At 41.6% G+C, this 121896-nt stretch overlaps 2 protein-coding genes across 3 annotated transcripts in view; both read right to left on the bottom strand.

Moving 5' to 3' along the window:
* Positions 1-19132: 19132 nt before the first annotated feature.
* On the bottom strand, positions 19133-60295 carry xkrx (XK related X-linked). 2 transcript variants are annotated; one of them, XM_043704739.2, is made up of 5 exons: positions 59837-60295; positions 33058-33170; positions 27238-27575; positions 23406-23665; positions 19133-21518 (listed from the first exon to the last, which is right to left on the bottom strand). In XM_043704739.2, exons 3-5 carry the CDS (start codon positions 27549-27551, stop codon positions 20809-20811), a joined length of 1284 nt encoding a protein of 427 aa, XP_043560674.1. In that variant the 5' UTR covers positions 27552-27575; positions 33058-33170; positions 59837-60295; the 3' UTR covers positions 19133-20808. The 2 variants fall into 2 exon arrangements, with proteins under 2 accessions (XP_043560674.1, XP_043560675.1); XM_043704740.2 differs by lacking the exon at positions 59837-60295 and adding an exon at positions 59607-59721.
* Positions 60296-68633: 8338 nt separating this feature from the next.
* cenpi (centromere protein I) overlaps positions 68634-121896 on the bottom strand; it is a 139186-nt gene continuing 85923 nt past the window's right edge. The window contains exons 14-20 of the mRNA XM_043704738.2: positions 94430-94539; positions 92261-92396; positions 88786-88910; positions 82349-82397; positions 75446-75679; positions 74383-74421; positions 68634-70343 (exon numbers count right to left, since the gene is read on the bottom strand). Coding sequence (XP_043560673.2) covers positions 70236-70343; positions 74383-74421; positions 75446-75679; positions 82349-82397; positions 88786-88910; positions 92261-92396; positions 94430-94539 — 801 coding nt within the window. The 3' untranslated portion in view covers positions 68634-70235. The remainder of the gene's footprint in view (positions 70344-74382; positions 74422-75445; positions 75680-82348; positions 82398-88785; positions 88911-92260; positions 92397-94429; positions 94540-121896) is intronic.

Below are 121896 nucleotides of genomic sequence, written 5' to 3'. Positions count from 1 at the left end.
ATCAATTTGGGATACATCCTTGCCCAATCAGGTATTCATAAATATAGTACTTTTTAGGTATAAATTAACATCAATCAAAAGGGATGGGATATGTACATTATATTTAATGTGCGAAAACATAAACTCAGGACTGGAAAAAGGAAACAAAACAGCAAAATGAAAGAAAGTCTACTGTCAGAAGTATTCAGGTAAATTACTGATAGTGACCAACATCCTGAGTAATTTGTCCACATATACATTTCTGTCAATGATGAGAATCCAAAGTTGCTATTCAGTTATTGGTCATCTGATGACAGTTTCAAAACATTAAAATTTATCAATTTTAAACAAAGTACAAGCACAAAACATGTTTTCATTTTCTATTCATTAAAAGATTAGCCAGGTGATATCTTCATTATTTACCAATTAGGACATTATACCTTCAAAAGGTTATTGAAGATTTGCGGAGTTTTCCAATTTCTGTTGTAAGTTCCCATGAAATGGTTTAAGTGTGAAAGTCAATTTTGTTGCAGATGTGGATTCAGTATCGAAATTAACATAAAAAGAGATGGGACATCAGTTCATTGACCTGAAATTGTTCTTTTTGAGCATCAAGCTGAAGTGTATGGAACAATGGTATGTGAACTCAATGAAACACCTTCTCACTAGGGTATCCTTAGAGATGCAACACACAGTGGGAAATTCATTCTGCATGTCTTTTGAAACAAAGACCTGCTGAACCCCATTGTAAAAAATGATAGCCAAGTTTGGTACCAATGAGGATGGCCTCGACTGGGACCTCGGGTTCATGTCACACTACAGGTGACCCCACTGCACTACACAATCATGTACATACACTCTTACATACTACACACTCACGCAGACCCTCTCTCATACACACACATTCTCAGACACACCCACCCTCTCACAGGCTTATACTCTATCACACTTATGCATGCACTCTACCAAGCATGCACACACTCTCTCACGCACACACTCACACTCTCTGTCTCTCTCCCTCACATGCACACATTTAAGTCCATGGGATTAATTTGCATTTCCAAAATTGTATTTGCAGGATACATTCTATTTTTGCTCAAAAGGCACACAACCTGCAGCCAGTCAATGCAGGCAGTCAATCCATATAACATTTTATTAGTTCCTACTTTGGAAATAGAACCAATCTGACTCAAGATTGGGATACAGGCATGCTCTAATCTCACACTTTTAAAGCATTGTTTGAGCTGAGGCGTCACTTTTTGTTTTATAAAACCTTAAGTCGTCTTGAGAATATGACTTGAAAGAAGTCTGGAATTTACATATTAATGAAGCAAAATCTGCAACTCATCCTAAAAGATAAAAGACTTAACAGCAATCTTGGTTTATTCAATATAGTGTTTTAATTGCATGACACTGATCTTTTGCTATAAATTTTGTGTTTTATGACCCTGCCCCACTAATTAACTGATGAAGGAGCAGCACTCTGAAAGCTACTGCTTCCAAATAAACCTATTGGACTATAACCTGATGTTGTGTGATTTTTAACTTTGTCCACCCCAGTCCAACACTGGCACCGCCACATCACTGTAAAACATAGTCAGTCACAAAAAGACCAATCAACTAGCCCCTTCATTGCTGCCTCTAAGACAATTTTGAATCCTGATTGTCACTTTGGCGTGGATCTATGAGAACTTTGAGACAGGTTTGCTACATAGGGACTTAGTAAAAGGCTTGTTAGATCCTTGGTTCTTCTTATTACCTCTTCAAAAAAAATAACAGTCAGATATGGCCTGTCCTCAACAAAGCAGTTAATCCACATTTTCCTAAATGATGATTTGTCCCCTCCCTCTTAACATTTTATGAACAACTTTGCCACCGTAAACATTTCCACCCCTATCTGCATTCCACACAGACCATTCCCTCTGCAACTCCCTTGTTAGGTACACATACCCCACAACAAATATTTCCCACCCACCAGGTCTAACTGGTCTATAATTATTTGGTCTATCCCTTTGCATAGTTATAAACAATGGCACCATGTTCATTGTCTTCCTGTCCTCAGACACCACACTATAGCCAGAGAGGATTGTGAAGTAATAGTCAGAGACTTTACTATTTCTTCTGTTGGTTCTCTAAACAACGTAGAATAGTTTTTGACCAGGTTGGAAAACCTAGGAGAAAGTGAGAACTGCAGATGCCGGAGATCAGAGTCGAAACGTGTGATGCTGGAAATGCACCGCTGGTCAGGCAGCATCCGAGGATATGATTGTATCAGCGCCACCACGTACTCCCACAAAGAGGTTGAATAGTTCATCAACTTCATGAACATCTACCACCCTGGGAAGTTCACCTGGATCATCTCGGACACCTCCCTCCCCTTCCTGGACCTATCCATCTCCATATCCAGCGACCAACTCAACACAGACATCTACTTCAAACCCACCGACTCCCACAGCTACCTGGATTACACCTCCGCCCACCCTTCCTCCTGCAAAAACACTATCCCTTATTCCAAATTCCTTCACCTCTGCCGCATCTGCTCCCAGGAGGACCAATTCCACCATAGAATATCTCAGATGGCCTCCGTCAGGGACTGAAATTTTCCCTCCCACATGGTCAACAATGCCCTCCAGTGCATCTCCTTCAATTCCCACACCTCCAATCACAACAAGGACAGAACATCCCTGGTCCTCACCTTCCATTCCACCAATCACTGGATACAATGCATCATCCGTCACCATTTTCTTGAGCTACAAACAGACCCCACCACCAAAAGTATATTTCCCTCCCCATCCCCATCCCTATCTACATTCCACAGAGACCCATTCCCTCTGTGACTCCCTTGTTAGGTCCACACCCCCCACTAACCCACCCTCCACTCCTGGCACTTTCCCTTGCCACCGCAAGAAGTGCAACATCTGCACCCACACCTTCCCCCTCACCTCCTTCCAAAGCTCTAAAGGATCCTTCCACATCTGACAGAGATTTACCAGTACATTCACACATAATCTGTTGTGTCCATTGTTCTTGACATAGTCTCCTCTACACTGGGGAGACAGGATGCCAACTTGCAGAACGTTTCAGACAACATCTCTGGGACACACGCACCAAACAATCCCACTGACCCTTGGCCATACACTTCGACTCCCTCTCCCACTCTGCCAAGGATATGCAAGTCCTGGGCCTCCACCATCACCAAACTCTAGCCACCCGACGTCTCAAAGAAGAACATCTCATCTCTGCCTTGGGATCCTCCAACCCCATGGGATCAATGTTGATTTCACCAGTTTTCTCATTTACTCCACCCCCACATTATCCCAGATCCAACCCTCGAACTCAACACCCATCTCTTGAACTGTTCTACCTGTCCATCTCCACTCCCACTTATCCGCTCCACCCTCCTCTTCAACTTATCATCATCACCTCCCACCTTCATCTACCTATCACACCCCCAGCTATCTTCTCCCTAGCACCACCTCCTCCCATTTATCTCTTAGCGTCCTTTCTCTCTGATTAGCAAGGTTAGATCTCACAGAATACAGGGAGAACTCGCCACTTTTTCATGCAGAGGGTGGTACGTGAATGGATTGAGCTGCCAGACAAAGTGGTGGAGGCTGATACAATTGCAACATTTAAAAGGCATCTGGATGGGTATATGAATAGGAAGAGATTAGAGGGATATGGGCAGGGTACTGGAAGGTGATACTAGATTGGGTTGGGATATCTGGTCGGTAGGGACTAGTTGGACTGAAGGGTCTGTTTCCGTGCTATAGATCTCTATGACTCTAAACAAGGATACAAGGATAGGACTTATTCAATTAATGGTAGAGCCTTGGGTAGTGTGTCGAGCAGAGGGACTTGGGTTCAGTGACTGGCTCAAAGGAAAAAGACAGAGGGTGGTGGTGAAGGGCTGCTTTTCAGACTGGTGACCTGTGACCCATGGTATGCCACAAGGATCAGTGCTGGGTGCACTGCTTTTTGTCATTTATATAAATGATTTGGATGAGAACGTAGGAGATATAGTTAGTAAGATTGCAGATCAGACCAAAATTGGAGGTGTAGTGGACAGAGAAGGAGGTTACCTTGGAGTACAACAGGACCTTGATCAGATCGGCCAACAGGCCAAGGAATAGCAGATGGAGTTCAATTTAGATAAATGTGAAATTCTGCATTTTGGAAAGGCAAATCAGGGTAGGACTTATACACTTAATTGCAAGGTCCCAGGGAGTGATGCTGAACAAAGACAACTTTGAGTGCAGGTTCATAGATCCTTGAAAGTGGAGTCACAGGTAGATATGATAGTGAAGGCAGTGTTTGGTATGCTTTCCTTTATTGGTCAGAGCATAGATTATAGGAGTTGGAAGGTCATGTTACAGCTGTACGTGACATTGGTTTGGCAACTTTTGAAACATTGTGTGGAATTCTAATCTCCCTCCTATCCGAAGGATGTTGTGAAACTTGAAAGAGTTCAGAAAAGATTTACAAGGCCGTTTCCAGGATCAGAGTGTTTGAGCTGCAGGGAGAGGTTGAATGGGCCATGGCTGTTTTCCCAAGAGCTTCAGAGGCAGAGGGGTGACCTTGTAGAGATTTATAAAATCATGACGGGCATGGATAGGATAAATAGACAAGGTCTATTCCCTGGGACGGGCATCCAGAACTAGAGGGCATAGATTTAAGGTGGGAGGGAAAAGATTTAAAAGGGACAACCTTTTCATGAAGAGGGTGGTATGTGTGTGGAATGAGCTGCCAGAGGAAGTGATTGAGGCTACTCCAATTACGATAGTTAAAAGGCATCTGGATGGGTATATGAAAAGGAAGGGTTTAGAGGAATATTGGCCAAGTGTTGGCAAATGGGACTAGATTAATTTCGGATAGCTGGTTGGTATGGATGAGTTAGACTGAAGGGTCTGTTTCCATGTTGGGCAAGTCAATGATTCCAAGTTTACATCACATACAGATAGGGTGGTTAAAATGGCATTTAGCACAGTTATCCTCATTGCTTAGTTCTTTTAGTATAGGAGTTGGGACATCATGTTGAGGTTGTACAGGACGTTGGTGAGGCCTCTTCTGCAATACTGTGTCCAATTCTGTTCGCCCAGTTATAGGAAGGATATTATTAAGCTGGAGAGGGTTCAGAAGAGATTTACCAGGATGTTGCCAGCTATAAAAGGTTTAAGTTATGAAGAAAGGCTCAATAGGCTGGGACTTTTTTAAAAACTAGAGCATAGGAGATTGAGAGGTGACCTTATAGAATTTAGTAAAATCACAAGGAGTGTAAGATAGCGTTAATGTCTTTTCCCTAGGATGAGAGAATTTCAACACTGGTGAGCACATGTTTTAAGGTGAGAGGAAGAGATTCAAAAAAGACAAGAGGGGCAATTTTCTTTACACAGAGGGTGGTTTTCGTGTGGAATGAACTTCCTGAGGAAGTGGTGGATGCGGGTACAATGACAATGTTTAAAAGACATTTGGATAGATACATGAATAGGAAAGGTTTGGAGGGATATCAGCCAGGAGCAAGCAGGTAGGACTAGTTTAGTTTGGGATTATGCTCGACGTGGACTGGTTGTATTGAGGGGTCTATTTCCATGCTGTGTAACTCTATGACTCTGAGTTACTTACAGTCCACTTTAGCTAAATCAATTCTCAGTTTTGTTAACTTTCTGAAATTGAGAATTAAAATCTTGGTCTATCTTTGCCCTTTTCCATTACTATCCTAAAAATAACAACCTTTCACCAAAGATATCCCCTGCCAGTCTGTCCAATTTCATTCCTTAAAATGAAATCCAGAACCACTTTTCTTGTTGGGATTTCCATGTGTTGATTTCTTAAAGTGTATTCTGGATAACTTTTATTTTACATTGGAACTTCCCATTGTTAATATTATTGCTTCTCCCAACCCTCAGGCATTGCCTAAACCCTGCTTCCTCAGCCACACTGACCTTCTCCTATCTGATGTTGTTCTTATCCTCGGCAGCTTCCTTCATCACTGAATTGAAGAAGTTAATTATAAAGCATTAAATAGGGATTTCTATGTTCACAGTAAAAATAAAAGGGCAGACTCTGTCAGATAAGCCTTATTTACCATAAAGGCTGAGAACAGCAGGAACCTTTCAGATAAGCCTCAAGAACCAAAGAATTATGGAGTGGGGAGGGTGAGAGAATAGAATAAACAGATAAGAGTTGAACCAAACATTGCCAGGCTAGCACAGTATCAGTGATCCCTGCCTGGATGAATCCAGTTTTGTACTTCGGACTGGAGACATTGTGTTTGAATCATTAAGTACTGACAAGGTTGAAATTTTGGATGTGATTAAGATGTACTTGATGAATTTCCTGCATGCTAGCTAGACTGGATTGGCCTCCCTCCCTGCATGCACTTGAATAAAATGAACAAAAACCTGCACTCAAGATTCCTGAAGTCAATCATTAGAAGCAGCTACATCAAAAACCATTTCTGTCTCCTGGTTGCCACTCTGAATTCACACTGAAGGGCTCCGTCTGGTGGCAAATGTTGGTCAGTGCAAGTGCCACGAGAACTCAGCAACTCCCTGCACCAACAATTTCTGCCACTAGATCAAGCCTGGTAAATCTACGAACTATGTACAAAATAGTGTATATTTAGAAAACTTATAGCAAGGGGATATACTGTATTGCAATTACTTTATATTTATTGACATTTTACTTTGCACATTATTTCAGCTAGGAATGCACAGTGCTATACATGTAAAGTACTGTGTTTCAACTTGTACATTCAATTGTACCCTGCAACCTCACAGGATCAATGTGGATTTCACCAATTTCCTCAGTTCCCCTCCTCCACCTTATCCCTGTTCCAAGCCTCCAACTCAGCACCGCCCCCTTGACCGGCCCTACCTGTCCATCTTCCTTCCTTCCCATCAATCCGCTCCACCCTCCTCTCCGACCTAACACCATCACCCCCCCACCTTCATCTACCCATCACATTCCCAGCTACCTTCCCCCTAGCCCCACCCATTATCTCTCAGCTCTCCCCCCCCCCCCCCATCCATAAGCCTCATTCCTAAAGAAGGGCTTATGCCTTAAATGTCGATTCTCCTCTCCCCAGATACTGCTTGACCTGCTGTGCTTTCCCAGCACCATACTCTCACCTCCTTTGAATATTTTCTTGCCTGGATAAAACAAAGGAACCTAACTCTGAAATTAATACTGATTCCTATGATTCCCATTATTCACTTCATGTTTTTGAAGTGGGAGTCACTTAGATGATAAATATAATTGAAAACATGCAACAAGTAATTTTGGCCACAAAAGAGAGCTTGACAAAGCTGATTGATGCTATTGAAGAAGTAAGCCTTCAATATTTGCTGGACTACATAGTGTCTTTTCAGAAAAGCTGTAGCAGAAAGCAGAGCTTGTGACAAACTGATAGTTTGTAATGTCTTTACAGTTGGGGTTGATGAGAGTACAGCAAATTATATAAGTTTTGCTTCCAGAATCCACACAGTTTGGAAACAGGCCATTCAGCCCATTGAGTCACACTGACTCTCCAAACAGATCCACCCTATCCCTATAATCCCCTATTTGCCATGGAGAAGGATGAAGTTACCCAACTTATGTTTGGTAGAGAAGGGAAAAGCGTTGATATTCTTAAAAATACTGTGTCAGCTCAATTGCTGATTATGGCATGTAACAGAAAGTTCTTTTCAGAAAATTAGCCCTGTAACATTAATGGGGTATTGATGGAGATTATTTACTCCCTCCATTATCCAGAGATAATATTTAATTTCTAATCTTGTTGTGCAATAAAGAGATTTGGCTTCAGTAACTCAAGAAGTAAAAGCTATATGGATGAAAATTAGGAATTGCAAGTCAGAAAGCATTGGTGGACACCATTTACAGACTTCCTAACAGTAATGCTATATAGGAAAGAGCATTAAACAAAAAAGGAAATTGTAACAAAGGCAATGTAACAACTGTGGAGGATTATCAGATAGACTGGAATAATGAAAATTGCCACGGTGACATAGAAGATGAGTTTGTTGAATGCTTTTGTAACAGTTTCATGGAGCAATATACTATGGAAATGAGAAGGGGTGAAGCTTTCTTAAATCTAGTATTGTGCAGTGAAATATGATTAATTAATAATGTTACTGAAATAGGATCACTCATTCCTGGTGAATCTAATATCACTGACTTCCGTAATAAGTTGAAAGTGACATATTCCATTCACAGATCATTATTTTTTATTTGCATGTAGGATATTGACATCACTGGCTAGGCCAGCATTTATTACCCACTCCCACATACATTTGTGCTGAATCGCTGCTGACGTTGAGGTGTATGGGACAACATGGTGCTCTTGAGAAGAGTTTTTTCAGGCTTTTGACCCATTTTTTGAGTGGGAGCAGCGTCGAAGTAAAAGCGAACCCGGGAGACTACAGCAAAGGTAAGACAGTTTGTTTTAAAATTGCTTACCTGTAGCGGGCAGCGGTGTGTTTTTTTTACTCTCTCTCCACAGAAAGAGCGGGAGCAGCAGAGGAAGTGACAGCAAGCAGAGGGGCAGCCGGGAAGGAAAAGTGAGTATATAAGTCAGGAAGGCGGCTAAACCCGAGATTCTACACCTGTAGTATCTCCCACCCACCCTCCTCCTCTAACCTTCTTAACTACTCTGCTTTTTCTTTTAAGGTAAGGATTTTTATTTCTTTACCAGGGACTAGTTAAAAATTTACTTCGTTTTTTTTGTGTGTGTATACATCAAGTCCTTATTTAGGGTAAAAAAACTATAGCAGAGAGGTATCAGAAGCTATTCTAACTCATAATTGTACAAAGTAAGTAATTAACTAACTAAGCAGAAATGGCTGGGCAGGTGATGTGCTGTTGCTGTATGATGTGGGAGCTGGCTGATCCCATTGTGAACGGCAGTGACCACATCTGCAGCAAGTGTTGATTGCTGGAAGAACTCCGGATCAGAGTTGATGATCTGGAATCTGAGCTTCAAACACTGCGGCACATCCGGGAGGGGGAGAGTTACCTGGATGCTTTGTTTCAGGAGGCAGTCACACCTGGGAGATTAAGTAATTCACATTCAGCTAGTGATCAGACACAAAAGAGTGTGACTGTAAGTGAGGCAGGTAGGGGGAACCGGAGTTCAGGAGTGAAGGAGCCTCAGCCCTTGACCTTGTCCAACAGGTACGAGATTCTTGCTCCCTGTTCGGATGAGGAAAAGGGTTCTAGACAGGATGAGCCAACTGACCAAGGCACCATGGTGCAGAAGGCCATTCAAGAGGGGGGAGCTAATAGACAAGTAGTGGTTATAGGGGATTCTATAATTAGGGGGACAGATAGTATCCTTTGCAAGCCGGATCGGGAGTCTCGCATGGTGTGTTGCCTGCCCGGTGCCAGGGTGCGAGACATCTCCGACCGGCTTGAAAGGATATTGGAGCGGGAGGGGGAGGATCCAGTTGTTGTGGTCCACGTTGGTACCAACAACATAGGCAAGACTAGTGTGGAGGACCTGTTTGGACATTACGAAGCACTAGGCAGGAAATTGAAGCACAGGTCCTCAAGGGTCATAATCTCCGGATTACTGCCCGAGCCACGTGCCAATTGGGACAAGAAAATTAGGCAAGTAAACACGTGGCTAAGGGATTGGTGTGGGAAAGAGGGATTCCACTTCATGGGGCATTGGCATCAGTTTTGGAACAGGGGGGATCTGTACCGTTGGGACGGTCTCCACCTGAACCGATCAGGTACCAATGTTCTAGCGAAGAGGATAAATAGGGTGGTCAGTAGGAATTTAAACTTCTGAGTTGGGGGGGAAGGGAAAGTGAAAACGACGGAGTATGGAGGTAAATGGCAAGATAAGCAGCAGGATAGCATGTTTCCAGGCGGATTTAAAATTGAGGCAGACTGAGAATACAGTAAAAAGCAAGGATAACTTAGGACATATGACTTCCAACATCTCGAATGATAAGAAAGTTAGCATTAAGGCACTTTACCGGAATGCTCGTAGCATTCATAACAAAGCCGATGAACTAATGGCACAGATAATAGTGAATGATTATGATGTAGTAGGCATCACAGAGACTTGGTTGCAGGGGGGTCAGGACTGGTAGTTAAACCTCCATGGTTTTTCAACTTATCGAAAAGACAGAGAGGTGGGCAGAGGGGGTGGGGTTGCCTTGTTAGTTAAGAACAAAATTAAATCTATGGTATTGAATGACATAGCGTCGGATGATGTGGAGTCTGTGTGGGTGGAATTGACGAACCACAAAGGCAAAAAAAACATAATTGGAGTTGTGTATAGACCTCCTAACAGTGGTCAGGACCAGGGACGCAACATGTACCGGGAAATAGAGAAGGCATGTCAGAAAGGCAAGGTTACATTGATCATGGGAGACTTCAATATGCAGGTGGACTGGGTAAATAATGTTGCTAGTGGATCTAAAGAAAGGGAATTCATGGAATGCTTACAGGATGGCTTTTTGGAACAGCTTGTCATGGAGCCCACAAGAGAGCAGGCTATTCTGGACCTAGTGCTTTGCAATGAACCAGACTCTATAAAAGATCTTAAAGTAAGGGAACCCTTAGGAAGTAGCGACCATAATATGATAGAGTTCAGTCTGGAGTTTGAAAGGGAGAAGGCAAAATCGGATGTAATGGTGTTACAATTGAATAAAGGTAATTATGAGGGCATGAGAGAGGAACTGACTAAAATAGACTGGAAGCAGAGGCTAACCGGGAAGACAGTAGAGCAAAAATGGCAGGAATTTGTAGGAAAAATTGAGGACACAGTACAGAGGTTCATTCCCAAGAAAAGAAAGATTAACCGGGGAGGGATTAGACAACCTTGGCTGACAAAGGAAGTCAGGAAATGTATTAAAGAAAAAGAGAGATCCTATAAAGTGGCTAAGAACAGTGGGAAATCAGAAGATTGGGAAGGATACAAAAGCAAACAGAGGATAACAAAGAGTGTAATAAGAAATGAGAGGATCAAATATGAAGGTAGGCTAGCCAGTAATATTAGAAATAATAGTAAAAGTTTATTTCAGTACATAAGAAACAAACGACAGGAAAAAGTAGACATTGGGCCACTTCAAACTGATGCAGGAAGCCTAGTGATGGGAGATAAGGAAATAGCAGGAGAACTTAACAAGTACTTTGCGTCAGTTTTCACAGTGGAAAACATGAGTAATATCCCAAAAATTAAAGGGTGTCACGGGGCTGAGTTGAGTATGGTTGCCATTACGAAAGAGATAGTGCTAGAAAAGTTAAAAAGTCTTAAAATTGATAAATCTCCTGGCCCCGATGGGATACACCCTAGAGTTCTGAGAGAGGTGGCTGAGGAAATAGTAGAGACATTGGTTGAGATCTTTCAAGAGTCACTGGAGTCAGGAAAGGTCCCGGATGATTGGAAGATGGCTGTTGTAACCTCCTTGTTCAAGAAATGATCAAGGCAAAAGATGGAAAATTATCGGCCAATCAGCTTAACCTCGGTTGTTGGTAAAATTCTAGAATCCATCATTAAGGATGAGGTTTCTAAATTCTTGGAAGAGCAGAGTCTGATTAGAACAAGTCAACATGGATTTAGTAAAGGGAGGTCATGCCTGACAAACCTGTTGGAATTTTTTGAAGAGGTAACAAGTAGGTTAGACCAGGGAAACCCAGTGGATGTGGTCTATCTAGACTTTCAAAAGGCCTTTGATAAGGTCCCACACGGGAGGCTGCTGAGCAAGGTGAGGGCCCATGGTGTTCGAGGTGAGCTGCTGGGATGGATTGAGGATTGGCTGTCTAACAGAAGGCAGAGAGTTGGGATAAAAGGTTCTTTTTCAGAATGGCAGCCGGTGACGAGCGGTGTCCCGCAGGGTTCGATGCTGGGGCCACAGCTGTTCGCATTATATATTAATGATTTGGATGAGGGAACCGGGGGCATTCTAGCGAAGTTAGGTGGACAGGCAGGTAGTACTGAGGAAGTGGGGAGGCTACAGAAGGATCTAGACAGGTTGGGAGAGTGGTCCACGAAATGGCTGATGGAATTTAATGTGAGCAAGTGCGAGGTCTTGCACTTTGGCAAAAGGAATAAAAGCATAGACTACTTTCTAAATGGTGAGAAAATTAATAAAGCCAAAGCACAAAGGGATCTGGGAGTGCTAGTCCAGGATTCTCTAAAGGTAAACATGCAGGTTAAGTCCGTGATTAAGAAAGCGAATGCAATGTTGTCTCTTATCTCAAGAGGGTTGGAATATAAAAGCAGAGATGTACTACTAAGACTTTATAAAGCTCTGGTTAGGCCCAATTTGGAGTACTGTGTCCAGTTTTGGTCCCCACACCTCAGGAAGGACATACTGGCACTGGAACGTGTCCAGCGGAGATTCACACGGATGATCCCTGGAATGACAGGTCTAACATATGAGGAACGGCTGAGGATACTGGGATTGTATTCGTTGGAGTTTAGAAGATTAAGGGGAGACTTAATAGAGACGTACAAAATAATACATGGCTTGGAAAAGGTGGATGCTAGGAAATTGTTTCCGTTAGACGAGGAGACTAGGACCCGTGGACACAGCCTTAGAATTAGAGGGGGTCATTTCAGAACAGAAATGCGGAGACATTTCTTCAGCCAGAGAGTGGTGGGCCTGTGGAATTCATTGCCACGGAGTGCAGTGGAGCCGGGACGCTAAATGTCTTCAAGGCCGAGATTGATAGATTCTTGTTGTCTAGAGGAATTAAGGGCTACGGGGAGAACACTGGTAAGTGGAGCTGAAATGCGCATCAGCCATGATTGAATGGCGGAGTGGACTCGATGGGCCGAATGGCCTTACTTCCACTCCTATGTCTTATGGTCTTATGGTATAAGAGGAGAACTGCCTAAGGTGAACTGAATAAACAGAGTGGAATGCATGGTAGTACATAAATGATAGGAAATACTTAAATTTGGAGAAATTTGATGGCCTAACAGTATTATCACTGGACTGTTAATCAAGAGACTCAGGTAATTTTCTAGGGACCTGGGTTTGAATCTTGCCACAGCAGTTGGCGAAATCTGAATTCAATAAAACTCTGGAATTAAGAGTCTAACGGTGACCATGAATCCATTGTTGAAAAATCCTATATGGTTCACTAATGTCCTTTATTGAAAGAAACTGCCATCCTTACCTGGTCTGGCCTACATGTGACTCCAGATCCATAGCAATGTGGTTGACTGTGAACTGATGGTCATAAATACAGTTAATGCTTTCATCTTATAAATAATTTTTTTAAAAGTTAAAGAAACACTTCAAACTTTTTAAAAAATGCAATTCATTGAAAAACAATACAGACCCTATCCGTATGCTACTGATAGTGTTAGATTCAAAGAAGGCACTTACACAGTATGTAGACAGGCCAACAAGGGGCGAAGCCACATTAGATTTGGTACTGGGTAATGAGCCCGACCAGGTGTTAGACTTGGAAATAGGTGAACACTTTGGTGATAGCGATCACAAATCTGTTATGCTTATTTTAGTGACAGAAAGGGATAGGTGCATACCACTGGGCAAGAGTTACAGCTGGGGGAAAAGGCAATTACGATGCGATTAGGGAAGATTTAGGAAGCATAGGATGGGGGAAGGAAACTGCAGGGGATAGGCACATTAGAAATGTGGAGCTCATTCAAGAAAAAGCTATTGTGTGTCCTAGATGAGTATGTACCTGTCAGGCAGGGAGGACGCTGTAGAGCGCGGGAGCCATGGTTTACGAAGGAAGCGGAATCTCTGGTCAAGAGGAAGAAGGCGGCTAATGTTAGGATGAGATGTGAAGGCTCAGTTAGGGCGCTTGAGGGTTACAAGGTAGCCAGGAAAGACCTAAAGAGAGAGCTCAGAAGAGCCAGGAGGAGACATGAGAAGTTGTTGGCGGATAGGATCAGGGTAAACCCTAAGGCTTTCTAATGGTATTTAAGGAACAAAAGAATGACAAGAGTAAGATTAGGGCCAATCAAGAATAGTAGTGGGAAGTTGTGTGTGGAGTCAGAGGAGATAGGGGAAGCACAAAATGAATATTTTTCGACAGTATACACTCTAGAAAACGACAATGTTGTCGAGGAGATTACTGAGATACAGGCTACTAGACTGGGTGTGATTGAGGTTCACAAGGAAGAGGTATTAGAAATCCTGCAGAGTGTGAAAATAGATTAGTCCCCTGGGCCGGATGGAATTTATCCTAGGATCCTCTGGGAAGCCAGGGAGGAGATTGCCGAGCCTTTGGCATAGATCTTTAAATCGTCATTGTCTACAGGAATAGTGCCAGAAAACTGGGGGACAGAAAATGTGGTTCCCCTGTTCAAGGGGAGTAGAGACAACCCTGGTAATTATAGACCAGTGAGCCTTACTTCAGTTGTTGGTAAAGTGTTGGAAAAGGTTATAAGAGATAGGATTTATAATCATCTAGAAAAGAATAACTTGATTGGGGATAGTCAGTACGGTTTTGTGAAGGGTAGGTCGTGCCTCACAAACCTTATTGAGTTCTTTCAGAAGGTGACCAAACAGGTAGATGAGAGTAAACCGGTTGATGTGGTGTATATGGATTTCAGCAAGGCGTTCGATAAGGTTCCCCACAGTAGGCTATTGTACAAAATAATGAGGAATGGGATTGTGGGAGATATAGCAGTTTGGATCAGTAATTGGCTTGCTGAAAGAAGACAGAGGGTGGTGGTTGATGGGAGATGGTCATCCTGGAGTCCAGTTACTAGTGGTGTACCGCAAGGGTCGGTGTTGGGTCCACTGCTGTTCGTCATTTTTATAAATGACCTGGATGAGGGCGTAGAAGGGTGGGTAAGTAAATTTGCTCATGACATGAAGGTCGGTGGAGTTGTGGATAGTGACGAAGGATATTGTAGATTACAGAGAGACATAGATAAGCTGCAGAGCTGGGCTGAGAGGTGGCAAATGGAGTTTAATGCGGACAAGTGTGAGGTGATTCACTTTGGTCGGAGTAACCGGAATGCAAAGTACTGGGCTAATGGTAAGATTCTTGGTAGTGTAGATGAACAGAGAGATCTCGGTGTCCAGGTACACAGATCCTTGAAAGTTGACAGGATTGTTAAGAAGGCATAGAGTGTTTTAGCTTTTATTAATAGAGGGATCAAGTTCCGGAACCATGAGCTGTATGCTACAGCTGTACAAAACTCTAGTGCGGCCTCACTTGGAGTATTGTGTACAGTTCTGGTCACCGCATTATAAGATGGATGTGGAAGCTTTGGAAAGGGTGCAGAGGAGATTTACTAGGATGTTGCCTGGTATGGAGGGAAGGTCTTACGAGGAAAGGCTGAGTGACTTGAGGCTGTTTTTGTTAGAAGGTTGAGAGGTGACTTAATAGAGACATATAAGATAAACAGAGCATTAGATAGGGTGGACAGGGAGAGCCTTTTTCCAAGTATGGTGACGGCGAGCACGAGGGGGCATACCTTTAAATTGAGGGTGATAGATATAGGACAGATGTCAGAGGTAGTTTCTTTACTCTTTAAGTACATTTAAGTCGTCATTGGACAAGCATATGCACGAACATGGAATAGTGTAGGTAAGATGGGCTTCAGATTAGTATGACAGGTCGGCGCAACATCGAGGGCCGAAGGGCCTGTACTGCGCTGTAATGTTCTATATGTTCTAATGCTACAAAGCAGAAGTAGCAAACCTGAACACTGGGATCGTTTTCGGAATCAGCAAAGAGCCAACGAAAGGTTGGTAACAAGAAAAATAATTTAAATGGGAAAAAAAAACTAGTCAGAAATATAAAACTAAAACATCAGAGCTTTAAGTACATACAAAAATGGAAAAACGTAGCTCAGGTAAATATTGATTCATTAGAAGGGAGACCAGAGAAATTATCATGGGAAATGAGGGAATGACAGGTATTGAACAAATATTTTGTCCGCCTTCATAGTGATGGGCACATGTTACAGGCCAGAAATAGACAGCATCTAAGAGCTGAAGAGAAAGAAGAAATTAAGGAAAGTCGTATCAGAGTAAAAGGAGATATCTACAGGAACTAAACATCTTCAAAGCTGTAGGACCTGATGGTTGACATCCTAGATTTCTAAAAGAGACGGCATTAGATATAATGGATATTTATGCTAATGATTTGACAATATTTCTTCAATTGGGAAATGGTCCCATTAGATTGGAAGTAAGTAAATGATACAATGCTTTCAAAAAATGATGGATGGAGAAAACAACAAACTATAGGCCAATTAATGTAAGATCAGTCTTGGGCCAGTGTAGAATCTATTATTAGAACTACTAAATTTAAAAATGCCACATGGATTTTAGTAAACCTTTTAACAAAGTTCTCCATGGTACACTGGTTAGTAAAGTTAGATCACATGGGATTCAGGAAGAGCTTGCCAATTACTTGCAAAATTGGCTTGACAGTAGGAGTTAGAGGTGGTGGTACAGGGTTGTTTTTGTACTAGAGGCCTGTGTCCAGTGGTGTTCCACAGAGATCGTGCTGCATCCATTATTGTTTGTCATTTATATAAATGATTTAGATCAGAATTTAGGAGATATGGTGAATAAATTTGCAGATGACACTGAATTGATGGTATCGTGGACAGTGAAGAAGGTTATCTAAGATTACAATGGGTTCTTGATCTATTGGGCCAATGGGCAGAGGAGTGGCAGATGTAGTTTAATTGAATGAATGTGACGTATTTCATTTTGGCAAGTCGAGAAGGGCAAGACTTAAATGGTTAATGGTAGGGCCCTAGGTAGAGCCTAGGGGTTTAGGTACATAGTTCTTTGAAAGTTGCACCACAGGTAGCCAGGGTGGTCAAGAAGGCATTTAGCAGGCTTGCCTTCATTGCTCAGACCATTGAGTATAGGAGGTGTTGAGGTTGTACAAGACATTGGTGAGGCCACGTTTGGAGTACTGTGTAGAGTTTTGGTCACCCTGCTACAGGAAAGATATTATTAAATTGGAGAGGTTTCAGAAAAGATTTACAAGGATGTTGCTGGGACTAGAGATTTTGAGTTATAAGGAGAGGCTGGATAGGCTGGGATGTTTTCACTGGAGTGTCAGAGGTTGAAGGGTGACCTCAGAGTTTCATAAAATCATGAGGGACATAGATAAGATGAATAGCAAAAGGTCTTTTCCTTGGGGTGGGGAGGTGAAAACTAGGTTTTTTTTTAAGATGAGAGGAGAAAGATTTAAAAAGGACCTGAGGCGCAACTTTTTCACACAGAGGATATTTAATGTGTGGAATGAACTGCTAGAGGAATTGTAGATGCAGGTATAGTTACAGCATTTAAGACATTTAGACAGGTACATGAATAGAAGAGGTTTAGAGGGATATGAGCCAAGTGCAAGCAAGTGGGGCCACTTTAGTTTGACAAACTCGGTCAGCATGGAAGCGCTGGACCAAAGGGTCTGTTTCCGTGCTATATATGACTCTATTACTCCATTTAGGAAAGAATAGTATGATTCGCATAACTCAACATGCTTTTATAAAGGGATAGAATTACAAAGTCCTTACAGTACAAATAGAGGCCATTCAGCCCATCCAGTCTGTCCTCACCATCTGAAAAGCATCCCACCTATACCTAAATTGTCCCTCATCCCCATAACCCCACATTTCCCATGACCAATCCACTTAACCTGAGCATCTCTGGACACTATGAGGCAACTTAACATGGTCAATCCACCTAACCTGCACATCTTTAGACTGTGGTAGGAAGCTAGAGCACCTGGTAGAAGTCCATGCAGACACAGGGAGAATGTGCAAACTCCACAGAGTCACCTAAGATCAAAATTGAACGTGGATCCCTGGCACTGTAAAGCAGTAGTGCCAACCACTTAGCCACCCTTATGCATGTGTTTGACAAGGTTATGAGAATTTTATCTTGAGGACGTAACTAAAGATAGGCAGATAAATGGGAACCAGATGTAGATGATTTCCAAAAGGCATTCAAATCAAATGCCATACAAAAATGACAATAGGTGAGATAAGTGCACATTGAGTTGGGAATAAAATTCAGTAAAAGTATGATATAACATGGATCAATAAACTTCAAATTCATTTAAGAAAAAACTCCGGATGCTGGAAATCAGGAACAAAAACAAATTGCTAGAAAAACTTAGCAGGACTGATAGCTTCTGTAAAGACAAAGCAGTGTTAACATTTTGTGTCCAGCAACACAGAGGTTTCATGGGCCCCAACCTAGCCCAGCTTAATACCACCCCCAAGACTTCCCTCAGCTCGCCTGGCTTTTGGTTTTTATGATCCCATGTTGGATCATTTATCTGCAGTTCATCTACAATTTGATCTTCTTTCTTTGGATTTAAGTGAGCAATAAGAAGTATAAATGTAGGAAAGGGTGAAGTTATTCACTTTAGTCGTAAGAATAGAAAAGCAAAATATTTTTTAAAAGGTATAAAATTTGCTAAGTGTTGATGTTCAGCAAGTAATTAGGAGAGAAAATGGCACATTTATTGCAAGGGAAGTTGAGTATAGGATTAAAGAGATCTTCCTAAAAGTGTACACGAGTTTGGCAACACCACATCTGAAGTACTATGCGCAATTTTTGTCTCAACGTGTATGAAAGGACATTGTACAACTGCCAAGCTACAAGGTGTATACAATAATTTGGTTCCTGGGATGAGGATGTTGTCCTAAATGTCAGAGACAGAATAAATTGGCCCGACATTCTTTGGAGTTTAGTTGAATGAATTTAGATTGCATTGGCACATACAAGATTCTAAAGAGGCTTGACTAGATCAATACAGATTGCCTCGACTAGGCAGGATTCTAAAATATGGGGCATGATTTTAAGATAAGGGCCCATCATTCAGGATTAAGATGAGTAATTACTTCACTCAGAAGGTTATGAATTTATGGGATTCTCTACTCGAGTTGGTTCTGAGATCTATTATTGAATGCATTCAAGATTAGGACAGACATATTTTTTATCATTTAAGGGATCACAGGATATGGGAAGCAGACAAGGAGGTGAAGTTGAAGCCCAAAATCAGCCAGAATTGTATTAAAATGGTTCAGCGGGCTTGACAGTTGATAGGTGCATGAGTAGACCATATTCTTATGTACATGTATGTTGTACTCAAGTTACCTATTAAAGTTTTCGATTTTCTATTGAGCTAGAAATAAGATGTTGCCATCTTCAATTATTTCAGCCAAGCTGGTAAAGCTGTTGGAACTGAAAATATTTAATGGAAATCATCTGACATACAAAAACCTATGACTTGCTGTAATCCTGCTATAGATATTAAATTTTCAACTAAAGTGTTGTCTGCAGAATCAAAAGCTTAAACTGTCAAGAGAGTATCAAACTGATCCCAAAGGATTAATGGCAGTTGGAAAGGAAGCAACGTCATTTGAAATTACCATGCACAGGAAGTCAAAAAAGGTATGAGAAAGCAGATACCAGCAGGTACTTAAAAGGTTATGAAAAAACAAGAGAAAACCATGCTTTAATAGTGAATTGCTCCATTGCAATCCTGATAGTGTAATGCATTCTTGAATATAAATTAAAACATCAGAGTGATGAAATTGTCTCTTTTGCCAGAAAGAAATTGAACATGGGCTGTGCAAATCGGGAAGATGAAAAGCAAAACGAATTTGCGAACAAACTAGAAAAGTGAATCCCAAACTAGATTTTTCAAACACATGGCTGGTAATATCTGCAGACTCTTGCTGGATTATACATTTAGTGAAAGTAAGATTTAGGCCAGATATGATGTTCTTTGAAAAGCACCTTCACAAACATAATTACACAATGTTGTGATTCGTATCCATAATGGTGATGGCCTAAGTGGTATTATCGCCGGACTGTTAATCCAGAGACCCAGATAATGTTCTAGGGAACTGGATTTAAAATCTGCCGTGGCACATGGTAGAATCGGAATTCAATTTTAAAAATTTGGAATTAAGAGTCTAACGATGACCACGAAACCATTGCCAATTGTTGGAAAAACCCATCTGGTTCAGAATGCCTTTTAGGGAAGGAAATTTGCCATCCTTCCTTGGTTTGGCAGACATGTGTGATTCCAGACCCACAACAATGTGGTTGACTCTTAACTGCCCTCTGAGCAATTAGGGATGGACAATAAATGATGGCCTAGCCAGAGACATGCCCTTCCCTTGTATGAATTTAAAAACAAAGCTCAATAATACCCATTTAATCAGAATGCAACAGGCTATATCTAAGAAAAGAAGATAGAATTTGTGGAAAGTGAATGAAGAAAACTTGACAATAAATGAAAACAAACCAGTTCTACCACAAAATCAAATTCACACTAATTTAAATAACTTTGAGCCTTTGAGAAAAATTACCATTACATTCCAGTGAATGATGTTTTAAAGCTCATTATGAGGCTACCACACAGAAATCAAAAGTGCATCAGAGGGAAAAAAAAACTATGCAAAATCAACAATCTTTCATTAAATACAAATATTTTTTTTCTGTTTAATGCAGATCCAGCCTTGATATTCCAAAATGTCGACAAGATCCAAGGTATTTTTGTTGTTAATGGGTGCATCTGTTGGTTAGGGCTTTCTGTGGTTTCGGGGAGACTATCCCAGAAATGTTGCAACTCCTTTGGCTGCCAGTTTTCACATAAAAGGAAGCCACAAGTTAGCTTTACCATCTTGTGATGAGCTCATGTAGAAGGTAACATTCCAGGCACTGATCCAGATTACAGCAGTAGAATGCTTTGATCTGCAAGGTCATACTGTTCTTTTCTCTGCACAATTCATTATTCATGCTCCTCGTGAAATTCACCAGCTTGCAAAACCTTTCACTATCAAGAGAAAAACAAAATCACGTTTTCACTGCAGCTCTCTCTTGTTCTAACATAGCTGAATTATGAATCCTCAACTGCAGACTCAAAGCGAGGTTCCTTCCAACATGAGCACTGGAGACAGTCTACAACGTTGTGTGTGAAAAGCAACCTACACGGATGGCAGTACTGATAGAAGAGGAGCATGAAAATGATGGCTAGGCTGTAGCAAATAATTAACTGAACTACCAGCAGGGGGGAGCAGAAGTACTCATACACTTCTGTTTTGAAAAAGTACCATATAATTAGAAGCACTGCATTTTCAATAAACCGCAATATATAATAGACAGACAACCTAACCCAGTTCTGATTCTTGCTAATCAAGTCACGATTACTTAGCATAAGCTGGACCGCTGACCAGCAGAACACATTAATTCCAGCATAGAGAATGGTAACAAGCAACAGTACAACAGCTGAGCCAAACCGTTTGTAGTTCTTTTCGATGTTTTCAGGAAATGGTGAGTGACTACACCAGAATTCCACCCACGGGAGGAAAAAGTAGACCAGAAAATCAATTGAGACCACAGCGAAGATCCACTGCTTCAACACTGTGCTGAACAGCACCAACACTGTAACTCGTGTAGCAATTTCCAAGCTGCGCCACAGGATGATGCATATGTAAGCAGCTGGTCTCATTTGAATCTTGTAGTCATCATACTTGATCTGAATGGACAGAATGTTACACACCAGGGCTCCATAGGTCACTGACAGCAATGACATCACCATGAGAGCAACTGAACAAGAAGAGACATGATTCAGTGGATAACAAAAACTAAATCGAGAAAGACTAGTGATAAGAATCAACTGTTGGCTAAGTGTGTTGGTACAAGTCATACAGAATTTAAAAAGTCCCAAGATCATGCACTGTGTTCTGATAATTGATCCCAGTTAGGAATAACTATAAGAATGGGACTCAGTAATTTATGCACAACACATTCCACCACACTAAGCATTTGAACTGCTGTAAATAAGTGTATGAACTCAAGAGGTTGAAAAGACACGGTTTCCAATTTTGACATTATCCACCACTTTCTAATGACTAACATGTAACCATTTTCCATAATATTGTTTAGGGAAGGAAATCTGCTGCCCTCATCTCATATGGCCTACATGTGACTCCAGACCCACAGGAATGTGGTCGACTCTCAAAATGTTCTCTGAAATGGCTTCCCAAGCTATTCATTTCAAGGGCTTTAAAATTTTAAGTAGTAAAGCCCACAACCCATTAAACAAATAAACAGCACAGGATTGCTTATATGACACATTCCTGGCTGGCATGACACCAAAATCAGTCCAGGAGCATCACAACTTTGAGGCCAACAAAAATTGGAAAAACATCACAGTAATGAAATAAGAAAGCATCTCTAATGTTAGAACATCAGTTCAAGGGCTCACTCTTTATCTGACTTCAGCTACAATGAGCTTTGGAGTACTTTGTACTGGTGTGTTGTGCATAAACTAAGGAAAACAAAAAGAGATTGATCAATTTTTGGTAATGCATTTCTTCAAAATGGCATAGCCTTCATATACAACAAAATTCACCATTGCTATATTTATCTTGGAGGATCATGCCATGACTTGACAATTATGATGTTATGGAAATGTGTTGCTGGAAAAGCGCAGCAGGTCAGGCAGCATCTAGGGAACAGGAGAATCGACATTTCGGGCATTAGCCCTTCTTCAGGAATCCAGCAACACATTTCCATCTCTGATCTCCAGCATCTGCAGACCTCACTTTCTCCTCAATTATGATGTTATGTTAGGGAGCAAGCTGCTAGCACTGCAGCCTCATAGCACCAGGGACCTGGGTTCGATCCCATCCTCGGGCAATTGTCTGTGTGGTGTTTGCATGTTTTTTAGAGGCGGCATGGTGGCTCAGTGGTTAGCAGTGCTGCCTCACAGCACCAGGGTCCCAGGTTGAATTCTAACCTCGGGCAACTATCTGTGTGGAGTTTGCACATTCTCCCCATATCTGCATGGGTTTCCTTTGGGTGCTCCGGTTTCCTCCCACAATCCAAAAGATGTGCGGGTTAGGTGAATTGGCCATGCTAAATTGCCCATAGTGGTCAGGGATGTGGAGGTTAGGTGCATTAGTCAGGGGCAACTATAGGGTAGGGGAATGGGGCCGGGTGGGTTACTCTTCGGAGGGTCGGTGTGGGCTCGTTGGGCTGAAGGGCTTGTTTCCACACTGTAGGGAATCTATGAATGTCAATGGCTGGTAATCCAGAAGTTCTGGGAACATGAGTTCAAGTCTCAACATAGCAGATGGTGGAAGTTGAGTTTGCAAACAACACAACACTGGATGGGAGGACAAACTGCGATGACAATCTTCAGTGTGATTTGGTTTAGTGGAGTGAGTGGGCAAATACATGGCAAAGAATATGAAAAACATAAAACAAATGCAAATTTTCCATGGAGCTCAGTAAGATTGTTATATTTATAAACAAATTAAGTAAATTAGATCAATGAGTATTCTCCCTTGGTATTTTCAGAACTTTGCAAAACCTACACATGGGTGTGAATAGTTGTTTTTCCAGTATTTTGCAGACAATATCACAGTACTGTTAGAAGCACTATAGTGTCTCTATTTAGACCTTAGACAGCAAGAGCAAACACATTACCTCGTGCTGGTGGAATGTATTTTTCCATTATACTTATATACAGCTGGAGGGTGAGCTGTGGGGTGGAGCCCATAAAGGCTTGAATTACTGACGCCCGCTGAAATGCATTACGGTGAATAGTCAACTTTCTTGTTGAATGGCCCATTTCTTTTTCAAATTCATTTGATTGTCCATGATGGAGTCTTTTCTTTCGGGTGATACTGACATATGGTTCTTCATGTTTCCCAGACTTGCAGAACACAATTATAGCTTCTACACACCTGACAAAAGCAGAGACAGAATTAATTTTTCTCAAAAATGCAAGAATCCAATCTTAGCTTTAATGAAAGATCATGGAAGAAGGATTACCTGCATTCACTCAAAAGAAAATAATTAGCAATGGAATGAGGAAAAACTTTCTTTCCACAAATACGTTATCTAGCCCATAATGAGCTGAGCTAACTGTTTAACTTCCTTCATGAAAATTCTTCATAAATGCTTTGAATTTCAAATGCTAATGAATCTGAACTTCAGAATATAAATCCATTCCCAGTCCCACGATTACTCCACCGCCTATCCTCAATATAAAGTCGGCATAATGCAAAAAGACATGGTTGAGAGTGCCAAAGTGATAGGAATGATGGGAGTAAAGAGGGCAAACCATCATATTTGACTTTCGTTTCAGAAGGAGGGAATCACGCCAATTGAATGTTTTTTTGTCAATCCCTTCAGTCCTTTCCAATCCTCTGTGTTTATACAGTCCCATCGCCTTTAGCATTCTTGATTTTACTTGTTCCACTAAATAGCCTTCAGCTGCCAAGCCCTCAAGCTCTGGAATTCCCCCTCCAAACTCTTCAAAACTGACTTATTTTACTAATCCATTGGTCATTTACTCTAATATGGTGTTCAATTTTATTTGATAATGCTTCAATGAAGGATTTCTGAAAATTTTACTATGGTAAAGTGCATGTAGCTGTTGGTGTCTTTGATGTCAAAGGTAGGTCAAGTGCCTCTTAATTTTAATACCCTGAACTACATTGTACTGAAATAATGAAAACAAAAGCTATAATACTGTGTTAAAAATCACAACACCAGGTTATAGTTCAACAGGTTTAATTGGAAGCACTAGCTTTCGGAGCGACGCTCCTTCATCAGGTGGTTGTTATCTGATGAAGGAGCGGCATTCCGAAAGCTAGTGCTTCCAATTAAACCTGTTGGACTATAACCTGGTGTTGTGTGATTTTTAACTTTGTACACCCCAGTCCAACACCAGCATCTCCAAATTATAAAACTGTCGATTGTGGAAATCCTAAAAGTCTGATGGAAGACCACTGACCTGAAATGTCAACTTAATTTCTCATTATTTTCTGTTTACAGTCTAGTAAGATAACATTAATATAGTCACAGAATTCTGTGAATCCCTGGAGGCGGAATTTTGCTTCCTTTGGGATTTTGTTTAAGATTAGGGACCCAATTTCACTGTAATATTTATACTGAGTACAAATTTTCATTTTACACTTACGTTAAACTGGTTAAAATGCTAAACTATGAAAAACTGCACTTTCATATGGACACTGTTGGCGATCAGTAAACATTTTCTGACTGTTTACATGGTATGACTGATTGTAGAAATGGTATTTTAAGTTTCATTTATAGGTTATAGCCCTACTTACAGGTTAAGTCAAAGTTCAATACAGTGTTTACATTTATGCCTTCTGAAATCAGAAATCACGATACAGTGGATACTAGTCTCTTAGGTACAGCATAGATTTATGTTCCACACTTTAGAAGGCTGCATTTCCAGATATCATGCATCTAAATTGATAGTCTGATCCCTTAGGGATGAGAGATCACATCTGGAATAACTTTGGCATTATCAAATTATTTTAAACCTAACAATGTAGCACTTTTGCTATTTATACATTGTTGAGTCCCATTTCTATCACTGTCACCATTTCTGCTTGCTCCAATGGGATTACTAAACATTGGCTGAATGAAGTTGATCGTCAGTGCCAAGAATTTTGTTGTCAATTAAAAAAAGACACTGCGTGTGCAATTTTTCATTTCGATGGATCATGTCTAGGAAGGTAGCAGGAAGTAAAGGGATGCTGGTGCGCTAGATGCAATTGAAATGTTCTAGAACTAGTATTTTAATGTAATAGGATCAGTTTCAAATGGGTAATACACCGTGACTTATAGAATTCATTAATTTACAAATGAAAATATTAATTCTTGAAAATTAACAATTATTTTTATTGCAAAACTTAATAGTTCCATAGCAATTGATTCAGAATGCATTTTCTGTGTTCATATGAAAGGTCATTCTGAATAGAAATCTCTACCTAATCATTTACCTAGTAAATTAATCAGGCAGTCTGAAGTTGCTCAGTCAAATCCATTAAGAAGTTCTAAAAAGAGAATATAGCAAGATCTTCAATTTCAAATGACAGAGCGCATATAGATTTAGGCAAGATGGACAATGCAAGCTGTGTGCAACCTAGTTAGGACACAGTTAGGATTTGGTGCAAGTCATATTATAAAACTTTTTAAAATTTAAGGCATTAAAGGCTCTAAGGGCATTATACATTTATGGCACAAAATGACCAGCAAATTTCAAAAAAAAAAAAACTTAGAGCCTCCCTAGTTTTGTGGCTTAACTCAAACGGCAGTTGCTGAGCATCCATTAGGAGATAACTTTAGGACAGATCTTTTGGAAGATGGCACAATAATTTAAAGAAAAACAACAAAGGCAGAGAAAATAAATAACAATGAGGCAAAAATGGTCATACAACAAGAGGAACACATCATGAGTATCAGTGCAAATAACAAATGTTTTAATATTAAAGATAAAAGGTATGGTAAAGAGGAATATGGGTCCAATTAGAGAAATGATACAAAGTATCACCTTTCACAGAGGAAGAGGATCATTAGTATCCTCCAAACCAGAAATAATTCCACCGGAGAAACCTGATGAATTTAATATGCAAGGAAATCATAATTAATAAATACTGGGACTTAGGGTTAAATTTCCAGTACCTGGTGGTTTGCATCCCAATGATTTGTCATATTTTTCAAATTTCTGTAGTTTCTATTCTAACATGGTCTAAATTAATTTACAGTTCAAACTGACTAGCAAAGTATGTTACCCAACAATCGTTACCACTTGGGCTTGTGTTTTAACCCTATCTAGATAAATAGGATGAAACTTTGAGGACTTTTCAAGAGAAACAGGTTTCAAGCACAGGTTTAAGTTTCATCAATCTTGATGCATGTAACAACATTACACAAAAACTGTCCCTAGTCTGTCATGGAAATGGAAAATTATAGAAATACAATGGGGTTTCATCTTTTGCATAGAATCCCTACAGTGTGGAAACAGGCCATTTGGCCCAAGTCCACACCGACCCTCCAAACAGTATCCTACACAGACCCATTTCCCTACCCTATTACTCTACATTTCCCCTGACTAATGCACACTCAACACTATGGGCAATTTAGCATGGCCAATTCACCAAACCTACACATCTTTGGACTGTGGGAGGAAACCCGAGCACCCAGAGAAACCCCATGCAGACACTGGGAGAATATGCAAATGTCACACAGACAGACAGTCACCCGAGGCTGGAATCGAACCCACACCCCTGACGCTGTGAGGCAGCAGTGCTAACCACTGAGCCACTTTGCAGCTTTTTTGAAGTCAAACTGACCACATGGTTGAAATAATTGATAGAAAGAGTGCTAATAAGCATAAAAGCTTGCCAAAATATTTTAATGCTGTTAACAAACTACAAACATTATATTTAATCAACTTTGACTGATAACAAATGTTATGATAGTTGCACTCATTGCTAACCTGATGATGGGTCCCATCTGCAGTAGATGAAGCAGCAGTATAAAAGGTCTGTTCATGCCCAGTTCACGATGGATTAAGATCAGTGAAAACTGCACCAGTACAGATGGTACTAACATGAAGGAGATAGTTAGTCCTAACCAATATGAATCACCCCAACGACTGTACACTGCACACAGAAAGCCACCAGCTACAGTTTCTGCAATGAACAGAACTGTAGAGATGATGATACTGGCTGGCATCTTTGCCCGATGCAAGACAAGAGTTGTTGTGTTGTGATTAGCTTCATTGCCATTATTTGTCTCTATCTTCTCCATTCCAATCTAGAGTTGAAAACTCACCTAGAAACACAAACAAATTACATTATTTCCAAACTATTTATGGTCTAGAGAACAATAAGTGATTTTCTATGTTCAGCTACAATCTTATAAGTGGATATCCTGTGGCATTAGTTATGGTAAGTTAATGTTTTATCAGAACAGAACTCTTATTCAGAGGTCTCACATCTGCATGAGATTCTCTCTTTCAATCATCATTTTCTCCCATAAGCAGAACACACATCCTTTATATTCAAGGATTTATCATTATTGCCAAATATTAAGTCAAATATGCAGGAAAATGCCATAATGCCTAGAGATATATTAAAATGGTGTTTGCAACACCTCGGCTGTGCATGGGGAGAAAAATCTAAAAATCATATTACTGTGAAGACAAGGGGCCTTTTCATAGTTGGTCCAAATTAGTGCCTAGAGGTAGAAACATCCACATTTAACAAGGTCAGAAGGTGGATTATATCTTTGTTAAGTGTTCAGTTTAACCTAAAGCGAAGTCATCCTTAGTTTGCAAAAGTGAAAAGAAATTCTCACAATTAAACCTATAAGCAGAATTCTTTTCTGGGTCTTATCATAATTTGGAACATAGGAACCGGATTAACTAATTTAGCATCTCATGTTTGTTTCATCATTAACCTTTGAGTAAAAATACCTTTTAAAATCACACCTAAATGATTTATTTTCTAATATTATTTCCGGATGTTCCAGATTCTCCCTCCAGATAAGTAGTTTCTATTTACTATATCACATGTTTTAACAAATATCTCAGATCATCCATGCAACATGGCTTTATAAATTACTCCTGGCACAAAAGTATATATTTTGTACAGGAAGGTGATCTGACAAAATAAATGACAATCTTGCAAGGTGGTTCCCAGAAATCACATGACCGATGTGGATCTCCGCATCAGAAGACTAATATTTAGAATTTAACTAACTCTTAGACAACACCATGAGTCCTGCTAAAGGTGAGAGATTTTAAAACTTATGAAAATTCAAGAAATTGGAATAATAACACAAAGAATTCCAGCACAGTTCACTTTGTTTTGTGGAATAATAATCCAAAGTTAACATAATTGCCATTTTGCTTTTGTTATGATAAAATGGTGTCTTACAAGCTGACTTATCAGAATTCCAACAATACCTCTACCAGACCCAATCAGACAGATGAAGGCTCTCTGGAGGAAGAGGGAAAATGCAAAACAGTTAAAGGACTGCTTTGTTCAACCAGGTTACAAAGCACCAGAACCTGCATGTCATTAATAACACTTAAAAAAAAAGCAGTGCTTCTCATTCCAATCTTTGGAGAGGGAGATGTGAGGGGTAAGTTTTTTTTTTAACACACAGAGATAGGATTTGAAACGTGCTGCTAAGGATGGTGGAGGAGGCAGGTACGATAGGGGTGTTTGAGGGACTTTTAGTCAAGTACATGGATATGCAAGGATCGGGGGATATGGACCAGGGCAGGCAGAAGACATTAGTTTATTTTGGCATCATGTTTGGCACAATATCATAGACTGAAGGGCCTGTGCTGCGCTGTACTGTTCTATGTTCTACTACTTATTTATACGGCCTGCAGCCCAAGAAATAATTAGCCATCGTCACTCTCCCTTCCTCTCCTTAACCATTTTTGTATTCATACTGTCAATGTCACTAAATTTTATGACAAAATTGATTTGTAGTACTCTGGACAACATTAGTTGAAAGTTCATATAAACAACAAGCACACTACTCTAGTCAAGCTATCCAGTATTTCATTAATGAATTCCATTAACTTAGTCAAACATGATCAGCCTTCAACTAATCTGTGTTTTCATTTGTCTATCCATAACATTTTAAACATATTTTCTTTACCCTGTAGTCTCAAATTCTTCTCTGGCCATTGGCCTGTAGTTGCCAGGCTTATACCTCTCACCTTTTTTGGAACAGGGTGCAATTTTCAATCCTCTGAAATTATTTCCAAACTTAAACGGAACTGGAAGTGTGTGGAAAGAGCCTCACAATTTCCACCCTTTTCTCAATAACTTGGAACACATTCCATTCAGATCAGGTTACATTTCTATTTTGAGGATTGCCAAGCTATTAAGGACCTCTTTTATTTTTATCCTGTCCAGTATAATTATCTCATCTTTTACTGCCATATCTGCATATTGCTTTCTGGTGAAAAGAGATGGAAACCATTCATTTAGTTCTTCAGCCGTCCTCGGCCTCATTATCATGTATGTTGCTGTAAGAATACCTCACTTTTGGTTCCTAAGGAGTCACAGCTCCCCTCAGACACTCATGTTCACTCGTTAGAAGATCATTTCATAAGAAACAGATAAAAGAAACTTTATTTACCATATTGCATATACTTACATTCAACCAATTTTCCTCATCTCCCTCTCCAAAGATTGGAATGGGAAGCACTGCTTTTTTTTTTAAGTATTACTAATGACATGCAGGTTCTGGTGCTTTGTAACCTGGTTGAACAAAGCAGTCCTTTAACTGGTTTGCATTTTCCCCTCTTCAACCAGAGAGCCTCAGAGATGTTATTATACACCTTTGGAGCAGGTGGGACTTGAAGCCAGGTGTCCTGGCCCAAGGGTAGGGACACTACCACTGCATCAATCCAAACATACCTTAGCCTGCAGTACATTTTCCCTTTGACCGGTCCCTTTATATTTTTGAACTAGTCTCCACTCTCATGCTATTTGCCCTTCTCTATGTTTACCTTGACCTCCTTAAGGTTTCATCTTGATGGTTATCTCCCAACCAAATTAATTTAAACTCTCCTTCAACAAAGCTCTGAAGCTCCCTACAAGCTTCAGCTGTTTGAGGAACAAACAGCTGACCTTGAACACATTCTGCCTCTTCAGGTTGATGTGTACACATGTACATGGCAATACACAGCTGTGTCTTTTTGCATAGCTTTGATATCTTGCACCAAAACTCAGGCAAGAAACAGTAATTTATTTCTGGAAGATGATACCTAATAATGGATGATGATCTGAAAAAAAAAGGTTGTTTTTGGTATCTCATAATTCAACTGAACTTAGCTGGCTACTAAAGGAGTTCAGAGGAGATACAGTGAAACTATTCAATCTACTGGCTACAAAACACTGAATTAGAGCTTGAAGTAATTAACGACATTCAACTTTACATCTATTATCGCATGTTGCATATCATAAAAGCACCACACCCTCATGATCAAAATATTGTTATTGTCACATCCAGACCCTAGGTAAGGTTTCCCAATTCGTTAAGAGTTTCTGGGATACCCAGAAGTGGTAAGCTTTTGGGCAAGGAGAAATGAACTGGCTCCCCTTCTCGATTTACGCACCTCTTCGATTGGTTGCAATGAAGTTAAAAGATCTTTGCCCCTATGGCTACCTTCTCCCAGATCCAAATGAACTGATGTTTTTAAAGGGACCAATTTTACCATACTTTGAGTTAGCAAAGTTCATTAATTAATAAATGTGTGAAAAATTAATTAAACACAAGGGCTTACAGATAAAATATAACCAAAGATACTTCGCACCCCAGTTATACTTTCTTCCACCCTCTTGTCTGGTAGATGATGAGTTGAATACACACACAAACTGATTCAGAAGTAACTTCTTCCCCACTGTCAGCTTACTTTTGAATGGGCCTCTCAAACGTTAATTCTGATCCACCTCTCTGCACCTTTTCTTTGGCTATAACACTGTATTCTGCACTCTGGTCTGCTACCCTGATGCGCTTTGTATGGTACAAGCTGACTACGTAGCATGCAAAACAACACTTTTCATTGTATTTCATGTGATAATCAATCAAATCATATAATATAGAGATCAGGGGCACTTGAGTTGCAGTGGTAGCGCCCCCTAGCTCTGGGCCAGAAGGCAAGGGTTCAAGTCCCATCTGTTCCAGTGGGGTGTCATAACATGAACAAATTGAGTGATTTAAAATATCCAAAAGTGGATTGGTCTTTAACTTGTTTGCAAAGAGCCGTTGAACTTTATGGCTATTGCAGTAAAGGTTACTAGTACTTTTGCCATGGGTAATTGAATCTTTGGTTTTGTGATTCTTAGTTTAGTATGCTGCTCTGTCCCGATTCCTTTTTCAACTGGTTTTCAGTATTGTGACAGAGGATCTTCCTGTTTTGGTCTGCTAGCTCGCTGACCTCTAGCTCTCAGAATGGGAGAATGTGTTTACCAGCAACACAAGGGCAACTTTGTGTGGTTCTTTGACCATGATCTTCACAATACATTATCACTCAAACATAGGCTGAAGCACATATGAACATTCAGTCCTTCCAGCACACTGCAGTAGAACTGAATTTCACTTTTTAACCCTTGTCCTTGTGTACTTCTCATTGGGAAAAACACTGTTTCTGCAGCTTAGGCTGCAGGGGTGGCTTGCTGCTGAGCAAGTGTTTCAGCCCCTCATGAACTGTGCAGTCATAAGAAATCACGGTGCAGTCTGTTTGGGGTATCTTTAACATCTTTAGGTGTTACATCCCATTGATCCGACACAGAATTCTTCCAAATCTGCAATAATTTTGTCTTTGCACCAATTATCTTTGAAAAACACATTTTGGAGTTAAAAGCTAAAAACATCCATGGTCATAACCTTATGCAAACCAGTAAAGTATTTCTGAAGTAGTTTAGTTTCCCCTGAAAATTATATCTGTGTCATTTTGTTTCTTTTGAAAAGTTTGTTCATAGCGTGCAAGCATAGCTCTCAGGACTGGCCTGTGTTGCCCAACCTGTCACGGTCAATTATGGATGGGAATGAGCCTTGGGGGCATGGTAGCATCCAGAGGCTGCAATTCATGGAGGGAAAATGGCCACTTTTGGGAGGGTCCAGTAGCAGAGGAAATCTACAATGACTGGGGGGGGGGGGGGGGGGGGGGGCGGAGGGGGGAATCAGGAGCAGGAATTTTGGGAAGCAGGATCTCTGGCAAGAAAAAAGGAATTGTTAGCAGCAAATTACATTTTTCTTTCAGATTTTTAAGCTCATTTCATTTTGAAATCTATTTCATTGCTAAATTCCTACATTAGCCACACTTCTCGACAATGTAAAATTTTAACTTGGGGGTATAATTTTTAATATTTGTTTCTTTCTGGGAAGAAGGGTCCTATAAAACCTAACTACAGTTTTAACATAAGCAAATCAATGTTTCATTTCAAGTTACTAGAGTCATGATTTTTAGGAACACAGCCACGATTTTGAGTGAAGACCTACTGGACTAGCTAAGTTGTTCTCACAGAGAAACAACAAACTGAATGTCCCCTAAGATATTAGTTCCAAGCTTACACTCTTATAGTTTTGGTAACTAACACATAAATAATACAGTCTGTGATATTCATGCCAGAATCAGAAGTCAGATCAGAGATAGTCTTATTTACACAATCTCAAAATAACACTATATCTAATTTGGATAACGATAATTTAAACCAGCTGTAATGTGAAGTTTATATGTTAAATGACAGTCAGCAGTTTTCACTGTCTTCAATTCAACACTTACCAAAGAACAGAAATTCACCACAAGTATTGTAACATAGGCTGGTGTTGTACTTCCTCTTTGAAGTTCAAAGTGGGATGAAGAAAATCAAAATGGTACCGCTGCGAAAGCCAAACCTAAATGGATTAAATGATCAAAATAGGGTTCCAAGTCATTGAAACTGCTTAACGTTTTCTGAAGGCATGTTTACATCAATTCCTGACTTACTCTTCTACCACTACCAACCCACTGAGACTATTATCTCTCCCTCACCCCCAAAACCACTCCACCTTTTGAGAAACTCAGTGCTAAGAACAGCAAACATTTACGATTTCTCAATCACAATTCAATCCAAAAGACGACATCCTTCAAAGCATTTCCTTGATTCAAAGTAACATAGCTAAACAAGCTCCCAGCATGAGGTCAGAAAGCAAATTAAACAGGTTTCAATGCCGCCATCACTGTCCGAACAATAGTCAATTAGTTAAAGAAGTTACAGGTTTGATCTAGTATTGAAAGATTGTGAATCCAGAGATCCTAGTCATTTTTAGCATTTTGCACAAAGAAAGAGAAAGAGTAAAGTCAAGGTGTATGTTGCATTTTTGAATTGTTTCACACTACATTCTAAAATTATTATTTGTAATCGAGTTTTAATTGCCAATGTCTTAGATGATACCTTCATTAGTCTTAATATTTAGGTAAGCTTGACATAACATGCCTCGGATAACAAACAGAAAACCTTTCAAGTAACCAATTGAATGACTTTGTGCCCTCAAGATTCTTCCCCCATCTTCAATAACCAATACGGTAATATAACAGACATCATTATAGATTTAAGCTATTAAAGAGAATTTACTGCAGAAGAAATGAAGCAAATAAACAGCTAATATAACAGGATAACATCAAGCTCATCCTATTGAACATTTATGTCTGAAATACCATTTCTATGAATTAATAGTTTCTTTATATTTTTCTTACCATTGTGGAATTGAACCAAAACTCCTGAAACAGATTCTCTCAACTCATTTGCACTCATTTGAATTCAGGTACACATGATACAGATTTAAATGAATAATAGCCAGATTCAAAAGAAAACAACTATTAAACCTGAACAAGTATATGCTTGTTTGAACGTGGTGGCATCTCCCATAAAACCTGAAACTCATTGTAACGATCCAGGTAGAAGTATGGGATTTGACCTTCTACCTACTTACATATTATGAATGGAATTTTAAAAAATGGATTTAAAGGGATAGCCACCAAACCAAAGTAAGGTTACTTCACTTTTTATTGTACTGCCTCATTGATAACTAGGATGTTACCAATCTAACACTTAAAAGAACTGAAATTAGAGTGCATTTATTCCCAATGGGAGAATACCTTTACACTTTTAGTTGGAAGCCAAGCAACATTGGATTATGTTGCAGGGGAGTTTTCTATTGTAATAAATACCTTTGCAAATCTGATTTAAATCATTCTGAAGGGCAGAATATAGAGTAAATTAAGGTGAAGACAATATGCTTACTGATATAGTCGTACCTAGATTATGTTTAAATATTCTTTTCCAATTGTGGAATAACCATCATAATTTATGACTACTTGAAACTGGAGTAAATAACAGTGCCCTGCCAACCTCTCTTCCCTCCAACCCCCACCCCCCACCACCCCAATGAACTCTGTTTCTCTGATACATTGTAATATAATTTGAATGTAAACATGTCATTCAGAACTGCTATACCACTTCCTTCCTGCAGAAGTCTTGCTGTAAACCTGCTGGCCATATCTGATGTGCACGCCTTCTTCAATGTTTTGAAAATAATCTCCTATAGCATGACCCATTTTTTTTCCAGAACTCTATCAAGATGTTTATCCTGCCATTAGTATTGTCTTTATTTCTGTTTTGCACAGCCTTTTCACTTAAGTGTGCAGGACTGTAAAATATTTTGAACCCTGCACATACACAGGAACTTACATGGGGAGTAATGACTTGTGCTCAACCCTTTTTTAATTCATTCATGGGATGTGGGTGGCCAGCGTTTTATTGCCCCACCCCCCACCCGCATCCCTAATTGCCCTTGAGAAGGTGGTGCTGAGCTGCCTTAGAACATAGAAAGTACAGCACAGCCCTTTGGCCCACAATGTTGTGCCGAGGTTTAGTCCTAATGTAAAATATAATAACCTACGCACCCATCAACTCACTTCTATCCATGTGCATGTCCAGCAGTCGCTTAAATATCCCTAATGACTCTGCATCCACCACCGCCACTGGCAACGCAGTCCATGCATTCACAACTCACTGCATCAAGAACCTTCCTCTGACGTCTCCTCTATACCTTTCTCCTAATATCTTAAAACTATGACCCCTCGTACCAATCAATCCTGCCCTGAGGAAAAGTCTCTGGTTATTGAATCTATCTATTCCACTCATTATCTTGTATACCTCGATCAGGTCTCATCTCTTCCTCCTTCTCTCCAGAGAGAAAAGTCTGAACTTATTCAAGCTTTCTTCATAAGGCAAGCCCTCCAGTATCCTGGTAAACCTTCCTTGCACCCTCTCCAAAGCCTCTGTATCTTTCCTATAGTAGGGCGACCAGAACTGGACACAATATTCCAAGTGTGTTCTCACCAGGGACTTGTAGAGCTGTAGCAAAACCTCGCAGCTCTTAAACTCTATCCCCCTGTTAATGAAAGCCAAAATACCATATGCTTTCTTAACAATCCTATCCACTTGAGTGGCAACTTTGAGGGATCTATGTACTTGCACACCCAGATCCCTCTATTCCTCCACACTGCCAAGAATCCTGTCTTTAATCCTATATTCAGCATTCGAGTTCGACCTTCCAAAATACATCACTTTGCATTTATCCAGGTTGAACTCATCTGCCATTTCTCAGCCCAGCTCTGTATCCTGTCTATGACACGCTGCAGCCTGCTGTAGCCCTCGATACTATCGACAACACCTCCAACCTTTGTGTCATCTGCAAATTTACTAACCCACCCCTCAACCTCCACATCCAAGTTATTTATAAAAACTACAAAGAGCAGAGGCCCAAGAACAGAGCCCTGCAGGACCCAACTCAACACTGACCTCCAGGCAGAATATTTTCCATCTACAACCACTCTCTGCCTTCTGTCAGCCAACCAATTCTGAATCCAGATAGCCAAATCTCCCTGACTTTATGTATGAGCCTACCATGGGGAACCTTATCAAATGCCTTGCTGAAGTCCATATACACCACATCCACAGCTTGACCTTCATCGATCTGTCTTGTCACCTCCTCAAAGAACTCAATAAGATTTGTGAGGAATGACCTGCCCCTCACAAAGCCATGCTGACTGCCTTTAATCACACTATGCTTTGCCAAATAGTCATAAATCCTATCACTCAGAATTCTTTCCAAAACTTTGCTGACCACAGATGTAAGACTGACTGGTCTGTAATTGCCAGGGATTTCCCTATTACCCTTCTTGAAAAGAGGAACAACATTTGCCTCCTTCCAATCCTCTGGTATGATTCCCGTGGAGAGTACGGAGACAAATATTCTCGTCAGCAGCTTAGCAACCCACTTTCTCACTTCCCAGAGCAGCCGAGGATAAATCTGGTCTGGCCCTGGGGACTTATCAATTTTAATGCTTTCCAAAATTTCCAGCACATCAACTTCATCCATCTTGATCTGGTCAAGCCTGTATCCCAGCTCCTCTAAGTTTTCATTCACAACAAGGTCCCTTTCCTTGGTGAAAACCGAAGCAAAAATCTCATTTAGGGCTTCCCCTATCTGCTCAGACTCCATGCACAAGTTCCCTCCATTATCCCTGATCGGCCCTACCTTCTCCCTGATCATTCTCTTTTTCCTCACGTATGAGTAAAATACCTTTGGGTTCTCCCTAGCCTTTTTTGTGCCCACTTCTGGCTCTCCTCAGTCCATTTCTGAGCTCCTTTCTAGCAAGCCTGTAATCCTCTAAAGCTGTGCTAGATCCTTGCTTCCTCCACCTTATGTAAGCTGCCTTCTTCCTTTTGACGAGAAGCTCCACTGTTCTCGTCATCCAAGGTTCCTTAATCTTACCCCTTCTTACTGTCTCAGAGGAACAAATCCATGCATCACTCGCAACAATTGCTCCTTAAACAGTCTCCACATGTCTGCTGTGCACTGTGGAACAATTGCTCCCAGTCTGACTTTCCAACTCCTGTTTGATAGCATCATAATTTCCTTTTCCCCAATTAAATATGTTCCCTCTGTAACTGCTCCTTTCCCTCTCCACGGCTATGGTAAACGTGAGGCAGTTGTGATCACTGTCACCAAAGTGTTCTCCCACCGCGAGATCTGACACCTGTCCTGGTTCATTGCTGAGCACCAAATCCAAAATGGCTTCTCCCCTCGTTGGTCTGTCTACATACTGAGTAAGGAAACACTCCTGAACATATCTGACAAAAACGGCTCCATCCAAACCATCTGCACTAAGGAGGTTCCAATCGATATTGGGAAAGTTGAAATCACCCACAACAACTCTGTTACTTCTGCATTTTTCCAGAATCTGCCAGTTATGAGTTCTTCAATCTCTCTACAGCTATTAGGTGGTCTGTAGAAAACTCCTTGCTGTTCCTAACTTCTACCCATACTGACTCAGTAGGCAAACCTTCCTCAACAACCTTCGTTTCTGTAGCTGTGATGCACTCTCTGATTAGCAATGCTACACCCCCTCCTCTTTTTCCACCCTCTCTATTCTTTTTAAACATTCTAAACCCTGGAACACCAAGCAACCACTCCTGCCCCTGTGAAACCCACATCTCCGTTATGGCCACAACATCGTAGCCCCAAGTACTGATCCATGCTCTAAGTTCGTCACTCTTATTTCGGACACTCCTTGCGTTAAAGCGGACACACTTTAACAGATCCCTTTGTTTCATCATGTGAGAAAGCTTCCTGATAGATTCACTACATTCTGTCACTGCCCCATTTGCAACTGACCCCCTCTCAGACATGTGGCTCTGAGTCCAACCCCCTGCCAAACTAGTTTAAACCCTCCCGAACCACACGGGCAAATCTCCCACCTAGGACATTTGTGCCCCTACAGTTCAGGCGCAACCTTCATGTACAGATCCCACCTTCCCCAGAAGGTATCCCAATGGTCTAGGTATCTGAAGCCCTCCCTCCTGTACCAGCCTTGCAGCCACGCATTATTCTGCTCACAGCCACGTGTTAAGCTGCATTCGCTGACTGTTCTTCACCTCACTATCTCGTGGCACTGGCAGTAAACCTGAGATCACTACTCTACTTGTCCTGCTCTTCAGCTTCCAACCTAACTCTCTGTAGTCACTTTTCAGATCCTCAATCCCTTTCTTGGCTATATCATTGGTGCCAATATGTACCACGATTTCTGGATGCTCACCCTTTCCCTTCAGAATCCTGTAAACCCGATCAGCGACATCCCTAGCACTGGGGAGGCAACATACCTTCCTGGAGTCCTGTTCCTGACCACAAAATCTTCTGTCAATCAGTCTAACTATTGCGTTCCCTACCACTAGTGCTTTTCTATATCCCACACCCCTTCCCTTTTGAGCCACAGTGCCAGGCTAAGTGCCAGAGACCTGACAATGATGGCTTTCCTCTGGTAGGCCACCCCACCAGCAGTATCCAAAATGGTATATTTATTGTGGAAGGGAACGGCCACAGGGGATCCCTGTTCTGACCGTCGGTTCCCTTTCCTCCCCCTGACAGTAACCCAGCTGTCCTTATCCTGTGTCTGGGGAGTGACCACCTCTCTGTACATCCTCTCAATTTCCCCCTCAGTTTCCCGGATGATCCGTAGTTCATCCAACTCCAGCTCCAGTTCCCCAACTCTGTTTCTGAGCTGCCTTCTTGAACTGCTGCAGTTCAGGTGTTTAGGTTGACCCACAATGTCCTTAGGGAGGGAATTCAGGATTTTGAAACAATGGTGAAGTAACAGTGATATATTTCCAAGTTAGGAAGGTGAGTGGCTAGAAGGAGAATCTGCAGGTGATGGTGTTCCCAAGTTTCTGCTGCCCTTTACCTTCTAGATGGAAGTGGTCATGGGTTTGGAAGGTGCTGTCTAGGGATCTTTGGTGAATTCCTGCACTGCACCTTATGGATAGTACATGCTGATGCTACTGGATCAGTGGTGCTGGAAGAGCACAGCAGTTCAGGCAGCATCCGAGGACAGGCAAAATTGACGTTTCGGCAAAAGCCCTTCATCAGGAATAAAGGCAGAGAGCCTGAAGTGTGGAGAAATAAGCTAGAGGAGGGTGGGGGTGGGGAGAGAGTAGCATAGAGTACAATAGGTCAGTGGGGGAGGAGATGAAGGTGATAGGTCAGGGAGGAGAGGGTGGAGTGGATAGGTGGAAAAGGAGCTAGGCAGGTCGGACAAGTCCAGACAAGTCAAGGAGACAGTGTTGAGCTGGAGGTTAGAAACTAGGATGAGGTGGGGGAAGGGGAAATGAGGAAGCTGTTGAAGTCCTCATTTGATGCCCTGGGGTTGAAGTGTTCCGAGGCGGAAGATGAGGCGTTCTTCTTCCATGCGTCTGGTGGTGAGGGAGCGGCGGTGGAGGAGGCCCAGCACCTCCATATCCTCGGCAGAGTGGGAGGGGGAGTTGAAATGTTGGGCCACGGGGCGGTTTGGTTGATTGGTGCGGGTGTCTCGAAGATGTTCCCTGAAGCGCTCTGCTAGGAGGCGCCCAGTCTCCCCGATGTAGAGGAGACCGCATCGGGAGCAACGGATACAATAAATGATATTAGTGGATGTGCAGGCAAAACTTTGATGGATGTGGAAGGCTCCTTTAGGGCCTTGGATGGAGGTGAGGGAGGAGGTCTGGGCACAGGTTTTACAGTTCCTGCGGTGGCAGGGGAAAGTGCCAGGATGGGAGGGTGGGTCGTAGGGGGGCGTGGACCTGACCAGGTAGTCACGGAGGGAGCTGTCTTTGCGGAAGGCGGAGAGGGGTGGGGAGGGAAATATATCCCTGGTGGTGGGGTCTGTTTGGAGATGGCGGAAATGTCGGCGGATGATTTGGTTTATGCAAAGGTTGGTAGGGTGGAAGGTGAGCACCAGGGGTGTTCTGTCCTTGTTGTGGTTGGAGGGGTTGGGTCTGAGGGCGGAGGTGCGGGATGTGGATGAGATGCGTTGGAGGGCATTCTTTAACTACGTGGAAAGGGAAATTGCGGTCTCTAAAGAAGGAGGCCATCTGGTGTGTTCTGTGGTGGAACTGGTCCTCCTACGGCGGAGGCGGAGGAATTGGGAATACGGGATGGCATTTTTGCAAGAGATAGGGTGGGAAGAGGTGTAATCCAGGTAGCTGTGGGAGTCGGTGGGTTTGTAGAAAATGTCAGTGTCAAGTCGGTCGTCACTGATGGAGATGGAGAGGTCCAGGAAGGGGAGAGAGGTATCAGAGATGGTCCAGGTAAACTTAAGGTCAGGGTGGAATGTGTTGGTGAAGTTGATGAATTGCTCAACCTCCTCGCGGGAGCACGAGGTGGCGCCAATGCAGTCATCAATGTAGCGGAGGAAGAGGTGGGGAGTGGTGCCGGTATAATTACGGAAGATCAACTGTTCTATGTAGCCAACAAAGAGACAGGCATAGCTGGGACCCATACGTGTGCCCATGGCTACCCCTTTGATCTGGAGGAAGTGGGAGGATTCAAAGGAGAAATTATTAAGGGTGAGGACCAGTTCGGCCAAACGAATGAGTGTGTCGGTGGAAGGGTACTGTTGGGAACGTCTGGAGAGGAAAAAACGGAGGGCTTGGAGGCCCTGGTCATGGCAGATTGAGGTGTAGAGGGATTGGATATCCATGGTGAAGATGAGGCGTTGGGGGCCGGGGAAATGGAAGTCTTGGAGGAGGTGGAGGGCGTGGGAGGTGTCTCGAACGTATGTGGGGAGTTCCTGGACGAGAGGGGATAGGACAGTGTCGAGATAGGTAGAGATGAGTTCAGTGGGGCAGGAGCATGCTGAGACAATGGGTCGGCCAGGGTGGTCAGGCTTGTGGATCTTGGGAAGGAGGTAAAACCGGGCAGTGCGGGGTTCCCGGACTATGAGGTTGGAAGCTGTGGATGGGAGATCTCCTGAGGTGATGAGGTTCTGTATGGTCTGAGAGATGATGGTTTGGTGATGGGGGGGGTGGGGTCATGGTCAAGGGGGCAGTAGGAAGAGGTGTCCTCGAGTTGGCGTTTGGCTTCAGCGATGTAGAGGTCAGTGTGCCAGACTACCACTGCGCCCCCTTTATCTGCTGGCTTGATGGTGAGGTTGGGATTGGAGCAGAGGGATTGGAGGGTTGCGCATTGTGAGAGTGAGAGGTTGGAGTGGGGGAGGAGGGTCGACAGGTTGAGGCAGTTAATGTCCCGGCGGCAGTTGGAAATGAAGAGGTCGAGGGCAGGTATTAGGCCAGCACGGGATGTCCAGGTGGATGCAGTGCGTTGGAGGTGGGCGAAGGGGTCCTCGGAAGGTGGACGGGAGTCCTGATTGTGAAAGTAAGCTCGGAGGCGGAGGCGACGGAAGAAGTGTTCGATGTCACGGTTAGTATTAAATTCATTGATGCGTGGACGGAGGGGGACGAAGGTGAGTCCTTTGCTGAGGACTGATCGTTCGTCCTCAGTGAGGGGGAGGTCTGGAGGGATGGTGAAAACTCGGCAGGGCTGGGAGCTGGTGTGGGTGTGGAGCTGGGAGTGGTGTCGGAGCCAGTACCTGGAATGGGTGTGATGGTGGGGGGAATGAGGGTAGAGTCATGAGCAGGGGTAGTGTTCCCCTCGGGGTTCTGGGGGGTGGGGATAGTGACAGTGGGGTCTGTGGGGGGCGTGTCAGCAGAATGCAGGTGAGTGGCGCTGGTGGGGGTGGAAGTGGTGGCAGACATGGCAGTAGAGGTGGTGGAAGTCACTGAGCTTGTGGCATCAGCGATGATGTGAGGGCCGGAGTGGCTGTGGGAATGGCCATGATGGGGGCAGAAGTGACATCATCAATCAGCGTGGGGGTGGTAGCTGCATCAGCCGCATGGCTAATGGTGTTTCCGAGGCCAGGGGAATCTTCCGGAATGTTTGAGGAGCGCTGGTTATGGAGGTGGGTAGATAAAAGTTTGTTGTACTTACAGTTTTTGATGTTTGAGATGGAGTTGAAATAGTGTTTGTTGAGAGTATGGATTCTCCTGAGGATGTAGTACAGAGTGGGTCCTTTGCAATTCTGAGAGAGTGTGACCCTCAGCTGAGGCAGGGATGACTGTAGAGAGGTTAGGAGCCGGCGCATTGCTGAGAGTGTGGAGCGGAGGATCTTGAAGGAGAACTGTTGCTGGTGTTTTTGAATCTGTAGTCTGTACTGTTTGTCCTGTTCATATGTCCAAAGGGCATATGTCCAAAACATCAATTCTCCTGCTCCTTGGATGCTGCCTGACCTGCTGTGCTTTTCCAGCACCACACCTTTTGACCCTGATCACTGTTGGAAACCATGACAAACTGCCTGTTTTTATGTCTGTGCTAAAAGGCAAGTTAAGACACAAGTGTGATAATGAGAGTTCAGAGTCATTATGTTCCTGTTAGAATAAAAGTTAAGGCTGGTAGGATTAGAGAACAATGGACAAATAAAGATTTTGAAGTTCTAGTCAAGAATAAAAAAAATTGTACACTAGATGTAGACAAATGGGTTCAAATGAAGAGTATAAAGAGTGTAGCGGCATTTTTAAGAGGGAGATCGGGAAGGCAAAGTGAGGATGAGATAGCCTTGGCAAATAAGGTAAAGGATAATCCAAAGAGATTCTACAAGTATATTAACAGCTGGAGAGCAACTAAAAAGTGAGTAGGGCTCCTTAAAGATCAAAGAGATCCTCTGTGTTGAACCTCATGAGGGAGAGATTGGAGAGATATTAAGTGAATATTTCACATAAGTTTTTACTGTGCGGAACGAAATGGAGGCTAGAAAACACAGGGAAATAAATGATAATGTCTTGAAAACAGCTCACGTGACAGGCCAGAAAGTGCTGGAGGTCTTAGAAAATATAAAAGGTGGATAAAACTCTGGGACCTGATCTAGTGTATCCCAGGACATTGTGGGAATTTAGGGAGGAAATTGCAGGGCCTCTTGCAGAAATATTTGCATTACTACAGCTGAGAAACCAGAAGACTGGACAGTAGCTGATGTTGTCCTTTTGTTTAAGGAGCTTTCCTGATCTCCCTCTTAAAAATGCTGCTACACTCTTTATACTCTTCATTTGAACCCAGTTGTCTACACCTAGTGTAGATTTTTTTTATTCTTTACTAGAACTTCAACATGTCTATTCATCCATTGTTCTGTAATCTTCCCAGCCTCACCCTTTATTCTAACAGGAATGTAATGATTCTGAACCATCTTCACATGCAGCATGGTGGCTCAGTAGTTAGCACTGCTGCCTCACAGTGCCAGGGACCCGGGTTCGATTCCAGCCTTGGGTGACTGTCTGTGTTGAGTCTGCACATTCGCCCTGTGTCTCCGTGGGTTTCCTCTGGGTGCTCCGGTTTGCTCCCACAATCTAAAGACGTGAAGGTTAGGTGAATTGGTATGCTAAATTGCCCATAGTGTTCAGGAATGTGAGGATTAGGTGGGGTTAAATGTGGAATAATAAGGTAGGGGAATGGGTCTGGGTAGGTTACTGTTTGGAGGGTCGGTGTAGACTTATTGGGCTAAATGGCCTGTTTCCACACTGGAGGGATTCTATGAATAAGCCTGGGAACTTCCGACCTGAGTGTCTGACTTTGGTGGTGGATAAGTTGTTGCAAGGGTTTCTGAAAGATATGATTTGTATGCATTTGAAGAGGCAAGGAGTGATTAGGCATAGTCAACATAGTTTTATGACAGGAAAATTGTGTCGCATAAACTTGATTGAGTTTTTTGAAGAAGTAACCAAGATGGATAAGACAGAGCGGTAGACATTGCTTAGTAGGACTTTAGTAAAGCCTTTGACAAAGTTCCGTATCATAGACGGATTAGTAAAAGTAGATCACATGGGATTCAGGGTGGGGCTTGCCAATTGAATACAAAATTAGCTTAATGGCAGAAGACAGAGTGGTGGTTTTTTTGCAACAGTTTCTCAATGAACTATATTGTCATTTTACAGGGAGGAGCATCCAAATATGGCAACATACATATTAATTGGGTGACCGTTACAATCCGTAAGTATCAATAGCAGAGCCCAAGCCCTTGACTGTTATACAATGAATGTTCTTAACCTTGTTAACTGGATTCATACAATGGATACTTTCCCCTTGTTAGGTGACCTTGCATACTGAATGCTTCCAATACTGTTAAATGGCTCTACACAATGACTGCTTTTCCACCTTGTTAACACATTCAGCACCCCATTGTTAACTGCAAGTTCTTATCTAATCTGAATCATGCTCAGCTGAACCTCTTGCTTCACAAAATTAACTCTTTTCCCAGCCTGCTCATACCCGATACACATTCTCATTACAGCCTTGTTAAGGACAATTAATATTTTAATTGTCCAGGGCCCAGAATAAAGATGAAGGAGATAAAACTTTACTGTATCTGAGCGTTTTGCTTCAACTGGCGGGGTGCAGGATGACAGTAACAGGTTCCATTCACAACACAATCAACATGGGCTTCCCAATAATGTAAGAAAAACAAACTTTGTCAACATTGTTATAACTCTGTAATAACCATTAAAGTAATCAATAAAACAAAAGTAATCAATGAAGCTATCTTCTTTTGCTAAATTATTTTTCTTATCTCATGGCAATGTTAATATCAAACTGGTGTGCATGTGACAGCTAATAAATAAGGCAGGGATGGTAATGTTATTGGGATTGTACTGCAGACCTCCAATTAGTCAAGAGGAATTAGAGGAACAAATGTGCAGATAGATTGGGGAGACTTGCAGGAGCAATATGGTTGTTATAGTAGGGGATTGTAATTCTCCTAACATCGACTGGGATTGAGTTGAGAGTGTGTGCTGGAAAAGCACAGCAGGTCACGCAGCATTGAGGAGCAGGAGAATCGACGTTTCGGGCAAGAGCCCTTCATTCCTGACGAAGGGCTCTTTCCTGAAATGTCGATTCTCCTGCTCCTCAGTTGCAGCCTGACCTGCTGTGCTTTTCAGGAACACACTCTCGACTGATCTCCAGCAGCTGCAGTCCTCACTTTCTCCTAATCGACTGGGATTGCAAGAGCGTTAGAGGCTTCGATGGGTTGGAATTTGTTACTGTGTTCAGGAAAGTTTCCTCAAGCAGTAGAAAGAGGGTTCTACTCGGGAAAGGGGAAAACTCGACCTACTCTTGGGAAATAGGGCAGGAAGAATGATAGAGGTGACAGTAGAGGAGCCTTTGGGACCAGTGACCCTAGTGCTATTAATCTTAAAATAGTCATGGAGAGAGACAAAACTGGTCCACAGGTTCAAGTTCTAAACTGGGGCAAAGCAAATTTTAATGAAATCAGACAGGAGCTTGCGGAGGTTGAATGGAGTGCTTTGTTTGTAGGCAAAGGGATCTTCGACAAGTGGGAGGCCTTTAAGAGTGAGATAGCTAGAGTTAAGGTCGATATGTTCCTGTGAGGGTGAAGGGCAAGGTTAACAGGAATAGGGAACCCTGAATGACAAGAGATATTGAGGCTCTGACCAGTAAAAAGGTGGCATAGCTCAGGTACAGCCAGTTGGAATCTACGGATTCCTGGGAGGTATACAGGGGATATAAGAGTTTACTGAAGCAGGAAATCAGGAGGGCAAAAAGGGGGCACAAGATAGTCTTGGCGGAGAAGATTAGGGTGAATCCAAAGAGGCTCTTTAAATATATTAGAGGAAAAGGAATAGCTAAAGAGAGAATATGACCCTCAAGGACCAAAATAGACATATATGTGTTGAATCGCAGGAGATGGGTGAGGTCCCCATGAATAGTTCTGCTGTGTTTACCATGGAGGATGACACAAAGATGTGGAACTTGGGTTAGTAAGTGGTGATATCTTGGGGACAATTCATTTCACAGTAGAGGTGGTGTTGGACATTTTGGAAAGTATGAAGGTGGATAAATCTCCTGGTCCTGACCAGAACATTGCAAGAGGCTAGAGAAGCTGTGGGGCCCTGGCTGATACTTTTGCATCATCCTTAGCCACAGGTGAGTTCTCAGAAAACTGGAGGGGAGTGAATGTTGTGCCCCTGTTCAAGACAGCTGCAAAGAACAACCTGGGAACTTTCCACCAGTAAGCCTAACATCCATGGTAGGTAAGTTACTTCAGAAGATTTTGAGGGATAAGATATACATGCATTCGGAAACACTTGGCTTGATTAAGAGGAGTCAGCATAGCTTTGTGCATGGGAGATCACCAGAGCTCTTTGATGAAGTGACCAGGAAGATTGATGAGGGCAGGGTGGTAGACATAGACTATATGGATTTCAGAAAGGCCTTTGATAAGGTTAGGTTGCATAGAATCCAAAGGGAGCTGGCAAATTGGTTACACAATTGGCTTGATGATAGGAAGCAGAGGGTAATAGTGGAATGATGCTTTTTGGACTGGAGGCCTGTGACTAGTGGAGTGTCTCAGGGGTTGGTGCTGGGCCCATTGCTGTTTTGTTATCTATATCAATGATTAGGATGAGAATGCACAAGGCACGAATAGTAAGTTTTCAGATGACACTAAAATAGGTGGTATCGTGGATAGTGAGGAAGGTCATCAGAAATTGCAGCAGGACCTTGATCAGCTGGGGAAATGGGCCAAGGAACGGCAAATGGAATTTAACATAGGTGAGTGTGAGGTCTTGCATTTTGGAAATCAAGGTAGGATTTTCATGGTGAATGGTAGGGCCTTAAGGAGTGTAGTGGAACAGAGGGAGTTCAGGTGCACAGCTCTCAGAGTGGAGTCACAGGTAGACAAGGGAGCGAGTGAGTACGGCCTTTGGCACACTGGCCTTCATCAGTCAGAAGTTGGGAAGTTATGTTGCAACTGTACAGGATGTTGGTGAGGCTGCATTTAGAGTATAGTGTTCAATTTTAGTCACCTTGCTATAGGATGGATGTTACTAAACTAGAAAAAGTGCAGAAGAAATTTACAAGGATGTTGCCAGGACTGAACCATCTGAGTTATAGGGAGAGGTTGGACAAGCTAGGATGTTTTTTCTTTAAGAGTGCAGGAGAATGAGGGGGGGGTTATATAGAAGCGTATAAGACCATGAGAGACCTGGATAGGGTGAATGCACTCAGTCTTTTTCGCATGGTTGGGGAATCAAGGACTAGACAGCGTCAGTTTAAGGTTTATGGGGAAAGAATAAAAGGGAACCTGAGGGCCAACTTTTTTTTTTTTACAGAGGGTGGTACACATATGGAATAAGCAGCCAACAGAAGTGGTTGAGATACATTAAGAACACTTAAAAGGCATTTGGGCAATTACATGGACAAGAAAGGTTTTGAAGGAAATGGACCAACATAAAATGCAGCTTTAGTTAATCTGGTTATATTTTTCAGCAAGATACAATTGCTCTGAAAATCACAGGACTGTACTATACGTACAGCAGCCTATTATTTATGAACAAACATTTCTCCAAACAAATTAACACACAAGTTAGACAAGAATAGTTTAACAACTTAATAGTTAATAGCATTGCTAGAAAGTGCCATGATAGTTTCACTGATATATACAAAACCACCAAAATCTATTATATATCAATTGCAGCCACACAATATGCAAGGCAACTTGTACATTTGGTATGATGCAAATCAGTAGCTATTTTGTGGTAAAGTCTTACAACTGGGATCTTCTCAATGCCAAGAGCTCTGAAGTTAGAAACCAAACCTGACTATGCATAACCCTCCTCACCTCAATTATTTATTATTAAAAACTTACAATTCCCCAGATCGTGATGGACTTTATCCTAGGGTCTTTAATGAAGTGCATTTGTTTTAATTTTCTAAAATTCCTGGATTCTGAAAAAGGTCCCATGAAATGTGACTCATCTATATTCTACTTCTAGTCCTAATTCTATTCTCTGTTCTTCTTCAAGGGAGGAGAGAAAGCAGGAAAATACAAGCCACTTAGCTTAACATGTCAAACAGAATACACTGGATTTTTTTTTAAGAAAGGAGGATATCCTGGGGTACTTAGAAAACTTTAATGCAATTAGGTAGAATCAACGTAGTTTTGTGAAAGGGAGATCATATTCCACCACTCTCTCAAAAAATCCAATATTCCACTTGGATAAAGTGGAACCTGTTGATGTGCTCAAATTAGATTTCTAGAAGGCATTTGACAAAGTGCCTCATCAAAAATGTTAATATGTGAAATAAAAGCATATCGCATAGGAGGTAACATAATGGGACGGATGGAGAATTGGCTAGTAACAGGAAACTGAACAGGCATAAATGGATCATTTTTGGGTTAGCAAATATTAACTAGTGGAGTGCCAGTGGCATCAGTGTTAGGCCTCAACTACGTACAATTAATATCAAATGACAAGGATTAAGGAACCAAATGTATGATTGTTAAATTAAATTTGCTGGAGATCCAAGATGGCGGCGACTCAGCAAGTCTGAGTCGAGAGTGCTCCTCCCAAGACCTAGGCAAAGTGGGCCACCCTCCCCCACCACACTCACCAAAATCAATTAAAAATAGTTTTTACTTAATGTAATTAGTGATTTAGTACTAAATTTATACAGTTCAGTCTCCCATAAAAATGACTAGGGGGAAAGGAGCCCGCAGTTCTCAGCAAGCAGGAGCCCCTCTCCCACCCTCACCAGCTGCAGCTGCCTGCGTCCGCAGCCGCCCCAGGGGACTTACCTACAGAGGCGAGCCTCGCGGAAATAATCTCTAAACTCGATGCTTTCATAGAAGAATCCTGAAGTTGGTGGAATTCATTCTCGGCTGCGTTACAAAAGCATGGCCAAAACATCGAAGAAATTGAATGCCGAGGCGGAGGGGCGGAGCTAAAGGCCGCGACCTCCGAGACCATTGCAGAATCAGCCGTCGATCGGGTCCGGACACTCAAGCAGCAAGTCCGGACCTTAGAAGACGATCTTGAGAATCGAGGTCATAGAAAAAATATTCGTTTGCTGGGCCTTCCCGAACGGGAAGAAGAAGGCGGCCAGCTTACAAGGTTCTTTGAACAGTGGCTTCCGCAGTTATTGAATCTGGAGGCTGGATCAGGCCAGGTAAGGGTAGAATGGGCCTACCGGGTTGCAATACGCGGGCCCGGCTCAAACCAGCGTCCCCGCCCGGTCCTGTTCCGGCTGCAGAGCTACAAGGAGAGGCAGATGCACTTGGAAGCCTCCAGAAATCTTGGGAAAGATCCCCAAGCCATGAATTATAATGGATCCAAGATTATGTTATTTCAGGACTTTTCCCCAGCTCTGGTCCGAAAGTGGAAGGCGTTTGATGAAGCAAAGAAGCGTTTAAGGGATTTAAACATTCAATACTCCTTGTGCTACCCAGCTATACTACGCTTTAGCCATGAAGGGTTCGTGTATAACTTTGGATCACCGGAGAAGGCCAAGGAACTTTTGGACTCTCTTAGACAAATTATAAGAGTTAATTGATGTTGTTTTGCCCTACCCCCACCCCGGTTTACCCCCTTTTTTTTCCTTTCATATGGCTAGGGGGTCTAGTTAATGTAGATGGGGGGGAAGGTGGCGACCTTATCTAATTTTATCTTTGTCCTTGGGAGCAGGGTTGTTTTTCCCCTGTTATTTTGTATTAATATATTTAATTATTATTTGCTGAGACTGTAATGTTATAGTCATATATGTTCATATATGGTATTAGCATTACCAAATATATCCAGGTGTGGGTGTGGGTGTGGGGGACATAGGGCACTTGAATTTTCTTTATCCTATCGTGGGGTGCCTGGGTCAAGGGTGGCACACTGGTTGGGAGAGGTTATGGTGGGGTTTTTTGGAAAGGAAGTGATGCCCCCATTTAAATACGCTTTATACTTTTTTTTTTACTATTTAGAAATAGTTTTTATTATACTGATCTGAATGTACTAAAGAGCTTTTACTTTTGTGAATTTTATATGCTCTATGCTCGGGATGTTTTGGATAAATACGGGTTTTGTTGTGATCTGATGTTAACACATTCCGAGCATGTATATCACTGCTCAATTTATGTGTTATCCGTTGGATTTTTTTTTCCTCTTGAATAATGTAAGAATTTTAATGATACGCTCTGGTTAGTTGGAAGTTAGATGAGTAGTTAGTTGAGTCTTGTCTTTTTTTTTCTCTTGGAATTTTTTTTCTTGTTTGATAGATTTTGGTTATCTTTTATTTAAGATTCAACTGTATATCAATGTTTACACTTGGGTCGTTTTTTTAGTTTTCTTTTGTAAATTTGTAAAAACATCTAAAAAAAATTAAATTTGCTGATGACAAAAGGTAGGTAGGAAAGTAAGTTGTGAAGAGTACATAATCAATAAATATGCCCGTGCAGACTCTTTAAATGAGTGTGCAAGCATTTAGCAAATGTAATATATTGTGAGAAAATGTGAACTTGTCCCCTTTGACAACAAAAATAGAAAAGAAGTACACTATTTAAATTGAGAGATTGCAAAGGTATGAGGAGATCTGGATTTTCTGGTACTTAAAACATCATTTTAATAAAGCAGCAAGTGTTTAGGAAAGCGAGTAGACATGTTTTGTGCAAGAGACAACATTGGTAAGGCCACATCCGTGAGTATGGTGTCCAGTTTCTGTTTCATTTAGAAAAGTATGCAAATACACTGGAAACTATTCAGAGAAGGTGAAATGGATCAATTGGCTGTTCATTAGAACTTGCAGAAGGAGGGTGAAGAGTTGGATTTATCTTGTGAGGAATAGTTGGTTGCAGGCTCAGCCTGTCCACTAGAGTTTAGATGAATAAGAGGTGATTTCAAAAGGTTCACAGGATCCTGAGGGGACTTGGTTAGAGACAAAAAAACTGCAGATGCTTGAATCCAAAATACACAGGCATAAGGCTGGTAGAACACAGCAAACCAGGCGGCATCACATGGAGAAGTCAACATTTCGGGTGTAACCCTTCCTCAGGACAGGGGTGGGTGTGAGTGGAGCTGAAGATAAAGGGGGCAGTGGGGACAGGGTGGTGAAGTGGGGAAAGGTTAAAACAGGTAGAGAGTACGACCTGGTTGGTCAATGAGAGAAATGAATCTGGTTGGTGACAGGGAGTAGTGGAAGAGATGGAGAGGGGCTGTGAATGGAGTCAGGGGATGACAAGGGAGGTTATTTGAAATTGCAGAACTCAATGTTGAATCCTCCAGGCTGTAGACTGCCTGGGCGGGAGATGAGGTGGTGTTCCTCCAATTTGTGGTTTGGTTCACTGTGGCAATGGAGGAGGCCAAGGATGGTCATGTCAGAAGTGGGAAGGGGAATTAAAATGGGCGGTGACTGGGTGGTCCGGTCAGCCCCTGCAGGCCAGGCTCCGATGCTCGGTGAACCGTTCCTAAGTATATGTTTGGTCTCCCTAATGTAGAGAAGACCACACCGGGAGCACCTGGTGCACTAAACTAGGTTGGAGGAGAGGCAGGTACACCTGGAAGGACTGTTTGGGGCCCTGGAAGGTGGTGGGTTGGGGGAGGGGGCGTGGGGGAGGTGGGGGTGTACTTACAGGATTTGCATCTTTTCTGGTTGTAGGGGAAGGCACCTGGGGGTTCGGGGTGGGGGGGGGGCGGAGCATCATCCTTAAACACTTTTTCCAACACTAACTAGACTCCACCGCCAAGAACATCTTCCCCTCACTACCCCTCTCTGCCTTCTGCAAGGACCATTCCCTTCGACAGTCCTTGGTATGCGCCACTCCCCACCAAACCCCCAAGTACCTTCCCCTACAACCGGAAAAGATGCAAAACCTGCTGGTACATCAAACACACACAATCCCTTCCCCACCCCCCTGCCCCCCCTCCCCAACCTCCATTGAAACATAAATCTGAAAGACTATTACCTTAGTTGGAATATTTAAAACAGGGTATATAATTGCAAAGTAAAGGGACTGCTATTTTGGGATAGATGAGAACAATTCCCTCCTCTTAAAGACTATAGACTCTCAATCAAAAAGCATATTCAAAGCAGAGACTTGAACTTTGAATCAAAGCATTTTAAAATATCAGCAGACATTCATTTGAGGGTCAGTGTAATTCAGTAATTCATTTAAAAGGGCTCGTGATAGTACTTTTTATGTATGTTTACAGTATATCACAGTTACCATTCGAATAAGAAATAATCTCATTTTACAATTTCATATTAATTCTACAAATGATTTTCAGTCTGTTATACTTACATAGAACATAGAAAAATACAGCGCAGTACAGGCCCTTTGGCCCTTGATGTTGCGCCAATCCAAGCCCACTTAACCGACACTAGCCCACTATCCTCCATATGCCTATCCAATGCCCGTTTAAATGCCCATAAAGAGGGAGAGTCCACCACTGCTACTGGCAGGGCATTCCATGAACTCACGACTCGCTGAGTAAAGAATCTACCCCTAACATCTGTCCTATACCTACCACCCCTTAATTTAAAGCTATGCCCCCTCGTAATAGCTGACTCCATACGTGGAAAAAGGTTCTCATGGTCAACCCTATCTAAACCCCTAATCATCTTGTACACCTCTATCAAGTCTCCCCTAAACCTTCTTTTCTCCAATGAAAACAGCCCCAAATGTCTCAGCCTTTCCTCATATGATCTTCCTACCATACCAGGCAACATCCTGGTAAACCTCCTCTGCACCCGTTCCAGTGTCTCCACATCCTTCCTCTAGTATGGCGACCAAAACTGCACACAATGCTCCAGATGCGGCCGCACCAGAGTCTTAGACAACTGCAACATGACCTCAGGACTCCAGAACTCAATTCCTCTACCAATAAAAGCCAGTACGCCATATGCCTTCTTCACCCCACTATTTACCTGGGTGGCAACTTTCAGAGATCTGTGTACATGGACACCAAGATCCCTCTGCTCATCCACACTACCAAGTATCCGACCATTAGCCCAGTACCCCATCTTCTTGTTACTTTTACCAAAGTGAATCACCTCACACTTACCTACATTTAACTCCATTTGCCACCTTTCTGCCCAGCTCTGCAGCTTATCTATATCCCGCTGTAACCTGACACATCCTTCCTCACTGTCAACAACTCCACTGACTTTCGTATCATCCGCAAACTTGCTCACTCAACCTCCTAGCCCCTCCTCCAGGTCATTTATAAAAATGACAAATAGCAATGGTCCCAAAACAGATCCTTGCGGAACACCGCTAGTAATTGCACTCCAAGATGAACCTTTACCATCAACTACTACCCTCTGTCTTCTTCCAGCCAGCCAATTCCTAATCCAAACCTCCAACTCACCCTCAATGCCATACCTCCATATTTTTTGCAGTAGCCTACCATGGGGAAGCTTATCAAATGCCTTACTAAAATCCATATACACCACATCTACCGCTTTACCCTTGCCCACCTCCTTAGTCAGCTTCTCAAAGAATTCAATAAGGTTTGTGAGGCACGACCTACCCTTCACAAAACCATGCTGACTATCCTGGATCACAGATGTTCATAAATCCTATCCCTTACAATTCTCTCTACGACTTTGCCCACAACAGAAGTGAGACTCACCGGCCTATAGTTACTAGGGTTATCCGTACTCCCCTTCTTGAACAAGGGAACCACATTTGCTATCCTCCAGTCTTCTGGCACTATTCCTGTAGACAACGAGGACATAAAAATCAAGGCCAATGGCTCTGCAATCTCCTCCCTTGCTTCCCAGAGAATCCTAGGATAAATGCCATCAGGACCAGGGGACTTATCTATTTTCTCCCTTTCCAGAATTTCCAACACCTCTTCCCTACATACCTCAAAGCCGTCCATTCTAATTAATTGTGACTCAGTATTCACATCGGCAACAATATCCTGTTCCTGAGTGAATACTGACGAAAAGTATTCATTCAGTCTCTCCCCAATCTCTTCAGCCTCCACACGCAACTTCCCACTACTATCCTTGACTGGACCTATTCCTACCCTAGTCATTCTTTTATTCCTGACATACCTTTGGGTTTTCCCTAATCCTACCCACTAAGGACTTTTCATGCCCCCTCCTTGCTGCTCTTAGCTCTCTCTTCAGATCCTTCCTGGCTACCTTATAACTCTCAATCGCCCCAACTGAACCTTCACACCTCATCTTTACATAGGCCACCCTCTTCCCTTTAACAAGGGATTCCAATTCCTTATTAAACCACGGCTCCCACACACGACCCTTTCCTTCCTGCCTGACAGGTACATACTTATCAAGGACACTCAATAGTTGCTCCTTGAACAAGTTCCACATATCAATTGCGCCCTTCCCTTGAAACCTACTTTTCCAAGCCACGCTTCCTAAGTCGTGCCTCACCACATCATAATTTCCCTGCCCCCAGCTATAACTCTTGCCCTGCAGTGCACACTTATCCCTCTCCATTACTAGAGTAAAAGTCACCGAATTGTGGTCACTGTCCCCAAAGTGCTCACCTACCTCCAATTCTAACACCTGGCCTGGTTCGTTACCCAGAACCAAATCCAGTATGGCCTCACCTTTTGTTGGCCTGTCTAAATATTCTGTCAGGAAACCCTCCTGCACACATTGGACAAACACCGACCCATCTAACGAACTCGAGCTATAGCTTTCCCAGTCAATATCTGGAAAGTTAAAGTCCCCCATAACAACCACCCTATTACTTTCACTCTTCTCCTGAATCATCCTCGCAATCCTTTCTTCTACATCTATAGGACTATTAGGAGGCCTGCAGAAAACTCCTAACAGGGTGATCTCACCTTTCCTATTCCTAACCTCAGCCCAAACTACCTCAGATGGCGAGTCTTCATCCATCGTCCTTTCCACTGCTGTAATACTATCTTTGACAAGCAATGCCACACCTCCCCCTCTTTTACCCCCACCTCTGATCCTACTAAAACATTTAAACTTATTGCCTAAATATAAAAATATTATTTTGACTGAAGATAATTTAGCCAAACGCACAAAAAATCTGCCAACTGTAAAAAGTACAAACGAGAATCTACATTTTTTCTAAAATTCCAAAAGTCTGCAGTTGGCATGACAGTGGAGAATGTTAATCATAACTTACATAGAGCCTTCGCAATATTCATACTGCACAAATGGCAGGCAATGAGCATTTCCAATAAGAAACAATCTAACCACCACCCTTTGACATTCAATAGTATTACCATCACTGAATCCCCTATGATCAACATTTTTGCTGTTACCATTGACCAGAAACTCAACTGGACTTGCTGCATAGACTCAGTCACCACAAGAGCATGTCAGAAGCTCGTCGAGCTGAAGGGGCAGCACTTAAGGAATGCCAACAGACATAAAACTATGGTATGGCCCTATCCCATTTGTACAACTGTACAAGCCTTATGTGGTTTTGAATCTAGTGGTAATGAAAGAAAGTTAACTGTACTCAGCAGGTAATAACTCAAGCACGGAATTAGGACAGCAATAAGGGGCCATGAAATGACTTTGGCAAGCAAGTTTAAAGACAATCCCGACACATTTTACACATATATTTCAAACAAGATGACAACTAGCAAAATAGTAGGACCACTCAAGGATAAAAGGAGGGAATTTGTGCTTGCAGGCAGAGAACTTTGCATTGCTATTCAACCAGGAGAACGGTATGAAGGATAGAGAGATTTGTGTGGAGCCTGCTAATATGCTAGGGCATTTTGAGATCAAGAAGCGGTGTTGGGTTGCTTGAAGAGCATTAAGGTGAATATGTCCCCAGGACCCGATGGTATCTACCCCAGGTTATGAGAGAGACAAGAGAGAAGACTGACCAAGATCTTAGTATCCTCATGAGTCACTGGAGAGGTCCTTGAGGACTGACAAGTGGCTAATGTTGTTCCTCTGTAAAAGAAGGGAAATAGGGATAATCCAGGAAACTGTAGACTGGGGAAACTCACATTGATGATTGGAAAGCTATTGGAAAGAATTCTTACAGAAAAGATTTACACGCATTTGGAAAAGCATGGCCTGATTAGTGTCAGTCAGCATGGCTTTGTACAGTGTAGGTCATGTCTTACTAACTTGATTTAATTTTTCAAGGGGTTGATACAGGTGATCGATAAGGGTAGAGCAGTGGACATTGTTTACATGGATTTTAGTAAGCCTTTTGACAAGGTCTCTCATGGTACGCTCATCCAGAAAATTAAAATGCATGTGATCCACAGTAACTTGGCTTTCCCACAGAAGACAGAAGATAGTGGTGGAAGGATGTTTTTCAAGTTGAACATCTGCGACTAGTGGTGTTCCACAAGGATCCATAGTGCGAACCGTACTGTTTATGATACATTAAAATGACTTGGAAGAAAACGTAAAAGGGTGGATCAGTAAATTTGCAGACAATACAATGATCGGCAGATAGTGCAGAAGGTAGTCAAATATAGATCGTTGCAGATATGAACACAGAAATGGTAGATTAACTTTAATCCAGGCAATTATGAGACACTGCACTTTGGGAGATCAAATGTTAAGGAACGTATACAGTTAATGGCAGGACCCCTAACAGCATTGTTGTATAGAGGGATCTTAGGTTTCAAGCCCATATCTCTGTGAAAATGGCCATGCAAGTAGATCAGGTGGTAAAGGAAGCATAAGGCATGCTTGCCTTTATTGGTTGGGGAATGAGTACAAGAGTTAGGATGTCATGTTGCAGCTTTCTAGACTTTGAGGCCACACAGAGTATTGTGTTCAATTCTGCTTGCTACATTATAGGAAGGATGTGGAGGCTTTGGAGACAGTGCAGAAGAGGTTTACCAGGATGCTACCTAGATTAGAGTTTACGAACTATAAGGAGAGACTAGAAAAACTCATCGTTTTCTCTGGAGCGAAGGAGGCTGAGGGAAGACTTGATAGAGTCTATAAAATTATGGAATGCACAGATAGGGTCAACAGTCAGGATCTTTTTCCACAAAGTTGAAATATCTAATCCTAGGGCATGCATTTCAGTGTGAGGGGGAAGTTCAAAGGAGATATGAGGGGCAAGGAGAGTGTGTGGAAGGAGTCTAGAATGCGTTGCCAGGGGTGTGGTGGAGGAGGCAGATATGATTGGCATTTAAGGCCCTTTTTGATAAGCACATAAACATGCAAGGAATGGAGGGATATGGACAAAGGGCAGGCAGAATGGATTATTTAATTTGGCATCATGTTTAGCATAACATTGTCGGCAGAAAGAACTGTACAGCACAAGAACAGGCCCATTTACTCTCAAAATTTTAAGTACCATTTCAGATAACAATCAAAGTTGGGCATGCAGGCAAATGAGAACACTGCGTCACAACATCTCGAAAAAAGGATTATCAGAATCATCTTGTCGCATCACTGATTCGACGTCTTGCATTTATCCTTAAGTGCCCATGCACATAGGAACAACTGAATCGGTTAACATCAGGAGGGGAAACTCTGTGACCTTTGATGTGACTGACAGAGCTAGGGAAATGGTTATGCCATATTAGCAAATATGAGGTCCAGAATGTCCTGCAAAGGGAATATTTAAAAGAAATGTAGGAATTTTGAGAAAGGTACACAAGTGAGAGTTTAAAGTTTAGTAGAATAGTCAGACAATCAACAGATATTAAAATCTGTAAGGAACATTCTTGGCGAGATGACATCTGGAATTCGGGAAGAAATACACACATGGCCACATGGGTTCATATTATTTCACATGTAGTCGTTATTATTATTTTATGTACTTGGTCTATCTTGTTTCTATTACAATCATGTTTTGCCATTGGCATCAACAACAAATGCAGCAGTTGAAGAGGAAATTAGTTCCATTAAGACATGAGAATCTTACAAGCACAATACGTATTGCGTAGTATTATTTCACAGTAATAGTTTACTGCCCTTACTGACATGTTTATTACTCTATTTTTGGTTTGTGGTTTATTTACTGATCATTAATCTGTAATTCATTTATTGATTATTAGATTATCTGTATTGCATAATGAAATAATGCATTTTTAAATTGTGCATGGTGTAGAAACCCATCTTGTACATGAACCAATCTGGTGGAAAATGATAAATTATACTACAGTTTGTTCATCATATCAAAAATAATGAATAAAGAGGGGAGATTGTGATAGTAACTTCAGAACTTTAATAACTGCTAATGGATTGAATGCATCAATCAACAAATATAAACTGGTAAACATAAAGGAATTAGCAATAACTCTGCATGGCATAAACGATTAAAGGACAAAGACAAACTTTTAGAGGAATTGAAAGAAATTAGCCATGCTTGGGAAAAGGAGTCAATGCTACATGAACAAAACTGTTTTGACATCTGCTTGACAACTGGCTGATTTATGCCACAAGGGCAAATGACTGCCCTGCAGAAGAATTTAAGGAGTTAATGACAGGAATGCGGTGTCTTCAAACTGTAACAATGAACAGGGAAAATTGAGACATGAGGCTTAACTCATTTACTTGCGAGGTCTTATTTTGATTGCTAAATGCAATAAAGTTTAAATCATTTTTTCAGTACTTGATTTTCTGTGAAATTCCTTAATAAGTAGCTAAATTAAAGGTAACTTGTGGTGACTTACTCACAACATCATTGATTAGAAACTCAACTGGTCTTGCCGCATAAACACCGTGATTACAAACAAGTCAGAAACTATGAATACTGTGGCAAGTAACTCAGCTCCTGGCTCCCCAAAGCTTATCATCTACAAATACGAGTCAGAAATGAGATGAAATACTCCCCATGTGTCTGGATGAGTGCCGCTCCAGCAACACTCAAGAAGCTTGACATCATCCAGGACAAAGCTGCCCACTTGATTGGCAACATGTCCACAAGCATCTACTTTCTCTACCGCTCATGCTCAGTTGCAGCAGTGTGTATTATCCACAAGATGCACTGCAGAAATTCACCAAAGATCCTCAGACACCACCTTCCAAACCCACAAGCACTTTAATCTAGAAAGACAAGGACAGTAGATATATGGGAATGCTGTCTAGATTAGAGTGGTGCTGGAAAAGCACAGCAGGTAAGGCAGCATGCGAGGAGCAGGAAAATCAACGTTTCAGACAAAAGAATGCTACCACCTGGAAGTCCCTTCCAAGTCACTTGCCATCCAGATTTAGAAATATGTCGCCACTCCTTGAATGTTGCTAAATCAAATCCTGGAATTCCCTCCCTTAACGCCAAACCTACAGCATACAGACTACATCAGTTCAAGAAACCAACTCACCACCACTTTCTCAAGAGTGACGGTATATGGGTAATAAACGCCGATCAGCCAGCGACACCCACGTCTTAAGAGTAAATTTAAAAACAACCTTCCCAGTTCAGCACAAAGCACTAGCTCTGGGCACATTTTCATACTGGAATATTTACACACCTTGTTGGTTTCAGGAGTCTACTAACACTTACATAATGCATACATATTCAAAGCGCCAAAAAGATAAACAAAACAAATAATTTTCCTAAGACAGCAACGCCTTTAGGCGCCTGAACATGATCGGAACCAATCCGGTAAAAGGCTGCATTTACAGCTTAGCTTCAGACCAAGAGGTCAAAATCATGCTCCCTTCCTATTTGGAAAATAAGTCTCACGTTCTGCCACTTACCTGTTGACTGAGCTTGCTCTCAGCCGGCGCCTTTACCTCACTCCATTGAGCGTCAGTTCAGAGCCCACTCAGGAAACACCTCCCCGAGAGCCCAGCAGCCCCCGGCGAGAGAAACTCCTCCCAATGACCCCAGAACCCACACCCTTCCCCCATCGGGGGAAAGAAACACCTCAATGTGGGTAGAAAAGAGTAAGAATATCCTTAAAGAAATGGAGAAGATAAACACCAACCTTATGACCTCTGCCCACTGCTGCTTGCTTTCACAACTTTTTTTTGTCGCAGTACAAACTTCGAAAAACTCCGCCTTATTGCTGTAGGAACGTTCGAACTTGAAAGTCCGGAAAGGTTGTTCAAACGATGTTCCGGTTGCCTCAGAGTCGGAGACTATCACAAGATAGTCTGTTACTTCACTTCGTCAAAGGAAACCTACATTACATTTACTTAGCGCGAGTGCAGCCTCGGCAATTAATTGCAGCATTGTGACAGAATCATGGCTCCGATATCTTGCAACACAGTTACACCCAATTACCCTGAGTCAGAAGGCTCGGGTTCAAGTCCCACCTGTTCCAGGGGTGTATGATGATATCTCTGAACTGGCTGATTGGAAAAAATACCTAATGAAGGCATATACCATTCTGTTTGCTCCCTCCACAAATGTTGTCAGACCTGTGGAGTTATTTCAGTTTTTATTTCATTTACAGGGACATATGAATACTGATAGGCTTGCCCCTGACGCATTAAAGGTCACGTCTTTAGTGTTGGATAGGCTTTGCCAGCTCATTGGAAGGCACAGAAGCTGGCTAGAATTTTATGTCTCCGGCAAATCTTAAACGTGGACGTATTATGGTCATGTAATTATTTAAACAGCAGGTACCTGAAATATTTGTCTTGCGGTTTTCATTAAACTTTCAATTGCTAAGACTCAATATATGGAAGACGACCAAAGAATACGTCCTCCCAAACCACCAGATAGATAATCGCAGATAGTGGAATGCTTGTTCTGACTCGGAGAAGTGCATAAGGTTAGGTCATTATGCGTTACTCTTTTACAAAACTCAATACAATATACAAAAACAGTTGCACTTTCCACCGCTGCTGTAGGACAAAAATAGAAACAAGTCCACTGAAATTAATTCCAGCAGCACCAGTTTGCCTTCTCCTAAACTGTGTGATTCAAATAGGATGAACACAAAGATCCACCAGAAGAAAAATGAGACCCTCACCAGAGAATCCAAAAAAAAGAATTAACTTCCACCCCTCTAGATACTTCACTGCTAATAATTCAGTCTTCTGAAAAATGGCATACTTCCCATTGGCTCATATTACCAATGGTAACCAAAGTGCCTGTTATAGGAGGGCCAGAGATAATGTGTTCCTTCTGCAGGGGAATAGATGTTCATGTTTCTTCTGGCTATTCTGTAAATAAGGAAAAAACACCATTTTGTGGAAGGTCAGTGAAGCTTGGATGTGACTTTGCAGAGCTGGTGTTCTCAATCCTATTCAGCAAACTAACTTCTTAACCTTTCTGAGAGTCAAATGGTTTTGGTATGTTCTCATCACATCTTACAACTCTTGTAGTTGTGGCTTCACTGCTTTAACTCAATGATGCTCTGTCTATTGAGGTCAGTTATTACTTCCTACATGGATAGTTTGCAATAAGACAATCAGAATAATGCACAAACATTTTATGAACAATTGCAAATTTATGAAATGGATTGCCACTTTGTCATGAACCCTGCGAGAGTTGAGGTGAAAGATCACACAATGTTATGTGTTAGAGCAATATCAGCTGTTTCTTATGTTTTCTGAGCTTTTACAGTTTCACTATAATTCTATTAGCCTATACTTCTGACCAGAAAATGGAAGTTACACAATCTAGGAGGACAGAATTGATTTTATTTCAATTCTTTAATATTAAAGATTCTAAAATACTTTTAAGAGCTTCAGAAGCATGATCAGATGGAAGACAATATATAACTAGAGAGGGAAATATTAAAAGCTGCATTCAGAAACTTGGTAAACATCAAGAGAATTTAGGGATAGAATTCTGGAGCATGGGACCAACCATGGTGATTAGTGAAATAAAGGGAGGGATGGAAGGATGAACAGGATCAGATATCAGAAAATATGATAAGAAAAAAAGTGACTGCCTGGAACAGGCACAAGGCAAAATATTTAATATGAAAGCCTTGGAGGGATTTAAAGTGAATAATAGGATTGAGGACTCCTGGAGAAAGTGAGGACTGCAGATGCTGGAGATCAGAGCTGAAAATGTGTTGCTGGAAAAGCACAGCAGGTCAGGCAGCATCCCAGGAACAGGAGAATCGATGTTTCGGGCATGAGCCCTTCTTCAGGAATCAGTTCTTGAGGACTCCAGACCAATGAAGTCAGGAGTAGTGGAAGAGGATTAGGCCACTGTTGGAATATTGAGTGCAATTCTGGTCTCCCTCCTATCGGAAAGATGTTGTGAAACTTTAAAGGGTTCAGAATGGATTTACAAGGATGTTGCCAGGGTTGAACCGGCTCAGGCTGTTGTCCCTGGAGCGTCAAAGGCTGAGGGGTGACCTTATAGAGGTGTATAAAATCATGAGGGGCATGGATAGGATAAATAGACAAAGTCTTTTCCTTGGGGTTGGGGAGTCCAGAACTAGAGGGCATAGGTTTAGGGTGAGAGGGGAAAGATATAAAAGAGACCTAAGGGGCAACTTTTTCACTCAGAGGGTGGTACGAGTATGGAATGAGCTGCCAGAGGAAGTGGTGGAGGCTGGTACAATGGCAACATTTAAGAGGCATTTGGATGGGTATATGAATAGGAAGGTTTTGGAGGGATAGAGGCCTGGTGCTGGCAGGTGGGACTAGATTGGGTTGGGATATCTGGTCGGCATGGATGAGTTGGACCAAAGGGTCTGTTTCTGTGCTGTACATCTGTAAGACTCCATAATTGGAACTATATTCCATAATATTTGGGCAGCAGTGCTAAAGTTTACCAAACATTGAACTTGTTAGCCAAGTGATCATTTGCATTAGCAGCATGGGAAAAGTTTGAACAGCAATGGTCTGCAGTCGAGTCAGAGTCCCAAATCTCCCAGTAGTGGATCCTTGGAGAATGGGCACCTGAACAAAGATGTGCATTAAAACTGCATGGAAATCCCAAGCCTCTGTGGGATTTGCTCAGGAGTGACATTTTCCTTAATTATGCAACATAAATATTAAACTGCTGTATCACAGTGAATATACATAAATTAGTTCATTCAGTACTTTTGAGGAAATTCATAAAATATTGATTCATATGGAAATATGCAAAATCCACAATTATTTTGATTGTACTGTTGCCAAGAAACGTTGGCCCAATGTTTACAGTATTGAACCCGATTAGAACCTTTAAGCGCAACATTCCCCAAGTAATCAGATGGCATTGCAATAGATCTCAAGAATCGATAATAATAATTTATTTAAAAATACAAACTAAGAAATTATGAAATTTTCACTGGCATGTAATTAAAGTTCAGTTTGGTTTCCATATCTATGTAGATTGAAGTAATATCTATGGAATGGTAACCCAGCAAGCGCCACACAAAAACTCCATGGAACTAGGACCCAAACGACACACGCCTCGGAATATTGGTTTGAAATACCTCGGGCAGATTTCTTCCAAAATAGGAAAATGCAAAACTGGGTAGGTCTCAACTTTGCTATTTTAAACAAAATGTTCACGAAATACTTTCCTTAAAACTCTTCGTATATTTGATTTTCTTTGGCTCAAGTGGAACGTGAGTTCAGTTCATGAATTTAAATTAGAAACCAGGCTGAAATGTACTTGGGTCTTGCGGGATTGGTGGTTTGGACTCTTGTAGAGTTCGTACTCTTTAAGTATTACTCATCATTCGTAATCTATAACTAATGACAGGATCCCATAGACACTTGTAATACCTTGAAGATATACCTTGAAGATACCTCTAGCTATTCAGTATATTGTAATAAAATTCCAAACTTTGAATTGTTTATCTGATGTATCTGACTTATCAGATTTCAACTGAAATAGCAGCTGAGCAACTAAATTTGGTCTCGCTGCCACAAGATTAGAGGAAGTGACATGTCTGGGATTTGCGAATTCCATTTGGGATTCCTATCTAGTAATTTGCTGGAAATATAAAGTAAAAACTACTGATGTTCTTATTTATTAGCCGTAGGAATTAAATGTTCACAATATTAATAATGAATTAACATAGAATAAAACCTGGAATTAACATTGAACAATAACGTAGAACAAAAGCAGAAGAAAACGGGGAACATTTTGGTTGTTATTGGAAGAAGCACAAGACGCTAAAAGGATATGAGAACCGCTGTAGCGGAGAAGAAAAGGTCATAAACAGCTCGAAGCAGCACACTGGCAGGAATGGAAGTGGGAGACGATAATGCGTTTTTGCGCTATTATGTATAAATTAAATATAGCATGTTATGATCTAATGTTAAATGGAAGTACTCCAATTCATTTTAAATCGATAAAATTATTTGACATCACGTGGACTGGAACATGCATTATTAGAATCCCTACACTGTGGAAACAGTAAGTGCACACCAACCCTCTCGAGAGTAACCCACCCAGACCCATTCCTCCAACGTATATTTGCCCAAAACACATCCCAGAATACTATGGGTAGTTCAACGGGTCTGCACGTCTTTGGATTGTCGTAGAAAAATCTCAGAGAGACATGGGGATGATGTGCAAACTCCACACACAGTCCACCAAGGCGGGAGTCGAACCCGAGGTCCCTAGCGCTGTGAAGCAGTATCACTAACCACTGAGCCACTATACTATCCTAAGCGTTATCCTTTTCTTTACCAAAACCAAAGAAAATCGTTTGCATTCAATGCAGTTAGTATGGATTTCATCCTACTACTTGCATTAATAAACCCAAAGATAACATTGCTTCTTTAACCACGATCACCACGAGTCTTAAATGCATAGATTCCAAAATGTCTGGAAGAAGCTTTTATGTTTTCCAAAGCAGTCGGATAATGAAAGGGGAGTGGCCAGTTCTTGCAGCTCAGCCTTTCTCTGGTCTGATTTGGTCTGTTCAGAGCTGCTAGTCAGTTGGTGGCTGGGAATCCAAAAGAAACAGCTACATGGAAGGTGTTCCATGCTGAATCTCTCTCTTCTCTAAGAACCAGTGTCTGATTTTACATTTGTCCCCCCAAGGGTTTGTTTACAAGTCTGTTGCAGGCATTTAGACACCATCATTAAATTAGGAAAGTCTGTTTGAGTTTTCAGATAGGTTAAGTTATTTTGTTTTGTTTGTCTTTCATTTGGTAGTCTGTAAATAAATTCTGTTTTGTTTAAAACAGAGGGTTTATGACCAGCTGCATCACTCTTGTAATATCTACTTTATACCTGCTAAAAACGAGAAAAGTTAGGGTCTGGTTCGGTCTATAACATACATACATGCAAAGAGGGAAAAAGGGCGACCATAGTTCTCTCCAAAAGAATTTTCAAATGTGACTCCGTTTTAGCTTCTCAAGGGCCAATCAGAGACAGGTAGTAAATGTTGGCTCAATCTGTAACACACACATGCACGCACGTGTGCAAAAGAATTACCAAACATAATCTCAGTGTTCAAATGATACCTATAAATTCATTACTGCCTGCCATTCCTCATCCCCTCTATTAGGCATTATCTCAATGCTTCCATTATTCTATATTAAATTCATTTAAGTACAAACTCATTATCATGCATATATTCTGTGCACAGTCATAGAGATGTACAGCATGGAAACAGACCCTTCGGTTCAACCCGTCTATGCCGACCAGATATTCCCAACCCAATCTAGTCCCACCTGCCAGCACCCGGCCCATATCCCTCCAAACCCTTCCTATTCATATAACTGTCCAAATGCCTCTTAAATGTTGCAATTGTACCAGCCTGCACCACATCCTCTGGCAGCTCATTGCATACACGTACCACCCTCTGCGTGAAAACGTTGCCCCTTAGGTCTCTTTTATATCTTTCCCCTCTCACCTTAAATCTATGCCCTCTAGTTCTGGACTCCCCGACCCCAGGGAAAAGACTTTGTCTATTTATCCTATCCATGCCCCTCATAATTTTGTAAACCTCTATAACGTCACCCCTCAGCCTCCGACGCTCCTGAAAAAACAGCCCCAGCCTGTTCAGCCTCTCACTGTAGCTCAGATCCTCCGACCCTGGCAACATCCTTGTAAATCTTTTCTGAACCCTTTCAGGTTTCACAACATGTTTCCGATAGGAAGGAGACCAGAATTGCACGCAATATTCAAACAGTGGTCTAACCAATGTCCTGTACAGCCGCAACATGACCTTCCAATTCCTGTACTCAGTACTCTGACCAATAAAGGAAAGCACACCAAACGCCGCCTTCACTATCCTATCCACCTGCGATTCCACTTTCAAGGAGCTATGAATCTGCACTCCAACGTCTCTTTGTTCAGCAACACTCCCTAGGACCATCCCATTAAGTGGATAAGTCCTGCTAAGATTGGCTTTCCCAAAATGCAGCACCTTGCATTTATCGGAATTAAACTCCATCTGCCACTTCTCAGCCCATTGGCCCATCTGGTCAAGATCCTGTTGTAATCTGAGGGAATTCTCTTTGCTGTCCATACACCTCCAATTTTGGTGTCATCTGCAAACTTACTAACTATACCTCTTATGCTCGTATCCAAATCATTTATGTAAATGATAAAAAGTAAAGAGCCCAGCACCGATTCTTGTGGCACTCCACTGGTCACAGGCCTCCAGTCTGAAAAACAACCCTCCACCACCACCCTCTGTCTTCTACCTTTGAGCCAGTTCTGTGTCCAAATGGCTAGTTCTCCCTGTATTCCATGAGATCTAACCTTGCTAATCAGTCTTCCATGGGGAACCTTGTCGAACGCCTTACTGAAGTCCATATAGATCACATCTACTGCTCTGCCCTCATCAATCTTCTTTGTTACTTTCTCAAAAAACTCAATCAAGTTTGTGAGACATGTTTCCCACGCACAAAGCCATGTTGACTATCCCAAATCAGTCCTTGCCTTTCCAAATACATGTACATCCTGTCCCTCAGGATTCCCTCCAACAACTTGCCCACCACCGAGGTCAGGCTCACCGGTCTATAGTTCCCTGGCTTGTCTTTACCGCCCTTCTTAAACAGTGGCACCATGTTTGCCAACCTCCAGTCTTCCGGCACCTCACCTGTGACTATCGATGATACAAATATCTCAGCAAGAGGCCCAGCAATCACTTCTCTAGCTTCCCACAGAGTTTTCGGATACACCTGATCAGGTCCTGGGAATTTAACCACCTTTAACCATTTCAAGACATCCAGCACTTCCTCCTCTGTAATCTGGATATTTTGCAAGATGTCACCATCTATTTCCCTAGTCTATATCTTCCATATCCTTTTCCACAGTAAATACTGATGCAAAATATTCATTTAGTATCTCCCCCATTTTCTGTGGTTCCACACAAAGACCACCTTGCTGATCTTTGAGGGGCCCTATTCTCTCCCTAGTTACCCTTTTGTCCTGAGGACAGTGCAGGAGGGAGAGAGAGAGAGAGAGAGAGAGAGAGAGAGAAAATCTGCACAGTTACTGCCTTTGCTCTTTGAATTAGTGTATCACTGGACATCAGAGTGAATCTGGGAAAATTAACAACAGTGAAATTCACAACTAATCTTGGAGGAGCTGTTGGGCGAACTTCACAGTACAGAATCAGATAAGTTAATTGTTGTTTTAAGTCTGTCCAAGAGAAAGGCTGCAGTAGTGAGTATAGTGGATTCTTTCTTGATTATATGTTTTTGAAGATAAGTCTCTTGATTAAACTTAAAATATAAGCCATAGCTATTAATTTAACCTGGGGCAGTGTTTGTAGAGGAATAAGACAGTGTTATTTTCTGGGTCTGTAGATTGTGAAGGAGCAAAAATGGCTTTTGCAGTGATATGTACTTCTTGTCAGATGTGGGAGTTTAAAGAGAGGTTATATCTGCCATAAAATGCTGTTGGGTGTGAATCTTATCAGATCTAGTGGATTGGTTGGAGAGACAGATAGAAGCGATGAGGAATTTGCAACAGCAACAGTATATGATGGATGGCAGTTATAGGAAGGGGGGAAGTCTCAGATACAGTCACATAGATGGGTTAACTCCAGGAAGGGTAAGAGAGGTAGGCAGCTAATGCAGGAGTCTTTTGTAGATATACTCATTTCAAACAGGTATGCTGTTTTGGAAAATGTAGGGGGTGATGGATTCTCAGAGGAACGTAGCACGAACAGCCAAGTTTCTGGTATTGAGACTGGCTCTAATGCAACGAGTGGTATGTCGGCTTCCAAGAGATCAGTTGTGTTAGAGGATTCTGTAGTCAGAGGTGGAGACAGACGTTTCTGTGGCCAGCAGAGAAAAAGCAGAATGGTGTGTTGTTTCCCTGGTGCCAGGATTAAGGATGTCTCAGAGAGAGTGCAGAATGTTCTTACAGGGGAGAGGGGCCAGCAAGAGATCATTGTCCACATTGGAACCAGCAACATTTGGAAGGGAAAAGGTTGAGATTCTGAAGGGAGATTACAGAGAGTTAGGCAGAAATTTAAAAGGATGTCCTCAAGGGTAGTAATATCTGGATTACTCCCAGTGCATAGCTCCTTTGTTACAACTCATTCTGTTAACTTTTAATTCACAGAAGCAGCTCTGAAGATGTATGAACACACAAATAAGAGTAGTGGATCAGTTGGGCCCATGAGCTTTCTCCATAATTTAATAAGATCGTGGTTGACCAGTGTTCCAAATTTCACATTCCAATCTATCCCAGATAACCTTCAAATCCCTCGTTTAACAAGAATCAATCCGATTCAGAATCAATCTGAATCTCTTCAATGGAAAATATTTTTCTTCCTTTTCTGGTTAAGATATATAAATGATTTAAAAAAAAAACCAAGAATCATTCCATTCTTCCTGAAAAATATTCAGTGAGCATGCTTCCAACACCTTCTGAAATTGGTCTACAGTATAATGTGCAGGTTGGTCAAATTAACCCAATTGATATCCATGTCACTGCAAACGTGTCCATTCATAAGTCAATTTGTACACAAAGTCAGAACACAATGCACGATAAAATAAAGGAGCCATTCGTAAGTACAGGAAATGTTTGTATGTAAGATCTTTAAAATTATATGTCCATGTAGGATCACATATATCAGTACAAGCATTCATACATCAGATATTTGTAAATCGGTGACACCCCTTTACGTGCAGTTCAGATAACTTGAGAAGAAAATAACGACTTAATTTCCTCCTCTTAAGCCAGTTGCTTTCCAATATCAATACTATTTTCCATTGCCCATCATGGACAAACACTTCAGATCAGGCAAATAACACCAGTGGCATAAATACAAAGGCAACCAGCAAAATGAAAACTGCTGAAACCTCTGGAGCAGTGGCATTAACATCAGTGAACAAGACAATCCTACAAAAATCCTTTAGGTTTAAGTTTCGATAAACAGTTGTATATACATTCTACATTTACCATGTTTGGAACTGGAGGAAAAATAAATTGCAAGGTATTCTTTAAATAATAAATAGCACTCCTTATACTTTGTTTTAAGTTCTGCATGGTTGCAAGCCAATTTCTTTCAGCTGTCAGGTTCCATTTCAAATATTACTTTGAACAGTCGTTATTAGAAAGAAATTTATCTTGAATCTATAACACTTTGGGAAGGAAATGCCATCTATAACTGAAATTTTAGGCATCACTATAAAAATGTAATTTCTTTCTTTGTCCTACAAATACCTGATGCATCAGTAAGTGACATTTCACAATTCTGATTTTAGTTTTGAAAAGACACTTAAAAAAATCAATCATAGCAATATTAAATTGTAAGTACTGTAATAACAACTTAGTCAAATCAATTCATTTACCAACTTAACTACATTTCAAAAAGCAAAATGCTTGGCAAGATACTTTGTCCACGTACTGGGACATCAACAAAGTACAGTTGTACATTCCAAATGTTTATGATAGACAGAGATCATTTCAGAAAAATCTTACAAATGGTTCACCTTGCTCGAGGAAAACAATATAGTGCTAACAAATGAAGAACAACGAAAAGCAAAGCTAACATTTTACTGATAAGTGAGCAATTAAATTATTTATAAACACAATTTTGCAAAATGTTAAAACCATCTCACAGTAATTGTCCAATGCCATTCCCAACCACTTCATGCTCTGCCTGTCAGTGTTCACTTTATGTACTTTACATAACATATATTTCAATAAAATAATGTGTAGCATGAAAAGTTCCACAAAATCTGGTGATTTGTGCCATCCTTCTCCGATATCTTGGATCATTAAAAGTATAATTCAATGCAACACTACATTTTACTATTTATACATTGTGCTCTGCAGATTCCTGGACAGTACAGCAAACCTGCAAGGTCAGCTATGATGTGTGTTTGGATCAACAAATGTACCAGTTCCTCTTCATTTAATATCAATCCTCCACTTATTGTGCAGACAATTATGCAGGAAGCAGCTGGGCATCTTGTGTATTTAATAAAAGCAGATAGATGCTGTGGAATCTCTTAAAATATTCAATAGTACAGTTCAGTAGTGCCATAGCTTGTAGTTTAATGTTCTGAAGTGGACACTGTGTGGATGCAAGATTCAAGGAAATGTTTAAGTCCATCAAGTCCTTGGTTGTATAAGTACTTGACATACCAGTTCCATATCTTTCCCTAGCCAAAAACAAGAAAAAACAAATAGTTAAAAGAGAATTCACAGAATACAAGTGCTACTGGAGAAATCACATGTCAGAGTAACATTTCATTTTAAGGTTCTGCCATTTTCTAAGATATTTGTTATAGATACATAGATATTAAAAGTCAAAATGGTTAAATGCAAAACCTAAGTACACATCATTTATAGATTTCAAAGATCAATTAACTAAGTTCCAGCCATATTGAAATAGGTCCTGGAGACAAAAAAGATTACAATATTAAACAAAAACACAAAATGCTGAAATGCTTAGCGCAGCATCAACAGTATTTGTTATAACCATAATTAAGACTGCAGTATTAGAAAGAAAAAGCCACACAAAAGACACTGAGGAAAGGAATGGAATGTGTGTGTGTGAGAGAGTGAGTGAGTGAGAAAGAGAGAGAAATAACATGCAGGATTGACAGTAGGAGCAAGAATTAGAGATGAACAATTTGGAAGAATGACGAGGAAAGGGATTCATTCCCTCAAATTCCAGGAGCAGCAATTACTGTTTTATATGCTTTTGCATTGTTTTGGAACTTTGGAGAAAAAAAGTCATAACAACAGCTCTTTTAAAAGGGAGAGGAACAAGCAAAGAAAGCACATGGTGAGGTCAGTGCAGGAGAGAGAGAGAGAGAGAGAGAAACCCACACTGATAACTGACACAGCGATGAACCTGCGCAGTTACTGCCTTTGCCGTTTAAATTCATGTATCGCTGGACATCGGAGTGCATCTGGGAAAATTAACAAACAGTGAAATTCACAACTAATCTTGGAGGACCTTGTTTGGGAGACTAGATTAGATTAGATTACATTATAGTGTGGAAACAGGCCCTTCGGTCCAATAAGTCCACACCGACCCGCCGAAGCGCAACCCACCCGTACCCCTACATTTACCCATTGCCTAACACTACGGGCAATTTAGCATGGCCAATTCACCTGACCTGCATATCTTTGGATTGTGGGAGGAAACTGGAGCACCCGGAGGAAACCCACGCAGACACGGGGAGAATGTGCAAACTCCACAGTCAGTCGCCTGAGGCAGGAATTGAACCCGGGTCTCAGGCGCTGTGAGGCAGCAGTGCTAACCACTGTGCCACCATGCCGCCCAGCACAGTAACAAGATAAGGAAATATTTTAAATATGGCCTTACAGTAAGTCTGCAGTAGTGAGTAGAATGGGTTCTTTCTTGATTATATGTTATATTGAGATAGGTCTCTTGATTAAACTTAAAAATATAAGCCATAAGTCTTAAGTTAGCCTGGAGCAGTGTTTTGTAGAGGAATAAGACAGTATTATTTTCTGGGTCTATAGCTTGAAAGAAGCAAAAATGGCCTTGAGTAGAGCGATTTGCTCTTCTTGTTGGATGTGGGAGTTTAGGGAGAGTTTACGGGTTACTGAGGATTATATCTGCAATAAATGCTGTTGGTTGCGAATCCTATCAGATCAAATGAATCAGCTGGAGAGACAGGTGGAGGCAATGAGGAATTTACAAGAGCAAGGGGATGTGATGGATGGCAATTAAAGGAAGGGAGAAAAGTCGCAGATACAGTCACACAGATGGGTGAACTCTAGGAAAGGTAAGAGAAGTAGGCAGGTAATGTAGGAGTCTTCTGTGGCTATCCTCTTTTCAAACATGTATGCTGTTTTGGAAAAAGTAGGGTGGATGGATTCTCAGGGGAACGTAGCGCGAACAGCGAAGTTTCTGGTATTGAGACTAACTCTAACGCAATGAGGGGTGCGTCAAGTTCCAAAACAAAACTTGATTGTGTTAGGGGAGTCTCTAGTTAGAGGTACAGACAGACATTTCTGTGGCCAGCAGCGAAAAATCAGAATGGTGTATTGCTTCCCTGGTGCCAGGATCAAGTACGTCTCAGAAAAGGTGCAGAATGTTCTCAAGGAGGAGAGGGGCCAGCAGGAGGTCATTGTCCACATTGGAACCAATGACACAGGAAGGCACAAGGTTGAGATTCTGAAGGGAGATTAGAGAGAGTTAGGCAGAAAGTTAAAAAGGAGGTCCTCAAGAGTAGTAATATCTGGATTAGTCCCGGTGCTACGAGCTAATGAGGGCATGAATAAGAGGACAGAGCAGATGAATGCATGGCTGAGGAGCTAGTGTATGGGAGAAGAATTCACATTTTTGGATATTTGGAATCTCTTTTGGGATAGAAGTGAAGGACAGATTGCACCTAAATTGGAAGGGGACTAATACACTGACAGGGAGATTTGCGAGAGCTGATCGGGAGGATTTAAACTAGTAAAATGGGGGGTGGGACCCAGGGGGATAGTGAGGAAAGAGATCAATCTGAGACTGGTACAGTTGAAAACAGAAGTGAGTGAAACAGTCAGGGCAGGCAGGGACAAAGCAGAGAACAAGGTAGGACTGATAAATTAAACTGCATTTATTTTGATGCAAGGGGCCAACAGAGAAGGCAGATGAACTCAGGGTGTGATTAGGAACATGGGACTGCGATATCATAGCAATTACAGAAACATGGCTCAGGGATGGACAGGACTGGCAGCTTAATGTTCCAGGATACAAATGAGACAGGAAGGACAGAAAGGGAGGGGGAGTGGTGTTTTTGACAAGAGATAGCATTACAGCTGTACTGAGGGAGGATATTCCAGAAATACATCCAGGAAAGGTATTTGGGTGGAACTGAGAAATAAGAAAGGGATGAGCACCTTATTGGGATTGTATTATAGACACATGAATAGTCAGAGGGAAATTGAGAAACAAGTTTGTAAAGAGATCTCAGTTATCTGTAAGAATAATAGGGTGGTTATGGTAGGGGATTTTAACTTTCCATACATAGACTGGGACTGCCATAGTGTTAAGAGTTTAGATGAAGAGGAATTTGTTAAGTGTGTACAAGAAAATTTTCTAATTCAGTACGTGGATGTACCCACGAGAGAAGGTGCAAAACCTGATCTACTCTTGGGAAATAAAGCAGGACAGGCGACTGAGGTGTCAGTGGGGGAGCACTTTGGGGCCAGCGACCACAATTCTATTAGTTTTAAAATAGTGATGGAAAAGGATAGACCAGATCTAAAAGTTGAAGTTTTAAATTGGAGAAAGGCCAATTTTAACAGTATTAGCTAAGAACTTTCAAAAGCCTCACTAGCACATAGCACAGGTAACAAACCAGAGATAACAACTCTGTTTGTTCTACTCTCAGCTTCCACCCTAGGTCCTTAAATATTTGCCTTAAATCCAAATCCCTTTTCTTACCTATGTCGTTGGTGCCTATACAGACCACGACTTGGAGCTGTTCCCCATTAAGGATTCCAAGACATTATGAACCCTGGCTCCTGGGAGGTAACACACCAACCGTGAGTCTCTCTCGTTCCCAACGAATCTCCTATCTAACCCCTAACTATGAACGCCCCAATGATTAATACTGTGCTCCTCCCCCCACTTCACTTCTGAGCAACAAGGACCGACTCTGTGCCAGACACCTGTACCCCTAGTAAGTCATTCCACCCCCCCCCACCACCACCCCACAACAGTATCCAAAACGGTATACTTGTTATTGAGGGGAATGGCCACAGGGGATCCCTGCACTGTCTGCCTGTCACCCATCTACCTTTTTCCTGTACCTGAGGTGTGACTACCTCCCTATAACTCCTCACAATTACCCCCTCAGCTTCCCAAATGAACTGAGGTACATCCAGCTCCAGTTCCCTAACGCGGTTTCAGAGGAACTGGAGTTGGGTGCACTTCCCACAGATGAAGTCAGCAGGGACATAAGGGATGACTTTACCTCCTACATTCTACAGGAAAATCATTCAACTGCCTTAACCTCTATTCCCACTGTTCTAAATTTCCAAAGAGGAGAGATGAAAATATGAAGAGGGAAGAGCAAACATGAGGAATTTCAAAATAGAAATGTTGAATACAACTGCCGAATTATATAAAAATGTCACAGATCATAACATTTTTATGCACGAGACAGACAAATTGTTCAAGTTGCACACCCTCATCTATATCCTTGGAAATATATATGTTTAGCATACCTGTATTGCATGTAATCGCTTCTTTCCATTGGGCCATCCCTGCAAAAAAAAAATTGGGACTATTATGTTAAAATTGTATCTGGTTTCAAAGTTTCATTCACTGCCTTAATGTCGAGTTGTAAAAAATCATAATCGCTTTGCAGGGGGGCATGTTAACCAACATATGGAATCAGCATGGTTTCATGAAAAATCAGGCACAACAAACATTCAACAGATAATGATTCAACCATGGGTTTAAAAAAATGACTGAAATTATGATTTGTATGCACAATTTCTCTGTAAGATATAATCAGAGACACATTTAAATTGCAGTTTAAACTCTGCTCCTGTGGAACCATCAAATTACAATATACAGCAAACTCATGTCATATGATAACCAGACAAAATTTACAAACAAATGCATATCATTAAAATCAACCTTAGCTATTAAATTTGCCCTGAGAAATGAACAAACTGACTGGATTAAAACTTAGCTACATTCTTCACGGGATACCTCTACTCATCAATGTTCACTTGCCAACTAATCAACATTCTCTTCGAACACAAGATTTTTATTTCCACCCTTAAATTTGGTATTGCTTATGAACTGTCTTTGTCCTGAAGAGCACAAGGTGAAAATACTCAAGCTTTGCATGACCAAACAATAATTCGTATATAATTTTTTTTGATATTATAATGATTAGTCAAATTTGCACAGGGTGTAGTATGTACCTACATTATCAGCTGCCCCCCCTTGCTCTTGAGGAACTAGTCACTTACATCAATATTAAAGGAATTTGCTTTTGGTCAATAGGCAGGCAAGCATATCAAAATATGAAATATGAGAAAGTAGCATGTCAACTCCTAAAATTCATAGGCACAGGCCCAATTTCAGATCATCACAGATCTGAATGAATGGTTATGATAACTGTGTAATTTTATTTTTTAACAATGATATTCCCAAACAAGAACAAGGTTCCACAAGCAGAAACAGAAAAAAAAAAACTAGCTGGCACAAAACAATTCATTAATGTACCATTATCGTAATCTTTGCACTTGGGTCTTAATCTTAACCCCTGCTTACCTTTTGAGTAAAATTTATGGCATGTCCCATGAGCGCTGGATGCTTAACAAGAGTAAAACTGCTCAGGGAGTCTGGAACCTTGGTCTGTGCGAGCAGATTATATTCAATTCCAATACCCATAGGATGAATGTCTTGCTCAAAGTTTCTTGATGTCCACAAGCAGCTGACGGCAGTTTTCATAAATGCATTATACTGCTGAAATGTTTTCCTATTCACCTTCAAACCTATTTGTACCTGAAAAACATTAGGAATAGGTATATTTGGAATGCTGCAATTTATCAAATTCTTTAACCAGATCCAATTTCATAAACGTTTTGAATTATTTTTCATAAAATTGTACAGATAAATCAAAAGTATAGAAAATGCTGCATCCTATAATTAAAATAGGTAAGCTGGTACTTGAATGAACGTGATCTGTCCATGCAAGTTGAAGGTCATTCTGTTCAGTAAATACTTACAAATGGAACATTCCGCTTGTAAAAAAATGTCTGGACTTCTTTAAACATTAAATACATGAAACGCCTGTAAAAGTTAAGTCAGATAATGGCTTTAAATGGAAAACAACTAATGGGATGATAATTAAAAATTGTTGGGCCAAATATTTTGCTGAACTCAAAATGTAAATATTAATACAAAATCAAAAACTATGCATGTTGAAAATTTGAAATATTAACATAAAATTCTTGCTGGCTGTTGAATATTTCTACTATTTTGGTGACACAAAGCTGCAGATACTGAAGTTTGAAAGATATATAGCTTAGCAACATTCAATTGCAGTAAAGTCACGCCATTCACAGGGATGTGCTTTCGAGAATGTTGCAAATGGTGAAACTGTGAACATAGTTTTGAATAGGAGCCAAGGGGATAGTTTTCAGCCAGAAAGCTTCCATCCCCTTTATTTATAAAAGCATTTCAGTAGCATATAATTACTGACTACAATAACAACCACTGTGACTTATTTAATCAGGTCAGGCAGCATCCAGGGAACAGGAGAATCGACGTTTCGGGCATAAACCCTTCCTCACGAATCCCCAGCAACACATTTTCAGCTCTGATCTCCAGCATCTGCAGACCTCACTTTCTCCTCACTTATTTAATCAGTAAAGTAGTCTAAATTAGTGAACATTTTTTTCTATCTTTAGCACGAGGTGTTGAGTGTTACTGCTATTTGTACTTCATAACAGGAGAATTGTATTATGCAACAATTTGAGTCAGAGATATACACCACAGAAAAGCATCCTTCGATCTATTGTGTGTGCACTGATCACAAACAACTATCTAAGTTTCTAATCCCATTTTTCAGCACTTGGCCAACAGCTTTGTATACCTTGGCCTCATAAATGCACATTTAAATACTTCTTAAATGTCATGAACAATACATTAGCTGTCCTCTCGTACTCTGGAAACTCTCCTGTGGCCAGAAGGAAATGCTGTACATAACCCTTTAACCTACTCCTAATTTAACAATCCATCAATCTCCTCCTTAAATTTACACAATGTCCCAGCATCTGCCACATTCTGGGGTCTTGAATTCCACAGGTTCTCAACTCTTTAAGAAAACTAATTTCTCTCCATCTCTATTTAATAGGAATCCCTTTAATGGGGAAGGGAAATCAACAGTGATGGTCCAGATCAGAAGCCATTGTGACAGGCAAGTATTAGTGGCTACAAACAAATCAAAGAATAATAAAAAGGTGCCAAACAGGAAAAATTTACAAAGCTGCAGAGAATTTGAGGTGGATAGAGAAGTGCAATATTGTTTCTGTGCATATTCACTCATTAGATAGAGCTGGCTCTACTATCTAATGAATGAATATGCACAAATATATTGTCCCTTGTTGGGCAGCATTCCTTTTTTTTTAATTCTGTGTAGATCTCAAAGATCTGTGTACAGCAGTGACTTCTGAAACTGACAGTCAATGCTGAAATCGCATCAGAGTGCTTTTTGTGTCATATTGGAGCTGCTGTGCACATGCGCAACAAAAAGGAAACATTACTGATGGGTCTAAAAGGGTTGCTTCACCTATGGAAGGAAAAGCGGTTTTGAACATTTTTTGGCATTACTCGCTTGGGAAAGTAGATAATTTGATTAAAGTTAGTTATCAGGTCTAATCAAAACAGAAGTGTTTCTTTGCCCTTCAAAAGTTGCCAAATAGTGGGGATACTCGAAGTTAAATAAATGTGTAAATGGCTGAAATAATGCCTCTACAATTTGATATTTCTCAGTAGGATCCACCTTATGAAAATTAAGTTGTATTCCTGTTGAAACAGATTTTGCTATATTTTACTGAGTCATGGGGAGCAGCTTTCATTTTTGGACCTGTATTTTGCACAAGGATAATTTTTTTTGTGTGGAATCAACGGAAGCTGTGAATTTGAAAACATTTTCATAAATCAATTGCATATTTCAAAATCTGAAGTAGTCAGGCTTCTGGGGCTTTTAATTACATAGGATTGGAAATGGCAGAATGGATAGAGTATTGATTTGTATAGGTAATCTTATTGGGAAAATAGTAGTCCCATTGCAGTTAGTCAAAGGGCAGACTCAGAAAAAGATGCAGTCACTTCCAAAACTGAAATAGTAAGGGGGTCTGATTAGAGATTCTGTGGCTGCAAACGGAAATCCAGGATGGTGTGTTGCCTCCAAAGTGCCAGAGTCCAGGATATCTCACATATATACAAAGTCGAGAGGTAAGGATAGGGTGAATGCACTCAGCCTTTTTCCCAAGGTTGGGAATTGAGGACTAGAGGGCATCAGTTTAAGGTGAGAGGGGAAAGAATAAAAGGAAACCTTAGGGGCAACTTTTTCTTTCCACACAGAAGGTGAATCGCATATGGAATGAGTTGCCAATGCAAGTGGATGAGGTGGATACATTAACAACATTTAAAAGGCATTTTAGAAAATATATGGAGAGCAACGATTTAGAAGGATACGGGCCAAGTCAGGGAAATGGGGTTAGTGTGGGCGGACATTTTGGTCAGCATGGACCAGTTTGGGCCAAAGGGCCTTTTATAATGCTATAGGGCTCCATGAAATGGAGAAATTGCAAAGTCTAATTGGACAAATTGGCAACCAAACAAGATCAGATGTCAATTGTGATGTCTTGGAATTAAGCATACCGAATAAAAATTCCCAAAGTTTAAAGTATCAATTAGGCAAACAAAACAAAAGCAAAACAATAAAAAATTTAGAAAAAGGAACATTTATTTTAAAATTTCCATCACTGGGAGAGGCCAAGGACTTGCAACTCATTATTTATAGTATGCTTTTTCTCTAAGATAGGTTCTCATGCGAAGGGCTTATAAATTCTCTTTTGGGAGAGAGGTAAATATTATTCTTCAGTTTGAAGCTAAAAGTATCAAAATAGCAGTAATACCCATTGTGATATTAGACAACCTTTTACAAATATATGTAATATGCTAGTCGAACAAGGGAAAGAGACAATTTTTCCATATTAATACATAGTCTTTGAATGAAGCCTATTTGTGTTGCCACATAATCACATTGTAATCTGAAAAGCACTGATAAACCAGAATTCAGTAGCAGTTAGCAACACATAATTCATTAAAGCACTAGTTACATTGTAACTGAAAAATAAACAACCAGTAGTGAATAGAGGCAGTTTAAAAATTGATATTAATCAATATATCTTAATAGCCATATGTATTTTAAACCGGAGTTCCAAGAAACAGACTGTCCTTAGAAGGAAGAAAATAACTCCGGGTTCTTATCAATTTAGCACACTTGCCTTCATTGCTCAGTCCTTTGAGTACAGGAGCTGGGAAGTAATGTTGAATATGTACAGGACAATGGTGACATCTCTTCTGGAATACAGTGACCAGTTCTGGTCACCCATTTATAGGAAGGATATCATTAAACTGGAGAGGGGTCAGAAGAGATTTACCAGGATGTTGTCAGGTATGGAAGTGTTGAGTTATCAAGAAAGGCTCAATAGGTAGGGACTTTTCTCACTGGAATATAGAGATGAAGTTTATGAAATCATGAGGGGTTAATAGTAGGTGTTTTTTCCAGATGATGGGAAACTTAAAGACAAGGGAACACATTTTTGTGGTGAGAGGAGACAGATTTTAAAAAAGTCACAAGAGGCACTTTTTTTTTCCAGAGGGTGGTTTGCATGTGGAATGAATTTCCTGAGCAAGTGGCAGATGTGAGCACAATTGCAATGGTTGAGATATTTGGACAAGTCCATGAACAGGAAAGAGCAGGAAATGTGTTGCTGGAAAAGCGCAGCAGGTCAGGCAGCATCCAGGGAACAGGAGAATCGACGTTTCGGGCATAAGCCCTTCTTCAGGAATGAGGAAAGTTTGTCCAGCAGGTTAAGATAAAAGGTAGGAAGGAGGGACTTGGGGGAGGGGCGTCGGAAATGTGATAGGTGGAAAGAGGTCAAGGTGAGGGTGATAGGTCAGACTGGGGTGGGGTCGGAGAGGTCGGGAAGAAGATTGCAGGTTAGGAAGGCGGTGCTGAATTTGATGGATTTGACTGAGACAGGGTGGGGGGAGGGGAAATGAGGAAACTGGTGAAATCCGAGTTCATCCCTTGTGGTTGGAGGGTTCCTAGCCGGAAGATGAGGCGTTCTTCCTCCAACCGTCGTTTTGTTGTGGTCTGACGATGGAGGAGTCCAAAGACCTGCATATCCTTGGTGGAGTGGGAGGGGGAATTGAAATGTTGAGCTACAGGGTGGTTGGGTTGGTTGGTCCGGGTGTCCCAGAGGTGTTCTCTGAAACGCTCCGCAAGTAGCCGGCCTGTCTCCCCAATATAGAGGAGGCCACATCGGGTGCAGAGGATGCAATAGATAATATGTGTGGAGGTGCAGGTGAATCTGTGGCGGATATGGAAGTTTCCTTTGGGGCCTTGGAGGGAGGTGAGGGGGGAGGTGTGGGTTTGGAAAGATATGGGCCAGGAGCAGACAAGTGGGACTAGTTTAGTTTGGGATTATGTTTGGTGTTTTAGATGTTGCAGTTATACCAGTCTCCACCACTTCCACTGGCAGCTCATTCCATACACATGCCACCCTCTACATGAAAAGGCTGCCCCTTAGGTCATTTTTATATCTTTCTCCTTTCACTTAAACATATGCCCTCTAGTATTGGACTCCCCTACCCCAGGGAAAAGACCTTGCCTATTTACCCTACCCATGTCCCTTATGATTTTATCAACCTCTATAAGGTTACCGCACAGCATCCTCCACTGTTGTGGTTCTGTTCGCTGAGCTGGAAGTTTTTGTTGCAAACGTTTCGTCCCCTGGCTAGGCGACATCATCAGTGCTTGGGAGCCTCCTGCGAAGCGCTTCTTTGATGTTTCCTCCGGTGTTTATAGTGGTCTGTCCCTGCCGCTTCCGGTTGTCAGTTTCAGCTGTCCCCTGTAGTGGTTGGTATATTGGGTCCAGGTCGATGTGTTGTTGATGGAGTTTGTGGATGAATGCCATGCCTCTAGGAATTCCCTGGCTGTTCTCTGTCTGGCTTGCCCTATGATAGTAGTGTTGTCCCAGTCGAATTCATGTTGCTTGTTGTCTGCGTGTGTGGCTACCAAGGATAGCTGGTCGTGTCGTTTCGTGGCTAGTTGATGTTCATGTATGCGGATTGTTAGCTGTCTTCCTGTTTGTCCTATATAGTGTTTAGTGCAGTCCTTGCATGGTATTTTGTACACTACATTCGTCTTGCTCATGTTGGGTATCGGGTCCTTCATTCTGGTGAGTTGTTGTCTGAGCGTGGCTGTTGGTTTGTGTGCCGTTATGAGTCCTAGGGGTCGCAGTAGTCTGGCAGTCAGTTCCGAGATGCTTCTGATGTATCCTCCACTCCAGGGATAACAGCCCCAGTCTATCCAGCCTCTCTGTATAGCTCAAACCCTCCAACCCTGGCAACATCCTTGTAAATCTTTTCTGAACCCTTTCAGGTTTCACAACATCCTTCCTGCAGGAGGGAGACCTGGTATTCGCACATGGTATTCCAAAAGTGGCCTAACCAATATCCTGTGCAGCCGCAACATGACCTCCCAACTCCTATACTCAATGCTCTGACCAATAAAGGCAAGCATACCAAACGCCTTCTTCACTATCCTATCTACCTGCGATACCACTTGCAAGGAATTCTAAACCTGCACTCCAAGGTCTCTTTGTTCAGCAACAGTCCCCAGGACTTTAGCATTAAATGCATAAGTCCTGGTCTGATTTGCCTTTCCAAAATGCAACACCTCACATTTATATAAACTAAACTCCATCTGCCACTCCTCAGCCCATTGGCCCATCTGATCATGATCCCATTGTACTCTGAGGTAACCTTCTTCGCAGTCCTGAATATATCTTAAATATATCAATGGCATGAGAATATAATGGATGGGTTTCTTGATTAGTATTTTGCTATAATTTATTCACCTAATATTGTTGAGAAACTTGCGATGAAAAGAATGTGGACAGCCACAGAAATAAATGTATACAACTGTAATGAAGGAGGTGGTCTTATGCCCTGTGTCAGGACATGAAATCAAAACCTGGAATATGGATGCTTTTTATTTTTTTCATCTATGGATGTAATTATGTTGACTACAGCTACATGAATAATGATCTAACAGTTTGTAAAATGTTCTAGAATTATTTGGATTCAAATTCAAGAACTTGTATAAAAGGTACTATGTAAAACATCAGTTACTAACTAAGAATAGATGCTTCACATGCAGAGGACTACTGACAGACTTCCTTGAGCATGATCTAAAAGCTATTTTAAGCTCCAGCAAATGCCATTGATGTGATGTTCACTTGAGCTAAGTGAACAGTAGAAGTCATTTTACATTTCAAAACAATCAAACCAACCACAGTATCATATTACAAACACAGTTTTTATCTTTCAATATTGCGGTTCACAATGACACTTCAAATGGAACCTTACATTTGTACTCAAATCCAAGGATTTCAAAGCGGTTAGATTTGTCCGGTACCTGAAAGAAAGTGTAAAAATTAAGATCTGTTGCTTTTCACATAATTTATATTTGCATCTCAAAATATAGTGCAATGCAATCAGTTAAAACCATAAATGCAACCCTTTTAATTAACCAAATAGGTACTGTAGAATTTGCACATTCCCACCAAGTGGAATCTCCAACATACAGGGCTCACTGTAAAAACATAAAATAATGATGTTGCTACTCTGAAGTAATTATAAAGGAACCAAGTGAAAGTTGAAATATTTTACCTTGCATTTATTCAGAAAAATGTTAAAAGTAGAAGAGGTTTTAAACCTCTAAGTTGCAGTATCTGTCATGGCATTTAAAAAAAATTCCTACTAGCATCACAAACTGCACCAGGTTATCTACGTCTTTGATTGACTAACACTAGTGTGTGCACACCAAATAACCTAAGTTTTACTATATCTGTAAATGCATTTCATATAAGGCTTTAATCATAGAAAAGCATCCCAAGATTCATAAATACTCAGATCAAGAAAAAATGAGTCAAAGATATCAGGGGACATGATAAAACGCTTGGTCCAAAAGGTGGGTTTTAATAAGAGGCATTACACAGAATATGGAGGTGTAGTGGTTTGGGAACAAAATTTCACATCATAGTTTAGAAGCTATGTCCAATGACATTTAAAGAGAGATGATGTCAATATCTGTGCAATTGATACAAAGGCTTCCGGGGTGAGGTTTAAAGCAAAGAGGTATGCAGTTGGAGAAAGTTACAGAGCTAGGGAGAGGCTAAGTTATGCAAGAAGTAAAACAAGGGGAATCAGCAATTTAAACAGAGATATTGGGGAGACCAAGAGCACGGTGGGAATAGGTTAAGAGAATCCTGATGCAGAGTGGTTGGAATGGAATGGGATGGGATGGGGAAGGGTTTGAAATTTGCAGTTTTGGATCAATTGAAATTAGAGACAGGTGGAAATTCAGCCATGAGATCATTGAAATAGTCAAGGCTGGAGTTGACAAAGATTATTTTGGCAGCTTATGAGTTGAGGCATTGCCTTCATCTATCCTCTGTGACCTTATCAAAAATTCAACAAAGTTGCGCTGGATTTCATTTATTAGTTTCTGCTTGTCCAAGTAGAGGATTAACTTTCTCCAAAAAGATTGTTTTTAAAAGGTTCTTCAACATTGACAATTATCATATTGGTGTGAAATTGCCATGTTTATCCAATTTCCATTTGTTGAATAAGGGTATAGTACTTGCAGTTCTCCAATTTATTGGTACCACTCCTCAATCAAAGCATGATTAGGAAGGTTGTAGCCAGCATCTCTACAATTTATACCCTAATTTCTTTTGGCAATTATGATGCACTCCATCTTGATTAGCTAACGTAACTAATAAGCATTGCTAGACTTTCTATTTCTTCATCTTTTAACTGTTTTTATCCCATTTAGTATGGTGGAAACCTCACTTTGGCAATGCCCTCTTCCTTAATAAACACCAACATCAAGTACTCATTTATTGCAATATCCATGCCTTCTACCTCCTTCAATATATCTCCATCTTGGTTCCCAATCAGCTCAATACTCCTCCAGCAACCTTTTATTGTCTATCAGCTCATAATAGGTTCCCTCTAAGGCCAGCCACAAATCTACTGCTTTACTGTCTGCTTATCCTGTGTGCTTCTTTTTATGCATTTCCTCTGTACTTTTTATGTATAGCTTCATACAATTTTGTACTATCGAACTTACATTTGTCATAAACCTCATTTATGCTCTATCCTATTCCTCAACACTCAGGGAGTCATCATTTAGGGAGTTTTGGCTGCTCATTACTCATATCCAAAACATCTCCTCTTGAAAGGCCAAGCATTTGTCTAGCATATTATCCATCAGATTATTATATTTCTACCGATCAGTCTTTGATTCCAATTTGTACAGGCTTGATTTCCCTTCAATTCATTAAAGTTAGCTGAGAATTAAGAGACACTTTTGCAATACTGGATTTTTTTTGGGAAGGGTAGGCAGACATTTGTAACGTTACACTTTGTAAATCTTGATTTTGAAATGAACAAAAAGCTCACAAAAAATGAATCAAAAAGTTAAAGTAGCACAGGACTTAACAACTGAGAAATTCAAGGGAGAGAGTGCAAAAGTAAAAGGTATGGCCGAAAATTACAATCAGTCTCACAATGCTATGAAAAAAAAAGACTAGGAAGTAAATTAATTTCAAAGGAAACAGCCAATAAAGTCCACAAAAACAAAATAGGGAGTAAGAAAGAAAGCAAAGCAGTTAAGAATTATGAAATCTAAAAGGAAGCATGGGACACTATTGCTAAAGACTTCAATCAATTAAATCTTTAGAAGTAAAAACCAGGCTGTTACATTCAAACAAAAGCAGACAATGTTGGAACTACTCAGCAGGCCTTGCAATATGTATGGAGAAAGAAACAGTTTCGATGGTCAAGGATCTTTCTTCAGAACCATTCTGACAGGTCTCATTATAAATCAAGCTGCATAATCACCACTCAGACTGCTGCCATAGGAATTACTCTTAATTCTAATAAGCGTGAATCAGTAAAATTTGGTTCAGCTGAGCACCAACCTGGCCAGTAAATCATATATATTTCAGGATATTTTCAAATCTCTGTTTAGACAGTAGGTGGGACTTGAATTTGGACCTTCTGGTCCAGAGGTAAAGACACCATCACTGCACAAAAAGAGCCTTTCATACACATTTCAAGCAAATGGCACTGAATGACAAAATGGGACTTGTATTTTTTTCTCCAATACACAGGCCAAAAGACAATTCAACTTCTTAATAATTACCCACACTGGAATTGGTTTATTCAACCCAAATTAGAGTTCAAATTAGACACCATTTTAGGCGGAATGGCTGACCAGTGCTATATGTAGTGTCTTTTTCCACTTGACATCAGATTACTGAGATGTAACTTTGTGACTACAGAACAGGAGAGGGGCCTGATTTGTTGGGGTGAGAAAAATGTTTATTCAGTTTACAATTTATAGTAAAAGAAATTAAATTTTCCATTTAGACATAAATTTTGGTTAAGAAACATTTAAAGGGAGCTCAGTCTCGTGTGTTGCATAGCTTGCGCTATATGATAAGTAACATATCATATAGTGGCAATCTGAATTAGCATATCTGCAGACACTGAAGTATATCAACAAAACTGAATTACATGGTTACCATATTTTTACATGTGGTCACCCAGAACATAAGGAAGAGCATTCAGAGAAGGAATGGGTGACCACCAGCTTGAAGGGAGGCAACCACGTATTCTGGAAAGCGCTAAAGTGCACCTCAAACAACAAAACAACTTTTCTGTACTAGAAAATTCCAGTGTGACAGTTCCTATGGGAAATGCAGCCAGAGCCCAACAGTACTGGGGCAAGCAGAAAGAAGAGAAGAGCAACAGTGGAAGGACACCTAGTAATGAGGAGTCCAGAGCGCTGCAAACATGACTCCCAGATTGTATGTTCCCTTTCTTGGGCCAGAATCAAGAGGTCACTGAAAGGCTGTAGAGCATTCTGAAGGACAAACAGCTAGAGATTGTGGTTCATATTAATATCAACAACATGCATAAAAAGAGATGGGATCCTGTAACATGCATTTAGGGACCTAGGTGGCAGATTGAAAAGCAGCATCTTAAATTTGTAATCTCTGGGTTATTCCTGGTTCCATGTACTAATGAATGTTGGTGTCGGTTATTAGAGTAGAAGAATGTATAGCTGATGTGCTGGTGCAGAAAGGAGGGCTTTAGATTTCTGGATCACTGGGTGCTTCTGGAGAAGGTGGCATTTGTACAAATTGACAGCTTGCAGCTGAACCTTAAAACAGCCAACATCCTTGTGGTTTGCTCATCTTCATGGGGGTAAATTAATTTGGCAAAGGAGTGGGATAAGGAATGGAGATGCAACAGGGAGTGATACACAGAAAGCCTAAGTCAATCTTGCAGATAGAGCACGTATTGTTAAGGGGGGAATGATGACCTCGTGGTACTATCACTGGACTGTTAATCCAGCAATCCAGGTAATGTTCCGGGAACCTGGGCTTGAATCCCACCATGGCAGACTTAGAATTTGTAGTCTAATGATGATCGTGAAACTGTTGTCGAATATTGAAGAAACGCATCTGATACACAATTGCCCTTTAGAGAAAGAAACTGTTGTCCTTTCCTGGTCTGGTTTACCTGTGACACCAGACCCCCAGCAATGTGTTGGACTCTTTACTGCTATTTAGGTGATGAGGGAAGGGCGATAAAGGCTGGCGATGCCCACATTCCGTGAATGAATTTAAAACATTAAGGCATAAGGAACACAGCAAGTTTGGATGGCACTTATTTTAAGAGTAATGAGTCAAAGAAGCAAGCAGATCAGCTGAAGATGCTGAAATACACATGGTGATATGACATTATTGCTGTCAAGTAGGTATCTTTCATAGAGGTGTAAAATTAGTAGGGTAACAATAGGGGATTTCAACTTATTCAATACTAATGGAATAAGCAAAACATGGAAGGCTTAGAGAGGATAGAATTCTTAAAAAATGTATCCAGGAGACCTTTTTAAAGCAGCATGTGGAAAGAAGTTCAAGTGCTGTACCTAATTTTAGAGAACAAAGCCAGTGGGAGAGTGTTTTAGTGATAGTGACCTTAAGTCAGTAAGGCTTAAGATTGTTAAAAGGACAAAGATGGACTAGAAATAAAAAAATTGTATTGGGAGATGGTCTACTTTAATGTGACAAGACTGGAATTGGCCAAATTGGACTGGAAGCAACTACTTGTAGGAAAGTCTAATTCCAAGAAATGGGACTCTTTCAAAATGAAATAGTGAAAGCTCCAATCAAGGTGAAAAGTGGATCAATAAGTACAGACCCCTGGATGTCAAGGATTGTGCAGGATGAAATTGGGAAGCTTGTTTTCAGTTGTTTACAATATCAGATGGTCTAAAGATAAAGGGTGGCCTTAAAAAAAATTAGGAAAGCAAAGAGATGGTATGAAAAAATCCTAATGGTAAAATAAAAAACAAATCCAAAGGCATTTAATCAGTACATTAAGAGGATAACCAGGAAAATAGTAGGGCCCATTAGGAACCAAAAAAGCAAACTGTGAATAAAGCCAAAAGACTTAGATGAGGTTTTAAATGAATATTTCGCATCTATACTCATTACAGAAAAGGATGATGCAGGTGTAGAAATCCATGAGAGATTCGTGATATACTTGAACAAATTACAGTTGAGACAGATATAGTGTTTATGATTTTATAAGGCTTAACATTGGATTAGTTGCTAGGCTCAGATGAGATGCATTTCAGGCTGTTTGTGGGAGGCAAGGGAGGTGGTTTTTGGAGACAAGTGGGGAAATTGCAAAAATCCAAACATTATTTACTAATCCTGTCTTGGCACAGAAGTGCCACATGAACGGAGGACAACTAATGTGGTACTATTATTTAAGAAGCATGGTCATGACGAATCAGGGAACTAATGCCAGTGAATTTAAAGTATGAAATTGGTGAAGATAAGAGCTCATGGGATTCAGAGCAATTTGGTAAGTTGGATCCAAACTTGGCTTAGTGAAATGAGGCAGAGGGTGATGGTCAAAGGTTACTTTTGTGACCTGTGAACCTGACTGCAGTGGTGTACTGCATGGTTTGCTACTGGATCACTTGCTGTTTGAAATGTACATTAATGATCCAGACATGAATATAGCACATCTGACCAGTAACTGTTCGGGGTGGGGGTGGTCAATAACTAGGGGCCATAGATTTAAATAAAGTGCAACTGATTTATAGGGGAATTCAAAGAAGAATTTTTTTCAGAGAATGGTCGATATCTGGAACTCACTGTCTGAAAGGGTGGTATGATTGGAACAATCACAACTTTTGAGAAGTGTTTAGATGAATACCTAAATACAAGGCTATGGCTAAGTGTTGGAAAATTGGACTCAAGAACACAGGTGCTTGCTGACCAGTATAAGCACGAAGTGCCAAGGGGCCTCTTTCGATATTGTACAATTCTATGACTTCAATGCTTGTAACATCCTAGTTTCTGAAATCAGTCACTAAGGGAGATTCAATATTATTTAACATACACACACCCATTATTCCTAATAAATGAACAAATAGTATTAGTAACAGCACATTTCTCCAGCAACCCACAAATCCTCAACTGTCATCAGGAATATATATAGTGACAGAAATTACATAAGAGTAAGAAACAGCATTGGTTAATTTGAAGATGGCCCCATTAGTATCTGAAGACTAAAGAACATTTCTGCTTCAAATAATTCAAAAATGGGTACTTTTCATTCTCATGATTTAACATATCAAATGTATTTAAGTGCTTCAGTTTGTAAAGGTATTCTATGTCAATAAGATGCGCCTTAGGAGATGAAATACTCACCTGTACATAATGTGACACAGCTGATTCAGACTCACCGATTCCAAACTCAGTAGTGCTGGATAAATTATACCAGCAGGTGGCAAAATCACCAGGGGCAGACTGTATTTCAAATACATATCAGATACCTGAGGATGAAATTACATAAAATCACAAAGCAACTAGAAATATTATTATGATAATAAACAGTGGTATCAGGATTGTCCATAAGCAAAGCATAAGTGATAGCTTTGAAGAGCATCAGCACAGTTAAAAATAAATGATAAGTTAGTTAAGTAATAATTAATGTATGCCTTTCATGACTACACCAACAATTTATTTTGCACACCTCCATAAACATCAGCTGATCCATTCTCTTCTTCCAAAATTCTATCCCAACCCACTCCCAAACGTCATTTCCTATTTTAACTGATCTACACTAACTCTCAGAACCTCAGCCACCTATATTCTCATTGAACTCAAGTCCATCTCCTACCTTATTAACCTTTGTCAGCTGTACACCCCTGAACTCTTATTCTTCTGACACCAGCTCCATAGAGCATTGCAGTGTGACAGTGTCTGTACACTTAAATGAATATTGATTTTACACACTTTGTTTCAAGAGAGGTATGTTTCAGATTACTGCAGAACCATGCAGTTAAAAGAGAACATGAGTAGTAGTAATTTGGCCCATTGAACATATATAGCTTGTCTTTCAAAGATCATGTTCATATCATAATGCTGGAGAACTGCATTTTTTGATTTGCAAGAGGATTATAGTTTGGGTCTGAACCTTTAAATTTAGAGCAATCAAAAGTAATCACGTAACCTGTGTAGGAATCTGACCAACCAAGAAGATCTGTGTGGTAATTAGTAAAGATCAAAGGGGAAACTCAAGTTGTGTTACCAAGAGGGAGGTGACTGATATTTACATCTGAGGGCAATTACAGCTGTGCTGTGACCACAATGGAAAGATTTTGGGTCTCTTGAAGCCAATACAGATGGTATCAGTATCAGATTGTTATGCTGAAATCTGCTGTTTGTTCCTAAGGTGAAAAGCAATTGCAGTCAGAGATTAAAAAAAGGGCTTATGCCCGAAACGTCGATTCTCCTGTTCCTTGGATGCTGCCTGACCTGCTGCGCTTTTCCAGCAACACATTTTCAGCTCTGATCTCCAGCATCTGCAGACCTCACTTTCTCCTGCAGTCAGAGATAGCCAATTAACATTTGTACTTGGAGACAGAATAAGGCATTTTTTTGTTGCCTGGAGAACTGAATAGGGGAAGCTATTTGTGGAATAAATTATATGTTTTTGCGGCTGCCAACTGGAAAGGAGTAATGCATCCACCCATAAGACATTGGAGCAGAAATTAGGCTAAATGGCCCATTGATAGGATGTATATCCTAGTTAGCCTGGAAGTAAACCAAAGGAGAACAATTTGAATTTGCCCAAAGTCTGGTCAACAGAAGCCAGGGGTATCCCTGATGCTGAAGTCACTAAGGACAAGTGCAGTAGGGCCCAAGCTTGAGCCAAGATGTTCAGTGTAACAGGAGGTTGAAGAAAACTGGAAGGTCACTGAGCCAAAGACTAAAGGTAAAAACCCCATGAAATGTCATACTTCGGGAGAATAGCTAGAGCAATGAAGAGAAATTCAAATGAATCATGGAAAGCTGTAGCACAGCATATTTGATTTGGTTCCAAAAAAGGAAGTGAATAAAACTTCAAGTAGCGTGTAAGATGCTTTAGTAGAACTAAGTAGTCAAGAGGAACTGGATTAATACTGTAAGTCATGGCACACTGTAGCGTTACATTAGAAGCAAAGCCTCACTTAAGCAAAGTTTTTTTTGTTTAAAAATTTCACATCTTGCAGCGTGGTTCTTTTGATCAAGTCACTGAGTATTTGAATTTCTCATTAAATATTAAGACACTCGAGATAGTACCAGTTGGTGGACCTAAGCAATTAATTCTAACCCCTAACCTTTTGACAGAAAGCCATAATTTATTTCCCTTCAAGTACTTATTTAATTCCTTTTCAAAGTTAAATGAGGTGTGCTATAATTTAAATTAAGTATATTGGTTAGCGAGATCATAACAAAAGTGCACAAAGTAGAAAACAGATTTAATCATCTCAGTAATGGTACATCACTGTGGGAGTTCCTCAAGATGGTGTCCAAGGCCCAATATTCTTCAACTTCTTTAAGCATGATCTACCTTCCATCAGAAGGTCAGACACAAGGATGTTCGCTGAACACTTTGCAATGTTCACTGGTATGCATGGCTCCTCATACACTGAAGCAGATGGTGTCCACATTGCACAAGACCTGGACAACATTCAGGCTTGTGCTGATATGTGGTGCATAACATAGATGCCACACAAGTGGCAGGGAATCACCTCACCACCTGACATTCAAAGCATTGTTATTGTTGAATTTCCTACAGTCAACATCCTGAGGGTTGCCATTGACTAGAAACTGAGCTCGGCAAGCCATATAAATACTGTGGTTACAAAAGCATGAGTAAAGTGACAAACTCATCTCTCAACTCCCCAGAACCTGTCGACTATCCACGGTGCTCAAGTCAGGAGTGTGATGGAATACTCTTCACTTGTCCAAAAGAGTACAGCTCCAATCACACTTAAAAACTACATCATCAGGAGAAAGATGCCCACTTGATTGGAACTCCATAAAACATCTTAATCCTCCAGGCATAATGAACAGTGTTTAGCACCATGTACCACCTACAAGATGCACACCTAGACTCTTTCAACACCTTCCAAACTCACGACCTCTACTACCTATAAGGATAAAGGCAGCAAATGCCACCACCTGCAAGTTCCTTTCCAAACCACTCATTATCCTGACATGGAACTATATCATCATTCCTTCAATGTTGTCAGATCAAAATCCTGTAATTCCCTAACAGCACTGTGGGTATATCTATGCTATGCAAATTTCAGGTATTTAAAGGGAGCTCACCACGAAGTGGCAATTCAGGATGCCAATAAATGATTTTTAGCACTAGAAATTACTTTGAATAATCAAGCAAACATGGCAAGGATGAAACATATTGACAACATCCGTAAAAGGACAATGTTATTCTTTTAAAAAACAGCAAAAATTTGAATATATTTGCATAATATAGCAATATCTCACACCGACCGGACTTGGATCCATATCACTATTCCTTCTACATCACTGGATCAAAATTCTCCCTTCAGCATTGTGGGTGTGCCTACTCCCTAGAACTGCTGCAACTGATGAGGGCAGTTCACCACCATCTTCTTCAGGGCAATTAGCAATGGTCAATAAGTACTGGCCCAGCCAGCAACAGCCCACGTACAAATTTTTAAAAAGTCAATCTTGAATATATATCAGACTTTACAGGTGTGGAGGAAGGGGAAAGGATTCAAATTCCAAATTGCATGCCTCTTAAATTGCATTTCATTAATAATCTAACAGCCAAAAAATAGTTTTCTAAGCATGAATCAACCTCTCTTACCGTCTCATAGAAATTGAGAATGAAATGCAACAGCAGACTGCTGTAGGCCTCCATCTGAAGTGCTACGACTGAAATTCTTGCAGTAAATTCCACAAGTTCAGAAACTGAATTCACCAATCCAGAAAGAGAAACATTCCTGAAAGCACAAGCAATTTTCAAAGAAACGTTCTCTTCAACTTGTTTTTTCATTCACACAATCTTAAAGCCTCCAAGTTATAGAGCTACAGAAAGAGATCTGAAACATTCTTTGGTAAGTATAGATCGTTTGAGTATAAGTTTACTGAGCTCAATATCACAAAGCAGGCAGGCAACGAAACAATTAAGAATGAATATGATCATTTCACAATCTTAGCCTTGCAAGTGAAAGAAAATAAGTTCTCCAATAGGGCAGGGTTAATTTTAAGGAAAGATCGTATAGAATCTAGAAATAATTTGAAACAACTTCCAGAAACAGGTGTGCTTTTATTCTCTCAGCCACAGAATTACTAATTCAGGTGGTGTCATAAGAGAAATAATGATGACTTGGAGAATCTAGGAAAACAGAACATTAAAGATTAAAACTTTGTGAATGCACAGTAATTGAAATGCGAGCAAACAATTTTGTAAACCCTGTACATAGCTCAAAATACCTCAGCTTATATATGACAAAAAAAAAATCACTGCCTTACTGCTAAATCACAGACGTAAAGCAGCTTACAATATAGCTGGTAGCACTTGGCCTATTTTGTCTGCCTGCTTGGAGTGCAAAATTAATTCCACTGAAATGTTCACTCAATCGCACCTTGGACCAGCCTCTACTTAAAATGTTTAACCACCTTTTCCATGAAAATACTTCAACTGTCTGGTTTAACTAATGGTTTTCTCTTTCCTAGACTATTATAGAGTCACATAGATGCGTAGCATGGAAACAGATCCTTAATTCCAACTCCTCCATGCCGACCAGATATCCTAAATTAATCTAGTCCCATTTGCCAGCATTTGGCCCATATCCCTCTTACCACTTTCTATTCATATACCCACCCAGATGCCTTTTAAATGTTGTAATTGCCCACTTCCTCTGACCACTGATTCCAAACATGCACCACCCTCGGCATGAAAAACGTTGTCCCTTAGGTCCCTTTCAAATCTTTCCCCCCTCACCTTTAACCTATGCCCTCTAGTTTTGGACTCCCAACCCTAGGGTAAACACCTTGTCTATTTATCCTATCCATGCCTTTTCATGTTGAGCTTTGGCTTTGATAGATGACAGAACATTCAGTCAAAAGATCTTGCAGCAAAGCCACAATATACCTTCAGCTAATGTCCATTCAATGAAGTTTTAGAAAGCTGCTGGATAGCAATTAAAATGAAAAAACAATTGTTTCTTTCCCCTCTCTAATGTAGGTGTGGAGATCATGTAGTGCAGACTGCTGTGCCCTGTATCCTTTCCCCTGAGTCAGGGGCTCGGGGTTCAAGTTCCAATCCAGTACTGACTTTATGGCTAAAGAAGTTGTGTTCTAAACTTGACAAAGAAGGTTCAGTGTTAACTTGTAAATCCTTTGAACACAGACACGAGACAGGGAGAGGTTCCTGGTCAATGATATGATGGAAATAAATTGTAGCTCTGCCATGACTATCCAGTCAGAACTTGCATGTGAAATTTTATGGCACAGCAGCTCAATCCTCAAGTTGCCAGTTGGCTTAATGACCAGGGAGAATCACATTGGTGCTAACAATACAGGGTTTAATCAATGTTTCAGCAGGAATGGACTTGAGACCTTCCTCCTTGTCTAATCCATGGGGGAGATTGCAGCACTAAGTCAGACCTGCTCCTGAAGAAGGGCTTATGCCCGAAACGTCGATTCTCCTGTTCCCTGGATGCTGCCTGACCTGCTGCGCTGTTCCAGCAACACATTTTCAGCTCAGACCTGCTCTCAGGCAGAGAACTCAAGAAGAAGAATCTGGATGTACTGTGATCAATTACAAGCTTTCTGCTGCCCTGCCTGAGATCAGTCAACAGAAAATTAAGTCAGGATGGCTCCAGTTAACTTTTCCAACAATTATCCAATTAGCATGGATGTTTATAATTTGAGGAAATCCAATGCAAAATTACTTTGAAGTTAATCTATAAGCATAGGGCCAGGTTGTCAACTAGTTTTGTGGAAATGTCCTGTATTATTAGATACTCACTGTGGACTTTCTAAAACATTGGGAATATCTCTGTCCAAATCAGCTACACACACACAATGCCAGGTTAGCCATTTCATCAATAGGCTGGTGAGACTCTCAATTACGCTGCACTGTGGAGAAATAATACAAGGAAGATTAGCACAGTCATTGACTAACCTGCTGAAAGTGTATATATTTAAAAAGAAATCCTAAAAATTGCTATCTATTTTCATGGCTTTTATTGTGTTTTTCCTAACTTTTACATAATGAGGCCTCTGAAACCTCAGCTTTCCTTAAGTCCACTTTGGCTGCTTCAGTCTTCAGCTCATCATTCTCTGTTATGTTCTTATTAAAAGATGTCTTTTCTACTTACCCATCTAAACTCCTTTCATTTTTCTTTTCTCAGATACTCTTTCCCCAAGTCCCCCAGGTGGCTCTTGCTGAACAGCCACCCAGCATCTTTGCTGGGAATTAGTATCATTAATCTCCTTCCTGCCCAACTCACTCCTCTCCACTGCTGATTCTGCAGACTCTGCCAGTGGATCAACTCTCAACCCTCTACACATATCCCTGCAGAATGTCCATTCACTTGTCAGCAAGCTTTTGCAATCTATAATGCAATATTCTTCAATATGTATATCAAAAGCTTAGTGCATTGACCCCTTTATCCTAACTTTTCATCTGGTTATATCTTCCATGATTTTTATTCAGTCACTTTGTCAGTTTAGCACCTATTATGAAATCACACCACAGCCAACTTCACCCCCCTCCCAATTTCTGTCATTTATTCCTCAACATTTCATCTCAATTCAAGTCCTTCCCAACTAACGCCACAATAGATATTTTCTTACTTAACTTCAGCCAATGACCAACATGATTCTCATTCTCAGCGATTCTATCCCTGTCAAAATGTAACATACCCTCTCTCGGAATTCACAAACCTGTCGTCATCCCTACATCTCTACCTTCATGTAACTCCTCTAGCCAACTACTCCATTATCATATTCTTTTTCTGAAATCCAGTACAGAATTTGTAGAAATACCTTCCAATTACACATTACGAATACTGAAGCTATTATTTATAATCCCCACTATCATCTCTAGCCCCTTGCTAACTACATCTCTCTTCCTGGCAATTGTCTGAAACTAAACCAGACTGTTCATAACCCTGGTGTTACATTTGACCAAAAGATGAACTTCCAATCGCATATCCGTGCCAATGCTAAAAATGCCCGTTTCAACCTCCATAAAATAACTAAATTAACAGCATTGAGTTGCAATCAGTTGTACATAGTCAAACAAAGCAACTGAAGCACACAGTAAAGTGCCCCATATGGCCAGGAGACAAAATTACTGAATTTGTTAAACGCATGGCTTAATTTATAAGCTTTTATTTCTCAGTCCAGAAAAAAGGCAAAACAAACCTCAATTTAATGTTTATTTTGACAAACCTTTTGCAATGCAGCACATGCTCAATTTTACACTGAAGTATATCAGTGTTGGGGAATGTGATATTTTCATTTTAGCAAATGTTCCTGTTTAACTTGAGTAGCACAGCACTTTCCATCCAAAAGGACAATGCTGACAGCAACTTACATTTATACAGTGCCTTCATTGCAATGAAATAGCTTATGGTACTTCACAAGAGCATTATCAAAAATGCATGACAACAAGATATGACAACACTTCACCAAAAGCTTGGCCAAACAGACAGGTTTAAAGGCAGGTCTTAAAAGAGGAAATCAAGGTAAAGAGGCATAAGTAAGCGGAGGGTAGTTTAAAACTTAGGACTCTTTTGAGCTGACAGCATAGTCAACAACATTGAAACAATTAAAATTATCAGAAGAGGTTAGAACTAGAAGAGCAAAGATATCCTAAAGGGTTCTTGAGCTGGAGAAGATTACAAAATTATAGAGGGGCAAGGCCATGTAGGCAACAGAACAAGAATTTTCAACTCTGATGATTTTTCAATTAAGACATTGTTTAACTGGAAACAATAGAGGTCAGTAAGCACTGGGGACAGGGGAATGACTCTGTGCAAATAATTACATTTTGTGATAAAAGCTCCAATAATAAACAAAAAGGGTTGGAGAAACTCAGCAGGGCTGACAACATCTGTGGAGAGAGAAACAGAATTAATGTTTTCGGATACTTCTTTGGAACCCATTACATCAAATGCTTCTCGCTGAAGTTGCGTGCAAATGCTTTGGCCTCGTCTTTTTAATTCATGTGCAGTATTGCCCCATCATTGAGGATTGGTATTTTTAGACTTTCCTCTCCCAATGAGTTGATTAATTGTCCACCACATTTCACAACTGGGTGTGGCTTGTTGTGGAGAGTCTGTTGGTTGTCAGATAGCTGAGCCTTGTCTCTTGCAAGCTGCTTCCAATATTTAGAACGCAAGTATTCCCGCATTTTACTTTCACCAAGTTGACACCTTTAGGATATGCCTGGTATTGCTCTCGACATGCTCTCCTGCACTCTGCTTTGAGTCAAAGTTGATCCACAAGCTTGATAGTTTAACATGGAGGAGAACTGATTCATCAGCAGAAAGAAAGAATTGGATGGTAATCAGGAGACTTTCTTGCAATGTTTGACTTGATGTTGTGAGATTTCATATGGACCAGAATTATGTTGAAGACTTCTAGGGCAACTCCCTTTCAACTGTATACCTCTCTGGTGGGTCTATCCTGGGAGTGGGACAGGGCACTCAAGGATGGTTATGTCAGTGTCATTGAAGGAACATAGAACATAGAACAGTACAGCACAGAACAAGCCCTTCAGCCCACGATGTTGTGCCGACCACTGATCCTCATGTATGCACCCTTAAATTTCTGTGACCATATGCATGTCCAGGAGTCTCTTAAATGTCCCTAATTACCTTGCATCCACAACTGCTGCTGGCAACGCATTCCATGCTCTCACAACTCTCTGTGTAAAGAACCCACCTCTGACATCCCCTCTATACTTTCCTCCAACCAGCTTAAAACTATGACCCCTCGTGTTAGTCATTTCTGCCCTGGGAAATAGTCTCTGGCTATCGACTCTATCTATGCCTCTCATTATCTTGTATACCTCAATTAAGTCCCCTCTCCACCTCCTTTTCTCCAAAGAAAAAAGTCTGAGCTCAGTCAGCCTCTCTTCGTAAGATAAGCCCTCCAGTCCAGGCAGCATCCCTGGTAAACCTCCTCTGAACCCTCTCCAAAGCATCCACATCTTTCCTATAATAGGGCGACCAGAACTGGACGCAGTATTCCAAGTGCGGTCTAACCAATGTTTTATAGAGCTGCAACAAGATCTCACGACTCTTAAACTCAATCCCCCCTGTTAATGAAAGCCAAAACACCATATGCTTTCTTAACAACCCTGTCCACTTGGGTGGCCATTTTAAGAGATCTATGTACCTGCACACCAAGGTACATAGTCTGTTCCTCTACATTGCTAAGAATCCTATCCTTAATCCTGGACTCAGCTTTCAAATTCGACCTTCCAAAATGCATCACCTTGCATTTATCCAGGTTGAACTCCATCTGCCACCTCTCAGCCTATCTCTGATCCTGCCAATGTCCCGCTGCAGCCTACAACAGCTCTCTATACTGTCAACGACACCACCAACCTTTGTGTCATCTGCAAACTTGCTGACCCATCTTTCAATCCCCTCATCCAAGTCATTAATAAAAATTACAAACAGTACAGGCCCAAGGACAGAGCCCCGTGGAACACCACTCACCACAGACTTCCAGGCAGAATATTTTCCTTCTACTACCACTCGCTGTCTTCTGTTGGCCAGCCAATTCTGCATCCAGACAGCTAAGTTCCCCTGTATCCCATTCCTCCTGACCTTCTGAATGAGCCTACCATGGGGAACCTTATCAAATGCCTTGCTGAAGTCCATATACACCACAGCCACAGCTTGACCCTCATCAACTTTTCTAGGCACATCCTCAAAGAACTCGATAAGGTTTGTGAGGCATGACCTGCCCCTCACAAAGCCATGTTGACTGCATTTAATCAAGCCATGCTCTTCCAGATGGTCATAAATCCTATCCCTCAGAATCCTTTCTAACACCTTGCAGACGACAGATGTGAGACTTACTGGTCTGTAATTGCCGGGGATTTCCCTATTTCCTTTCTTGAAAAGAGGAATTACATTTGCCTCTCTCCAGTCCTCAGGTACGACTCCAGTGGAGAGCGAGGATGCAAAGATCTTCGCAAGTGACGAAGCAATTGCATTTCTCATTTCCCAAAGCAGCCGAGGACAAATCTGGTCCGGGCCTGGCGACTTGTCAATCTTAATGTTTGACAAAATTTCCAGCACATCAGCTTCCTCTATCTCTATCCATTCCAGCATGCACACCTCCTCTTCAAAGGTTTCATTCACTACAAAGTTCGTTTCTTTTGTAAAGACAGCAGCAACAAATTCATTCAGGGCTTCCCCTACCTCCTCAGACTCCACACACAAATTCCCTATGCTATCCCTGATCGGCCCAAAGTGTAAAATGCCTTTGTGTTCTCCCTAATCCTTTCTGCCAAGCCTTTCTCGTGCCCCCTCCTGGCTCTCCTCAGACCATTTTTGAGCTCCTTCCTCACCTGCCTGTAATCCTCTAGAGCTCAGTTTGACCCTAGCTTCCTCCACCTTATGTAAGCTACCTTTTTCCTTTCAACGAGAAGCTCCACCGCTCTCGTCATCCAAGGTTCCTTTATCCTACCACTTCTTGCCTGTCTCAGAGGGACATATTTATTCATCACTTGCAACAACTGTTCCTTAAACAGTCTCCACATGTCTATAGTGCCTTTACCATGGAACAATTGCTCCCAATCCATGCTTCCTAACTCATGTCTAATTGCATCATAGTTTCCTCTTCCCCAATTAAATATCCTCCTATTTTGCCTAATCCGCTCCTCCTCATATAATTCCATGAAAATTACTCTCAAGCTGTTGCTTGTCTAGTCTGTGTGGCAGTTGTCCAAATAGGTTTCTCCAAACAAGGGCAACTGTGAGAAACAACTGGTGAGGATTCTGGGAGAAGTCGATTCATTCAGTGAGTGAGAAGGGAATCACAGAGGATCTGATGCCCAACAGGAGCAAGGGCATCCAATAAAGGGCGACAGTGAGAAGCAGCTGGGGAGGAGTCTGGGAGAAGTTGGCCCTCTCACCACATCTCAGAAGGAGATTACAGAGGATCTGGTATCAAAGAGTCACAGAATCCCCACAGTACAGAAACACCGACTCTCCGAAGAGTAACCCACCCAGACCCATTCCTCTATCCTATTATCTTATATTTACCCCTGACTAATGCAACTAATCTACACATCCCTGAACACTATGGGCAATTTAGCATGGCCAATTCACTTAACCTGTACATCTTTGGATTGTGGGAGGAAACTGGATCACCTGGAGGAAACCTACGCAGACAAGGGGAGAATGTGCAAACTCTACAGTGTCCTGAGGTTAGAATCCAACCTGAGTCCCTGGCACTGTGAGGCAACCGTGCTAACCATTGAACCACCATGCCCCACCCTTGGTCAAGCCCCAAATATTCCTCTCTCTATACGCCTTGAACCAAAACAAAAGGAGCTGACTGAAAATGAATTTGTGGCTTAGAAACAACAGAGCTTAAGCAGTGTGCATCATCTTGACCTGTAAAGATGGTAGGACCTCTGTAAAAGCTGATGATGATATTTGGCTTGTAAATGATAGGTGGTTTTCAATGTACAAGACATCCAGGTTGTCACATTTGCATGAAGTGCCAAAGAGTAGCAGTCGTTGAACAATATGTGGTTGATTCAGAGCAGTAACTTTCCTCAATGCACTCCACAAACAAGTTTAGAGGTTTCTGGAATAGCCATACCAAATATTGGGGGAAGCATTTGTATGGCAGATGAGAGGGTGATCATTCGTCAAAAGGAAAGGAGATAGGTAGAGGGTCAGATAGAAGGCTTGTTGGGAAACAAACAAGACTCATGGTTGGTGTGTTGCCTCCCAGGTACCAGGGTCCGTGGTGTCTCGGATCGTGTCTTTGGGGTCCTGAAGGAAGAGGGTGACCAGCCCCAAGTTGTGGTCCACATAGGTTCCAACGACATAGGTAGGAAGAGGAATAGGGATGTAAGGCAGGATTTCAGGGAGCTAGGGTGGAAGCTGAGAGCTGGAACAAACAGAACTGTTATTTCTGGTTTGTCACCCGTGCCACGTGATAGCAAGGCAAAGAATAGGGAGAGATATCAGCTGAACATATGGCTGCAGAGATGGTGCAGGAGGGAGGGTTTCAGGTACTTGGATAATTGGGGCTCATTCTGGGGAAGTGGGACCTCCACAAACAGGATGGTCTTCACTTGAACCAGAGGGGTACGAATATCCTGGGTGAGAAATTTGTTGGTACTATTCAGATGGATTTAAATGAGCTCAGCAGGAGGATGGGAACCTGAAGTATAGTTCCAGTGCACATGAGGATGAGAGTAGGGAGGGCATGGACAAGTTGGCTTGAAGTGTGTCTACTTCAACACCAGAAATATCCGAAACAAGCCTCCAGGGTGGAGGCTTCCTGCCTCTATTCCCGATGAAAGGCTTTTGCCCGAAATATCGATTTTCCTGCTCCTCGGATGCTGCCTGACTTGCTGTGCTTTTCCAGCACCACTCTGATCTAAACAGTATAAAGGTGGCTGAAAGAACTTTTGACGAGGACTAGTCTACTGAGGTAGTATGGACAGGAGAGGAGGGGTCACACTGCTGAGAGATTTTTATAGGCCTCCGCAGAGTTCCAGGGAGGTGGAGGAGAGAATTGGCAAAATGATTCGGGGTAGGAGTGAAAGGAATAAGGTGGTCATTACAGGGGACTTTAACTTCCCCAACATTGACTGGACATGCTTTCACTCTAGTACATCGGATGGATCAGTTTTAGTCCAATGTGTGCAAGAGGGTTTCCTGACACAGTATGTCGAAGGGCCGACAAGAGGGGAGGTCACACTGGATCTGATGCTTGGAAATGAACCAGGCCAGGTGTTTGATTTAGTGGTAGGTGAGCACTTTGGAGAGAGCGACCATAATTCAGTTACGTTTAGTTTAGCGATGGAAAGGGATAGGTACATGCCACAGGGCAAGAGTTATTGATGGGGCAAGGGCAATTATAATGCGATTAGGCCAGACTTAGGTTGCATAGAATGGGGTAGCAAAATGTAAGGGATGGGGACAATCGAAACATGGAGCTGGTTTAAGGAACAGATATTGCGTGTCTTTGATAGGCATGTCGAGGCTGAGGGAGGACCTTATAGAGGTCTATAAAATCATGAGGGCATGGATAGATAAATGGACAAAGTCTTTTCCCTGGGGTTGGGGAGTCCAGAACTAGAGGGCATAGATTTAGGTTGAGAGGGGAAAGATATAAAAGAGACCTAAGGGGCAACTTTTTCACACAGAGGGTGGTACATGTATGGAATGAACTGCTAGAGGAAGTGGTAGAGCTGGAAAAGCACAGCTGTTCAGGCAGCATCCGAGGAGCAGGTTGCCCGCACCAATCAACCCCACCGCCCTGTGGCCAACATTTCAACTCCCCCTCCCACTCTGCCAAGCACATGAAGGTCCTGGGCCTCCTTCACCACCGCTCCCTCACCATCCGACGCCTGGTGGAAGAACACCTCATCTTCCGCCTCGGAACACTCCAACCCCAGGGCATCAATGTGGACTTCACCAGTTTCCTCATTTCCCCTTCCCCCACCTCACCGCAGTTCCAAACTTCCAGCTCAGCACTGTCCCCATGACCTGTCCTACCTGCCTATCTTCCTTTCCACTTATCCACTCCACCCTCCTCCCTGATCTATCACCTCCATCCCCACCCCCATTCACCCTATTGTACTCTATGCTACTTTCTCCCCACCCCCATCCTCCTTTCATTTATCTCTCCACCCTGCAGGCACTCTGCCTCCATTCCCGAGAAGGGTTTTTGCCCGCAACATCGATTTTCCTGCTCCTCGGATGCTGCACCAGCACCACTCTAATCTAGACTCTGGTTTCCAGCATCTGCAGTCATTGTTTTTACCTAGAGGAAGTGGTGGAGGCTAGTACAATTGCAACATTTAAAAGGCAAATGGATGGGTATATGAATAGGAAGGGTTTGGAGGAATATGGGCCAAGTGCTGGCAGGTGAGACTAGATTGGGTTGGGATATCTTGTCGGCATGGACAAGTTGGACCAGGGAGTCTGTTTCCGTGCTGTACATCTCTATGACTCTATGGCCCTGTCAGGTAGGGAGAAAGTGATAAGGTAAGGGAACTATGGTTTACTACAGAAGTTGCATCTCCCATGAAGCAGAAGGAAGCGGCTTATGTGATGATGAGACAACGTGGTTCAGATGAGGCGATGGAGAGTTACAGATTAGCTAGGAAGGATTTAAAGAGAGAGTTAAGAAGAGCAAAGAGGGAACATGAGCAGTCTTTAGCAGGTAGAATAAAGGAAAACCCTAAAGCTTTCTATCAGTATGCGAGGAATAAAAGGATGACTAGGGTAGGAATAGGGCCAGTCAAATACAGAAGTGAGAAGTTGTGTGTGGACCCTGTGGAGATCGGAGAGGTGCCAAATGAATATTTCTCATTGGTTTTCACTCAGGAAAAGGAGAATATTGTAGAGGAGGAGAATGAGATACGAGATATTAGACTAGAAAGGATTGAAGTTAGTAAGGAAGAGAAGAACAAAGAAAATTTACAGCCTAGGAACAGGCCCTTCGGCCCTCCAAGCCTGAGCCGCTCCAAATCAACTGTCTAAACCTGTTGCCCAATTCCTAAGCATCTGTATCCCTCTGCTCTCCACCTACTCATGCATCTGTCCAGACGCATCTTAAATGAATCTATCGTGCCTGCCTCTATCCCCTTTAAACTTTCCACCTCTCACCTTGAAAGAGTATCCTCTTGTTATTGAAGCGATGTTATCAATTCTAGAAGGAGTGAAAGTAGACAAACCCCCTGGGCTGGATGGGATTTATCAGAGGATTCTCTGGGAAGCTAGGGAGGAGATGGCGGAGCCTTTGGCTTTGATACTTGAGTTGTCATTGTCTACAGGTTTAGTACCAGAGGAATGGAGAATTGCAAATGTTGTGCCCTTGTTCAAGAAGGGCAGTAGAGGTCACCCAAGTAATTATAGACCAGTGAGCCTTATGTCTACTGTAGGAAAGGTTTTGGAAAGGATTATAAGAGATAGGATTTATAATCATCTTGCAAGCAACAATTTGATTCAAGATAGTCAACATGGTTTCGTCAAGGGCAGGTCTTGTCTCGCAAATCTCATGGAGTTTTTTGAGAAGTTGACCAAGCATGTGGATGAGGGTAGAGCAGTTGACGTGGTGTACATGGACTTCAGAAAAGCCTTCGATAAGGTTCCACATGGTAGGCTGTTGGAGAAAATGCAGAGGCATGGGATTGAGGGTGATTTAGCAGTTTGGATTAGAAACTGGCTTTCTGAAAGAAGGTAGCGAGTGGTGGTTGATGGAAAATATTCAACCTGGAGTCCAGTTACTAGTGGTGTGCCACGAGGATCTGTTCTGGGACCACTGCTGTTTGTCATTTTTATAAATGACTTAGACGCAGGTATAGATGGATGGATTAGTAAGTTTGCAGTAACACTAAAGTCAGTGGAATAGTGGATAGTGTGGAAAAATGTTGCAGGTTGCAGGGGGACTTGTATAAACTACAGAATTGGGCTGAGAGGTGGCAAATGGAGTTCAATGCAGCTAAATGCGAGGTGATACACGTTGGGAAGAATAACAGGAAGGCAGAATTTTTGATAGTGTGAATGTGCAGAGGGATCCTGGAGTCCATGTACATAGATCCCTGAAAGTTGCCACCCAGGTTGATAGTGCTGTTAAGAAGGCATATGGTGCCTTAGGTTTTATGGTAGAGAGATTGAGTTCCGGAGCTGTAATGTCATGCTGCAACTATACAAAATGCGAATGCGGCCGCACTTGGAATATTGTGTACAGTTCTAGTCGCCCAATTACAGCAAGGATGTGGAAGCATTGGAAAAGATGCAGATGAGATTTACCAGGATGTTGCCTGGTCTGGAGGGAAGGTCTTATGAGGAAAGGCTGAGAGACTTGGGTCTGTTCTCATTGGAAAGAAGAAGGCTAAGAGGGGATTTGATAGAGACATACAAGACGATCAGACAATTAGATAGGGTAGACAGTGAATATCTTTTTCCTAGGATGATGCGAGTGGGCGTAACTATAAATTGAAGGGTGATATATTTAAGACAGATGTCAGAGGCAAGTATTTTACTCAGAGTGGTACAGGTGTGGAATGCCCTGCCTTCCAATGTCGTTAACTCAGCCACATCAGGGAGATTTTAAAAATCCTTAGATAAACACATGGATGATGATGGGATAGCGTAGGGGGATCAGCTTACGTTAGTTCACAGACCGGCGCAACATCGAGGGCCAAAAGGCCTGTTCTGTGCTGTATTGTTCTATGTTCTATGAGACAGCAAGTCCAGGAAATTCAGTACTCCTTGAAGCTGTCTTACAGGTATGAAACTTTAGATGCCTATTTAGTGAGCTACACGACTTAATAGAAGGTGGATGACTCAAGGGAAACTGCTAACCAAGGTTATTTTGGGAAGAGAGAGAGGCTGATAGGCAAATTAGAAAGGTCGCAGTAGTGGTGACTCAATAGGTCAAGAGATTAGACTGTCTAATTTGCAGTCAAGTTTGTGACTCCTATACAGTCTTTTGTCTCGAGTGCAAAGGCTTGGGACAAAATGGCTGGATAAACGTCTGGAAAGGGAGGGTAAGCAACCAGCGCTTCTGGTTCACGTGGGTACTGTGGGTGGCACGGTGGCACAGTCGTTAGCACTGCTGCTTCACAGCGCCAGAGACCCGGGTTCAATTCCCACCTCAGGCGACTGACTGTGTGGAGTTTGCACATTCTCCCCGTGTCTGCGTGGGTTTCCTCCAGGTGCTCCGGTTTTCTCCCACAGTCCAAAAATGTGCAAGTGAGGTGAATTGGCCATGCTAAATTGCCCATAGTGTTAGGTGAAAGGATAAATGTAGGGGAATGGGCCTGGGTGGGTTGTGCTTTGGTGGGTCAGTGTGGACTTGTTGGGCCGAAGGGCCTGTTTCCATACTGTAAATAATCTAATCTAACATAGGGATGGATAGCATGGAGGACTTGCACAATCAATCAGTTTCAGGAGTTAGGGAGTAGGTTGAAACACAGGACCTCGAGAGAAGTAATCTCAGAAATGCTGTGATACAAGTTGCACCATTTATGCTAAAGCATATCAGGAAAGTAAATCATGGCGTGAGAGATGATGGAAAAGGGAAGGGTTCAGATTTTTGGGACACTGGGTTACTTTTGGGAAAGGAGAAAGCGATTCAGAAGGGATGGGCTTTACCTGACAGGATAGAACTAATGTCCTGCCTGAGGGAGTACATAGTGCAGTGGGACTGGATTTAAACTTGTAAAGCAATGGGGTTAGTTGACTAATGAGCCTAATTTTGGAAGCACCAGAGAAGGTGAAAGAGAGTTGGGGAATTGGAAAACGAAATGAGGGAAGGCTTGATTGTTGACAGTGAACAAGGAAATGGTTGCCTTCCAGTGGGTAAGGAAGAAATAAAGGCAGGGTTAAATTGTATGGATATAAATCCACAATATCATGAACAAAATTGAAGAACTGTTAGCAGAAATTGCTCTCGGGGAATATGACAGAAGGCATATGACATATGGTAGCATTGACAGAAATGTGGCTGAAGCCAGACAGGACTGGATACTTGACATTTCAGGTTATGTATCTTTTAGTAAAAACCGTATTATTGCCCTTGAATGGGATGCATTTCCTGAATTAGAATACTGGAAGTGAAAAACATTAAGGTAGCAGTGACCTTGATTGGGAATTTATTATTGACCTTCACATAGTAGGGAAGAATTAAAAGAGATCATTTGAAGGCAGATTATGAAAACCTGATGAAAAATTAGGTTGTGATAGTTGGTATTTTCAATTACCATAGTGTAGATTAAGAAAAAGATAGAGTGTAAGGAATGGAAGAGGAGACATTCCTTCAATGCGTGTAGGATGACTTTATATATAACGTAATATATAAACTGAAAGAAAAACAAGTTAATTTTGACAGTCGACATGGCTTTGTCAAAGGCAGGTCAAGTGTGCAAATTGATTTGAGTTACTTGATGAGGTGGGATGAGGGTAGTACTGTGGATGTTGTATATTTGGACATTCAGAAAGCATCGGACACTGTGCCATATGGCAGGTGGCTTAAAAAATTAATACTGTTTGGGATTGATGTGTCCGTGGCAGTAACTTTGTATGTGAGCATTTCTCAGATTGGAGATGAGTTGAAAGTCTTTCCCAGGGTTTGGTGTTGGAAGGCTTGTTTTTTGAGTTTGATAAATGATTTGGAGATGAATATTTGAGGACAAAAATCCCTAAATTTGCAGGGATTCTCACCTAGGGTAAATAGTGAATTGTGAAGATAATGCTGAGCGACTTCAGAAGGCCATTGACAAAACTGGCCAAATGGCAGACACTTGGCAGATGAATTTCAATGCAGACGAATGCAAGGTAATGCATTTTGGTAGGAGAAACACAGACATATATGCTCAATGGTACAACTCTGAGTTAAATACAGGAGTATAGGAACTTGGAGCTCACATGCATAATTCTCTGAAGGTGGCCAGGCAAGTTGAAATAGTCGTAGAGGTGAATATTAGATTAGATTAGATTAGATTAGATTAGATTACTTACAGTGTGGAAACAGGCCCTTCGGCCCAACAAGTCCACACCGCCCCGCCGAAGCGCAACCCACCCATACCCCTACATTCGCCCCTTACCTAACACTACGGGCAATTTAGCATGGCCAATTTACCTAACCTGCACATCTTTGGACTGTGGGAGGAAACCGGAGCACCCGGAGGAAACCCACGCAGACACGGGGAGAACGTGCAATTTCACACAGTCAGTCGCCTGAGGCGGGAATTGAACCCGGGTCTCTGGCGCTGTGAGGCAGCAGTGCTAACCACTGTGCCACCGTGCCGCCCAGTCCTACTTGTCCGTGACCTCAATTAATCTAGTTAAAAATCACATGATGCCACGTTATAGTGCAACAGGTTTTTTTGGAAGTACTTCCAAATAAACCTGTTGGACTATATCCTGGTATTGTGATTTTTAACTTTGTTAAGTTAAACTTTGTCCCAGTCCAACACCAGCACCACCACATCATAAATTAATCTAGTCCCATTTGCCAGCATTTGGCCCATATACAGTGGTGACCCCGGAATCCGAATGCCCTATTGTTCAAACAAATTGGATCCGAACAATTATTTTGAGAAAATTTTGCCCTAAAATTCAAACACATTTTCAGAATCCGAATACCACGTACCGTTCAGGTCGCACATTGTTTGTTTAGTTCGTCCTGGGAAGTAGTTGTGAAAGCATCTCTCGTGTGTCCATCACTAGTATACTTCGTGTTTTCACCTTGATTTGTGCTTTTTTTTAAAAAAATTATCAACCTTGAGCATTTACCATGGCACCCAAGAAGAGCAGTGAAGCAAATAAGTGCATTCCCCATTAGCACTCCTCACTAAGGTAAATGAAGTTATTTTCATGTTAGTACATTTATTTCTTGCTTTTATTATTATTACTTGATATTTAGATCATTTACTCATCTTACTTTACCTTAACCATGTGCATTTGCAGTTAAAAATGTCTTGAAAATGTCTTTTTTTGGGTCCAGAAACGGATTAATTCACTTTCCATTATTTCTTATGGGGAAAATAGTTTCGTAATCCGAACTTTTCGCAATCCGAACAGCCTCTTGGAACGAATTAAAGTCGGATTCCGAGGCACCACTGTACCTGTTAGGAAAGCTTATAGGATCCTTCGGTTTATAAAGAGAGGCATACAGTATTAAAGCAAGGAAGTGATGCTGTACCTCCAAAGATCATTGGTCAAATCCCATTTGGAGTATGGTGTTCAGTTCTGGGTACTTAAATAAAGTAAGGGTGTTAAAGCCCCAGAGTGAGTGCAAAAGAGATTTACTGGAATGATACCAGGAATAAGGGATCTCAAATACAAGGCAAGATTCGAGAAACTGAGTTTATTCTCCTTGGCACAAAGATTAAGAGGTGACCTTATAAGGTGTTCAAAATTATGAATTTATTTTTAAGAGTAAAGAGAGGATATTCTCTTTCTGTTAGTAGGTGTGTCAGTAACTAGGAATCTCAATTTCAAGATCTAGCAAGGGAGATAGAATGAGATCAGAACCTTTTCACTCAGTTTTTAGAACTTGGAACATGCTGCCTGGGAGAGTGGTGGACGCAGTTCACGGATTCCATACATGGTTTCAAAAGAGAGCTGAATATACATCTGAAAGTTATCAATTTAAAGGACTACAGAGGTAGGGTTGGAGAATGGGACAAAATGGGTAGGTCTTTCAACAACTGGTACAACATGATGTGTAGAATGACCTCCTTTTTGTACAGCAAAATTCCATGATTCTAAGCCCTTAGAATATCAGTTTGGTGGGCATTGCAAAGTTGGGTTAGTCATTGTTGTTTCCAGAACTTTGGTTGATGCTGCGTGGTCAGTCCTGTTTCATTCCTTTTAGGAGTTGTGTCTAACCACTTACCAAGTCTAAGTTGCTTATTTTGCATTTATAGCTCATTTAAGAGTCAACAACATTGCTTTAAATTTGTAGTCACACATAGGCCAGACCAGGTAAGGATAGAAGATTGTTTTTCTCAAAGTCATTGTGAACTAACTGTCTTTATTCAACAATCTTTTAGATCCAGATCTTATTAAGTTAATTCAAATTTCACCAGCTACCATAGGGAGAATTCATACCAATGTCCCCAATGCATTGGCCTTGGAGTATGGATGATAAGTCGTGACAATACCATATCACTGGGGGAAGCGATGGCCTAGTGATATTATCAGTCAATTATTAATCCAGAAAACAAGAATAATGCTCTGGGAACCTGGGTTTGAATCCTGACATGACAGATGGTGGAACTTAAATTCAATTTTTAAAAAAAATCTGGAATTAAGAGTCGATTAATGACCATGAAACCATTGTCAATTGTCAGAAAAACCCATCTGGTTCACTAATTGTCCTTTAGGGAAGGAATTCTGCCATCCTTACCTGGTTTGGCCTACATGTGACCCCAGAGCCACAGCAGTGTGGTTGACTCTCAACTGCCCTCTGAAATGGCCTAGCAAGCCACTCAGTTGTATCAATCGAGGAAAGAGACGACAAAAACACAAACAGCCCTGTCGACCATGCAAAGTCCTCCTTACTAACATCTGGGGCTAGTGCTGAAATTGGGAGAGCTGTCTCACAGACTAGACAAGCAAAAGCCCGACAGGGAGTCATTCCTATGGAATCATACATTACAGATAACACCCCAGAAACCACCATTACCATCCTTGAATAGGTCCTATCCCACCTGCAGTACACACCCAACACAGATGGCGGCACAGTGATATACAGTCAGGAGGCAGCTGCCCTGGCAGTCTTTGACATCGACTCTGGACCACATGAAGTCCCACGGCTTCAGGTAACACATGGGCAAGGAAACCTCTTACTGAATACCACGTACCATCCTCCTTCAGCTGATGAATCAGTACTCCATGTTGAACAACATTTGGAGGAAGCACTGAACGTGGCATGGGTGCAAAATACACTCTGGGTGGAGGATGTCAATGTCCACTGCCAACAGTGGCTCAGCAGCAGCATTAATGGTCGAGCTAGTCGGGTCCTAAAGGATGTAACTGCTACACTGGGTCTGTGGCAAGTGGTGAAGGAACCAACAAGAGGAAAAAACATACTTGACATCATCCTTACTAATCTGCCAGCTGCAGAAGCAACTGTTTATGACAGTATAGGTACAAGTGACCACTGCACTGTCCTTGTGGAGACAAAGCCCAGCTTTCACATTGAGAAAAGCCTCCAAAGTGTTGTGTGGCACAAATCACCGTGCTAATGGGACAGACTTCAAACCGATCTAGCAGCTCAAGACTGGGCATCCATGACGTGCTGTGGGCCATCTACAATAGCAGAACTGTACTCCAGCATAATCTCCAACCTCAAGGCCTGGCATATCCCCCATTTCACCATTGCTATTAAGCCAGGGGATCAACCCTTGTTCAATGGAGTGTGCAGGAGGGCATGCCAGAAACAGCATCAAACAAACCTAAAAATGAGGTGTCAACCTGGTGAAGCTACCAAACTGGAGAAGAAGGGCTTATGCCCGAAACGTCGATTCTCCTGCTCCTTGGATGCTGCCTGACCTGCTGCGCTTTTCCAGCAACACATTTTCAGCTCTGGAGTACTTGAGTGCCAAACTGCAAAAACAGCAAGTGATAGACAGAGCTAAGCAATCCCACAATCAGCGAGTGAGATCGAAGCTCTGCAGTCCTTCCATATCCAGTCGTGAATGGTGGTGGACAATCCAACAACTCACTGGAGGCAGCAGCTCCACAATATCCTCATCATCAATGCTGGAGGAGCCCAGTACATCAGTGCAAAAAATATGGTTTATGCATTTGCAACAATTTTCAGTTAGAAGTGCCAAGTAGATGATCCATCTCAGGCTCCTCCAGTGGTCCCCAGCATCACAGATACCAGTCTCCAGCCAATTCGATTCACTCCATGTGATATCAAGAAATGGCGGGAGGCATTGGAAAATGCAAAGGCAATGGATCCTGATAACATTCTGGCAATAGTACTGAAGACATGTGCTCCAGAATGTGCCGTTCCCCTAGCCAAGCTCTTCCAGTACAGTTGCAACACTGACATCTATCCGACATTGTGGAAATTGCCCAGGTATGTCCAGTACGTAAGCAGCAGGGCAAATCCAACCTGGCCAATTACCGCCCAATCAGACTGCTCTCCATCATCAGTAAAGTGGTGGAAGGGATGATCAACAGTGCTATCAAGCAGCACCTGCTCAGCAACAACCTGCTCACTGACTAGTTTGGGTTTCTCCAGGATCACTCAGCTCCTGATCTCATTACAGACTTGGTTCAAACATGGACAAAAGAGCTGAATTCCAGAGGTGAGGGGACAGTGACAGCCCTTGACACCAAGGCTGCATTTAAATCAGGTATGGCATCAAAGAACCTTGGCAAAACTGGAATCAATGGGGATCAGGATGGAAACACTCCATTGGTTAGAGTCATATCTGGCACAAAGCAAGATGATTGTGGCTGTAGAGAGTCAGTCATCTCAGCTCCAGGACATCTCTGCAGGAGTCCCTCAGGGTAGTTTCCAAGGCCTAATAATCTTCAGCTGCTTCATGAACAACTTTCCCTCTGTCTTAAAGCTCAGAAGTGAGGATGTTCGCCGATGTTTGCAGTGTTTAGCACCATTCATGACTCCTCAGATACTGAAGTAGTCCGTGCTCAAATACAACGAGATCTGGATAATTTTCAGGTTTGGACCAACAAGTGGCAAGTAACATTCACACCACATAAATGCCAGATATTGACCATCACGAATAAGAGGCGATCTAACTACCGTCCCTTGACATTCAATGGTATTACCATCACTGAACCCCCCAGTCAATATCCTTGGAGTTACCATTGACCAGAAACTCAACTGGACTCGCCACATAAGCACAGTGGCGACAGGAGCAGGTCAGAGACTAGGGATACCGTGGCCAGTAACTCACCTCCTGACACCCCAAAGTCTATCTACCATCTATAAGGCACAAGTCAGGAGTGTGATGGAATATTCCTCACTTGCCTGGATGGGTACAGCTTCAACAACGCTCAAGAAGCTTGACACCACCCAGGACAAAGCAGCCTGCTTGATTGGCACCACATTTCCAAACATTTAATCCCTCCACCAGTAACAGCAAAATATACTATCGACAAGATGCACTGCAGAAATTCACCAAAGATCCTTCGACAGCACCTTCCAAACCCACAACCATTGCCACCTAGAAGGACAAGGACAGCAGGTACCTGGGAACACCACCACCCACAAGTTCCCCTCCAAGCCACTCACCAGCCTGACTTGGAAGCATACCGCCATTCCTTAACAGTCGTTGGGGTCAAAATCCTGGAATTCCTTCCCTATCGATATTGTGAGTCAACCCACAGCAAATGGACTGCAGCGATTTAAGAAGGCAGATCATCATGACATTCTCGAGGGCAAATAGGATAGGTCATCAATGCTGGCCAGCCAGCAACACCCAAGTCCCACAAATGAGTTTTAAAAAAGTTACTGTGTATTGGAGTCATCAAGCCTGGGGGAAATCAAGACTGAAATGAGAATTTCACCAGGTAGGCTAACGTATGGATGAAATTTATAGAGATGGAAATCGGTCATTTCAGTGAAAACATGTATGTGAGATCAGAAGCTTATCTTAGAAACAAATATGACACTGATACTACAAATCAACTAGTTTATTATCAGAAAGAGGGATGGCAGAGGAATGCCACAAGATCTGGCAGAGGAATGGAGTTTGGAGTACGTATCAAAAACAGTAATTTCCTTATATTCCATTGGTGGAAATCCACTGTACTAGATCCTTGATCACTTTGCTAGTCATCCAATGTTTTGTTCCCAGATCTGGCATAAAGTGGAAATCTCTACCTTTCATCAGTCAGACAACAATGAATTTATGACTTCATACAAACCACTTCTTTATTACTAACGTCTTACTTACTATTTTCATAATGCCACTTTGAAAATAGTGAATACTGAAGTAAACTTAAAATTACGTCTTATATTTACTATTACTATTAAAGTCTTTAATTATTTTTGCCACCTGTCTTCATACTAATTCTTGAGAAGGTCCTATTTACCCTCTACATCTCCACCTTTCACTATTTGCACCCCATTGGTAATTCTCTTTGGTTGCTGGAAGTAATAGTTAGGGGAAACTAAGAGGCTCACAATTGTTGATAACTCTAAAGCAGGGCATAGAAACATACCAACCAACTGCCAAGGTCCATTGGTCAAGGAGTTTACAAGAGAGGCGATTCAAGTTTGCCATATGCTCCAGGTGGACTTGCAGCCTCTTCCCACTGTACGCATAGTTCTGAAATAGCAGTTTATGGCCACCTCCATATTTAACTTCACAAAGCTATGCATAGAATCAGCTGCACACAAATTCAGCAAGTAGCACATAGATTCATTGTTCTCGAAAATCAAATAATTCCATCAACATTTCCACTGTAAAAGTGAATTTAGAAGTTGCAACATCACAAATAAATAGCATTAACAAACCAAACATATGGAATTTTTCATAACTGGTATCAGATTGAAACATTTATCTATACATGCTCCCAGACGCGTGAAATCTAGAAAATGCACAATTTTTCCAATGTACTTCTTGTTTGTAACCAGCACCAGGTAGTTGTGCAAATTAATCTTTGTTTTCACTGCGGCTTCCTATTCCTGAGAAATAGTAATATTGTGAGCACATATCTTGCCATGTCCTAAGTAGGCCACAGTTTTGCAAGGAAATTGATTAAATTGTATCAGTGTTCACAATGAGGATGATGACAACGTGGGCAGTGAGCACTCGACACCCAAGATATATTTAATGGTTAATGCCTACAAGTTTGTGAATGAAGGGACACTTTCGGGTGAAGGCTGGAGATACAAAGGTCATCTATGTCTCCAAAGAAGTTCAAGAAATCTGAAGGGTATGAGAACATAATAATCAGCCACCCCTTTATCCCTGCAAAATCACTCTGCTATTCTTTCATATCATGTCTGGATTTGCTGTGGCATGAACTTCACTCTCCTGTTAATAAAAAATCTGAAACACAACCTGGAATATGTTCAAAGGTGTAGGAAAGAAAATTCCAAAGCTGAACAACACTCAGAACAAATTTCACCTCAATCTTAAACTGAGACCTCCTTATTTTGAAACTGTGTTCCCTAGTTACAGATTGCTCACCTAAGAGAAACATCCTCTCACTACCTACACTGTGAAGCCCCCTCAGATTGTATGTTTCAATAAAATGATCTTGCTGCCTTCTAAATTTCAATGTGCTTTAGCCCTACCTGCTCAACCTTTCCTCATAAGAAACTGCTTCCATCCTAGGAATCAACGTAGTGGACCTTCACTAACCTGCTCCCAATTTAAATATGTCCCGCTTCAAATAAAGAGAACAAAACTGTACATAGCACTCTTGGTGTAGCCTCACTAAGGCCCTGTACATGTGTGGCAAGGCTTTCCTACTTAAATATTTCCTGATTGTTTGCTGACATGGACACCAAGCTTTTACACTTCATACACAAACATGTCCCCACCCTTCGATACCACAGGATTGTGCATTATCACCATTTTTAAAAAATCAACTTTTCTATTCTTTCAGCAAAATGGCCAAGGGCCCCAAATTTTCCTCATTATACTTTATCTGCCATTTTGTTCCGACACTTGCTTAACCTATCTATATCCCTTTGTAAACTCTATTTCCTGAGAATTTATTCTCCTACCTAATGTTCTCATATCAGAAAATACAGATAGTACACAACATCCTTTGAAAGTGCAGATGGCTCACATTTTGCACGCACAAGAAAGATCTTTAAATTTCTCTGACATCCTAACAAATTAGTGCTATCTTTGAAGTTATACATCACTCCAAAGTACAGTTTCACACCTCTCATAGTAAATATGAATTATATGAATTTTTGTTGTAAATATATTTATTAGCAAATTTTTTTAACTTTACAAACATATAAAATTATTGAAAATACAATCAGTATATTAAAAAGAAAAAAAACAAATTACAATACAACTACTGTCTACAAACTACTACCCGACCCTATAATACACTGTGCAAGGCAACACCAAAAAAAAACCAAAAGCAAAACAAAAACACAAAATACAGAACAGCTATGTTTGGTGCAAAGCTCCCAAACAAAGGAACGGGAGCATTGTATATATACCCGTATTAACTCAGGAGACCCCCTCCAGGGCCCAGGGCTTGACAAATCTAACCATCCTGGTTAAACAAAAGTCCTAGTTAAGATAACTGACAAATCTATATCCAAATAACTCAAGTAGGGCTGCAATGTCTAATAAAAATGGTCTTTTGTGTAGTGCACCATGTTTGTAAAAAAGACCAAGGGAATGTGCTCCATAATTAATTTCTGCCATCCCAGCAAGCCCGGTGGGTTCTCAGACACCCAATTCATCAGAATATTCTTGCACAGTATGAAAGAATATTAAATAGTTTCTTCCCATGCCCGTCTAAAGACGGTAAATTCGGTAGACCTAAGAGGAGAGATATCGGGTCTACTTTGACTTCAGTCCTCAATACCCTCCCTATCTCTTCTGCCACAGTGCTCCAATAAACACGGAGCCTGTGGCATGTCCAGAAGCAATTGGTAAGAGTACCTACACTTATTTTACATTTGGGGCACAATGAAGATGCCCCTTTTTTTGAACTTCGCCAGACGGTCTGATGCCAGATGAGCTCGGTGCAGAACTTTTAACTGCATAGCGCATGTCCTATTACAGATTGAGATCTTTTGAGTATTCTCCCATATGTTCTCCCATGTTTGAGAAGAGATCTCCACTCCTAGCTCTTGCTCCCAAGACTCACATAACTGGTTAATATCCTGCCAGGCCCTGCCACCCAGCCGTCGACAGAGGGCACTAACTGAAAGAGTGCTTGTGGAACATAGCAACAACCTCTCTGTACCGGGCTTATAGGGCTTAGTGAGAAGCGTAGTCTTCTTCTGAATGAAATCCCTAACCTGAAAAAAACAGAAAAGATCTCTTCTGGGCAACCCGCATTTGCAGCTCAGTTGCTCAAAAGACCTCATAACCCCCCTCTCAAATAAGTCTCCCAAACTAGAAACTCCTCTCGCTGCCCACAGTTTGAACCCTGAGTCAATCATCCCTGGTGGGAACCCTGGCAAGCCAACTATAGACATAAGTGGCGAAGTCTTGGATAAACGGTCCTCACTTTGATGCATCGCCCTCCATGCCTCGACTGTACTAATGACAATGGGGTTTCGGCAGTGGTCCATAACTGTCCTCATCTTATCCACGCACAACAGGTAAATAAGAGGGCACTTTGCCTGGGAGGCCTCAATATCTAGCCATATTGAGTTTGGATCGTTACCTACCCAATCACAGACAAAAGACAGCAGGGAACTCAATTGATACCTCCTGATGTCTGGGAGATCAACTCCTCCCCCTCCTTGAGGCAACTGCAATTTAGTAAGTTTGATGAGGGGCCACCCACGATGCCAGACAAAGGAACCAAACCACTCCATAAGCTTCCGCAGTGTTGACCCGGGAAACATTACGTGGAGCATACGCATGGATAAAGCAAATGAGGAAGAAGATTCATCTTAATGAGAGATATTCGGTCCAGCCATGAAATTGGAAGAACCTCCTATCTCTGCAGATCTGGCCTAATATTGTCGAGCAAGTGAGCGAAGTTGGTCCGAACTAACAGATCAAACTTAGGGGTAATAAAAATGCCTAGGTATCGGAACCCTGCCCGTGACCACTTAAAAGGGAACTTAGGACCACCTTCAACTTCTGGCACATTCTTAAGGTTCCTCAAAGGCATAGCCTCCGATTTTGCAAAGTTAATCTTATATCCTGAAATAGCCCCAAATGAATTGATACATTGTATCAAATAGGGTATGGAGGTGATCGGGTTCGATAAAAACAGAAGGACATCATCCGCGTACAGTGTAATCTTGTGTGCCCTCGATCCCACTTCCGGAGCAGTTATGTAGACGTTCTGACGAATGGCCTCTGCCAGCTGCTCTATCACCAATGTAAACAACAACGGTGATAGGGGGCAGCCTTGCTGACTACCCCAACTAATCCTAAAATTCCCAGACTTCACGCCGTTGGTGATGACCGCGGCCAGAGGGTGGCAATATAAAACCTCCACCCACCTAGCAAAGATTCCACCCAACCCAAACTGTTCTAAGACATAAAATAAAACGGCCGTTCCACCCGATCAAATGCTTTCTCTGCATCTAAGGAAATCACCAACCCCTGAATCGATCACTGCTGACAAATTTGGACCATATTCAGCAACCTTCTAATATTATTAGAGGACCTACAGCCCCTTACAAAGCCTGTCTGATCCTCTTTAATAATATGGGGGCAACACCCTTTCCAATCTCGACACTAGGATCTTGGACACAATCTTGAAATCTGAATTTAATAGAGAGATGGGCCTGTATGAGGCACAATCCTCAGGAACCTTCCCCTTCTTAAGAATTAAGGAAATATTAGCTTCTCTCAAAGATGGTGGTAGGCATTCATGCATATAGAAGTGATTGTACATACCCAACATCGACCCTGACAGAATCCCTATAAATGCCTTATAAAACTCACCCGGGAAACCATCAGGGCCAGGCGCTTTCCCACTCTGAAGTTGCCTAGCTGCCTCCTGTATTTCCTGAACTGTCAAGGGGGCATTAAGGAGAGGCCTGTTCCAAGGTTACCCCGGGAGGTCCAGGTTCTTAAAAAAGGTCTCCATTTTAGCCCTCCTGTCCTCGCAACCTTCAGACCAATACAATTCAGAGTAAAAGCTCCAAAAAGCCTCATTAATCTTTTTAGCATAGTGTGCAAGGACCCCGGCGCTGTCTCTGATTGCAGTAATGGATTGGGGAGCACGCTTTTTCCTAGTCAGGTACGCTAAATACTTCCCTGGCCTATCCCTATATTCAAACAGCCTTTGTCTAGCAAAAGCAAGTTCTTCCTTTGCATTTTGTGTCAGTATTGAATTCAAGGCAGCCCGGAGGTCCGTGCTCCACTGTAGCTTAGTCACTGAAGGCCGCGCAAAATGTGCAGCTTTCAACCGTGTCTCAAGTGGATGCTGCTGTCCCTCCTTCTGTCATTTCCGGCTGGCCGAATTGTAAATAGCTAATCCCTAGTAAAGGCCTTAGCAGTCTCCCATAGCATAGACGGACTATAATCTGTGCCGGAGTTGATAGTCAAGAATTCCTGAAACTCCATCAATAGCCATAGACTTTTTCCCAGAGCAGGATTGACTGGTACGACAAGTCATAGTTTGAAAATATTAGGAGGAAGGTATAAAGGAGACGTCAGAGAGTTGTGAATGCATGGGATGCGTTGCCAGCTGTGGTGGTGGAAGCAGAGTCATTGGGGACATTTAAGCGACTGCTGGACATGCATATGGATAATAATGAGTTGAGGGGTGCATAGATGAAGTTACTACATTTTACATTAGAATTAAATCTCAGCACAACATCATGGGCCAAAGGGCCTGTTCTGTGCTGTAATTCTCTATGTTCTATGTTCTAAGTATTCCACAAATTTGGAATCCTTAAGGAGAAAAGGGTCCAAACGCCAGTGCCGCAAACCTAGCCCTTCACTTTTGGCCTTAACCTCCAAATACACTGCCGCGTGATCAGAGATAGCTATATTCCCAATTTTACAACCCATAGTCGGGCCAAGGGAGCCAGAAAGAGGTCAATCCTCGCGTGACATTTATGTGGGTTTGAAAAAAGGTGAAGTCCCTGCCAATAGGGTGAAGACATCTTCAAATATCCACCGGCCCCAACTCCTCGCATAAGTCAACCACCTGCTTAGCCTGTGAAGAAATAGTTGGGGGCCCACAAGGCATTCTGTCCACTGTCGGATCCAAAAGACAATTAAAATCTCCCCCTATAATAATGTGCCATGTTCCAAAAGCACTCAACTTAGAGAAAGCAGTAATCAAAAATATGAGGGGATGCACTGGAGGACAGTAGACATTTAAAATGCCATATTACTCCCCATGTGTCAGGGCTTTAAGTATCACAAACTGTCACTGCTCATCTTTCACCTGCTGTAATAATGTGAATGGAAGATTTTTCTGGATAAGTTCCGCCACTCCCCTACTTTGAGTAGTAAAGGATGAAAAAATACCCGGTCATAATCCCCCTGTTGTAATTTCAGGTGTTCCCCATCATCAAGATGGGTTTCCTGCAACAAAGCGATATCAACCCTTTCCCTCTTACTGCGAGAAAGCACCTTTTTCCTTTAAACAGGCGAATGACTTCCCTTAATGTTCCAGGTGCACCATTTAAGAAGGCACTTAGCCATATCCCCTTTCAGAGACCCTTGAACCCCTCGGAGAGAGAACCCTGCTTACAAAGCACCGAGCATAAGTAAATAAAGACTCAGAGTCAAAGAACTATATATACAAAAACTACTCTATCATAACTATAAACAACTATTACTACCAAAAAACTACAAAGAAAACCAACTATAAAGCCTTGAATGGAAGACTCTTCCCCCTGCCCATAGGGGGCACTCACCCTACCCCTCCCCTCCTTCACAGTCCTTCAAATCTGGACTGTGCCCCAGCCTTCGGCCAGAAACAAAACAGGGAGATGATCCTTAAATCAACAGAAAAAAGACAAAGTCAGGATGAGCACTCCACCCATCCCTGGCTTCATGTCACCCCTACTTCTAACTAAAAGAGAAACAGAACAAAAAAAAGGGAGACACAACAAAGAACATCCACAAAATTTCCCATCAGAAAGTCCAGCTGTTAAAAAAAGGAACAACTTATTCCAAGGTCTTTTCCCCCTTTCCAAAAAGGAAATTATTAGGGAGAAAGAAAGGAATTTAAAAAAAGAGAAAACATGGGGAAAGGTAGAAAAGAGAACAAACATTAACTGTATTCTTCAGGCCAATCCGTCAATTTTCAAGTGTCTACAAAGTTTTAAGTTTTATCTGCTAAGTCAAATGTATAAACTGAGTCCTCGTGGCTGAAACAAAGCACTGCGGGGTATCTCATGGAGTACTGAATGCCCAGCTTCCTCAGCCTCTTTTTAACTTCATCGAAGGACTTCCTCTTTCGAATTACAGCTGCAGAGAACTCCTGGAAAATCATGATCTTTGACCCCTTGGACAGCAGTGCCTGCAGATCTTTTCCCAGGGATCTGGAAACTTCTGTCTTTTTGCTTGTCCTTATATGAATGGAAGTGCACTAGGATCAAGTGGGGGCGCTGCACCAGCCCTGACCTGTGCACTGTAACTCGATAAGCCCTTTCAATCTGCAGCCTGCTGGATTCGATGTGAAGGCCCAAAATCTTTGGCAGCCAGCTTTCAAAGAAGCTGACTGGCTGCTCACCTTCCTCACCTTCAGGGAGCCCGACAATTCAGAGATTTATCCTCCGACCTCGATTTTCGAGGTCAGCAATATGGTCTCGCAAAGCCCGCACCTCTCGCTCCAGCACCTGGATCCGACCAAATGAGGACTCCATCGCAGCTTCCGAAGCCTTAGTTCAACCGTCCACCTCCTCCAGACTCCCCACCCAATACCCTGGATCTCCTGCTCATGCTTCTGCAGCACGGATGCGATAGGTGAACCTGGGCACGAATCTCCCCACAGATCTCCTCAATTGCAGCCCCAGCTTTCAAGGTGTCTCCATCGCCACAGCCAATTCCTGTGAGTCTGTCAGGTCCCCGGGGGGTCAGGAGAGGCTGCTGTCTCTGGTGTGGGATAGGTGCTGCAGGGGAGTGTCCTCCCTGCTGCTGTTTGCTCGCTCCGTTTCCCTTTGGCATCCTTCCCACTCCCAAATATTAACAAATATGTGTTCTGTAAGGTTTTAAACTAATAATTCCACCACATAAGTTGGCCAGGGATGGCAAAAAACACCGGTATGCCTTGGCTGTTAGGCAGAACTGCCCACAGCAGTTCTACAGAATCGCCACCATCTTGCAGAGTCCAAATACCTGAATTTAAGATCTTTGCAGACATCAAAACTACCCTGAGGTAACAGTTTCAGTCTTGCATCCAAAAGAATTTTGTAACAATTAACTCCTTAGGATTGCTGCAAGCCATTAAATCACTAGAAAAGAATGCTTAAATGCATCCTGAACTCATTGCAAATTCAATTATAGTGAAACGTGCATCACTGTTAGTCTATAATATATTTGTAAATTCTAAGTATGTAACTGTTGCTATAAATTTCACAGGTTCACAGTGGGCAGTCTCAAGTTAAACTCCCATTACTATGAATTTTAGTTAATATTTACTGCTATATGATGGCTCAAACAACACTTTTACCCAACAATAGTAAAATCGGTTAATTATCTCATGCCAGCATAGGCATATGTGCCTTTAAGAAAAATTTACTGAAAAGAATCGAGCAAAATAAACTTTAAAATAAATTTTAAAAGGATCATTTTACTTGAAAAATAATTAAGTTTGAATTAGCTTTGTAGTGTAATGCAGCTATTTCCTGGTACTCCTTAAATCAAAGAATAAAAATACACTATTGTTCCACCAGCCAAGGCAGAACACACTATCATTCCAGCTGTCCCTTAGCTTAATTGGTCCTGCTTTCAGGTTACAAGCACTACAGATTCTTTCACCATTCTCAAGTATCTACATACCTTTAAGTCTTGGATAAGGAAATAAAAGCTGAAAAAAATATTTCTTTTTCTTTTTCTTCAAAGGATACTGGCAAATTGTGGCTGTGTTGGGATGATGTTTTCCAACATATGTGTACATATGCATGTGTGCATGTGTGTGT

This window comes from Chiloscyllium plagiosum, unplaced genomic scaffold, assembly GCF_037043375.1.
Source record: "Chiloscyllium plagiosum isolate Xiang-an unplaced genomic scaffold, Cpla_swu_hap1 HiC_scaffold_11, whole genome shotgun sequence".
NCBI classification, from domain to species: Eukaryota; Metazoa; Chordata; class Chondrichthyes; order Orectolobiformes; family Hemiscylliidae; genus Chiloscyllium; species Chiloscyllium plagiosum.
The sequence above is the reverse complement of the archived record's forward strand: the minus strand, read 5'-3'. Positions and strand labels throughout refer to the sequence as shown.

Coding starts and splice junctions, on each gene's coding strand:
- xkrx (XM_043704739.2), bottom strand. CDS start 27,551: ATGGAGAAGATAGAGACAAATAATGGCAATGAAGCTAATCACAACACA. Junction 23,666..27,237: donor CAGATGGGACCCATCATCAG/GTTAGCAATGAG, acceptor TGCTTTTGTCAG/GTGTGTAGAAGCTATAATTG. Junction 21,519..23,405: donor ATACATTCCACCAGCACGAG/GTAATGTGTTTG, acceptor CTTCTTGTTCAG/TTGCTCTCATGGTGATGTCA.